This window comes from Lampris incognitus, chromosome 7, assembly GCF_029633865.1.
Source record: "Lampris incognitus isolate fLamInc1 chromosome 7, fLamInc1.hap2, whole genome shotgun sequence".
Lineage (NCBI taxonomy): Eukaryota > Metazoa > Chordata > Actinopteri > Lampriformes > Lampridae > Lampris > Lampris incognitus.
Genome location: NC_079217.1, coordinates 33,062,055 through 33,206,233, shown reverse-complemented (window position 1 = coordinate 33,206,233; position 144,179 = coordinate 33,062,055). Strand labels below are relative to the sequence as shown.

The following is a 144,179-nucleotide window of genomic DNA, read 5'->3' as shown; positions in this document are numbered from 1 at the left end:
ATTTAAGTATAATATGAGTCTGCTGCTGAACATGTACGAGTGGACGATGCGTTGTACCGCAGGAAGCGAAACGTATTCTGTCTTCAGCATATGCTGACTTCCTCCACACACACAAAAAAAAAACTATTATTATCAAGAAAACACTGAGTTGCATTCAAAACTAAAATATATTTGACACCCACTTAAACAAACAATGGCTTTAAATCCTGCACAACTCCTGTTGGATTACTGAAGTGATTTGCTAGCCCAATTTAACCTTTGATAAACGAAAAAGCTGCATTTGGATGCAATCATTTGTATTTTGTGGGACATTCAATGCACATTAAAATAATGGAGAATGAGCATTAGGTAATTATTTCCCTCCAAATATATCTGGTGGGTTTTTTGTTCTTTTTTTTGTTGATTTTTATTACATACATGCGAAATAGTAAAAACAAGGCCAACACAAAAAAACCAAAACAAAACAAAAAAACAATAAGGATGACAAATCAGCAATACTGTACATCAGCAATGATAATATTATATTCAGCAAGTAATGCAGTTAGGAGTAAATGAGAAAATGTAGCGTTCTAGAGAGAAACCCTTCTCTTCTGTGTAAGTGTTTCTTGGTTATAGAGCAGAAGAATCAGGCTGAGTCTGTACGATGTGAACGTCACATTACATCGAGCCAAAGCGGGCTCTCTCTAGGACCAAGGACTTCATGTTTAGCTGGGATTTCCAGGGATTATTCATTTATATAATTATTTTGATGTTCTGCAGATGCAATGACGTGGGAGGGTTGAGAAGATTAGAACTAGTTTTAGGTTTATGAAAAATTGGACCACGTGATTTGGAAAAGAGGGCGGGTCTGCTGTGTTTCCTGTGTGTTGTGTGATGTCAGTGTTGGAGGACAGCACGTTTTAGCCTGTCAAAACTGGGCAGGCCCATACGGAATAGGACATTTGTTTCCCTGCCAACATTGAATGACCCACATATTGTCTTTAGTGTGTGCTTCTAAAAAGGTTATTTAATATGCTCTCATAAAAGTCAGAGAACATGATCTCATGCATTTGAATGTCGCATGTTTTTGATGGGAGGCTTTTGAGGGTTTTTGTGCTTTCATTAAAATAGACGGACCAAATCTCAGTCCAACTGGAAGCTATGGACCATTGCCAGTTTTACCTATAAAATTTGAATATTATGAGGCAGACTTTCCAACAGGAATAAGCCCAGCATCATACCGGCCTCTGAAGAGGTTGGGTAGGGAGGGAGGAGAATCTCCTCATCATGTCTCTTATTCTCTATCTACAGCGCTCCACTAGTTTTGGTCGGTTTGAGGGGCTCAGGACTCAACCATCTCCAGCCAAAGCAAATGAACATGGAATTAAAATGGTTTGTACTTCATTACAGCACTACATTACTTCAGTATTTCTAAAGTTGTTTTATTTGTTTGGTTTTTTTTTTTTTTGTCCTTTTATCGAATTGAGTTCTGGAATTGCAGCTTTGTTTAATCTTTTTTCAGTATTTAAATATGTATAAAACACTAAGTATAAGGATATTCTGGAAAACAAGTTACTATATATATATATATATATATATATATATATATATATAACCATGAATTCAGCTCCTACTGGGCCATGTTAACACACACACACACACACACACACTTACAAAAGATTAATTTAGCCAAGTGCTTAAGTTGTGTAGTTCACACTTTTTTGCCACAAAATGAGATGATTCCTGTATAAATCTGGTGGTGAGTTTGAATAAAGCACGCATGCATTTTATGTTTAGGTTACAGAGGAGAGTGAGACTTTGGACCAAAGCAAACCAGCTGGACTTGGCAAGAAAATGAAGGTTATTTCTTTGACGATGCGCAGGAGGATGGGCAAAAAGCATGCCAAATCCTTCACAGTGGAAACTGTGAGTCTTCGGAAGATGCATGTGCGCACGTGCACACGTACACACACACACACACACGCATGTAAGCCTGCCCCCTCTTATTAATTCACTATGCAGGAGGACGTTCCACAGCGTCAGATAGAGCAAGCCTCAACTGTTTTTCTCTTTTACCAGATACTATCATCTCTCATGAACCCACTCTCTCGGAAATGATACAAAACAGACAATCAGTCCATGGAACATGTACCTGCTCAAGAGATCAGAGATAGGAAGATGAAGCCACCGTGTAACAAACAGCCGACACATTTAGATGTAACCTTAAGATAAATCTGGATTCAGCGACTTTAAAACCGTGATGCTAAACACTGGTATTAGTATTTGTCATGGCAGGGTTTGTGAAATGGCTTTAAGATATCCTAGATTCAGTGCATATTGAAGTCTCGAGATTAAAAAAAAAATCCTTAATTCCATTTCACCTTAAATCTCATTTATGAAAATTATTTAACAAAGGTCAAATCAGCTAGGTCAAGTCAGGTTCACCGGCTCTACTTAATTTAATGGCTTCTCTCTGTTTGCATTTCATCTCAGATCCCATCACACAGTATTATAACAGACTTCACCATTTCAGTATTTCCAAAATATTGCTGGTTGGTTAGCACCCAGATGACAAACCACCTTGGAGTCTATTGATATGTGATGAAATGATGTAAAGAGCAGGTGTAACTGATATTTTGTGCACTCAGGATTTGTATTGTGTATTAATCCCTGTTGTTCCTCTCAGGGGGAGGACATAGACCATGACCCCGAGGGGGAAACAGACAGTGGACCACCAGAAGAAAAAGGCTCTGCAAAGACCAGAAGCTCCTTAGAGAGCCTGTACAGCGGCCAGAGCTCCTACAGTAAGTGTCCATATGCTGCACACACCGGCCCGCAGCTCGTCCTACAAACACTCTGCACCCTACGCAGGCCCCTGGTGGGCTTGGTTTGCTGTGTAGGACTTCACAATGAATTACAAGTACAGAAACTTTAGCAAAGGTGTGAACGTCAATTTATGATATTTTTCTGTAAGTTACATATTGTCTCTGTCTGAATTGTTCTTATGTGATAAACTGAAACTAACCGAGGAGATTAAGAGAAGATAATATTAAATTCTAAATAATGCTTGATTCAACACTCTCTCGCTCTCGCTCACGCTCACGCTCTCTCTCTCTCTCTCTCTCTCTCTCTCTCTCTCTCTCTCTCTCTCTCTCTCTCTCTCTCTCTCTCTCTCTCTCTCTCTCTCTCACACACACACACACACACAAATACAACATCAAAAATACAATGCAGTCATACGAGGTTAACGCCCATATTAACATGTGAAATCACACCATGTTGATTTTGTATTTGCTGGTTTAGGCGGTGTGATCGGTGAGTATAATGGTTCGAGTCAGAGGGACAGTCTGAGACTGGAGGAGGACGGTTCATACAATGGAAAGTTCTGCGGCAGAGCCCGTGTGCACACAGACTTTGTCCCCAGCCCGTATGACACAGACTCCCTCAAACTCAAGGTATGAGTATAGACCCGTAAAACAATGTCGTTCCAGTGTCACCTCAGCAAAGGACCAGAACTGAAATGAATCCAGATCCAAGAGTTTTTCATATTCAATGTCATCATCATAATGTAAATGGATATTTGTCGGATCTTTTAAAATCAAAACCATTTATCTGGATTAAATAGCGTTAGTAAAGTTTGGACTAAACATCACAACATGGCATTTCCCTCAAACAAAAGAGCAACATGCCAGAGCTGATTTAAAAAAGAATTGATATTTTTGATATATATATATGGGATAATTCTTAAAGTACGTGGACAAGCTGGATGGTAGATAAATCTGCAGATCATGTTCGACCATGATATATCTCTATATTTTCTCCCAGGTGGGTGACATTATCAATATTATCAGCAAGCCTCCCATGGGCATCTGGATGGGCATGCTGAACAACAAAGTAGGCAACTTCAAGTTCATCTACGTAGATGTTCTAGTTGAGAAGACACAAGAGGAGGAGGCCCCAAAAATCCGACAGCAGAAGCTGTGCAAAAGACCTCGGCCCAAAACACTGCTGGAGCTACTGGAGCGCTTGCACCTCGAGGTGAGGACAGCATGCTTTTTTATGCAGACTTCTTTGTTTTTTGTTTTTTTTGTTTTTGTTTATTTAACTATTGGCAGGGGGCGTTCCCCATACAACACACCATAATGAGCATCAGAAAACTTTAGCTGACACCATTTGAATTGTACAAATGAGATGTATAAACAACCCTAGCTGATACTCCAAGCAGAACCCAAACACTAAGAATACTTGTAGTTATATGACCCAGTTTTGGAACTTAGCTAAACACTAAAGCACTAAGTGACACATTCAAATTATGCAGACCTAAAAGAGACAGGAATAAAAGAAAAAACCTAACAAAACATTAACATAGCTTTCTCTTTCAAACAGTGACCCTTGAGTAATCTTGGTTTGGATGTCACCCGAAAACAAGATTGGTCATGCATATATGTGTTAATTATGTGATGGTCATGAACAAACCAATGCTCTCTTGCAGGAATATGCCTCAGCCTTGCTCCTAAATGGCTACCAGACAGTGGAGGACCTGATGCACCTGCAGGAGAAACACCTGGTGGAACTGAATGTCAAAGACCCCGAGCACAGACGCAGACTGCTTGCTGCTGCTGACTACCGTTACATAGAGGGTACGTATCATACTAATGCTACTACTGTTACTACTACTATTACTACCACTACTGCTGCTCTACCACTGCCACTACTACTACTACTACTACTACTACTACTAACTACCACTGCCATGACCACAACTACTACTACTGCTACTACTACAACTACTACCTCTACAACTACTGATACTATCGCTACCACTACTACTACGACTACAACTACAACTACTACTACAGTTACTGCTGCTGTAGCTACTAGTACTTCTAATATACCAGTTCTACTAAATCCAGTTTCATGTCACCTGAATGATGTAAAACAATAATAGGTCAAAACCTAGTGTATGGCTGGACCGTGTGTGGCCAATGTTTGAAATTCAGGCCAGTTTGTTACAGGAATAGTCAGTGGTAGTGTCTATAATGTGAATTCCTGAATATTAAATGTTCATCTGCAATTTCTGTAGTGGTCCCAGCAATACTTGTTGTTAAAGTGTAGCATACCACGTGACATGGTTAAGCTACGTTCGAGTAAAAAAAAAAGAAAAAAAAAAGACTATAAATGCAGTTGCAAGAACAATACTTTCCACTCATATCTTGGGATGTTTGATTTGAAAGAGAACTTAATTTAATTGTAAGTATACCTATTCTAATTATCTGTTAACTCCCCTCCTCATTCATCTGTTTCTATCTGTGGATGTCTGTCGTTTCGTGAAGACTCACTCTGTATTGACAGGCGAAATCACGAAGAATGGATTGTGGCAACTGATAGCGCCATGAATTGCTCATAGCTTACAACCTATCTCAAGGTCTGATTCGCAGAAGATATTGCACTAATGATATTACAGCGCAACCACACCCATAAAGTTTTGAAGATGAGTGCAATTGGCACTTGTTTTGCATCTGATTAAAATTATCCATGTGGCAAAATATAAATGGTGGCTTTGTGTCAAGAACACAGTAGGCAGGTTCAATGTCATCCTTGATGTCATCAAGTATAGCAAGAATTGTTAGACCTGGTAATCTGTATCTGTGAATGATTTCAGTCTCAGTTAAATCAAAAAGTGATATTCTCCTGTAAGATATCCACTCACGGGCATGCCTGGCATGACGATGCCTTTGCCTGGCTACAATCATTGCAGCCATGATCACCGGAAAGTTCTGGGTAGGGATGCACAATGATATTGGCACGTCATCGGTATCGGCCAATAAAGGCTTTAAAATGAAATATCGACATCGGCCCGATTTTTTTACATTTTCTTAACAGTGATAGGCCGATAAGATGACGCTTGAATTACGCGCATGTGATGCGAACTGGTCAGCAGTAGGCCAGGTCTACGTGACTCAGGCGGGGTTGAGTGGGTTTTGTTTTTTGTTTTTTACCCACTTCACTAACTGCATCTGTTGTGTGTGTTCGCGTCCCAGCCCTGTTTTCTGAGGATTCTTCTGAAGAGATTTCAAGCAGGCTACTTTGAAATATGAATAAGTTAACTGGCAAATGCTTTAACTGGTACTGAATTAATTAACTACATCATTTTAACTAAAACCCTGCAATGTTGCATTGCTGCATCACATTGCCTCTGGTACAATGAGGTATTTATTTTAAACAGATTGTGCTCGTTTTCTATACAAAGTTCTATGTTGCATTTGCCTGTTGAAGGGCCGTTTATCCATGCGTGTAGAGGGAGAGAGAGAGAAATAGACCAGCCTTATAAAAACAGAAATCAGCAGCGTGATGTGGCTTCTGTGATCAGGTTAGCAGTTTCAGTTTCTACTACAAGAGATACTTGATGTGAACTGCAATAAGGTGGGGGGGAAACATACTGTAGCGAAATAAGGGGGCAGCCTGAGACCGCCACAACTGGGACGCGAACCCGTGTCTTCCACTCCGCAAGCGACAACATTAACCAGTCGACTAAAGGGTCCAATCCGTTAGTCAAGGACCAACGTGTCTACTTATCCATGCACGTTACAGTACATATATCTGTATCGGTATCGGCAATCGGTCAAAATGAGTTGGAAAATACCGGCATATCAAAAATCCAATACCGTGCGCCCCTAGTTCTGGGCATTAGTTACCAACAACTCTCTGAAGACGCCAGTAATTGTCACGTTAACTGCGAGTGGCTGTTAGCGCTGGTGTTTCGCATTTGCATGGAAAGGGGCCAATTTTGTGCCAAAGTATGCATATTGCCTAATTTCAATACGTTCAAATAGCACCGGAGCACCGAGACGCCATTTGCTTGGCAGCGCCGTCATGCCGGGCTCAGACTACCAGAATTCAGCCCAGTTTTGTCGTCGCCGACAAACTTCTAGCGTCGGGCCCGATTATGAGCGTTGGGGATGACGAACGGGCGTCTTTACCTCGTGTAGTGTGACACAACTGAAGAACAGCCATGTGGCGTCTGGGACGCCCCACGATACCCTGACAAAAAGCCTAGCATGTCAGCATTTTTTGTATTTTCTTTTCTTTTCTCCCACTGTCTCTTTATTGAAGAAATATTACAACAACAAACATTCAACAAACATTGAGACGAAAACAGAACATATTAAGGCATCATTATAAAGAAAGGATAATATAACAGAGTATGACTCCATTCTCAGTACGACATTACAATCAATATCAAGACATAGGGTAAATGTAGCATAACAAAATTAAAATAAATAAATAAATAAAAAGACTAAAAAACAATCAAGCAGAGGACCAGAGGTAGGCATAAAATTCGAGTTTCTTCAAAAAAATATCTTCGCATACTAATCATATGAACACATTTCTTACTATTTATACGTTGGAGAGACTGAAAATGCTTGCTGAATTCCACCCTGAAAGGTTCAAATGATGGGCGAGACCCCGAGAACTTTGCTTTATGGATATGGTATTTCCCCAGGATAATTACTAAGTTGACAGTCTGCTGAACTTTCTGGTTTTTGTTTTCATAATATAGTACTACATCATTGGCTTCCAGCTTAATTTAATAATTGGTTTGAGCAACAAAATAATCCTCAATTTTTTTTCCAGAATCCTGCTGTGTACTGACATTCATAAAATAGATGTTTAATAATAGTTTCTTCTTCATTTTTACAGAATACACAATTGATATCGCTATCCACAAATCTTGAGATTGTTTTGTTGGTGGGATAAATATTATGTGCAATTTTGTAATGCACTTCTTTCAATTTGCTGGGGATAACACATTTATATTGGGTAAGCCATACCATTTCCCAATTAATGTTAGAAAAATGGGAGTTCCACCCAAATTTCCCTCGTGGAGTAATTTTCCTTTTGCTGTAGAAATTGTTCCAAACATTGTGGTGACCCACATCTATATAACGAGAGACATTCACCTAAGAGGACGGTGTACCTTTAAGGGAAGAGGCGAGGGGTCAGATAATGCACTTCCGCTTCCGGTTCACAGTTCGGTGTCGTTGTCGAATGTATGACATGCTAAGTTGGAGCTAGTAAACTACCTCGACTACGTCTACTCTCACGTCTCCTGTCTCGTCGTTTTCTAACGCCACATTGGTGACCCCGACGTGATCGAACTACTAATACGAATATGTCTGACAACGAAGACGCCGGGAATAATGCTGCCGCGGTACCCGCTCCCGACGCCGGTGCTAACAACATGGCTATTGCTAACGCTAGCATTTACGCCGCTACTGTGAAGCTACCCGACTTTTGGCAGCATAATCCACGGCCGTGGTTTCAACATGTGGAAGCCGTGTTCCAGCCGAGAGGGATAACGCAGGATGCAACGCAGTACTTCCACGTAGTGGCGGCGTTAGACTCATCGACAACGGCGCGAGCAATGACACTGTTGGAAGCTCCGCCAGCTGCTGACAAGTACGATGCTATAAAGACATTCCTCCTGAAACTATTTGAACTGTCGGAGCTGGAGAAGGCAGACCGTTTACTGTCCCTGAATGGCCTCGGCGACGGCAAACCATCTGAGTTAATGGAAAAAATGCTGTCTGTGCTGGGATCGGCTGATCCGGCCTTTCTTTTCACACACATTTTTCTGAGGCAGCTGTGCTTCGCTAACACACTCTCCACCGGGGTTCCATACCAATGCCTGCTCGCAAATTTCCCCGAGCTCACCACACCCACCTTCTCCTCGGCGGTGGCCAAGCACGGCGTGGAACATCATATCACCACAGTGGGCCCCCCAGTTTACGCCCGGGCCCGACGCCTCGACTCGGCCAAGCTCGCAATAGCCAGGGAGGAGTTTTCGACTATGGAGCGCCTCGGCATTGTCCGCCGTTCTGACAGCCCGTGGGCTTCCCCTCTTCACATGGTTACTAAGGCCGACGGGGGTTGGCGCCCGTGCGGGGTACCGTCGTCTAAACAATGCCACGACCCCCGACCGGTACCCCATACCGCACATACAAGATTTCTCTACCCACCTGGCGGGCGCTGCCATCTATTCCAAAATCGACTTAGTGCGGGGGTATCACCAAGTGCCGGTCCACCCACTGGATGTCCCAAAAACGGCTGTCATCACACCCTTTGGGCTCTTTGAGTTCTTACGTATGCCTTTCGGCCTTAAAGGGGCGGCGCAGACGTTTCAGCGCCTTATGGATTCTGTGCTCCGCGACATGCCATTTTTGTTTGTGTACTTAGATGACATCCTCGTGGCCAGCGCGTCGGCGGAGGAACACATGACGCACCTCAGACAGCTGTTCGACAGGCTCAGCGAACACGGCCTCATCATCAACCCAGCTAAGTGTCAGTTCGGGGAGTCGTCCATCACCTTCCTCGGGCACCACATCACTCCACAAGTGATGTGGTGATGTGGCTGTCACCATGTTCCCCCGCCCCCGCACTGTACAGTTGCTGCAGGAATTCCGGGGCATGGTGAACTTTTATAACCGTTTCCTGCCCCGTGCCGCCCACATCATGCGTCCCCTGTATGAGGCCCTGCAGGGTAAGAAGTCTAAGGACGAGCTGGACTGGTCTTCGGGGATGGATGAGGCTTTTGTGGCCGCCAAGACCGCGCTGGCCAACGCTGCGCTGCTAGCTCACCCGTCGCCTGCCGCCCCCATAGCCCTTACAACGGATGCCTCCGACTACGCCGTGGGGGCCATGTGTGAGCAGTGGGTGGGTGGGTGGGGGGGGGGCTGGCAGCCGTTGGCGTTCTTCAGTAAACAACTCCGTGAGAGCGAGCGCAAATACAGCACCTTTGATAGGGAACTACTGGGTCTCTTCCTCGCAACCAGACACTTTAGGTTCCTATTGGAGGGCCGACAGTTCACCGCTTTCGTGGACCACAAACTGCTGACGTTCTGTATGGCCAAAACCTCAGAACCGTGGTCTGGGCGTCAGCAGCGCCATCTCGCGGCGGTTTCCGAGTTTACCACGGACATACAACACGTGTCGGGCAAGGATAACTTCGTCGCCGACTGCCTTTCACGGGCGGTTGTTAACGCCGTTCACTTGGGACTCGACTACGCCGCTATGGCAGCGGACCAAGCCAAGGACGCGACCGTTCAAGACTACCGGTCGACCCCTACGGCGCTACGGCTGGAGGACGTGACGTTCGACGCGGCCAACACCACCCTCCTCTGTGACATCTCCACCGGTCAACCGCGCCCCCTGGTGCCTACTTCCTGGCGGCGCCGAGTTTTCGACACCGTCCATGGCCTTTCCCACCCAGGAGTGAAGGCCTCGACCAAGCTGGTGAGCGTCAAGTTCGTTTGGCCTGGGCTCCGTAAGGATGTTAGAGCCTGGGCCGGCTCGTGTGTGGCGTGCCAACGTGCCAAGGTGCACCGCCATACCAAGGCCCCTTTGGCGCCGTTTGTGGTTCCAGAGAGGCGGTTTGATCACGTCAATGTTGACCTGGTGGGTCCCCTGCCCCCCTCCCGTGGTTATACGTTCCTCCTCACTATTGTGGACAGGGCCACCAGGTGGCCAGAGGCTATTCCCTTGTCCTCCACGACGGCAGCAGAGGTAGCACGGGCGTTCATCGGCTGCTGGGTAGCCCGTTTCGGCATGCCTGGTGACATCACGAGCGACCGGGGTTCCCAGTTTACCTCGGAGCTCTGGACGGCGGTCGCTGAGCACCTGGGGGTGAAGATCCACCGCACTACGGCGTACAACCCGCAGAGCAACGGACTTTGTGAGCGGTTCCATCGGGACATGAAAGCCGCTCTGCGGGCAAGCCTCACTGGCTGCGACTGGATGGACCGGCTCCCGTGGGTCATGCTCGGCCTGCGTTCGGCCCCGAAGGAAGACCTCCAGACCTCCTCCGCTGAGCTGGTGTATGGCCAGCCCCTGCGGGTTCCGGGGGAGTTTCTTCCGGATGCTACGGCTCCCTGGTCGGCCGCCTCTCACCTCAGTGCGTCCCGGAGCGCTGCCGGTGCCTTCGCTCCCGTTCCGATGTCTCAACACTGCCTCCCCCGGTCGTATGTCCCCAAGGATCTGCCATCGGCGAGGTACGTCTTCATTAGGCACGACAGCCATCGGTCCCCGCTGCAGCCCCCATACGACGGGCCCTTCCGCGTCCTGGAGGCGGGGGATAAGAACTTTGTGGTGGACATGGGGGGCAGGCCGGAGCGGGTCGCTATAGACCGTCTCAAGCCCGCTCACTTGGACATTGGGGAGCCAATGCAATTGGCCCTACCCCCGCGGCGGGGGCGCCCTCCTAGGTCGGCCCCGGCACCTGCCTCTGTTCCTGCTTCGGCCCCGCCTATGGCCCGGGTTTCGGCCCCATCTGTTTCCCCTCCTGTGAAGCGCAGCTGTTATGACCGCAGGGTCCGCCCCCCGACTCGTCACCTGTTTTCCCCGTGACTTTGCACTATGTCATTGACTGTTCTGTTGTAGAGTCTATTTTTATGTTCATGACTTGCACTTTTGCTGTTTTGCATTGTTTTGTGTAGGTTAATTCTGGGGGGGGGGGCTGTGTGGTGACCCACATCTATATAACGAGAGACATTCACCTAAGAGGACGGTGTACCTTTAAGGGAAGAGGCGAGGGGTCAGATAATGCACTTCCGCTTCCGGTTCACAGTTCAGTGTCGTTGTCGAATGTATGACATGCTAAGTTGGAGCTAGTAAACTACCTCGACTACGTCTACTCTCACGTCTCCTGTCTCGTTGTTTTCTAACTCCACAACATGCTTATTATCTGGTATACATAATCCGAAAGAATAAATCGCTATATCTGCAACACTGGGCTGATAGGAACATATTTTTTCTTGCAGATTTAAAAAATGACGACGCTCAACTTCTCAGCTATGAGGAATTTCTCAGATCTAAACCCCTCGCGTATGAAGAATATCAAACGGTCATAAACGCTGTTCCCAGTGGAGCCCTTGATGAAATGCCATTCTGCGAGGCAAGAGCCACGGCAACTGGAACCTAGTGTAACGTGCACGGATAACTAGACTCGCTGGCCCTTGGCTAACGGGTCGGACCCTTTAGTCGACTGGTTAACGTAGTCGCCTGTGGATTCGCGTCCCGGCTGCGGCGGTTCCCCGACTGCCCCCCCCCCCCCCGAATTCGCTAAATTGGAGTCAGAAGGTGAGACCATCGGAAGTGCGTGCGCCCAGAGGCGTGAGGGAGCTGATATGCTGCTTGGAAAATGGATGTTATTTGGGGCGGTTTAACTATGGGTGGTTGGACCGAGACCAAATTATCGATACTACCTCTCGTTCTTGAAGATTGATTCTAGTGTCAATAGGATCGATATCAGTTTATAATTTAGTTTCTTTCTTCTACATTTCAACCATTTCATCAAAGAGTATAACTGTCTGTGCAAACAACCTTCCGTTGTCATTTACACATTGTAGTGCGTCTCCACTGCTGCTGTTGTGTCAGTGCACTCAAATAACGAGTACATGTGCAACAGCGCACACCCTGACTACCGCCGCCAAGTGCTGGGTCAGTCACGTGACTTTTGGCCTGTGGTTTTGCTTCCGGTAGAAGTTTTATCAGAAGTATAACTTTTTTTTTTCATGTTCACACAGTCAATTAACAATAATACATGTTTTTGTTAATATCCCGTTAAAACCGCCCTGTTTCTTAACATGCATATGATTAGGTAATTAACAGTGGAAAGCAAAAAAAAGAAAAAAAAGGCTTGATTCGTTTATCAAGCAATTTGTAAAAAAAATGCTACTTAAATGAATGAAATCGTTTTTGCTTGCTATCTACATGCTTCAGTTGGGAATCAAACCTGGGTCTCACAGGTGGCATGTGGATATTCTACCACTCCCCTTACAATGGTTGCTAACCTATGGCAAACAATTTAGTGTTCATGAAACTGGATTCAGATTTAACCTATTGATGATGCATTCACCTCATAAATCATGATCATATCAGCGATCCTGACCCTGTCGTGTTATCATCAGACAGTCAGTCCGTCTGTCAGTCAGGGACATCCAGCCAAATAAGAGTTGTGTATCGTGGATTCTAACACTGTGACGTCTTGTATTTTTTATTTGTGTGTAACCATCAAATTCAAAGTAATCATTTCAGTTTAAATAGAGGAAATATAAACATCCACATTAGATGAATAAAAATCCTTTCCTGTGTGCCAGTAAAGATTACACAGAAAAGACTTGGGGGTGGGGGTGGTGTATTTGCAACACTAATAGCAATTAAAAGGTACTATTTTACCAGAAAACATTCCCGCATGCAGGGTTAACTGTATGACTAGCAATGATTAATACTATTTGCACGCACGCACGCACGCACACACACACACACACACACACACACACACACACACACACACACAAATACATCCTGAATGTTGTAAGACTTTTTTTGCGATTTCCTGTGAGTCAGACAGAAACCGCACGAAGGGCCAGGAGGTACTTCTCTAATCTAGTATCTTGAACCAGATTGCAGGTTTATCACAGAGCCCTTTGAGTCAAAACAGAACCAGTTTCTCTTATAGATTCAGAAAAAAAGCAAAATTGGCTGTTTCACGCCTTTAAGATGTGTGTGTGTGTGTGTGTGTGTGTGTGTGTGTGTGTGTGTGTGTGTGTGTGTGTGTGTGTGTGTGAGTGAGTTAAAAAATTGAATCACACTCAACTTATCCAGCTGAATTTAGGTCAGCATTTGTGTTGTTTGTGTTGAAGTGTGATCAGACAGATGGCAGCGGCTGCAGTGTGACCTTGGCAAGCTGGTTGACTGGCACGAGATTTCAGTAATTTAATCAAGCTGAACTCCATTAGACCAGTAGGGTGGCAACCTAATTACATTCCTACGATTAGGATTAGTAGCCTATTTCAACTAAGCAAACTATAAAGAGCAAACGAACAGAGGAAGGGTGTATGTCAATGCTTAATGTTTACTTGGCTGAAAAAAAGTAGCGGTATGGTTTGTGCTGTATTTTGGTGGGACAAATGATTCTGGTGATTAGGTTATTAAGCCTCTCACAAACAGCTAATCTAAAATGCTTACTCTAAATTATACTCTGAATATATATATTTGACAGGAATAAATGATTTAGTTTTGAACCATGTCTTATTTTCCTATTGTAGGTGCTCTGAATCTTATTCTGTCTTTCACTCTCCCACTTATGTAGTGGTACACACACATCCATGGATTGTATTGTTTTTGCATTTATTGTAACTCTCTATGGATGAATGCATCAGCTAAATTCCTAATGATGTGTTCATTTCATGCGAGGGAGTTGCTTTGTAGCTGCTTAAGATTTAAAAAAAACTTTTTTTTTAATGTCGCTGTACATCTAAATGGCAACTTGCTTATGACACTGAGCAACGATGTTTGCTATAATTTCATTTGGCTTGTTGCTCCAGGTGATGATGTCAGGGAGGCGGAGGAGAGCAAACCCAGCCAAAGTGTGCAGGAGGAGGACAGCGACTGTCTGAGGGACTCGGGCTGCTTCATCCCATCTGAATGTTCAGACAATACCAAAGAGGAAGACACTGTTGAGACTTAATATCTTGTTTCGCTCCCTTATATGGATACCTTGATACCCAGATGGTTATTTTTGCTTAACAATTTGTTTTTTTTTTCTGAAATGGTTTGTAGGTTTTGTTTTTTCTTTATGTTTACTCTAAAATGGCCTGCGAGCATTACTTATTCATCAGTGGGGCTCAGGCAGTTGGCAAGCAAGTGTAACATAGAAAGTTTTCACTTGACATGTCAAACCATCCGATGTGGGAAAAAAATGTAAGAAACAATGGTAAGGTATACATTTAACATATTACCAGTAGTTTTGAGTGTAATCACTGCATATGCTTTGATGAATTAGGTTATTATCACCTGCATCTGGTTGACAAAATCAGATTTTGCTGTTCAATCATCACTTGTATTTATTATCCTCTCAATCGTTTATTGTTTGTTGAATATAAAGCCTTTATTTATCTTAAGTACCTTTTTGACATGTCTCTTTTACTTACAGCTGATCTCACTTCAACAACCAGCATCAGCATTTTTTTCTTCACAAATGTAAATAATGTGACTGTTTGCTTGAACTAAAACAGGAACACTTGTCTGATGACAAGCTTTGTTGATGAATGTGTAATTCATCAAGACATTCCATTCCATTCCATTATCCAAGCCAATTATCCCAACTGGGGTCACGGGATGTTGGAGCCTATCCCAGCAAGCATTGGGCGGCAGGTCGGGAGACACCCTGGACAGGCCACCAGTCCATCACAGGGCTCATCAAGACATCACAGTATTATTTTTGAATGGGCCATTGTGTGTATGTGTGCGTGCACACGTGTGAGTGGATGACAGCATTTCCATGTGTTTTGTTTTTTTTTCTCCACAAACATACAATTAAATAAATAAATATTGCCGATACTCAACAGTGACCCGCATTACTAGCTACGTGTGCAGTTATTTGAGTCTGATGAGGCTTTGCAAGCTCTGATGGCATGTGACCACAGTGTTTGTCGACAGCCCACGTGCACATAAAAATAACAAGTGTGTTGCCAAGAATGTAGTTATCCAACTTTAATTTATTGTCGTCTTCCAATACGAACAGCCGTTTGTAAACCAATTTTAAGCATCAGTTGCATTCCTGGCTGGTTCCCTTTACTCGTCTTTTGTAACTCTATATCACAGAAGCTTATTTGCACAGCTTCATTTCATAAATGACTTTTCCTGATAGAAACAGAAATGTAAGGCACACATATATATACGTATATATATATATATATGTGTGTGTGTATATATATATATATAATACACTGTATATAAATTAAATATAGGTACGTTTTATTTCATCTCCTGAGAAAATTGCGCTTTCATTTATAAATGAATCTAGACTGCTGTTAACACACCAGGTCAAACAGCTTAAAACACTCGACAAAGCAAATAATTTCCCAGAGGGGAACTACTGGCTGGTTATACCGTGGTACATCAGATTTTAATGTATTATGTAAATTCTGTAATCTGCTGTTACGTTATAATACTGTTGTAGCTAACGTTGCATTCGGAGAAACGATGGACGGTGGAGATGAGGAAACATTTAGCCAAGCCTGGCGTATTTATTAGCGAGCTGTACACACATCAGTCTCGCGGTGACAGCTACCACTCAACAACATCTGAACTGATTCATCACATGGCGCGTCTCCTATATAAGGAACGTAATGACGCAAGCATGCGTCCTCTATACCCAGCGCCTTAGCGCCTCACAGTGGCACAATTATAATACTGCACATATTCACTTAACATAAAACAGTAGTAGTTAGCCTACTTGTATATCAACTGAGGACACATTAACATGTCTCTTAACATGTACAAGGAGAAAATATGCATGAGCTAAACTAAAAAGTAATCGTGAGCAATAATAATAATAATAACTGTACTGACTGTAACATGCTCGAGAAATGTCGAAACAGTTTTAGGATAACATGCTGAGGTAAACTTGGATTAAGAGAAAACGAATTGCAATAATTTGCTAAAAGCGGTTGTCGGAACTGAAAGTGACGCCGTCAGTCCTGTACTCTTGCATATGGGGATGGTTGGCTCATCAGAAAGGGAACATATGGCACTGGGAATCTGTAGGCTAAAATGAAGCTAGAGCTCGCCCCAAAACCTCATACGTGGGTGAGGGGGTCGCGATTTTAGGTTTGTATAGAAACCTTGGAGTCGTAACGTTGAGTCCATATCCTAGGATACTCTACATTCTCTCGGATATACACTTACTGCAACAGATGACGCTCATAACCGGCGGTAAAACGTAGTTTATCTGCATCCGGAGCGAAACGTTTACGCGTTGCACTTTGAGGCGGTGTCACGTTGTACGCCAGACTGTTACAAGTATTTGTGGGAACCGAAGTAAAAAAAATAGTACCTTGTGTTGTAAAGACCTTGGTGGTGTTTACAACACACTACATTACCCAGCATCCACAAAGAGCAGCGCGATGGTGACGTGTAGTTCCGTTGATAAAAATCTCCCTAAGTCAACCTGTTAGAACCACGCATCACGTACTGCGGGCTTCTGCCGATGTGTACAACCTTTCCTGGTCTTACTGTTCAGAAATTTCAAGAAAGTGTTTGACAATGGCAGGGGAAGTCTCCATGATTGGTAGGTCAAATGACGTTCCCGCGCTGTTAGTAAAATTTGAGGTTTAGCTAGCCTTCGTTGTTAATTCAGCGTTCGTTATCCAATACTGTAATATAGCATTAACCTCTCTTTAATCCTGTCAGGCGAAAGATAGCTGGCTATGAACTCTGCTTTGCTGGTCTCTCGCTTGATTCCCCATGTGGCCGGCGACATCAGCTAACAGCATGTACAGTTGCTATAGAGCTATTCAATAGCTTGTCTCCTGACCTTACTGTATGCATCACAGGTTCCGTCATCCTGGCCTTGTTCCTGGCTGGTTACCTGGGTCAGCAGTATTTACCTCCTCCCAAACCAAAGGTCATCGGTCTGGATCTGGGGACCACCTTCTGCTCTGTTGGTGTGTTTCATCCAGGGACCGGGGATGTTGTGGTGATAGAAGATGAGGATGGGAGGAAGAGCATCCCCAGTGCCGTGTCATTCACTGTCAGCGAGATCCTGGTTGGTTATGAGGCACTGGATCTTGCTGATAGCAACCCTCAAAACACCATATATGATGCCAAGAGGTTCATTGGGAAAATCTTTGAAACCGGGGCTCTTGAGCAAGAAAGTGCTCGCTACCCATTCAAGGTGCGTTTGTATCGGCGAAGAATTGAAAAACCCGACACCAGCATGTTTGTCTGATGGCGACTTCTTGCTGCGGTTGATGGTTTTGTCTGCCTTAACTGCTCTTTAGTAGGAGTCAAAATACCAGTATGATTTACGTGTTTTTATACTTATTTAGTTAAGTCAGGGGTGTCAAACTCAATTTCACGAAGGGCCCCACTGGGACATGAGAACACCATATATGACAAATGCAAAAATGTCTTTGATTATATTGTTGCATGTCCCATATAGCCTTCTCACAAACAATTTGGTCCACATAAAGCCCCAAAAAAGCAACAAAAATGTTGCATAGCCATCATAGCATTTAGTCAAGCAAACTAATGCATTCTGATTACATTTTTAGAAGTAGGCTACCATAGAGCCAACTCACAACAACCTGTTTCACAGGCCTGAATATGACAACTCAATGGTTGTGTGGGACATTTAATTAAAAAAAAGAAAAAAGTAAAGTATATTTGATCATGTAGTTAACATGGCATGAAATTGGCTGCACACAAAACCCTAGAAATTACAAATAAACTTTGCAGTCAAGCCTATTTCACAGACCTAAATATGATGTTGGCATGCTATTTAGCCACAAAGATTAGCTTATTTCCACCCACCAGACACCTGACATCTTTTCTTTGATGCATGTTCATTAATACTTGGCTTAAAGTCCTGAACTGTAGCCACTTTAAGAATGGAGTCAAGATGTTTGTGAGGTGGGATCTGTGAGAGGATGTTTTTTTTAGCTTCGTCACAGAGAACATTTGCTCACACAAATAAGTGCTCTCAAACATGCTCAGGACACAGGCAGCCTGAAGGTAGAGCTGTGGCATTGTGTTTGGGATGAATGGTTCAAACTCACTTGCCCCAACAGAGTCAAACTTAGCCTTCAGTGTGCCATTGCAGTGTAATTCAACAAGTTCTGATTGTAAGTGCTCAGGAGGGCTGTCCACATCAACTACAAATGGATTTGTAAAAAGCTGAAACCTGAATTTTTGAGTCTCAAAGTAGGCACATTTCCTACTGAATTCTGCTTTGAGTTTCTTCAGCTTTTCCGCACATCTCTCACTAGGGAAAGCAGTGATGAGTGCGTTTGCCACTGACAGGTTGGAAAGTGAACATAATTTCCTTGCTGCATTTGGTTCTCCCCCAAACACCGTTTTGTTCGAAAGGCTTTCACTGCATGGTGCATATCCGTGACCAGCTGTTTGTGTCCCTGCAGTTTCATATTTAGGATGTTGAGATGCTGCGTTACGTCACACATAAAAGCCAAGTCAGATAACTGCTTTTCATCCTCAAGCCCGGCGATGGCTTTCCCCTTCCTAGTCATGCTTGTAGGTGCAGTGGAGGCATGCCCATCTACTTGGTTTGGTGTGCGCACAGGGCACCACGTTGTTTTGCAGACCACGGGTGCGATTAGGCGGGCCAAAATTTATTGAGAACCTAAACTGATAATGTGGGCTGGATCAACATTTGTGATGGGCCGGATTTGGCCCACAGGTCTTGAGTTTGACACGTGAGTTAAGTGAAAGAAGAAGCTCCTGGATTTATTAGCGTCTGTGATAGATGGAGGAACATTTTACCACCCTCCACTTTTCAAATGTATAAAGTGCAAAATAATTGATCCCAATCAGAATATAAGATTATTAACTGTCAGCTTTATCCTCTCTACATTGTTTGTACACCATTCTTTTTCCTAGGGTTTAAACAACAATGGTGGTACTGAGTTTTAACAGTGTCGTTTACTCTAAGGTTTATAACTTGTATGTGTGTGTGCGTCTCTCTCTCTCGTTCTCTAACTTTTTCAGGTAATAAGCAATAATGGCAGTGGTGAGTTTCAAATCTCCACTAATCATACTTTCACCGTGAGTCCAGAGTTCATTGGTTCCAGACTGCTGCTGAAAATGAGGAAGATGGCTGAGCGACATCTGGGTGTGCTCATTCAGAAGGCCGTCATCTCAGTGCCGGCTGAGTTTGACGAAAGACAGAGAAACTACACTGTCAGGGCTGCTAATCTCGCTGGTCAGTATCAAAATAGTTATTTAGTTTAATTTCAGTAACTGCTTGGTACAGGAAATAAAAATGTTGTGAAGCCAGCTCTCTCAGCTGCTACAACCAACCTCCCTGAACATGTAAAGTGTGTCCCGGGTGAGATATTTGATTGTTTTTATTTAACAAGTAGGAAAGAGTTACCTTTACATTCTTGAATATTTGAGCAATATTACATAAATATGTATAACTTAACTATTGTAATTTCTTTTTACTTCTTTTAAGGCTTAGAGATCCTGCGTGTGATTAATGAGCCAACTGCAGCAGCTATGGCCTATGGCCTTCACAAGGTGGATGTGTTTAACGTGCTGGTTGTAGACTTAGGAGGTGGAACCCTGGATGTGTCCCTACTCAACAAACAGGGAGGCATGTTCCTCACCAGGGCCATGGCAGGTAAGCATTTATCAGTTTAAATGTTATGGTTAAAAAGATAAAAGGGAGTGACTAAAAGAAACGTACCCTTATCTTGAATGAGCAAAATATAAGCCCTGATGATGTGTGTGGGTTTATATTGAAGAGTAAGTAAACATCTGTTTTTAGGCTGTCTCCGGCCAGTCTCATTTTGGAAAAGGTAAAAAAAAAAGGGGTGGCGATTTAGGGGACAGTGATGGTGATGTCCATATATAAAGGATATAAAGGGGTGCAGATGTAGGGTACAGTGATGGTGGTGTTGATGTATGAAGGATATCAAGAGTTGTAGATGTAGAGGACAGTGATGATGCTGTCCATGTATACTAGATATAAAGGGATATAGATGTAGATGACAGTGATGGTGGTAATAATAATAATAATGATAATCATTGCATTTTTATAGTGCTTTTCTAGACACCCAAAGCGCTTCACATTGAAGGGGGTAACTCACCTCAAACACCACCAATGTGTAACACCCACCTGTGTGATGCACGGCAGTCATTTTGCACCAGAACGCTCACCACGCGTCAGCTTGAGGTGGAGAGGGAGGAAACATTGAGCCAATTACATGGGGGGATGATTAGATGGCCAGATGGAGACAGCCAGTTTGGGAATTTTGCCAGAACACTGAGGAACCCCCTACTCTTTGCGATTAGTGCCGTGGGATCTTTAATGACCACAGTGAGTCAGGACCTCAGTTTTAACATCTCATCTGAAGGACAGATCCTGGTGGTGTCCATGTATAAAGGATATAAAGGGGTATAGATGTACAGGATAGTGAGGGTGGTGGGGGTTAGACTGAAGGAGGCAGTGATGACTCTCATCTCATTATGTGCATTTCACATTGAACGTACCCACTCCCTCAGGGTGGTGTTGTGATGTGGTCTCACTTTTCAATTAATTTCTTACCGAGGCAATCAGCTCTACCATCCTAGGAAATACCAAGGTGTTTTCAGCTTCAAAAATGTAAAGAAAAGTTTTCTGTCTATTTAATGAATATATAGGGTTGAGAATTTCTGGAGACTATACAGAGATAAAATTATGGGTATCTACTCATACATATATGTTCGTAATGTGTGTGTGTGTGTGTGGTGTTAGTGTGTGTGTGTTAGTTAGTGTAGATAGCGGGACCGAAAACTAAAGCATTTATGATCCTAATTCTTTTTGGAGGTGGTAGGCATTGTCTCAGAGAGTAAGGGAAAAAGACAGACAATTAAAATTATGCATAATTATGCATAAATATGCAAAATATGCATTTTTCTAAAATGGCTGAAAACCACGTTTCTCGGCATTTCAGATGATTCTGAGCATTTTTGATTTTTCACCTAACATTTTTTTCTGGGACCCCCCCACCCTTAACCTGGAAAATGTAACCCTCTCCCCCTTTAATGTTATTGTGTATGCAATGTCATGTATGTGAAATATGCTTAGTTGGAACAACGAAAAATAGCAGAAAATTAAAATAATTATAATAATTATGCATAATTATGCAAAATCGGATGATCCGCTGTGGTGACCCCTAACGGGAGCAGCCGAAAGTAGTAGTAGATGCATAATTATGCAAAATATGCATTTTCTAAAAATGGCTAAAAACCACTTTTCTCGGCATTTCAGATGATTCTGAGCATTTGGGGGGAGGGAGTTGGAGTGGGGGGGTAAACCACTTCTCGGCATTTCAGATGATTCTGAGCATTTGGGGGGAGGGAGTTGGAGTCGGGGGGGGGGTTTAGGGGCAGGGGGAAGGCAGTTAGCTGGCAGGATGAAGAGGAGGGAGATTTAGACGGGTGGATAACCAAACCGCTACATTGTAGCGGGGTTCTTCTAGTAACAATAAGGTTGAAAGTGTTTTATTGCCCATATAATATTTTAAGTATACTTTACATAAGTATATGGGGACTAGATGTTGATTTTAGAAAAACGGTACAGAGAATTTGAAGAGAACAATTGTTTTCTTTTTTCTTGATTGTAATCTTTGTCTTAAATTTTCTTTTTCTTTTTTTGCCATTGATGTCTTCACAGATTATTTCCCCTTTGTTTTTTTTTGTTGTTGTTTTTTTTAAACATGACTTTCCTGTATCTCAGAGAGGTGATTTTCTTTCCTGTGCCACAACAATCATTTGCTGTGGGTCAAATAGTTTTTATTCAAAGTTTTCCATGGTTGAAAAACATGCAAAAATATAGAAACCCCCACTTAAGCACAGTTGTTTGCGCTCGTCATGACATCACTCAAATAATTATTTTTTCGTTGATCAAGTGTATTTTGAGATTTTACAACCTAAAATGTATTAAAACACAGCATAGCATGTTACTCAGGATTTAGTAAATTAAGGTGGAAGAGCCTTTAATTATCTACAGCTGCCCTTGCAAAATCCTTGTTTTGAATGTTTTAAGGCTTAAAACTTTTTTTTTTTTTTTTTTTACTTGTTCACCTCTCAGTGATTGAACTTGTTGTGGCAGATTGAAATTAATGTAAAGTCGGATAGATGGTAACCACCATCTGGATTAATGTGTTAAGTGTCTTTGATAGAAAGAACAGGTGACTGTCGTATTTTTTTTAAATGTCAGATTAATTTATATGATATCTATGATTTGAGGCTCTACAGATCAGTGTTAGTCTAAAATCAAATCTAAAAAAAGAAGTCATCATATTCTATGCCATTATTGTAGCGTTACCAATTTAAATTTGTAGTTTTATTTGAGATAGCACTGGGCTGATTTTATATACATATATATGTTGTTTGATTTAGGAAACAACAAGCTGGGGGGCCAAGACTTCAGCCAGAGGTTGCTCCAGTATACCATGAAGCAAGTTCGACAAGAGTATGGTGTCTCACTCTTTTTAAAAGAGGACACCCACCGCCTTCGACAGATCGTGGAGGCCGCCAAGCTCAACCTTACCCTTCAACCCAGTGTTACCATTCGGCTGCCCTTACACCTGCATTCCCCCGAGGCAACAGGGGAACTCCAGGGTACCGTCCCGGAGCCCATTCTCTTTGAAGTCAAAATCACTCGTGAGTTGTTTGAAGAGCTCAACGAGGACCTATTCCAGAAGATTCTGATCCCTATTGAGACAGTTTTAGCAGAGGGCCACTTGGAGAAGGAGGAGGTTGATGAGATTGTTTTGGTGGGTGGGTCGACTAGAATACCAAGAATCAGGAGGCTTATCAGTGAGTACTTTAGGAAGGAGCCCAACACCTCCGTAGACCCTGACCTGGCTGTTGTCACAGGGGTGGCTATCCAAGCTGGCATCATGGGGGGCTCCTGGCCTTTGCAAGTTAGTGCTATAGAAATCCCCAACAGGCACCTGCGCAAGATGAACTTCAACTGACCTCTTACCTGTTTCTATTTTTTTCTGTTCTAATAACAGCTAAGAGAAATGGATGCCACAGACATTTGTCACAAATTAGTGAATGCCATAATAGAGTTTTAACAATTTCATCTTTCACTTTTTGTATCCTGTTGTGTGCTGAAGAGAGATGTATTGCACAGTGAAAGTGAATTTGTTACTTGCATATTTTTAAATGCATTCAGCTGATACCCCATCAACAATGGAGACAAGTGTTGTTCAGTTTTGATAACTCAAATTGTTCAACTCTTCATCTTCCAGTTTTCCTAATTTGTGAAAGGCTGTGGTTAACAAGAAACATTTAATGATTTTCTTGGTTGCAGTGGAAAACAAACAGACTAGTTTTCAGCAGCTAACCGTTCCACACTTGGCTATAGAACATCATCTCCACCATTGACAAATGTCTCCTGGTCGTTTTCATTTCACAAAGGAACACACAGACTTGATTTGTGTGCCTACATTAAAAAAGAAACCAGTACTTAAGTATAGCGGGACTAAGAAGACTTATTGAAGCTAAAGTATAACCACCATCATATATTTACTGTTCTATTCAGCTTAAATGGAAATGGCCATTGATAGATACTTTAGGATTCACAATGGTCTTCAATTCAGGGAATGATCACTTTTTATTTTTTTGTAAACAACTGTGACCAGTGAGTACGATTTTATTTATTTATTCCTTTCTCTGTGTGCTTTATTCATGCGAAACTTTCCTGTGTCTTCTTTCCATCTTTTAACAGTTTTCCATCAAAGGTTAAGACACAATGTGCTTGTGCCTTTTCAGAAAGGTGCTAAACTGTTTTATGTATTGTCTAGAAGGAATGCTGCTTCAAACGAGGAGAAAAGCTCAAGAGGACATAATGCTACTTAACATGGTTGAGGAGGTTGTCCGTTTATGTAGGATAGTGTAATGTTAAGCCCGATGTGCATCATTAAAACGATTAGTTTTTATTGCAAATCATCTGGGTAGAGGAGCATCTCAGTGCCTAAGGCTTCATTATGCATGGGAAGAATAAATGACCAAAGTTGCAATAAAAAAAAAAAGAAGAAAAAAATGCAAAGGCATTGTAGATGGCCCAATAAACAGTATTCTGGTGATGTGCAAAATCATTGGCTAACAATCGAAATGACAGGAAACTTAATTGTATTCACACATAATAAATCTCAGATGTTAGCATATAATTGCCCCCCCAACCCATCCCCTACAATGTATTAAAATTATAGAGACAAAAACATAGGCTGCTTTGTATACTGTTCAGTCTTACTGAAAAGCTTCTTATAACAAATAGAGTAATGGTGAGCCTCCTGTCAAAACGTGCACAAAGTCTTATCTGTTATGAAATCTCTGTTTAGAAGATCTTTGACTTTACTGTGATTCAGATTATTTCTTGAAGAAATATAAGGGACATCCTTTGTATTGCACTTTGAGGACTCTCTCCTTGTGGCCAGGTTCACATTCCAGTGCAATAAAACCTTGATTAATTGCGAAAATGGAAGAAGACACTGGCTGCCACTTAAAAGTATTTATTCGTACCACATACTTTTACAACTGCTGACTTTTGCTATGGCTGTCTGATTTTGCCATAAGAGGACCAAAGGTTCAGTTTACTGGTGCCGAGTGAAGTTATCAAGAAGTCTCGTTACTGTTATATCCAGGAAATCTGATGGCCTAAATAATGATTTCGGTTTTGAATGAGTGCCTGGAACTGGAAAAAGACCGTTTTGTGATGATGATTTATGATGTATAGTATTTTTGCCTGCTCTCATTTTTGCCTATAAGGGGACAATACACATATTAATCATTATACATTTTAAAATGTAAGTTAAACTTTAAGTGTTCTCTTAAACATATTTCCACTTTGGGAAAACTACCTAAAGTTTTATTTATTTTTATTTTTTGTAAACATAGTAGATGTTGTAATGCCTCAATGATGTTTAAGCATTTTCTCAATCAAGAACATGATATACAAATATACTTTTTAAGTCAATTTGTAAAAAACATCCCTTTCCAATAGTCTGTATCTCCTTTTGGAATAAGTCTTGTCATTTTATAAGCCATAAAAAATGAGTCAAGTATGGATACTGTACTAAACCTGGTAAGATGAGTATCATGACTGAAAAATAAGTGAGATTAGTATTTTTATATGATAACTTCTGCTTACTGTTAGTTTTGCCACATAAATGTGATGAAGTTACATTGCTTGCTACATGGATTGTGGTCCAATAAAATAAAGATTGAATCTATTATACATGGTACAGTAGGTAGGTAATGTATGTGCTCATTTAGTGAGATAACAAAATAACCAAATGCTGTGGTTAAGTCTTCATGATAGTTCTGAAATTAACTAGCCAAGTGGTCAGTGACCAAGTCCTTGAACTGTGAATGGTAATTCACTGTTTTGCCCTCACTGTTTGACCTGAGCACAGCTAAGCAGACAGATAAACTCATCGACAAGTGGCATGTGTATTGTCTTTATTGAGATGTTTCCTTCAAAATGTTGACAACATGAAACTGGAAGAAAGTAACAGCATATTTTTTCAGGCACTTGGCTGTGGTGTGCCACATAGGTGTGAATGTGTGTGTGTGTGTCAGCCCTGTGATGGACTGGCGGCTTGTCCAGTGTGTCTCCCTGCCTGCCGCCCAATGATTGCTGGGATAGTCTCCAGCATTGCCGCGACCCTGAATAAGGATAAGCGGGTTGGATAATGAATGAATGAATGAAATATATGCAAAAGGATAATTGCCATGTATGTAGCCCATACAAACCTTAAATATACAGATAAGTGCTTATCTTGTGATGACCTTGGCAGCTGAAGCTTTTCTTTACCTGGATGCTGTTTTGACATGGGAAGAAGTAGCTCGGTCGCCCATTGTCCAAGATGTTTGTCTTGAGAACATTTACATGCCCAGGTTTATGAACCCTGCCAAGACAAACATCAACAATGATAACCCAACCAAGAGCTAACCTCTGTGCAAATGGTGCATTTGGAGTTCTGTTCTGCTGATCGGGTGCCTTATGAGCCTGAATAACATCTCGCTCAAGTAGCAGCAGAATGTCCGCCTGGGGGTCCAGTGCTGGAATCTCTGCAGCAATGTGCTTGAGGTGAGGATGATAGTGAGCAGCTTCAGGGGTTGGGATTTCATTCCGACTGTCCGGGAGCATGTCACATTCAATAAGCTTGGGCAAGGGCAGACTGGTTCAGCCATCTGCTGATTCAACAATGAAATTGCTCTTCTCCCAGTCACATCTGACACCCCTGCACAAGTCTTGAGAGTGTATGGGGAAGAGTTTTTGGCAATGGCAAAGAAGTCAAAGAAGGAAGATCTGGCGACAGACTATATATCCACCTGAGTTTTGATAATCTAGAATTATGCAAGCTCTGAGTCTTTTGTCATTGTGACCATTGGGGTAGACACACATGAGGCAGATCTTGGAACATAAGTATCTACCAATCTCATTTCCGCAGCTGACTCTTGCTCCCCACCGTAATCAGTGACGAGCTCTGTGACAATGTGTGTTGACCATGGTGTAGGACCAGTGTGGAGAGAAGTGATTTGTCAGTCGCTGCCACATTCTACACTGTGAATTTCCACCTTACAGTTCTTAGCTTGAGACCTGAAAGAAGTGCAGCACCGGAAACATATCCAATTCTGCTTCAGGTAAGCCTTATGTTTTTCCAGAGACTTCTCTTGGAATGCCCTACATTTTTCAAGAGCATGGGTTTTTTTTGTGGATGGGACTCTTTGCTAGGGTCCTTGACTCTTTTTTCCTGCACTTGGCTTTTGTTCAGAGTTAACCCCTTCAATTCTGTTGACTGAGATAGGCACTCTTTTTCTGTCATGCTTCTCTAGATATTTGCCCACTCTTGAGGTTGTGATGGGGGGCTGGAGCTGAAGACCTGAAACTCGGGTCACTTCTCGTTCTGGTTTCATTTTTGATAAGGTGGCAAAAAAAGAGAATGGAGGGAATGACACCAAATGTTCTTGTTTGGAATTTTTTTTACGTGTCATCCATTTCTCCTGCAGGCTAAATGAAGTTTGTCCACTACGGGATAGATTCCAGTTGCTGTGTCGCAGTATAGTAGACCTGGTATGTAGCCTTCACTCTTGGCAGAGTCTCTCTAAAGAAGGTCCCCAAGGTCACATAATGGTTGAGGGTCCTTGTTTGAAATTCTCGGGAAATGTTCTAGCTTATCAAACAAAGCCTTTTCCAAGGCCTCAGGAGAGCCATAACATTCTTGCAGCTTCTCCCATACTTTGGTCAGTTCGAAGGAAGGGGTGTTGATGTGCATTGCTCAGAGGCATTTTGCATGTTGCAAGAATTCATCACCTAACCACTTGGTCAACAAGTCAAGCTCTTCACTAGTTGTCAAGTGTAGACCTCGAATGGTGTTTTCAAATGAGGATTTCCATGTTCAGTAGTCGCCTGGCTTGTCGCTAAACCTTGTAAGTCCTCCAGTGAGCAACTCATGTCTGGCTAGAAATCTGGTGAGGTCAGACATATTTGAATTTTCTTTTGAGGGAATCTGAGGTCTTAAGTATGATGGTGGTTAATGCACCGCAAAGTATTGGAATAGCTGGGAGACACCATCATTCCCATTGTTCTTGTGAGGCAGCAAGATGTAGAGTCTAATACTAGGGTCAGACATGTCATCTTCCTGCTTAGCTTGAAAAGATGTGGAACGTAGTGGCACCTCGTGAGGCTTCATATCTTCATCCAGAGTTAATTTGTTATTTTGGAAAAATTGCTCCCTCACATACTCACTGGTGCGTTCTACGGGGTGGAATGTCTGAGAGAGGCCACCACTCACTCTTCTTCCATTTCGCTTGCTGCAGTCTCATATACATTGGCTTAAGCAAGGGCTGCCTCTGCATCACATTGCTGATGAAGCACATCCAATGCAGCCTCCATATGTATTCCCTCCACTTTGAGCTCTGCTTGCTTAACTCTCATTTCAATTTCCTTTTAAGCAAATGCTGCTCTTGCTTGTGCTGCCTCTGCTTTAGCCCATGCATTGGCGGCAGCTACTATGCTGGCCGATGACTTACTGGAGCACTTTGATGATTTTGATGAGCGAGTGGGGGCTGACATGGCTTTATCATCTCATGGCTGAGATATGTTTGGGTTCTGGGCAAGGCTGACATATACTATATCCACCTGAGATATTGTTGCTGTAGACGAAAGTACCCTTTTCACATTTCTGTCCTCACTGCTAGACCTGAGCACAGCTAAGCAGACAGATAAACTCCTTAACAAGCGACAGGTGTATTGTCTTCTTTGAGACGTTTCCTTCAAAATGTCAACAGAGTGAACCTGGAAGAAAATAACAGTATATTTTTCAGGCACTTGGCTGTGGTGTACCACATATGAATATTAATTTCTATTTGAACATATTTGAATACATTACAAATATATGCAAAATGATATTTGCAAAATGTACGTAGCCCATACAAACCTTAGGTAGATGGATAAGTGATGTGTAATATACACTACGAAACATGTTTGGGTAATTCACATTAACAGAATTTAACTGCACATTTATCATAATCATTATGTAACAAACAAAGATGATGTACATTCTAAAGCTACATATAGCCACCAGCAGCTATGCTACTAGCGTAAAACATTAACGGCAATCTGCTGAAACACTTGCAATGCCAAAATATCCATTAATGATGGTTTTAAGGCATGTTAATGATTGAAAATACTCATAGGTAATGCTTTCCATAAAACAACAAAGAAAAATGGACGCAGATTCAATCATAAAAAATCTGATCTCTGTTGGCCATAAATGAACATGTGAGCCTTGCTTCCTTTTTGCTAGCTAACCAAAATTGTTCCTATTGACTATTGCAAAACACACAAAAAATGGATAGAAAACCCCCCCCAAAAAAACCATTAGCACTACCTGCTGGATGCAAATCAATCTCTGCCAGCACATTCACATATAGATTATAATTTGTAAATAAATTATAATTTATATGGATTAGGCAAACTGCATGGATATTTCACAATCATTAAAGTGACTGGTAACAGTTTTATTTTTTTTACTACTAGAAAAATTAACTGTTTTTATATCACAAGGTCTAGGCCTCTAAGATAACAAATCAAGCCCCCTCTCAACAACAAAAAAAACTTTTCATACATGCCTACATGTTCACATGACACAAAACAATTCTGAAAAGCTCCAAAGCTGAATTAACAGAACTGTTTAGAAGCAGTTTAATTTAGGAGAGATGACTTCATACCAGCGGCACGGTGGTGCAGTGGTTAGCGCGGCCACCTCACAGCAAGAAAGGCCTGAGTTCAAAGACGTATGAGTTTAAATACTTGGGGTCAACTGTTCAAAGTAACGGGGAATGCAGGAGAGAGGTGAAGAAGAGAGTGCAGGCAGGGTGGAGTGGGTGGAGAAGAGTGTCAGGAATAATTTGTGACAGAAGGGTACCAGCAAGAGTTAAAGGGAAGATTTACAAGATGGTTGTGAGACCAGCTATGTTATATGGTTTGGAGACAGTGGCACTGATGAAAAGACAGGAGGCAGCGCTGGAGGTGGCAGAGTTGAAGATGCCAAGATTTTCATTGGGAATGACGAAGAAGGACAGGATTAGGAACAATTATATGAGAGGGCCAGCTCAGGTTGGACGGTTTAGAGACAAAGCAAGAGAGGCAAGATTGAGGTGGCTTGGACATGTGTGGAGGAGAGTTGCTAGGTATATTGGGAGAAGGATGCTGAATATGGAGCTGCCAGGCAAGAGGAGAAGAGGAAGGCCAAAGAGGAGGTTTATGGATGTGGTGAGGGAGGACATGCAGGTGGTTGGCGTGACAGAGGAAGATGCAGAGGACAGGGAGAGATGGAAATGGATGATCCACTATGGCGACCCTTAACGGGAACAGCCAAAAGTAGTAGTAGAGGTTTTATTCCACACATACAAACAATATCATCAATCCCTTAATGTTTCCTAAATTTCTCTAGCTTTATTGATAATCAGTTGACTTGAAAATATTTCATTAAAGCCATGAAGCATGGGTATCAGAATACTTTTTAATGATTACCTCTGAGGCACAGTCATTTTCCAAATAAAACAAATTAATACAAAAGGCAATGCATTTGCTTTCTCTTTGTAGCCCACTGTGATACATGCACCATCCCTTCAACAGCTCATAGCTTCATTTTCACATTCAAATCCCCCCCCACTTCATTCACTTTACAGCACTCATGTTTACATCAGCCAAAGCTAAGATGCATTTTGTTCGTCAACACAATATATTAAGGTGATTTGCATTGCAGACGTGTAGCAAAGTATTGAAATAACTTAACTTTCTTTAGGTCAATACTATTGCTATGATACATTATGGTCACATTATTCAAATATAGTTCATAGTGGGCTGGAGCATCTTATAGTCATATACCTTTAATGCACAACATAGCACTCAACACAGGGTAAAAAGTCTACCCAGCCAAGACACACAATACATTGTACACACCTCAAAAACAAAAATATTCAAGACACATTCACATGAATCATAAAAAAGACAGCATAAATGTCTGTCTTCAATAGGATTTCACAAGTTACTGCGGGAGCACAGCTCACATAAGTCACCTGATATGGTCATTACTGTTGCATGCATGGGTAAAAAGGAGGGGGGTTATTTAACTGCTAAAATAATTATCCTACATGACATGAATGTTTTACTAGGAAAAGAAGGCAGGACCTCTGTAAACAGCTTGTTCATATTTTTGTTCTTTTTTTTGTCTTAAATACAAATATCAAAGTTAGTATTTTTAACAACAGCACACTGGAATGCTGACAGAAGGCAAAAGCATTATCAGCTACACACAGTCTCATGCTGTAACTATGCCTATAAAATACCTTTGTTAGATTTGATTAAAATTAATCGCATCTAACATCTTATTAATTTTCTCAGAGAAGTAGGATGACTACAGTGTTTAGAATAAAGTGACTGCTTTGGAATATGATCTTAAAATAAAACAATGGGATTTATTTTGTTATTAAACACTTGGGCATTGGTAACTTAGGGACCCCCTAAGTATATTAATCAAGAGGAGCCCACAGATTTGGCGTATCAGTTTCATTAGTAAAAGTGCTTATAGTCCCATATTATATTATATCATATATATATATATATATATATATATATATATATATATATATATATATATATATATATATATATATGTATATATATGTATATATATATATATATGACAAGCAAAAGCAACACCATTTTACAGAATGTACATGTCGTAACTGGGCGGTAACCATGTTTCCAGCTATTCAACAGTCTGTCAATCAGTAGCACAGAGGAAAGAGAACAGACCTCGCACCATCTGAATGCATGGACTACAACATAAATAATCTGAACACAAGAGGAGTCAGTCACTTATAGAGTGTCAGTATTTCTTTTCTGTGAAATTATGTCCTACATGCTGGTCGAGTGGTGCACAGTAGATTCACACAAATATGAATCATTTCGAGGTCACTGGGTGATACCCTGGTTGGTGTAGTAGCCATTCTCCAGGTAGAACTCCTCAGCACTCCCCACGCCATTGCTCACCTCTGGAGGGCATCAGAGAGCATGGGAGAAAAAAAAAGTCAGCATGGCATGTCTCATGTTTTCAAGTCATACAGTATATTCTTTTAAACTCATGGCACCTTTGGAGAGTAAATGGCAGAAGTGTATCACTCCAAATCATCATATTTCAAATTGGTCCCTATGAAAATCCCAAAGTAGTTGTACAAATAAAAAAAAAAAAAAAAAATAAATATATATATATATATATATCAGCAACTCTTGGACTTAACATGCTTTTTAACTCACCTTTTACCCCCCAGCACCAGAGGCTGGCTAGACAAAATTGGGGCATCTATAAGCTCTCCTGTTCACATGAAGTCATGACGTTGTGTTGATATTGAGGGATAATAGGGGGAAGGGGGTGTGAGAGGGGGATGGATGGACAGATGGATGAGGAGGAGCAGGACAAAGTAGGCAAGGAGCGGCAGGTATCAAGGGATGAAATGGGATGGAACGGAGAGGAATCGCCGGCAGCAGAGAATGGAGAGACGGTAGGATGGACAGGTGGTGGCGTACATCACACACGTAGGACGGATGAGGCTGGCTGCTACTTGGGCTGACCTTGGTTCGGTGGGGAAGGAGGAGGCAGGGCATTCACAAACACTCAGAGATGCATGCTGGGATAGTCACACGATAGTTGGTTACACAGAACTCTCAAAATGGCTGTCTCTGGTCATGGTAAAGGACGAGCTTGTCGATAACAATGTGACACTTTTATAGTTCAATCAAACAAAGACTATGCACCCACAGAGGAAGCCATTTTGGAGTATGGGGAAACCCAGACAAACGACAGAAAGAACACAATCAACTGGAATGAGGAGGACTGTTGGATGTTGACCTTCACCTCTCATCTGAGGGTGGAAACACTTACCAGAGAAGATGAGTTTCTCCTTCATGATATTGACATCTCGGCTGGACCTCCTGACAGCCGCACTTAGCATTATCTGTTCTGGGTTGTAGCTGCGCATGCCACTCGTCCTAAACCTGCAAGGTCATATGTTCAGGTCAGAGGTCACGGTGGGACACTGGGTATATTAAGAAGTACTACTGCCTCTGCTCTCACCAGACTTTATACCAAGAGGTAACGTGCTTCACACAGAGATGTGGAGGTATTTACTATCTAAAATATGTAAATTAGATACACTTGTATAGTGCATAACAATATATATGCATTAATGAGTAATGAAAAAATAAAACAAATAAATAATAAATAAAAAATAAAAAAGCACACATGATTTATGGAGAAAGCAAAGAAGAGTTTGAGCTCTCTGGTTGCCTTGCTGGCTGTGTTTTATGAAAATAATTCATGTGTGTATGGAATGCGTCTTAAACCATTTCATTTACTTAGCTGCAATTACCTGCTGTTTTAATTAGAAATATACAAAGAACAGTGAAATTAAAAAGGGGTTATACAGTGATGTTTTCACTGGCTGTTGTTGCCAGTCTAGCATAATTTAGTTATTACCAATATTCTTAATCAAACAGACGTGGTATGTAGGAGTGGAATATGAGGGCACAGCTATCCAGTAATCACTGTTTGCAAATCAAATGCCGAAGCATCCCTACCCAACTTCCTCCATTGCTTGCTTTAGAAGGACTTGCCATGAGTAGAGCAAGAAGTATTAATTTTCAGTAAATGAGAGCAATGTTGTTAATTCGATTCAACAACTTTCATTTTAATTGAATCAACTGAGGCACATTAACCACAATTTGCCATGCCTAATGTGCGGAGGCATGAAAGAAATAAAACACAAACAAGCAAGGCTTTAGTCCAAATCAACAACATCAATAAAAGCCAATATTGGTGCACATTTCCCTTTGGAACTTTCAGTCATCTGCTCAATAAAATGGAAAAAAAATAAATCGTGACTAAACACCAATGGTGATTTGTACGGTGTGGGCAGACAGAATCTCTTTTTTAGCCCAAAGGGACTTAGACACGGCTGTACGACTACTCCCTACAGATAACAAAGCGAGAAGTGGCAGCAGTGCAACATGACAATTCAGGTGGAAGAGAAAGAATAGGCAAGAGACTGAATAGAAGAAATAGAAAGGTGAATGAGTGGACAAAGAAAACTGAGACACTGATATTTGTTAGGACAGGGAGAGCAAACGAATGAAAGAGAAAGGTTCCTGAGAGACAGAGAGAGAGAGTAAAAATAAATGGCAGTTGAAGAAAGAGGACAAAGAAAGAGTGCAGAGGAGAGAACAGTATGGGTCAGAGGAGGCAACCCAGTTACCTGATCATGTGATAGCTGAGAGAAGATGCCAGAATGCAGCAGAGGAGAAGAGCATGCACATCAGGCAGAAAGAGGACAAGGAAGAGGAATAATAAGGAGAAAAGGGGGACAAAAGAAGGTGGGAGACAAGAGAGGTCAGTTGAGAAGCCAGCAGAAGCTACTGTTAAATCAGCTAAGCGGGGGGGGGGGGGGGGGGATTTAAGAAAAACTGCAGTGGCCCGTGAAAGGGCTTCTGATAGCCTAAAAAGGGATGCCTTTTTCTGGAACAGTCACACAATCCAAACAAAGAACCCAACCCCAAAGAAGGACAACCAAAACACAGGAGGACTGCACACTACGGCTAGGAGAACATGTGCTCATATTCAGTGCACCACTTCATCCCTCCATTCCTACTAGGTATGAGAAAAGCACTCTGAATATCACACAGTGGTCAAGGGAGTAGACAACAAAATTACAGCATCTGAGTTTAATAACATGAATAACGGATATCCTTGAAAACGCAATGGGCCTCATTCATCAATCATTTGTACGTACAAATTTGTTCTTACACATCCATGGAATTTTTTAGCTCTCAGGTTTGTCTGACAGCAAAAGCAAAGTCTGATGGTTATTTGTAATTCCTTCCCCCTAACATCTATTGTCTATCTCTTGCAATTAGCAATCGCCCAGGCTTGCAAAGATATCAGAGTTAGCCAGTTGGTGTCTAAATTCAGGGGTTACCCAGGTTCTACACTGGTCTCTCAGACAAACTTCAGCACTAAAAAATCCCATGGGTGTGTAAGAACAAATTTGTACGTACGAACGGTTGATGAATGAGGCCCATTGCTCTTTCCAGCCCCTTCTCAGTCATTAAATAGTCATTAACAGGGCAACTTTGAAAATAAATTAAAAAAAGCAAGCATTATCTATGCAGTCTTTTGGGAAATGTTAATTTGGGCATGTGCGAGATGGTTGCCAGGTAGTATGAGAGTAACTACCAGTATTTAGGGAATATATGGAAGAACTGGCTTTGCGAAAGAACAGAGCATAGTAGAGAAAATACAGAACAAAGGGTGATTTTTGCTTTCTTTAATCACACACAAAAGCAATTACAGTGTAGAAAAGTAGATTCAATGAGCTACATCCAGTCACAGTAGTGACTAGACCAACACTGACACTACTGAGCCAACATACTTACTTCTGGAAAATGAAGATTCCTATGACAACTGCAAAGGATATGAGGTCTGCAAATACCCACATCAGGCAGTATTCATCTGGACTCTGGAAAACACACACATACACACACACAAACACACACACGCACACAATTATTTCACAACACACCACTAGGTGATGCTATGTATCAATTTAAAGCCACAGCTTGAAGCTGAGTTCATGCAAAAATCAGGGCTGGGTCCAAAATGTCCAAAATGTTCTGGGATGTTTCTGCATTGGACACATTTAATCTTGTGTATAAAAACCACGTTGAGTAAAAACATCTTAACCTTTAACTAGCAGGTTCCATCTCAAGTTGGTGAGACAGTGTATATTTCTTTTCTTTTTTCCATTTGAGGGATGAGAATATGGAACTTTATCAATATTGTCTGTTTCAAATTCACGAACCATTAAAATGCAATTTTTGTGGATATGGATTCCTTCAAGGCTACACATTCTGACATTAACTTTAGTGCTAATGTTATCATTATTATAAAATAAAAAGCAAAAAAAAAAAAAAAAAAACTGGCATAAATTACACCTGAACAAGCTCAGCAGTCAGCCGGTGGAAGATATGTCTCCAGCACACAGCTGAGACCAGCAGAGCTGAGGCAGATACCGTGCCAACCTGAACTCTCCCTCATCCCCTCGACTGTGTGGCAGAGGGCCGGCCACATGTCACCACGCAGGGCCCCCGTATGGCGACATAGAGAGGGACACACGTGCACGCTGCACAGATGAAGACAGCCAAGTGATACCAGTACAACACAGCATGGGTGCTTCCCGTGTGGAGAGGTTTTCACGAGCTCTAACCTGAGAGCCGTGAGTCATGTACCACAGAAAAATTTAAAAGGGTCAAGTCTGCCGTAACGAAGTGTTGCTGATAGCAAAGATTATAGCAGAACGTAGGTGAAATGGTGGCTCTTTCCAAAAGAAGACTGACCATTGCACCCCCATGAATGCTATAAATCTTCTAGATTTTTAAAGCTATCATATCCAGATAAATCAGGGAAGAAGATGTGGCTTAATGGGTGGTATTAGGCTACAAAACGGGCTTTTATACCTTAATAAAACTCAGATGGAATAGGGCGTGTGTAAACGGGTGCAGCTCCACATTAATTAGCACTCTCTTCTCTTATGAGTTTAGGGTCAGCACAGCAGTTCATGAAATGTGCAACAAGATGAATACATGGTGAGAAAATCGATATGAAAGCTGGCACTTTCTTGTAACCCACCTTGGTTAGTTTACAAATAAATCCTGTAAAAAAGGATGCGATTCAGAACACGAAAAGCATGCAAAGACCAGCTGTCAGAGTTGTGACCAAGTCACTGTTATGCAAGTCATAAGTAAGTCTCAAGTCTTAACCTTCAAGTCTCAAGTCAAGTCCCAAGTCATGAAGGGCAAGTCTCAAGTCAAGTCCCAAGTCACCAAGCTCAGGTCAAGTCAAGTCAAAAGTCCCTAATTTCATGTGTCAAGTTATCAAGTCTCAAATGTAGTGTGTTTTATACCAATTTAACACATTTTTTTTAAAAATTCAGGTAATATTAAATTGTTTCATTACAATAGTACATACATAAACCACAGATAATGTTACAAATAATTGTTATTTTATTGTGTTAAAATTTGGACAACAGTTGGATTTTGTTTTACATCTAAGAAATAATAAAAGGTACACTCTAAATCACAAATGAGCGCACAACTCTTAATAACAATACAAAACATATTGATCATTCCAATACACAATAAACAAACACTCTCTGCTTGTCTAGTCGACCTACAATTCATTGCACTTGCAAAATATCAAGTTGGCTAGGGCTTTATCACCTCCCTCCAAAGCACGCAAACATGCACTGCCTGACTAGCCTACTGCTGGAGGTAGGTTGACAGGCAGGTAGGCCATCCAATCATTTTAACCGGACACCTTAAAATGATTGGCTGGGTTTATAATGGTCCTGCGACTTCCACAGATTACTCTTTTTATTTTTTTAATTTAGTGTCAGGGCATTTTATTTATTGATTGCTGTCGGGATGTAAAGAGAATTGCAAAAAATATAACAAAAAGTGCTTCTGAAAAAAATCGCCTTCCCTACCTTTAATTATTTGACTCCCTAGATTAGTAGAATCAGGGGTGCTGTTGGTGTAATTCAATAAATACATGGGCTGTGTGTGACGAAAGGCGCACCCTACTTATGTACACGTATTAAGTACCGATGTACGTGACGATGTGTACTTAATAAGTGTACATTAAAATATATAGGGGTGCGTTTTTGGTCACAGCCATGGAGGTTTTAGAACCACTGGACTAGACACAAGGGAGTATTTCACAAAGCTGGCTAACTGAGTATGCCTGACAGCTGCGCAAAGTAAACCCTGGAAACCCTTCAGATCTGGAACATGGATTGAAGTAAAAAGAGCTGTTCCGGGGTTCACTCTGCACAGAAGTGAGGCTTACTTAGTTAGCCAGCTTTGTGACATAACCTACTACCCCATGGCTCTAATCTAAGCCTATGTTTAGTAGGCTATGTTTCATATTGGGTGCACTGCACTGTGTGTCATGCTCTGAGCATTATTTCAATTGCCATTGTGCCATACAAAAAGTGTTGTAACATAGGAAATTATAGGTATTAATTTTGGTTTCATGAAACAAGTAAATGTATTTATAAATGTTTATAATTCAATGGAGAAAAATCTTTCCAAAGACAGTATATTACTAGATTAATTTGAATCATGGAGATACTTTAATATTTTTTATTTATTTGTTTATTTGACAGGGACAATGCACAATAACTATATTGCACCAGAATTAGCTATAAACTAATCTGCATCTGTAGTCCCTCGGCAGGAGTCATCGGTAACACATAATTCGGAGCATCAAGTCTAAATGCTCAATTAAAAACAGTGTAAACATAATCACGATTGAATACCACTAGTTCAGTGCCCGTTCGGAATGGGCTGATTTTCTCGAGAACCGCATTATATTACCCATATTTAAAACTATATCATATTGTATTATAGTATGATACGTGAAACCATGCACTGAAACAGTGTTTGATAGGCTAATTATCAGGGGGCAACAGGGGGTATGCTAACTCATTCCGGTGACTGCTACATCGCCCAGACATCGTTTGCCCACTGGGCCAACATAATTGAACATTCGCTGTTAGGTGTTCTGAAACAGAACAGTACGTTCCATTTTATTGTTGAGATGAGATTGGGACGATGTTTGGGCGATATAGCCTGGCTGGCGTATTCCAAACGGGCAGATTGGGTCTGTGTGTGTGTCTGACCACTCACACGCTACTGTACCTGTAGTCTAGCAAACAAACTTACGTCTCTTTGTGGCTTTTCAGATGACGCACAAAGTGTGACGTTATTGAAATCCCATCTGATAATTTTGCTGCACATGTTTTACAAACAGCAGTCCTTTTCTTCCCAACAACTTCGAAGTTCTTATAGCCGTAAATAATTATTTTTGGAATCGTTCCAGCAGCTGCACTTGCCATGATTGCAAACTCTCCGCGCTCATGTTGAGTAGAGCTGACGTTAGTTTTTGATTAGCATGATGGTACCTCCGATTACATTTGAGTATTTTTGTTTTCCCGCCCATCTAAACGTTTGATTGGCCCTACGCGATGCCTGTGCGTAGGTAATTGTGTGCGCGCTGGAAATGAAGAATGATTACAAAATAAAATACTAGAGAGGTGCATCCCGCATAAACATTGAGAAAACACTCAAACAATTCTCTCGAGTCATCCAGCTCAAGTCCAAGTCCAAGTCCAAGTCATAGATGTCAAGTCTCAAGTCAAGTCTCAAGTAATTTTCATTTTGGCAAGTCAAGTCGCAAGTCATCAAATTTGTGACGAGTCGCACTCGAGTCCAAGTCATGTGACTCGAGTCCACAACTCTGCCAGCTGTGTTCCCAAGTACATGTAAATCTTAAAGTGGTAATTCAACTTTTTTTGGGGGGGTTGACTATTTTCTGGGGTCTAGAGGATATGCCATATTGCTTCAGATCATTTTTCTGTGTATAGAATATGGATGTCGATATGAACATGCAGTCAGCGCTAGCAGCCAGCGCCAACATGGAAGTGAATGGGGTAATGATCTCACCTTTTTCAATTTTTCCCCCCTTTTTCTCCCAATTGTACTTGGCCAATCACCCTATTTTTCTGAGCTGTCCCGGTCGCTGCTCCACCCTCTCTGCCAAACTGGGCAGGGCTGCAGACTACCACATGCTTCCTCCAATACATGTGGAGTCGCCAGCTGCTTCTTTTCACCTGACAGTGAGGAGTTTCACCAGGGGGACGTAGTGCATGGGAGGATCACGCTATTCCTCTCAGCCCCCCCCCCCGAACAGGCGCTCTGACTGACCAGAGGAGGCGCTAGTGCAGCGACCAAGACACATACCCACATTTGGCTTCCCACCCACAGACACAGTCAATTGACCTTTTACAAAGTCCCCCCCCCCCTTAGCTACTGTTGCTATGCCCATCAAGCTTTTCAGAACCATCCAGGAAGTGCTCTTGCACTGTAGGGTAAGTTAAATATTTCAGCTATTATTGGTATATTCTTAATAATCCATTGTCAACATCACCACATTATAGTGTTGATTCTGGCCAAGGTTCCCTATAGTGTTCTTTTATCCTGGCTTTTTTAGGGATTCTGTATGGGCTCCTGGGGGTGGCAGGGTGGCTAGAGACATACCCTGGGGCCGGGGGAACCATCCCATGATTTTTTTTTGTATTTTTTTTTTTTTACCTTCAGACCAGAACCGGTATTTTCAACAAAATAAGGCAAGCGAGATGCCTACGTGGAAAAGGATGACTTTTCCCAACGGCTGGTCCCCACCTGGAGCTCACAGAGGGGGAGAAATGTTTAAAATAGGCCGGATATGGGGGGGTCAGACTGGCCAGAGACCATCCCAGCCGACCCTCCCCGCAGGTCTTTATGCTCTGAATTGAAAGGTGGAACTAATGGTAATAATCACTGTGTGGGTAAAAGTAACAGTAATAATACGTTAGCTAAATTAGCTATCAATAATAGCTAGTAGCAAGCTTAGCTTGGAGCAGGCAGGTATTTTTGTTGATTTTTGGATGGATTAAGCTGGCCATGGGGTCTGCTATACTGCAAAATCCACTGCCGACGTTGAGCTTCTTGTGTTCTGGGTTTCGGGAAGGGAAAGATAATTGCACCCCCTCCAAACTTTTCTGATGTCTAGTATCCGATTTGCAGATCTCATAGGTACACCGTTTCAGCATTTTGCTGTCTGTTTGAAAGCTTGACGGGCCTCCCTCACATAGAAACCATTGCTAAGGTAGGATTGGACAAGCACCGTTCTGGGGTGGTACTTTGCGAAAGGTCAATTGTGTCTGTAGGGACGCCCAACCAAGCTGGAGGTAACACAGGGATTCGAAACGGCAGTCCACGTGTTGGCAGGCGATGGAATAGACCGCTACGCTACCCAGACGCCCGCCCCCTTTAACAACGCAACAAAATGCACTTCTAGTGACTCCAAAATAACGTGCATAGCAATATATGTATTCTTAGTTTGTACAATTTATCTGAATGACTTTCTAGCCTATATTCGGGAATAAAATGTTAAATATGAGCAGTGGAGTGGAGGTACTCATTTCCTGGTTATTTTTCCTGCACTTCACACTAACCTCCGTGACAGATGTAAAAATTGAAAAAAGAGGATGCGCTTGAATGATCAGATAATATTAAATTGTACAACCCAAGAATACACATATTAGCCATGCATATTGTTTTGCAGTCACTAGAAATGTATTTTGTTGCTTTCTTAGAGGACAGGATTGCCGCCCAGTTCACATCCATAACCCCATTCAGATTCTACACATGGAAAAGTGGTATGGGGCACTGTGGCATGTCCTCTAGACTCCCACAAATAACTAAAAACCCCAAAAAGTGATAATACCCCTTTAAGATGAGAGCAAAAACGACAACAAAAACAAACAAAAAGCAAGTGAAAATCCTCATTCCTACATATATATGGGTGGAAAGGCTTTGGCTAAGGTCAGATCCTCACCATAAGCCAGATGGGGTAAGGCACGTTCTTGAGGATATGCGATGCTTCAGAGGACACCGCGGATACTCCACTGCACCATAGGACCGAGAAGAGCCAGGGCTCATTGACGGTATATAGGGTGAGGCTGATGTTGCTCTGTGAGAACACTCTGGGTCCGTTACGACAAATTCAGAATGGACAAAAGTTAGTGAATGAAGACAGCCACAGGAACATGTTAAGACTTCATGATACGTGTATGTGGCTGCCGATGCTCCTACCTGATGTCCTGCGTGCTGGCCTGGTTGTATCGCAGCAGCAGCCTGCTAATGCCCTGCTGATGAAGACTCTGAGGACTGCGTTTCTTCACTGAGGTCTGGACCAGACCAGGAGCCACCTGTCTCACATGGGCTCTGTCTTCATCTGGAGTCCACATCACCTTTACAGAGCAAAGTGCATGGTCACAAAAAACACACACTCGCATGAGCAAGCACCCACTGCCTCTTTCCCAGGCATGCGCGCACGCACGCACGCACGCACACACGCACACACGCACACACACACACACACACACACACAAGTGTCCATAGTCCTTAAATATCTCCTGTTTGAAGCATCTCATGGACCTGGTTTCTATTTCACTCACTCATAACCAGATATTTAGTCTCATGTGTTGCAATACCGTCTGTGTAGATTCAGGAAGGGGGAGGTTGTGACCCCTCTAAAAATGTTAGTGAGCTCATCTAAGTATATATGCTGTTGCGAAATGTCACATATTTTGCTTTTTTTAACTAACATTATACATTGGTAAGAAAACTGGCAAAAAAATGTGTTTGTCCCCCACCACTATTCTCTCTTAACCTCTCTGCCACACTACCTCTTGGTTATTGCCCAGGTGGTTTCATTGGAGGTAAAATTTCACAGAAACGCCACTGACAGAAATGCAAGTAAGAAAGGTTTTATCATCTTTAACAAGGTCAAGCAAAACCTTTTGAATAAAAGTTTTGAAGTGTTTCTAATGTGTCAGCTTGCTCTTCTGGGTTGTTGGTATGACGAGCTATTCTTTAGCTCTTGAACCAGTGAAAAAGTTCTATTTTACAATAGCAATTTTCAGCATCCAATAAGGATATGATGTAAATCAGTGTTTCCCAACCCAGTCCTCAAGGAACCCCTATCCTGCAGATTTTCTTTGCAACCCTGAATAGGTACTTGTTTGTAGTTATTCAACCAATCAGCAATGAATTATGTCAGATGTTGCACACCTTGCATAATTAAATGCTGTGAGATGATTGGTTGACTAAGTACAACCAGGGTACCTATGTAGGGTTATAATGAAAATCTGCAGGATAGGGGTTCCTTGAGGACTGGGTTGGGGAACGCTGATGTAAATAATGTGCAACATTAGCTGCTCAGTTAAAAATGTGAATTCTAGAGTATACTAGGCCTACTTCCAATTACAAAACTTCACAACAAAGTCACACAACAGCTGTGCCTCACATCTACAGTGTGACACAATATGTCCTTGCTTGTTGTGATACCAGATCCTGATAGCAGCACCGTGTCATTCCTAACCACTCACCAGATTCTGAGGCACCCCAGACAATTGTATGACATTCAATGTGTCGTTGATCCAGCTGTGGTAGCAGGGGTGTTGTGGTGGGGGTCTTCTTAGCCTAAAGACCACTGTGTGGTTATGGGGGGAGGCCATCTTTAGCAACTGCTCCAGGCTGCATACACTCTGGTTGGCCACCAGGTACTTCTCTCTCTGGGACAGGGTGTGCACCGTCCAGAAAGGGTCATCCTGGGATCACAGAGACAGAAGAGGGGTGGGTCAGGGCGGGAAAGATGCATTCAAAACAAGTGCAACTTTATAAGAAGGATATAAGAAGTTCTCAGATGTCTCCTGTCCTTCATGATTAAACTATATTGGGCCTGATTAATCAATCATTTGTGTGTACAAATTTGTTCTTATACATCCATGGGATTTTTTAGCGCTGAAGTTTGTCTCACAGACCAGTGTAGAACCTGGTAACCCCTGAATTTAGACACCAATTGGCTAACACTGATGTCTTTGCAAGCCTGGGTGATTGCTCATTGCAAGAGGTAGACACCCATGTTAGGGAGAAAGAATTGCAAATAAACATCAGGCTTTGCTTCTGACTGTCAGACAAACTTGAGAGTTAAAACAAATTCCATGGGTGTGTAAGAACAAATTTATACATACGAACGATTGATGCATGAGGCCCATTGTGAGTAACCTGTTCTAAACCAATAAACAAAGTGTGGCCATGGTACTCTAACAGTGTACGGCCACGGACGTGTAGACTCGCTAGCTCTTGGCTAATGGGTTGGACCCTTTAGTTGACTGGTTAGCGCAGTCACCCGTGGTGCGGGGAACCCAGGTCAACTAAAGGGTCTGACCCGTTAGCCAAGGGCTAGTGAGTCCACACATCTGTGGTCGTACACTGTTACACTAGCCCCCTCCTTCAAGAAGTGCGTCCCCACACTTCTGCATACCAGCTCCCCCTCACGCCTCGGAGCGCGTATGCATCCCACCGCTCCACCAAATGTAGCGGGAATTCAAGGAGCAGACAGGAATCGAACCTGGGTTCCCCACACCACGGGCGATTGCGCTAACCAGTCAACTAACTGGTCGGACCTGCAAGCCAAGGGCTAGTGACTACACATCTGTGGTCGTACACTGTTATAGTACTTACTATGTACTGTTTACATGGCTTTATGGAATATAAACAAAGTAAAAATGAATATGAAATTAACTACAGCAAATGAAAGTAGAGCAGCATAGCCTATATGAGGAAAAAATGACTACAGCGGGGTGAAAGATTTAATTAATAGTACAAGTGGTGTATGCTTCCCATCTCTTCTTTGTCTCTCATTTTAACTGTCAGAAAGAACACCTATAGACAATTTTAAAAAGCAAAACAACAGTTATTAGTTTTTCGCTAGTCTCCTCCTACCTACATTTAGAAAATGGATGAAAAAAAAGCAGTGTCGATGTAGAGGACAGTGATGTTGGTGTCGATGTATATAGGATATATATAAAGGGGTGTAGATGTAGAGGGCAATTATGGTGGTGTCCATGTATAAAGGATATAAAGGGGTGTAGATGTAAAGGACAGTGATGGAGGTGTCCATGTATAAGGGATATAAAGGGATGTAGATGTAGAGAACAGTGATGGAGGTTTCCATGTATAAAGGATATAAAGGGGTGTAGGTGTAGAGGACAGTGATGGTGGTGTCTATGTATAAAGGATATAAAGAGGTGTAGATGTAGAGGACAGTGATGGTGGTGTCCATGTATAAAGGATATAAAGGGGTGTAGGTGTAGAGGACAGTGATGGTGGTGTCCATGTATAAGGGATATAAAGGGGTGTAGCTGTAGAGGACAGTGATGGTGGTGTCCACGTATAAAGGATATAAAGGGGTGTAGAGGACAGTGATGGTGGTGTCTATGTATAAAGGATATAAAGAGGTGTAGATGTAGAGGACAGTGATGGCGGTGTCCATGTATAAAGGATATAAAGGGGTGTAGATGTAGAGGACAGTGATGGTGGTGTCCATGTATAAGGATATAAAGGGGTGTAGAGGACAGTGATGGTGGTGTCCACGTATAAGGGATATAAAGGGGTGTAGATGTAGAGGACAGTGATGGTGGTGTCCATGTATAAAGGATATAAAGGGGTGTAGAGGACAGTGATGGTGGTGTCCATGTATAAGGGATATAAAGGGGTGTAGCTGTAGAGGACAGTGATGGTGGTGTCCATGTATAAAGGATACAAAGGGGTGTAGGTGTAGACGACAGTGATGGTGGTGTGGATCAGACTGAAGGTGGCAGTGTTGTAGTAGAACATCTCATCCCAGCTTCTCACAAGTCTACCCAGAGAGTTCAGTTGGCTAACGCCGGTGTGTCGCCTTTCTAGTCACCTCATATTTTATTGGTTTAATACAGTAAGAGGCGCTGGTGTTTTTTATACCCTCATATGACATCAGCAAATGGGGGACGGGAGGTGTTGCGATGTGCTTTAACCTTAAATAACAGCAGATTTTCAGCACAGAGCGAACGTGGGAAGGACTATGTTTTTATTTTACTTTATCACTGGACTTATCAGTTCTACCGTCCTTGAGAAAGACCAACATCTTTTGAGGTAAAAAAAAAATGTAGATGGGGAAAAAGAGCTTTATTAATAAACGACAACTACCACAAAAATGTGTCACATGAACAGAGCTTTTACACCACTGTATTTACAATATACCCATGACAATTGGCAGGCTTACGACCTTGGTCACATGTAACGACTCTTCTGTCAGGATTCGCTGTAAACTGTGTGTAAAAAAAAAAAAAAAAAGCAGAATTGCCTTTTTAAAATAATCATCGGAACATTCCAACTGGCATTTAACAAGCACCTTTAGGAACCACTGGCCTGCGTTGAGGCTGTGTAGATCTGTCCAGTTGAAGAGCGAGGCATCCTCCATCTTTCTGTCTGGAGAGACCGTCTCTACGTCTGTGGTCCTCCGCAGGGTGTGGTCACGCATCAGGAAGGGCACACCATCCAGACTACAGACCAGGATGTGCATCAGAGTCAATGACAATAGCTGGAGTAGATTGTATTCAAGCTGAATATTCAGTTTAAAGCGAGGAAAGAAGCAAAACAAAGCAGATACAGAGCATTATAGAAAACTGACAGGGTAGAAATACGGCACATGGACTGTATTTATACAGCGCTTTTCTAGCCTTCCCACCACTCAAAGTGCTTTACAGTGTATGCCTCACATTCATCCATTCACACACACATTCATACACCGACGGTGGAGGCTGCCATGTAAGGCCCCGACTTGCTCATCAGGAGCAGTTAGGGGTTCAGTGTCTTGCTCAAGGACACTTTGACACGCTCTCTGCAGGAGCCGGGCACTGAACCAGCAACCTTCCGTTTATTAGACAACCTGCTCTACCTCCTGAGCCATGCCACCCCTTTAATATAATTTGTTAGAAAGAGTTTGAGCGACAGGTAGAGGGAGAACTACAAGAAAATCAAATCAAAAATCAAATTAAAAAAAAAAATAAAGTAACAGAATTAGCCAGCTGTTTCTGTTAGTTATAATTTGCACAGGATAAATGGATGTTATACCATTGTAGATCAAATATTATATAAAGTGTTTTTATCTGGCATCATTAGGTTTTCATGTAGTGGTCTTTATTATTCCAATGAAAAAAAAAAAAAAAAAGAGAAAAAAAAAGGTGGTGTTGAATACACCCGACAGGGAGAAATCACATCTATGAAGAAATCTGCAAACAGTATTAGGGGGAAAAAGGGCTCAGAAAGATTCTCCAACTGTAAATACCATCTCAAATGTCTTATTAAAATAATTATTTTAGAAGTGTTGTCATGTTTTTGACAAGCAGCGTGGCAAAAGCTCTTGATGTGCCACAGTAAGACTTCTTAGATGGGCAGTGAAGGCTCTGGAAATCACATCACATAAGTGCAGGGGAGACGAGATGTGGTTTGAGGGTAACCTCCTGAAATCTTGTCAAACCCGAGCAGAGGAGACGAGAAGTAAGACGAGCTTAGGCGTATGTGTACAAGTTGGGTTTGAGTTTGTTTGTTTTTTTTCTACACATCGGAATACAAAAATTACTTCACTTCATAGAATTCCTCTCATCGTGCCTTCCATGGAAAAACAGCCAAAACAAAGACGACAACAACAACAAACCACTGACTATTTTCAGATGCTGCGTGCCTTACGAGCCTGACTGTTGCTCTGGTTGTCATCAGATTTAATGACTCAACTCATTTGGTAGGTTCACCTGTCAGCGGCCCTCACTGATACACACACATCCATTTCTGTAAGGGCTGCACGGGGAACAACACACACACACACACACACACACACACACACACACACACACACACACACACACACACACACACACACACACACACACACACACACACACACACACACACACACACACACACACACACACACACACAGACGCCAAATAATAAAGGCCCTGAAAGGAGGCTTTGGAAAACAGAGTTTAATTTCCCAAGAATACAACCAAAGCTTGAATTTCATGTCTTAACCAAACAGGAACCAAGCAGACCAGAAGAGGATCAAGGATCAATTATTATTTGTCTTTTGCTTTGGGATAGGCTCATTTTGATACTTTCCAGTGTCTGCTTTAACCTAAAAACAAATAGCACATTGTTGAATTTGTCACTGCTGATAAATTCATGATAGCTATATAAAAAATATGGATAAAAATAAAGAAAAACAGTTTATTCAAAAGCCACTTAATTTTGCCATTTTTACAATGAAATTCATCCTCTGCATGAACCCATCCTATTGTATATAGGAGCAGTGGGCAGCTGCAGCGCCCAGAGACCAACTCCAGTTCTTCTTTCCATTGCCTTGCTCAGGGGCACAGACAGGAGTATTAACCCTAACATGCATGTCTTTTTGGTGGTGGGAGGAAACCCACGCAGACACAGGGAGAACATGCAAACTCCACACAGAAAGGACCTGGAATGGCCTGGGGTTCGAACCCAGGACTTTCTTGCTGTGAGGCACCAGTGCTAACCATTGGGCCACCGTGCTACCCTAAGATTGAGACTATTCAGATTGTATGGCAGTACTACTGAACAATAATGACAAAATGTTGTGATGCTTTTGTTGCACCCTAGCTCTTTCCCCATTAAATGTCTGTGCACGGCCTTGACTGAAAAGATTTGGGGAAACTCAAAAATGTTCTGATAATCAAGGGAAGGAGGCTCAGACATGTGGTACAGTGACACCAGATGACCGTTGGTTTGTTTGTCTCCATCAGTAAACCATTGTTATATTGCTGCTTTTCTATTGATCGCTATGTGTTCACGTGTGTGTTTGCGTGCATGTATGTGTTTACCTGATGGCCACGTCAGCTTCAAGACCAGTGACGTTCATCTGAAGAGCTCGCTGGAAGGACAGTAGTGTATTCTCTGGAGCAAGCTGTAAGCACGTGCACGGACACACACAGAGACACACACAGACACAGACACAGACACAGACACAGACACACACACACACACACACACACACACACACACACACACACACACCAAAGCCATGATAACAAGCCATGAATAAATACATAGTACCTTAACTTCCTATAAGAATTGCTCTTGGAGTTGATCTTGGATTACACATTGTTAGTACTGATTTAAACAACTGATGAAAAGACGTGTTGTTGGTGGAGCTGTTTAACGCAAAAGGCAAGAAGATTTTCTCATCCCCCCTTAAAGAAGGTTGTGCTATTGTGATGTATTGTGTCTTAACATGCATCTGTGGCATTTATCACTGAGACGTATGTCAAGTTCTCAGGGAGTTGCACACACTCCCTGTTCTCTGCATGAGAAGGAATGCTGTGGAAAGAACAGGGCAGGGCTGTGGATTTGCCTTTTAACTCTTCCAGTCAAGGCTATGAACCAATACCAAACCAAATTAAACAACCCCTAATACCAACACATTTCCTCATGGGTAGTTTTAAATAAAACCCTGTGAGTCAAGCTGACAGAGGTCAATGACAGCAGAGGTGAAATCCTGGGGAGAGAGAGAGCTACAACGACATGCTGAAATCAATATAGAGAGAGCGTCTGGGAAATGGAGTCCGGTCATGTGACCTGTCCCAACGGGAGTTCTCATTCCTTCATGAAACCTCCACTTACTTTAGATTCCACAATGGTGATCGATTACCAGGGGCGTTTCCAGGATTTGAGGACATTCGGGGCTTAGCCCGGACTTCTCTAGGGGGGTCTGGGGGGATTCCTCCAACAGAATTAATTTTTTTTTTTATAAACAAGCTGTATTTTGATGCTTTTTTTATGCACTCTGGCCCCTTATTTACATTCTTAATCACGGAAAAATTGAAATGTGTACCTCAAAAAGTGTTGTTTACTGTCCAGATTAATTATGAATTGTGATGTTATGACTATTACTAGTTGTTAGTAATTAGTATTGAGTAGAAGCAGAATACTTCACAACTGCTATCATTAAACATTTATGGACATGCTACAGTACCAGACTAGAGGAAAAAGTCAAATGTATTTATGTTAACATTATTTTATTCGAATAATACATTTCCTTTCACTCTCTCCTACACACACACACACACACACACACACACACACAGTTAGTTTAGAGACCTGCATTTATTTTGACAGGCTGTTATGTTATGAAGACTATCGCACATTCACACACGTTATGTTTTTTTGTCGGGCTTCACGTAGGCTTAAATTTAAAATTATAGCCAGCGCTACACTCAAAACATTCGGGGCTTAAGCCCCCGGCAAAATGACCCGGCGACACCAATGTTGATTACTATACTCAAATAACTGAAAAAACACTATGTGTGTGTGTGTGTGTGTGTGTGTGTGTGTGTGTGTGTGTGTGTGTGTGTGTGTGTGTGTGTGTGTGTGTGTGTGTATGTGCGTGCATTTTCAGAGGTAGGGAAGTTTCTGCAAAACCAGGATCAATATCTTCCAAGTGCATAACTAGCATAACACTTTTCTCCAGATGCTGTAACAGCCTCTTTAGAAAAAGGAAATAGAAAAGAAAAAATAACATAGCTAACAAGACAAAAAGAAGAAAAGAAAAAAAAAGCAATACAGAGTAACACATGATCTGGAAAAAAGGGAATCACATCATAGGAAATTTTCAGCTGATTCTCTGATGTATTCGGATTCCAGGCTAGGCTCTCTGTCTCTCTGCCAAGCAAGGATTAAAGAACACCCAGAAGACAGTTAAGCCCTGTTTAGTATCATACAGCAAGTGCCTTTACTGGGTTATTACTAGGTTATTACTGGTTATTTTCAGTTCCAGGAACACAGAGTCCTTAATACACTAGAATAGCCCTGGGTTCTGGAAAAGAGGAAAAACTGGAAAGATTGTTGGTTAGTGAGGTGAATAGTGTATGACAATAACACACCCAGGTGTAGAAATTTCAGACCCATGTATTCCAATGGATACGTCACAGACACTGCATGGGCCTTCATTACTGCTCGTATATGTACTCAATGATGAGTAAAAGTATATGTCTCATTGTTATGCCGTATTGTGCTATAAAATGGATGAAGTGCACTTCAACTCCTACATTCTAATTCGACAAGGAGGGTCAGATGACTCACCATGGGGGCTCCCTGGTGGCCTATGACATCGGGCCGTGGTTTAAGGTCTGCATGGTCCATGATGCAGGGCGAGGTAATGGACAGAGGGACCATGTAGAGGCCCAGTAACACGCTCAGGTACAGCAGCAGGATCACCACCTGGAACTCTAATGGTAGAGACCCATTATTATACATTAGCTCAACTCTTATCCACCAAAATCAGAGATATCAATACTACTAATTCACAGTCAACATTGTGAAGATTGGGATCTATTCATCCTATGGGAAACAGGAAGGAGGAGCAGAAGGAGGAGGAGAAGAAGAAGAAGAAGAAGAAGAAGAGGAAGAAGAAGATGATGATAAACCACTCTTTTGCCAAACGAGCGCCGATGAGCTTACCGTTGTGCATGAGTAGTGGCAGCTTTTTCACCTGTGTGCCTGGTATTTTACATGGTGCCAATGTTTGGTTGAATGCACCACTATATAGCTAATGTTAAAGTATAAGCCTGCACCAAGGTAAAATAGACATGGGTGAAGCTACTACCAATTATATCATTTGACCTGGGCTTAAGGGGATAATTCTGTTTTTGCTTGGCCTGTCATTTAACATTGCAAAAAAACAAAAACAAAAAAAAACTACTGTGTAATGCACAAACTTGTCGTTGATGTGGGTTACGTTCCATGTTGTTTATAGCCGATCTCAATTATCAACTTCACTGACCTGAGCAGCCAAGGCAAAATCCTTTCCCCTGCACAATCTCAGTATCAGTGAGTGATGAGGGAGTAGAGAGAGAGAGAGACACACACACACACAGGGACAAGTATTTGTTTCAAGGTCACGCCTGGGCCAGGTTGAGTGCGTCAGAACACCTCTGGTTAAAGACATGAGACTGAAAGCCTTCGCTCATACACACATACGCACAGTTACATAGCCCTCCATTCCCACAAACCCACCCACTCACACACACACACACACACACACACACACACACACACACACACACACACACACACACACACACACGCCCGCCCTCATGTCCTCTTTGGTATTCAGACTGCTGTGCATATTAGGAGAGAGGTTCAAGTGAGAGAAATATGTCCCAAGAGTTTTTCAGCCCAGCACGCCTCTTCTAAAGCAGAACCTAGTGGTTGAAGCTATCCAGAAAAAGCATACTTTATGAAAATCAAATATCTGGCACCATATAAACTGCATTGAAAACACAATGACAAAGTCATTACACAAGTTTTGAGGGACTTGGTGGGAGAAAGTTCTGTTACTGAATAACATATTCACCTCAGCTGAACATTAGGCAGCTGTTGTTGGATGAAGACAGTCTTCCTGTTACTCAAATAAATAAATCAAGGGACTGATTTTTAGATTTATGTGATTGATTATGTCGTATTGTGCAATGGAATGCAACGGCTGTCAAGCCAAACTTCTTTAACAAGGACACTAAATATTTATCCCATAATGTTTAGAAACTACTATTACACCGATGCAAAACACATCCTTCATATCCACCGATATCAATCCTAAAGCTTTGTCCCGATGTTTGAAGGGAAAACATTCCATGGTGTCCAGGCCAGAGCACATCACATGGGTCTGTAGGAATGTTCATTATCTCAGACACCCTAGGTGGAGGTCCTGGCCTCTTTTCTACACGGTGTAAATCATTCCTCAACCTTTCTGTGCCCTTGTGTGTGTGTGTGTGTGTGTGTGTGTGTGTGTGTGTGTGTGTGTGTGTGTGTGTGTGTGTGTGCGTGTGTGTGTGTGTGTGTTGTCTCTCTCTCTCTCTCTCTCTCTCTCTCTTCATGTGAGTGTGTGTGTGTGTGGGTGTGTGTGTGTTGTCTCTCTCTCTCTTTGTGTGTGTGTGTGTGTGTTTATCGTTCGGTGCCAGAGATAGCCAACACAGATAGTCTTCTCTGCATGTGTGCTGTGTTCATGAAAAGCGAGCAGTTTGCTCACACAGACAGAACTCACTTGTTTTCTCTGCACGGGCGACCTGCCCAGCGACTATCCACGACACTGCCGTAGCTGCAGCCAGAGCACCTATGTGGAGGAAAGGACCTGTGGCCTGATGGTGGGTCAAGAGAAAGAAACAGTGAGAGAGCGAGAGAGTGTGTGTGAGAGAGAGATAGTGAGAGAGCGAGCGAGCGAGCGAGAGAGAGATAGCGAGAGAGAGAGTGAAGAGAGAGGGAGAGCGACAGAGATAGCGAGCGAACGAGATAGAGAGACAGAGAGAGAGAGAGAGCAGACATACATACAAACATACATAAAAGGCAGAGGAACAGAAAGAAAATATGTAGAGCAAAAGAGAAACAACAGGGGAAAAACAGCAGAGAAAATCGGGTATGGGAGAGGAAAGCAATGAGAAGAGGATAAAATGTGAGTTTATGATAAAAAAGATTGAGAGTGAAATTATTAGGATTTCCACACACTAAGGCATTAGCAAAGCTACGCAGGGATGATGGCCGCTCTGTATTTGTAAAGCTCTTGATTTTAATGGGGTGCAGTCATCAAATCTGTTCTAGTGGAACTGCAAGTCAACGTCAATGTTTTTTTTTGGGGGGGGGGCGGTTATCTCACAAGGACACATTCGAATTATATCCTCACATTCCTTTTAATCTACTCTTTTAGTTGTTTTGCTGTTGAATAAAATCCAATTTAGCATAGTTTTTTGGTGAAAGCCGGATTTCATGTGCACACTTACTTTATACGTATTTAGATCAACTTTGGGTCCCACAGAGATTGTGGAAAAGTACAAATTTTGACAATATTAAAATGTGATCATTCCATGCTAGAAACTAAATGTACCACACTACAGTGGAAGATGTTAAAAGAATAGAAAAACAATAAAAAGCCTGCAAAGTGTTACTTCACCTGTACAATGCATTTGAAAGAGTCAGTGTTTTATTCTTGAGGTTGCTGGACATTATGCAAATGCAACTGTTGCAGTAGTAATAATGTTCCTTGTAATAAAGCTGTAATAATGTAATAACAGTAATAATAATGCTCCTAAGTAATCCCAAGTAGTAATTCTCTAATAATATTGTAATAATCTGTATAATAATAATAATAATAACAATAATATTAGTAATAATAATAATAACAATATTAATCTCCTAATAAGGAATCAGAATGACCTGCTGATCTACATTAGGCCTCAGTTTCAAGTTACCGTGTCTCCCTGCCTGCCGCCCAATGACTGCTGGAATAGGCTCCAGCCTCCCTGCGACCCTGAGAGCAGGATAAGCGGTTTGGATAATGGATGGACGGACGGATATATTATTGTCTTCTTTCTGTATGTATATTTGTTAACATTCGTTATTTGTACAATGCTTTAGCAATACTGCATTTTGTTATGGTCATGCCAATAAAGCAATTTGAATTTGAATTTGGATTTTAATGATTCCAGCTATGGATATCTGACTGATGGCAATCTATACATTTGGATATCGGTTTCTGAGATTTCCCACATTACAAATGTACACAGTCATGAGAAGCATGTCACAAATCAATACACACCAATCAGCCAAAATATTAAAACCACGGACAGGTAAGTGAACAACATTGATTATCTCGTCAAGGGGTGGGATATATTAGACAGCACGTGAACAGTTAGTTCTTGATGTTGATTTGTTGGAAACAGGAAAAATGGGCAAGTGTAAGGAAGGATCTGAGCAACTTTGACAAGAGCCAAATTGTGATGGCTAGATGACTGGGTCAGAGAATCTCCAAAATGGCAGGTCTTTTGGGGTTTTCCCGGTATGCAGTGGTCAGTACCTACCAAAAGTGGCCCAAGGAAGAACAACCGGTGAATTGGCAACAGAGTCATAGGTGCCCAAGACTCTTTGATGGTGCATGGGGAGCAAAAGCTAGCCCATCTGGTCTGATCCCACAAAGGAGCTACTGTAGCTCAAACTGCTGAAAAAGTTAATGCTGGCTATGATAGACAGGTGTCAGAACACAGCGCATGGGAGTTTGCTGCATATGGGACTGCATAGCCACAGACCAGGCCATGATGACCCCTGTCCACCATCGAAAGCACCTACAATGGACATGTGAGTGTCAGAACTGGACCATGGAGCAATGGAAGAAGGTGGCCTGGTGTAATGAATCCCGTTTTCTTTTACATCATGTGGTTGGCTAGGTGCTTGTGCGTCATTTACCTTGGGAAGAGATGGCACCAGGATGCACTATGGGAAGAAGGCAAGCCGGTGGAGGCAGTGTGATGCTCTGGGCAATGTTCTGCTGGGAAACCTTGGGTCTTGGCATTCATGTGGATGTTACTTTGACATGTACCACCTACCTAAATGTTGTTTCAGACCAAGAACACCCCTCCATGGCAATGGCATTCCCTGGTGGCAGTGGCCACAGGTGGTTTAATTCTTTGGCTGATTGGTATATATTAACTAATCTAGGCCTTGTTCAACCTCAAAAGGATGTTGGATCTCTTCTGTGAGTAAAACATGGATTAGAGCTCAGTGGTTCTCTTCAGTGACCTTCAAATCAAGGTGGACATCACTTGACTGACGCAACAGAGTAGGAATGCACTTGCTTGGTTGGTTATCAGTCTACTCCACTGACTTTGTATCTACGTCATGAAGTGTCGTTTGGGCTTCCCTATGTTGACAGATCACTGACCTGCAGTGATATAGGAATGACATGCCACTCTTCTCCCCAAGTTTGATTGACAGATATCACCCCGATGATGGTGGTGAGCAGTGCGCCAGTCACTCCAATCTGCAAAATTAAGCAGTGCGAGGAAATGAAACAGACTTTCACAAACAGATCTACAGACACAGGTATGCGCGCGCACACACACACACACACACACACACACACACACACACACACACACACACACACACACACACACACACACACACACACACACACACACACACACACACACACACACACACAAGCAGCCACATCTTGTTTGTGTTTGGCAAAATGATAGCATCAAAGGGCAGGTCATTTACTGTGATTTCACAACCCTTATGGAACAACACAATCTGAACACAAGTTCAGTTCAGAAAAAAAGTTCAATTGATCACTGATAAATGGGTGAATACACACACACACACAACCTTGTGGCACCACTGCAAATTCAGCTGCTGATCAACTGCTACCACACACACACACACACACACACACCCTTGTGGAGCCAGTGTAAATTCAGCTGCTGCCCAACAGCTAAAACCTGACACATGTGCACACACACGCACACACACACACACACACACACACACACACACACACACACACACACACACACACACACACACACACATTCTACCTTGTGGAGCCAGTGCAAATTCAGCTGCTGCCCAGCCGCTACATGGCAAAGTGCTAAAACCTGAAATGAGACACACACACACACACACACACACACACACACACACACACACACACACACACACACACACACACACGTTACAAGGGAAAAACATATAGACATCATTTTGATAGACAAGTCGTATGCTTCCTCATAAGTCTTGACATGCAGATTTCATCCTGGCAGCAGATCAAAACTCTTTCTACACCCTTTCACACACACCAAGGCAATGCCTTTGGCACAATATCCACAGCTCTTCCTCAGTGAATCTTTGATGAGGGACTGACCATTAAAAATGCAATGTAGGTGAAGCCAGCAGCAGTTGAGGCCAGGATGGGGATGGTGCCATCCTTCCACTCCCCGGAGCGGTTGTAGAGAAACCTGTTGGAACAGTTGAATTACTCAGTAACATCTCCCCTGCTGAGCAGCCAGCATGTTATCATCACTAATAGCTGGGAAGGCCATAAAGGATTAAATCTGCATGCACATGGATGCATTTTCTGTGCAAATGTTTGTGTATCACATTAGGTCTCCTGTTTGAGCAAGATTAATAAGATTTTGTCTAATGGCAAATGGACTGGATTAGACTGGGCTTGGTGAGATTACTTGACTTGGGCAGTGGTACCAGTGGCCCTGTCTATGCTGGTGCTGGTATAAATAGGACCATATAAATAAATAAAGCAAACAGGAACAGTTAAATATCTCCAAAAACATACTTATAGGTGGGATTTCAAGGAGCACACTGGTGTGAGGGGGCATTCACATTAGGTTGCCACAGCCCCTGTCAGTGTCTGACGAGCACTGTTTGTGAATCAAAGCCTTTAATTCTCAGTCAGGCAACCATTAAGTATCTTTGGGTCTAACGTTTTTTAGTCCCAATAAAGCTGAAAACAGGGAAATAACACAGAGAAAGCAGCAGCAGTGACCAGAGGGGCCGTTTCCAGGCCTAAGAGAGGATCGGGACCAAGTAGTTCATGTAATCATAATGCTAACAGGTGGCCGGCAAATTATTGATGTCTGCGTTCTAAAAAGACTGTCTTGCCTCATGGCATGAGCCTCATTATGGGGCAGAGGAAGCAAGGGGAGCAACACAGATACTGCACCGGCCCTTCTCTCTCCAACTTGACTCCAGGCAACTCACAAACATAACACCCATACCTATAAATGGTTAAAAGCAAGTATGCAGGGTGACCGGGTAGCGTGGCGATCTATTCCCTTGTCTACCAACACGGGGCTCGCCGGTTCGAATCCCCGTGTTACCTCTGGCTTGGTCGGGTGTCCCTACAGACACAATTGGCCGTGTCTGCGGGTGGGAAGCCGGATGTGGGTACGTGTCCTGGTCGCTGCATTAGCGCCTCCTCTGGTTGGTCAGGGTGCCTGTTCAGGGGGGAGGGGGAACTGGGGGGCATAGCGTGACCCTCCCACATGCTACATCCCCCAGGTGAAACTCCTTACTGTCAGGTGAAAAGAAGCGGCTGGCGACTCCACTTGTATCGGAGGAGGCATGTCTGCAGCCCTGCCTGGATCGGCAGAGGGGGTTAAACAGTGACCAGGATGGCTCAGAAGAGTGGTGTATATGGCAAAGTGCAATTGGAGAGAAAAGGGGGGAAGAAATCCCCCCCACCCCAAAAAAAGCAAGTATGCACACATAGCAGTCACAGCCATATATACCCCATACATACATACATACCCCCCTACAAGTAGGTATGCATCCAAACACACACACACACACACACACACACACACACACACACACACACACACACACACACACACACACACACACACACACACACACTGCGTGTCTCTCAAGATGTCATAGTGGTCTGACAGCTGCTGAGAAAAAGGAACGGTTGAACATTTGTTTGTGGGTGTGTGTGTGTGTGTGTGTGTCTGTGTGCATGTGTCGGTTACAGCAAGCCCAATAGCTCACCACCATCCCACTAATTATATCCAACACCTTATCAGTGATTCTGGTGGCACAAAGGCACAGTGGGGGTCACCTGGTGCCGATGATCACAGCTGCTTGTGAATACATGAATATTGCTGGAGGCCTGGTATCCTTGCTGCTGCTAGTATCTTGAGAGTTGTGAAAGGCAGGGACATAAAAAACATATTCACCTTTACAAATGAAGTAAACTGCCATGACACCCAGGAGAGAAAAAAAAGCCAAATAACCTTCGTGGTAACCCCATGAATCGGCTTGTTGGGGGAGGGAAAGATAAAAAGGACAAGAACTGGGACTAAAAGGGGAAGATTTTATTCAAAAACATAAAAAGAAGCAGAGAAAAACAGGATAAATGAAAGGATTATGGAGAAGGAAGGGAAATAATAAGTGGAAAGAAAAATGTGCTGGAGCTGCATGAAGAAAAAAAGGGACACTGGAGATAACACTGATGGAGAGAGGCGAGGGGGAAGGATGATGAGGGGGAGTGAATGGGAAATAAAAAACAGAAAGGGGCCTTGGGGGACTGGGCAAACTGTGTGGCACCTCGTTCCTCACAAACCACCGCAGCCTCCACGTCTTTGCAAAGAAACAGCTTCATTTCTAACAGCAAAACAGAGCTGAACACATTACAGAAGACATTTGTCGTATTTGAAATGAATGCACTTCATACAGCCCCATGTCTCAGTTGTCATGTTTGCATACCCTATGGCAGTGTTTCCCAAGCCAGTCCTCAAGGAACCCCTATCCTGCAGATTTTCTTTGCAACCCTGAATAGGTACCCGTTTGTAGTTATTCAACCAATCAGCAATGAATTATGTCAGATGTTGCACACCTTGCATAATTAAGTGCTGTGAGATGATTGGTTGAGTAAGTACAAGCAGGGCTACCTATGCAGGGTTACAGTGAAAATCTGCAGGATAGGGGGTCCTTGAGGACTGGGTTGGGAAACGCTGCCCTATGCCATGTCCCCTCTTCTTCTACACCTGCCATTTTTAACAGAAATGACAAAATCTATAAAAGGATCCACAGCGTTTCACTTACTTGACAGGCCCATTTCCATGTCAGACGTTACTACTACTTTGTACGCTGACTGTATTTGGTACTAGGTAGAAAAGAGTTGCATTTTTTTTTCCAGCAGGGATGACGTTTAGTTACAGAAATTTCTCTGAAAAACAAGCGCACCCAAACTCTAAATCTGTCTGGAGACACACCAGACAGCCAATCAATAATGAGCAGGAAAGCCCTCCCTTCCGCTCGCCCAGTCAGTCCACCGGCACGTAAACTGATGATGATGATGATGATTGCCACGAACTATACAGGGTGAAATGCTATGTTTTTGTAATTAGCGAGTTATAAAGCTTAGTAACTATTTAAACAGGTTTGTATATCTCTTTCGTCTTACATGTATTTGGTTTCGCCGTGTCTTGGTCCATGTTTAATTTGTTTTATGGTTTATTGAAACATTCCGGTCCCAGCCTTCGATTTATATGTAAGGACGGTGGGGCTTTCCGATGTCGAGTTGTTGGTCTTAAAGAAAATAATATATTTCTTCTTATCTTGTTCCCATGGCTTGATTTTCTTGAGTCTAATATTTATTTTATTTTAATCTGTCTTTTGATGAAAGGTTCGTATACTATGGTGGTTTCATTGGAAGTAGAAATTTCCCCAATCATTATATCATTCATCCTGCTGGGTATATTGAGAGAAGGATGCTGACTATGGAGCGGCCAGAGAAGAGGAATATGGAACAGCCAGGGGAGAGGAAAAGAGGAAGGACAAAGAGGGGGTTTATGGATGAGGTGAGAGAGGGCATGCCGGTGTTTCAGGTTTTCCTCTATCACACCATAGGCTGGTGTGACAGAGGAAGATGCAGAGGACAGGAAGAGATGGAAATGGATGATCTGCTGTGGTGACCCCTAACGGGATCAGTCAAAAGTAGTTGTAGTAGTAGTTATATCATTCGTCCATTTTGGATCGTTTATTAGTCTGAAACCCGTCGTCCACCCTTTTCTTTTTCTTTTTTTATGGAGAGTACTACGTGTGTGTAGCTATAACATTAAAAAGCTTAGTGGTTATTCTTCAATAAGCGCTGTGATGGTCTGGTGGCCTGTCCAGGGTGTCTCCCCGCCTGTCGTCGAATGACTGCTGGGATAGGCTCCAGCATCCCTGCGACCCTGAGAGCAGGACAAGTGGTTTGGATAATGGGTGGATGGATGGAAAGTGAGGCCTTGAAATTGCTTCCATCATCTGTATTCCTGCTGTGTCCTCTCATCAGCATCAGGTCCAGAGACGTCACTGGAGGCGGTGCAGCGGTCGAGCAAAACGGACACATCGTTGGCCAACATCCAGGTGACATGGAGGAAGTTCTCCAGATTATGTAAACGGGTGTAATCTCTGGCGGTCTCTGCTCAGATTAAGCAGGAGGGTGGATTATGCTCTGATGAATTTGGAAAATGCAGAGCTTAGGTAAATGTTATAGGTGGACGGTTGCATATCTATTTACAGCCAACAATATGGTGAGGAGATATGGACGGGGCAACACAATAACAGCAGGACTAGGATTACTGCTCACTGTCCATTTGGATGCACCAGAATTGAAGACCACCATTTAACGGCATCATGCTTGCTTCCAAAGTATTGCGAGACATGTTCAAATATAGCAAAGCCAGTAGTAAAGGTCAGGGGAGAGCAGACAGAATATCAATACCTTTCTTTGCTTGGCAAGCCGATCTCTTTCAAGAGTGTTGGTTTACAGGTCATCATGAGCATTATGTTCATTTTCTAGGGCCTACATCACCCAGCTATTTTTGAATCCCACAATTATGACAGTGGAGGAAGTCTAGAATCGCTAGTATCCAATATATCTTTTGCAAAATAATTTTTGCCGTTTGTAGGAAAGGTAAAGGCTATAGGCTGAGGGGGAAAAAGGGAGCAAAGCCTTCCTTTTTCCAGCCTGCATAATAAATAAACTCTACTGGAAGTGTTGTATTCCATCATATTAATTATCTGATTAAACTTGCTTCATCTAATATCAAATGAAAACTAAAATGCTGCAGATATTCAACTCACCCTCACTCAATCTTGTTAGCCTAAAATACATAGATGTTACTATGGGTTTAATTTGCTGCTGAAAAATAGAATAAATCCATCAATCCATCATCTACACCTGCTTAATCCTATTCAAGGTGCTGGAGTCTATCCCAGCATGCATTAAGCAGAAGACAGGGAGACTCCTGGACAGTTGACCAGTCCATCACAGTAGAGACACACACACACACACACACACACACACACACACACACACACACACACACACACACACACACACACACACACACACACACACACACACACACCTATGAGCAATTTAGAAACTACAATTCACCTCACAAACATATTCCTTTGGGAAGAAACTGGGAACATTGAATAAAATAATTTACAAATTCACTCTCTGACTTGGTGGAAAGAGGCAGTAGTGGACACATCAAATTAGATGCACAAAATCTAAGCAGACATGGAGAACAAAACCTAAGTGTGAGGATAAAACTTCACAGGTGATTTTGTGCACAATGTGAAGTTATTTGCTTTTGACTTGAACATGACGTTTTAAGGTACATGAGGTTGGGTATAGTACTCACCAGTTGAACTCGTTGTAGTCATTGTGTGCCTCCCACCAGAAGTAAAACCAGACCAGCAGCAGACAGAAGGTGAAGAGGAGGATGAGGGACCACAAGAGCTCCCACTGGAAAGACAGACATGCACAAACCATTTATTCCGACCCTCTTTAGCGCCACCAAATTATATTATTATTTACAAAAAAGAAAAAAGAAAAAAAGCTAAACACGATCCTAACATATTCATTATAAGAGCATGTTCTCCCTTTCTTCACACAAGAGTGACCACCAATTAGGGCAGAAACAAGCTAAATTTAGATTTGCCTGTCCGGTACATCTAACAGAAGCTCATGAACATGCCCGGGATGGTCTTACATGAATACCTTAAGGATTTAAAACACAGCAAATGATAGATATTCTCTCACTTTGAGAGTTTGTTCATCAAATATCAAACAGGCCAGCCAAGTCAGTCACTTCCGTCTGCACGGTGACAGTAGAAATAAAAATGACACAGTCGGATGGCAGAGAAAAGGCATCGCTACATGGGAGGAAGTTTCAAGTTTGCTAAGAAATGGAAAAACTCTGACAACTGTTTTTTTTTTTGGGGGGGGGCTTTTCCCCCCTTTCCCCCCCCCCAATTGTACTTGGCCAATTACCCCACTCTTACGAGCCGCCCCGGTCGCTGCTCCACCCCCTCTGCCGATCCGGGGAGGGCTACAGACTACCACATGCCTCCTCCGATACATGTGGAGTCGCCAGCCGCTTCTTTTCACCTGACAGTGAGGAGTTTCACCAGGTAGACGTAGTGCGTAGGAGGATCACGCTATTCCCCCTAGTTCCCCCTCCCCACCAAAAAGTGCCTCAACCGACTAGAGGAGGCACTAGTGCAGCGACCAGGACACATACCCACATCTGGCTTCCCACTCGCAGACATGGCCAATTGTGTCTGTATGGATGCCCAACCAAGCCGGAGGTAACACAGGGATTCGAGCTGGCGAGCCCCATGTTGGTAGGCAACGGAATAGACCACTACGCTACCCGGACAGCCTGACAACTGTTTTAATGCACCACCATTAAAATTTCTGTTAATACATCAAGCACTGTAGTCTCTTGATAGTCTCCATTTGAGAACATACGAGTCTCCATCTAGCTACTGATCTCAGTATTGTCTATTCCCTCATACACTTAGCTCATTAGAGATTAATTATTTTACAGTTTTTCACATCCAAGCAGACTTATTACTGTCCTGTCATGCACTCTCACACTGTGGTAATTAGAAAACACACACAATTCTTTTACAAAGCTAAAATCAAATGCACACGCGCACACACACATTATTAATGCAAATGAAGTGCAGCCTAACTTTTCCTGTGGCCCTCACATCAAACCTTTCGCCTGTTAATTAAGAGATGTGGTCTTTGTTTAAATAGAAAGCTTTAGCTGATTTAAATTAACCCTAGCTGTGAAAACCCTAAGGCCCATGTGAGTCTACAGAGGTATTGTGTGCCTCCTACCAAAAGTAAAAGCGGAACTGCAGAAGACAGAAGGTGAAGGTGAAGAGGACGATAAGGGGCCACAAGAGATCCTACTGGAAACCCACACACACGAACTTGAATATACTTTATTATTTTATACAACAGAAGCGTAACCCCTCCTGACCACCCCGGCCTGACACACATACACACACACACACACACACACACACACACACACACACACACACACACACACACACACACACACACACACACACACACACACACACACACACACACACATTGGAGTGTGAGGTTCCTGAGCATGCCACACAGCAGTTTACGGAGACAGAAAATGGGGGATTCAGAGTGATGAAGTCAGAGCTGAGGGGGACATCCTCCCATTGTGCTTATGAAACTATACTCCATATTAGGATGCGGCTCTAAAAGCATTACCGAGTGTGGGAGTAGGGATATCATATTCTGTCATATTTGGACAAAATTATTAAAATGAATATGAGAAGTGTTGCAAAACATGTTATCATGCGATAAGTCACATTACGTGAGATTAAATGGATACGGTCCAAATCATATAGGGCTGACCACTGCTGCAAGAAGCAGTAAGGAGCAACCCCGTCGGCAAAAACTGCTCTTTCAACTTTTTTTTTCACCTTTCAGAACAACCACTGTATCTTTTTAAATTTATTTTCTTCTTTTCCATCCAGGCAATGCCAAGCTTCACACATACACCGTACAGTTACACACATCCTCACACTTCATAAAGCCACCACAGAAGAAAAAAGTTACACTGAAACTTTATGACTGAGGCAGGTAGATACGCGCGTGTGTGTGTGTGTGTGTGTGTGTGTGTGTGTGTGTGTGTGTGTGTGTGTGTGTGTGTGTGTGTGTGTGTGTGTCTCTCAGAGTTTCCAGGGGTTTGTGCATGGGTTTTAGACAGCTTTACACATCGATCAGACTGCACCAGCCTTTGGTTCCCATGATTCCTAATCACTAACTGGAAAAACCCAGGACATGTGCTCCTGAGAAGACACAGTGTTAACCTACCCCCCCCCCCCACACACACACACATAGACAACTGACCCCCTGGACAATGATAGATTACACCTGATAGTCTAGTCAGTTAAGGCAAAATGGCTGCAAAAAGTCATTCACATTTGAGCCTATGTTTTTCTGTTAATTTAGAGTCCAATAAAGAAAAAATGCAAGGAGCCCAAAATTTTAGGTGGGGGAAGTCTCTGAAATGGCCACGCCCACTTTTTAGGCCTGGAAATCAGTATCTCGGCTCCTGAATGTCGCAGAGAGCTGATCATGGGCTCAAAAGAAGCAGAAGCACCACATTTATATAAGCATTATGAACAAACATATACCCCAAAACCTTTACTTTTTCAGATATTGTAAGAAAACTAATTTTTACTGGTCACGTTTCACGTATCAGCTCCTGAAGGTTGTAAAAAGCTATATTTGACATGAATCTCATTCACTGCCTATGTTATAAAGCATGAAGCACAATACACACACGAATCATGAGTTTAGAAAATATCTTAGTTGTCTGTGGTTCTTCTTATCACTTGGGATGTAATGCCGCCTCTGACCACAATTACAAATTGGCGCTGTTTGTTTATCAAGTGGTTGATTCTACAGGAAAGGAAGCAGAAGTGCACATGTTTCAGTAAAGCTAGTTTACTGTAAACATTTGCCAAAATATGACATGCATGCCTCATCTGGCCTTCATATCAGTGAGTTAATTTGTTCCTGACCTCGTGGATGGATGGTAAGGAACAGTGTTGTTTTATTTTTGTATGTTTACCTTGTAAAACATTATTTTCACCTTAGCTCATATGTGTAGGCCTAACTAGCCTTGCAAGCATGACTTGCTCGATACACTCGACAGCACAGTTGCACAGTTGTAGTATTTGGCTAAGGCATTACCTACTTTTGGACAGTTGGTGTTTGTGTGTCTGCTTGCTCTACACATGTTGGTTAATTTTGGGCATTTTTAGTTGGCTGGTATGAAAGGGTGAAAGTATTTGTAGTAACAACACTTTTATTATGCTATATTTGGACACACTTTTATTGGACTATATTTTGTATCTATGCAGAAGAATAAATAACATTGTTTATTGCATGCTATTTTTGTGGGAGGGTGGATGTATTGTGCCATACCAGTGAAACATCACTCTGTTACAAACTTGTGTACAGAAAAATCAAGTTTAAATTAGTTCTGATTTTCCATGATCAGATGATCCCCCATCCTAACTATGGAACTAGGGAACAAGACCCTGTGCATTGTCTGCAAGGTTAGTTTTCACGTGTGTGCTTCAGTAGTATAATGTTTATGACATCAATGAGTCCAACAGTGTTAGTTTTCATGCGTATTCCTTCAGTAATGTAATGTTTATGACAGCAATGAGTCCAACATTTCATTTCTAAATTCATGACAGGAATCTGGTGGAAGGGACATAACTGCTGTCACAGCTCCTAAGCTGCTTCACCAAGTAAAACTGTTTGAGGAATCCGGACTGATCACCAATGATGCGGATATCAATCTTTCACAGAGACTGTCAGCTGTCAATGCAGAAACTTTACAGGATGGATATAAAATCCACAAGAGTTGCTATGATCGCTATAATAACAGCCATTTCAATTGTGCGAAGGATCGTAAACGGAAAAGAGAACTGGACCTTGCAGATCACCAGACTATTGGGGCAAACACACGAGCAAAGGCTGGGCCTAGTCTTGCGTTTGGAGCCGAACTTTGCTTCTATTGTGAAGAGCCAGCCAGCTCAGTTCATGAGGTTGAACTCATCCATTCCCTTCCCAGATGTCATAAGTAAAGACTCCAGTTTTGTCTTTACAGTCGGCAAAACTCAGCATGACCAGTTTGTGCAGGAGCGAATTGTATTAAGTAAGAAGGATGTCAATGCAACCATCTCACGAAATGCCCTGAAACTCCCAAGTTCATGTGCAAAAGTCCAACTCGCTAGCCCTGCAATCAAGCCACCCAAAGGAACCTTTGCAAAGCTGAAGGAGGCCTGCAGATCAAGAGAAGAAGAGACAAGGAAGTTATTTGGTGGTGAATTCACAGGTGAAACTAATTGATATAAAGTCAGTTATTCAAATATTTTAGATGTTACTTAAGTCTTACCAGATTTTTAATACAGTGATATTCATTGATTCAATTTCACATTCAAGTTAATTGATTTGACAGTAAGCCCAAGAGTTACACTTAGCTTAACTATTCATTTCAATTTCAGGTTTACCCGACGCCTTGTCAACAAAGGATGGAGATATTTATCATAGCCAAAAGTCTCAAATTCTTAAGGACATCGGTGTACAAGTTCAATCTACATCCTCAGAAGGACTTGTGATAGATTTGTCTGTGCAAGTACGAATCATGGCAAAGTCTCTCACCAAAGGCATGACATTCCAAGACTTTGTAATCAAAGTGTTGAACAGCATTGCCAGGATCGGTCATGAGAAGAAAGCCAATCGTATTGACATTGTGGCTGACCTCTACCAGAATATGAGTATCAAGACTGCGACTAGGAAGAACCGGGGATCAGCAGGTAGTTCACAGATGGCTTTCAGTGAGAATGACACCATGCCAGAATCTAAGCAATTCTTTGAAGCTTTTCTGTCTAATGTAGACAACAAAGTAGCCCTGAATCTAATGTTCGCCAGGATTGCTAAGGCACAAGCGTGGAACTGGGACAAGGAGTTCAGCATCACCTACGGCAGAAAGGTGCTTGCAAACTTCGGCGAAAGCTTCGAGATCCAGCTTTATGACAGCATAGATATGCTTGAGGAGGCTGACAACCGCATCGTTTGCCATGTGATGCACATGCTAAACAAGGGGATCAAGTCAGTTACAGTTAGAACAGTCGACTCCGATGTGGTAGTCATCCTACTAGGGTTCACTACACAGTTCCTATCAGTATGTAATGACTTGCAACTTATAGTTGACTTTGCAGTTCCTGGCAAACGCCAATTCTACTCAATCACAGAAGCACACAAGAAGCTTGGTGGAGATGTGGCCGATGCCATGCCTGTGTTCCATTCTTTTAGTGGCTGTGATTCTGTGAGCGCCTTCTTTGGCCACTCAAAGACTGCTCAATACAAAGCCTGGATAAACCACAGTAAGTCCACAGAACTCACTGCTGCTTTGAGAGGACTAAGTTGCTGCCCTAGTATCGAGACAGTTAAGGAAAGCATGGAAGTTATTGAGCCCTGGGTAATGAGCTGGTACAACAAGACTGGACTGTACAACTGTGTCAGTATAGATGAGCTCAGATTCCAGCTGTTCAAGCACTCAGTTAATGATGAGCTGAGAGACCTACCCCCAAGTCAGGATGCGCTTCTACAGCATCTGTTGAGAGCTACATTCCAGGCAGGATGGCTGTGGGGAAACAGCCTGCTACAACTCCCTTGTCCCCCTGTCATTGAATGGGGTTGGACTACCGAAGGAGAGGAACTCTTCATCAGGTGGAGCACAGTTTCCACAAGAGATACATTGTCTCAAGTAACAGGGGTGTGTAGTTGCAGATCTAATAAGTGTACCTCATGTTCTTGTGCTGGCAGAGGGATGAAATGTCTCATTTATTGCAAGTGCCTCAGCAAGTGTTTGAATCCAGTCTGATGGGATGTGTGAGGTTAAAATAAAGATTTTTTTGGACCTCACATGGTTTGCTTTGTTTCTTTGGTGGTTACTGGGTTCCTCCTCTTATAACAAAGAGTCAACTTGAATACTAGCACTCCATGAGTAGATGTAACACTTTTACTCAAACAAACTGTATAGCCTTCTTGCACAGATTTGGCTAAAGTTGATTGCATGCTGCTGATCAATTCAATGGAAAAAAGAACATGTTCATGAATAGCTCAAAACGTGAAGGTTTTAGGGCATACAGTATATTTGTTCAGAGCACTAATATAAATAGTTATTTCCACATCTTTTGAGCCCAATATCAACTCGGGGCAACCTCCGAGAGCTGAGCCTGAGATATAGTCCCAGGGCTAAAAAGTGGGCGTGGCCATGTATGTGACCAGTGAAAATTAGTTTTTTGTAAATACCTGAAAAAGTAAAGGTTTTGGGGTATATGTTTGTTCATAATGCTTATATAAATGTGGTGCTTCTGCTTCTTTTGAGCCCATGATCAGCTCTCTGCGACATTCAGGAGCCGAGATACTGATTTCCAGGCCTAAAAAGTGGGCGTGGCCATTTCAGAGACTTCCCCCACCTAAAATTTTGGGCTCCTTGCATTTTTTTCTTTATTGGACCCTAAATTAACAGAAAAACATTGGCTCAAATGTGAATGACTTTTTGCAGCCTTGACCCCATATTTGCCCTTAACTGACCAGACTATGAGGTACTCTGGAGAGACAGGGGTTGCTAGGGGCAATAAAGTAACAAACACTGAAAAAAGGGTAAATTTGTACAAAGTTTTATTTTCTTCGTCAATTAATTGTTTTTTTTTAAAGCAAAACGGTAAACTTTATTTAAGCCATGACTCAATGGCTTGGATAAACTAATATGTCGAGGTGGTATCTCTGCTAGCTTTTTTCAAAGACTCAAAAATATTCTGCCAAGTACACACAGGCCCAAAGCTGCACCACAAGTTCCCTGGCCTAATATTTTCCGTCATACAAGAAGGTATTCAACTACACTTGATCACACAAAACTATAAGAATCTCTTATTTTAATTGGTACTTTGCTATATTTTTTTTCTCTAACATCTTGCAAGAAGTGTAATACAACAGATTTAGCAATAGTATTAATCCAATTTTTAGTAATACAACACTGATCACATTCTTCTGTCGCCTCCAGTCAGTCTGTGTATCAAAAGCTCAGAAATAAAACCTTCCACAGTGTGTCTCAATAGGCAGCTTGTCAGTTAGCCTCTGTTCCTGTTTATCTGCTCGTTTCCCAGCAGCCGAGGCCTGCAGGACTTGGCTTGCCCTGGTGACATCACATTACCGTTTTGCAACCCTAGCGTTTTGGTCGGGGGCACATCACCCCCGTGGCATGGATGGACGCTGTGGCATTAAAACATTGCCGTTTGCTGTGTAAACAACATCATTCAAAACATCAAGTCCGTCAGAGCTCAGTGAATCATGGTCTATAAAACTGAATTGGAAGCCATGTAACAACTCTCAGATAAGAAAAAACACACTTCCCCTTGCATAGCTTGAGAGTTTAATTAAATTAAAACCAAATTAAGTTTGATGGAAAGATGTAATTGAAAGACATTCGGTAGTTAAAATGTATTATTATTATTTTTATTTTTATTTTTTAACTCAGACAGGGTATTTCTAGAGCAACTCATATTGAAGCAGTGCTGGGGTAGGGGTACATTCATCACTCTCAAATTATATAGTTGATTGTTAAAATGTCAAAAAAGCTATGATTCAACTCATTTAACAACTGAAGCTGAAAAAGAGAGAATATGCACTCAGTAATACTTTAAGCAGCTCTTTCTAACACCACAAACTGTATACTACTACATGCAGCTGCATAGTAACGTTTAGAACCTGCAATCTACAGCTTGATGATGCACAATATAACATAGGTGAAGTTTTACACCTCAATGTCTTCAGGGGGAAACATTTTTAAACAGCTTTCTAAACAAGGTATTTTGGGGATGTGCAGACTCCCTGTCCTACTAATAACACTTTTTGCTGAGCAACATGTTTCCTTGTATTGAAACTTAGACCTATAATAGGAAAAATTTATTTTCATTTGTTACCTCTTATCTATGCTACATTCGAGAAATTCTTCGAAAAAATGTGTTTTAATGCTGTGCTTATAGAAATAATATTTTTCTCTGAAAAATACAATATTTTGTACACTAAAGTAATGTCCAATGAATGGGGTGCAAGCCTGACACCTCATAAGCGATCTGGGGGAACACAGGGAGCATAGCGGTTTATTCCGTTGCCTACCAAAACAGGGATCACCAATTCGAATCCCCGTGTTACCTCCGGCTTGGTCGTGTGTCCCTAGAGACACAAATAGCCGTGTCTGCAAGTGGGAAGCCAGATGTGGGTATGTGTCCTGGTCACTGCACTAGCGCCTCCTCTGGTTGGTCAGGGCACCTGTTCGGGGGGGAAGGGACTGGGGGGAATAGCGTGATTCTCCCATGCACTATGTCCCTCTGGGGAAACTCCTCACTGTCAGGTGAAAAGAAGCAGCTGTTGACTCCACATGTGTTGGAAGAGGCATGTGGTAGACTGCAGCCCTCCCCGGATCAGCAGAGGGGGTGGAGCAGTGACTGGGATGGCTCGGAAGAGTGGAGTTATTGGCCAGATACGATTGGGGAGAAAAGGGGGGAGGGGATAAAAAAAAAAGAAGATAAGCGGTCTTATACCACAAAATTGATTGTATTTCCCGAACTAAAAGTCACTGTTTTTTTTGTTGTTTTTTTTACTCATCTGAACGAATATACTGCATTTCAATTATGGCCACTAGATGGCACTGTTTAATCTTGTGACTCAATTTGAAAATACAGTACAAAATGCTATCTCCTCACTTAAAAATGGCAAAGCCCCCAGCCCAGATGGCTTCCCAAGTGAGATATATAAAAAGTTTGCTGGGGTCCTCTGTCCTTACTTACATATGTTTGGGCAGGCTCATGCCGACGGCACCCTGCCCCGTACAGTAACAGAGGTGGTTATCACTGTGATACATAAGAAGGGTAAGGATCCGGGGGAAGTTGGTTCATATCGTCATATATCCTTACTAAACTTAGATGGTAAAACATTTGCCAAGGTCCTGGCTAAGAGATTTAACCCTCTACTGGGCCAACTGGTCCACTTAGACCAGACTGTATTTATTCCCAGCAGAAGTTATTTTTTTAACCTTAGGCCCCTATTCAATATTTTGTAATCCACTAGTGTGTCAAATGAGGATGTTGTAGTGCTTTCATTAGAAGCGGAAAAAGCATTTGACCAGGTCGAATGGCCATACTTATTCGAAGTTCTCAAAAGATTTAATCTTGGTGAATATTTTACATCATGTATCAAACTTCTCTATAAAAAACCCTCTGCAAAAACTCTTACCAATCAAACAATGTCTCCTCTCCTCAAACAATCCAGGGGGACAAGACAAGGGTGCCATCTTTCCCTGCTAATATTTGCGCTCGCTATGGAGACTCTTGCTGAGAGTATCAGGGCAGACTCCCTATTACATGGATATAATACAGGGAGAACAACAAATAAAATCTCATTATATGCGGATGATGTTCTCCTATACATAACCAAACCCCAGACTATGATTCCGCTAATTTTAGAGAAAATCAACCTATTCAGCGGCTTCTCAGGTTATAGAGTCAACTGGAGCAAGAGTGAACTGATGTCCATTCATCTCAGTGATACATCCTGGCTGCACACACTTCCATTTAAGTTATCCACTGACAAATTTACATATTTAGATGTTGTGGTTACAAAGTACTACTCCTCCTTATTTGAGGCTAATTCCCCCCCACCCCCACCCCGATGGCAAGGCTTGAAGCGAACATACAATTTTGGAAACTCTCCCCGTATCTTTGATAGTTAGAGTGAATGCCATTAAAATGGTCTTTCTACCCAATTGTTATACTTAATCCAAAACATCCCAATTTCTCTCCCTAAATCCTTTTTCAAAAATATAGACTCCATCATAATTCTCTTCCTGTGGAACTAATAAACACAGGATAGCTAAAACACACCTTTGTAAGCCAAGGTGGGACGGGGGATTAGCACTTCCAAATTTCTTACTGTATTACTGGGCATCAATCATCAGAGTCTTCACCTTCTATCTGGATAACTCAACCCCTCAGCATGGATGGGTCGAAATGGAACAGTAGGAATGCCACCTGTTTCTCATAGAGGCTGTTTTGTTGTCTCCCACCAAACTAGATAAATAAATGTATGATTCCAACCAAGTTATACATGGCATGTTACGTATATGGAAACAAATTAGGTCTCACTTTAATATTAAACCCTTATCCTTTGCCCTTCTAATAGCTGGTAATCCTACTTTTGCCCCACCCAACCTGGATGGTACTTTCAGATTGTGGAAGGTGGCTGGCATCCACACTATATGTGCTTTGTACTTTGATGGTTCTTTCGCTTCATTCGCTCAGGTCCAGGAGGAACACAATCTCCCAGGAAACAATATATTTAGGTATTTGCAAGTAAGGGATTATGTTCAAAAACATCTACCAGGATTTGAGGCAGCCAACTGTTCAATGATAGATGTATGCCTTAAAAGACCATCAAGCTCAGAAAACCTTTGTCCTTTATTTATGACACCTTACAGCAGGTCGACTTACTCTCATCAGAAGGTATTAAGACAAAATGGGAGGAAGAATTGGGTCTGCAGATATCTGATGAAATTTGTGAGGGAAGCCTAAAGCACATACATACATACATGCTCAAGCAATGCTAGACACTGCCTTATCCAATCTAAAAATGTTGTTCGGACTCAATTATTCCAGAGTTAGGCTACACCGGATTTATCCCAAAGTGTCACCCTTATGTGAAAAAGGTCAGTCAGCTGAAGGTACTCTGCTACATAGTTTGCACTTTGCCCAAAGATACAGACCTACTGAATAGAAATATTTGAGATACTGTCTAAAATAATCAACACCCAGTTAGAACCGGACCCTCTTTTAATCATTCTCGGAAGGTCTGATACGCAGACCAATCTGACTGCCTCTCAACAACACTTTCTCTCTTATTCCCTTATTTCAGCAAAGAGGTTGCTTCTTTTGTTTTGGAAAGAAAAAGGGGTCCCTACTACTAAGATGTGGCTCAGCGACCTGTCAAATACCTTACATCTGGAGAGAATAAGATATTTTTTAAAAGATAAAGTTTCACTGTTTGAAAAAACCTGGTTACCCCTTATTCATTACCTTGCTAGTACAACTAGCTAATCCTGCAACTAATATTTTTCACTATTAATCAGCCATTCAGTAGCAGAGGGATGGGGAGAGTGGGGGAAGATATTTTTATTTTATTTTTGTATTTGCTTAAGCTGTTTTGTACCATTAATATGCAATATGTTATATTCATCTAATATCTGTTTTGCATTAAGCATCTGTTGCTGTTTAGTACTCTGTTGTTTTTCTTTTTGTTTGTCATTTGTTGCGTACTTGAAAAATGAGCACTGGATATCATATGTGTACATGCACAAAATAATTGCTCAAATAAAATATATCATAAAATTAAAATACTGTATTAGAGGACTGTGTTTGGATTGGCATCCTGCAAGTGCTGTGGGATACCAATCCAAATCTCGTGGTAGTGGGCAGTTTTAACTTTGCTTCAGGTGGGAGCAGGCGGTCAAAAAGTAAACTGCAGGTCCAGGGATTTAGCTAGCACTAACCAGAAAGATAGAGTCAACAAATGAAGTTGAAAAGAAGATCAAAGTAGGTCATTATATTACAAAAACAAGGCAAGGCACGTCTGGCATTTGGAAAAATTTGTCAGTTGTTACTGACAAAGACAGAAATGAACTGGGCATTGTTGGTTGTGACAAATATGCAAAAGTATTTATCTACAATGGGCACAAATCTGGCACCTCCGGGTTGAGGCGACATACCTGCTCCGTTCTTCCCAGTCAAAGTAAGCTCTCCTTCAAAGACAAAGCACTTCTGTCTGCACATATTAAAAAAGACACTACTGAAAAATGTGTTGCATTTTGCTGTAGTGACATTCGGCCGTATGACTTCATCACCGGGAAAGGCTTTTTTTTGACACAGAATGGAATAGAATAGAATAGCATAGAACGTCTTTATTGTCATTGTACAGAATACAATGCTGATCAGTGCATTAAAAGACATGGAAATTAAACAAAATTAAACCTCAGCAAAACAAACAACTAGTTAACAACACATGTCCTAAAATAAGTAAATTAGATCATTAAAATGTAAATTTGCCTTAGAATAGGTGTTCTTGTTGCACTTGAATAACTTATTATTGCACTCGCATGAATGCAATTATGCACTAGAACGTAATGTCTCTATGTTATTGCTGACTGCATCTCTTTATTAATACTCCACAGTAAAATAACATGTTTTCCATGCGGTACAGGAGAAGACACTAAATCAATGGAACTCTATTGTGCAGGCATGAATGGTCAGAATGTTTGTGGGTGTGAGCGGGAGTGGACATGCACCTTGCGGGAGTGGCATTAAGAAAACAGTCCTTCATAGGTCTCTATACTTTACCATCATATAAATGTGTTTTATACACTAAAGCAAATTATATATGTATTTTTGCTCCCAACAACAGTTTTTTTTGCTGAGCAAGACTTATACTCCGGTGTGACTTGCAGTCCAGGAAATACTGTAGTCAACTGCATATAAGTGTCCATACCCTTCTAAAAATGCCCGGCCATTATTGGCTATAATTTGTCAAGTCAATTTCCCTTCCTTCACCAAATCTTAATCATTCGAAGACAGTCAAATAAATCAAATTGCAGAGGTTTGTGGCAGGCCACATGGCGTTTCATGGGACTTTTAAGTTAAAAAGCAGAGGCCAAAAAAGGAAGTTACAGATTGCTTAGGACACTGCCTTCACATTACTCATGTATGCATGTGGATTCCACTTGAAAGGCATAATTCATTACATCTACGCTTCAGCAAACACTTGAACAAATCTGAACAGACACACATTAATCTGCAGTCCCATGCCACGCTACAGTAGTGAGGACTACAGCACAAACGGTACTTACATCAGGCTAATGAGATGCTATTCAATTATATTGATAGCAATGTACTCAAAAGCTCCCAACACCAAAAGAGAAAAAAGCTGACTCAAACACTTAAAATGCTTTAGAAATAGAAGCAGACACATTGCACACACCCATCAATTCTATGACAAATTGATGTAAGTGGTAACAGTAGGTTGACTCATTTTGAAACCATCCTACAGTACAGAGATAACGGCCCCAATTCAGAACGCTGTCTAATAAACACATGCAGGCATGCACACACACGTACACACACAAAAACACAAACACAAGGTAAGCATAAATTCCCTAATAAAGGCATATAAATTTGAAATGAAAACATATTGGGATCATACTAAACAACAAAACACACTGCTCATGGTGTTATCTCCCCCCGTAGCCTGTCATGTTCTCCAACACACACAAATAAGCTTGTGGCATTTCACACCAGGCCTGGTCCACTCATTTGCAATACAGCCATTTCACATACACACACCAATCACACACTGTAGAAAAGTGTGTGCGATTGGGTGAGGGTGTTCCTAAAACATTATAAACACTTTCTTTGTATTGAACTGCACCCTGTTTTTGAATTATTGATTCCTGGCTCAATAATTTAGCATTTTTGCTGTATGTAACCTGTCTTCTCCCTTTCATTTGAAATAATATGGAGAAGGGAGAAAAACTTTATTTTAGACTCGCCCAGTCAGTATTAATGGAGACAGCAGTCCCTCTGAAAACCTTATTCATAATCCATTATTTTCTGATTTACTGTCCATCAGAGTTCACTGGAATGACATACCTGTGGAGGCATGGAGATGTTTAGGAGAGATGGCAGTGGAGTTTCTAACTAGATTGTTTAACACAATCCTGGAAAGTGAGAGGATGCCTGAGGAGTGGAGAAGAAGCATACTGGTACCGATTTTCAAGAACAAGGGCGATGTGCAGAACTGTAACAACTACAGAGGTATAAAGTTGATCAGCCACAGCATGAAGATTTGGGAAAGAGTAATAGAAGCTAGGTTAAGAGGAGAGGTGACGATCAGCGAGCAGCAGTATGGTTTCATGCCACGAAAGAGCACCACAGATGCGATGTTTGCTTTGAGAATGTTGATTGAGAAGTATAGAGAAGGCCAGAAAGAGTTGCATTGAGTCTTTGTAGATTTAGAGAAAGCTTATGACAGAGTACCGAGAGAGGAGGTGTGGTATTGTATGAGGAAGTCAGGAGTTGCAGAGAAGTATGTAGGAGTGGTGCAGGATACGTATGAGGGAAGTGTGACAATGGTGAGGTGTGCGGTTGGAATGACGGATGGGTTCAAGGTGGAGGTGGGATTACATCAAGGATCGGCTCTTAGCCCTTTCTTGTTTGCAATGGTGATGGACAGGTTGATGGACAAGATCAGGCAGGAGTCTCCATGGACGATGATGTTCGCGGATGACATTGTGATCTGTAGTGAGAGTAGGGTGCAGGTTGAGGAGAGCCTGGAGAGGTGGAGGTATGCACTAGAGAGAAGAGGAATGAAAGTCAGTAGGAGCAAGACGGAATACCTATGCGTGAATGAGAGAGAGGACAGTGGAATGGTCAGGATGCAAGGAGTGGAGGTGACAAAGACATCTGAGTTTAAATACTTGGGGTCAACTGTCCAAAGTAACGGGGAGTGCAGTAGAGAGGTGAAAAAGAGAGTGCAGGCAGGTTGGAGTGGGTGGAGAAGTGTGTCAGGAGTGATTTGCGACAGAAGGGTACCAGCAAGAGTTAAAGGGAAAGTTTACAAGATGGTTGTGAGACCAGCTATGTTATATAGTTTGGAGACAGTGGCACTGACGAAAAGACAGGAGGCGGAGCTGGAGGTGGCAGAGTTGAAGATGCTAAGATTTTCACTGGGAGTAACGAAGAAGGACAGGATTAGGAATGATTATATTAGAGGGACCGCTCAGGTTGGACGGTTTGGAGACAAAGCAAGAGAGGCAAGATTGAGATGGCTTGGACATGTGTGGAGGAGAGATGCTGAGTATATTGGGAGAAGGATGCTGAATATGGAGCTGCCAGGGAAGAGGAGAAGAGGAAGGCCAAAGAGGAGGCTTATGGATGTGGTGAGGGAAGACATGCAGGTGGCTGGTGTGACAGAGGAAGACGCAGAAGACAGGAAGAAATGGAAACGGATGATCCGCTGTGGCGACCCCTAACGGGAGCAGCCGAAAGTAGTAGTAGTAGTAGGAGAGTTCACTGGAATGCATTGTAAGAAAATATCTCGGCAAGAAAATTTTACGAATACTTTACTAATTTTACCTAGAGTTATACTTTCAAGGCTACAAATGAGGTCCTTGTTGGCATGTAGAAGGTTGGCTAGCCATTGGTCCCTTTTAAACCAACATCTAATGGCATCACTACCATGTGAGGGAGTGAAAACATATAAATGGTAAATGGTTAAGACTTGAATGGTAAAATTTTAAAAAAAAACAACCTCTCAGTATGCTGTGAGACTTAGGCATGACAGAAGACACAGACGGTGCCGGTTAGTAACCATGATATCACCAGATACTTCAGGGGTGTGGAAGCACTGCGTTCCAAGTGACAAATAAAAAAAAGGGCTTTAAATAGGTCTAAATGGAAAGTCTTTGTTTTATGTAGGTGTTGTGTAATTGATTTTGAACATATCTAGAATGGGAAAAAAAACATATTTTTTTCATATTGCCTAGACTAAATGATGAAGGAAACTGACCTTGATTTTGATAGGGAAGAAAGTGACTATCGACTCCTATGCTAACATTTTACCAAAGACTCACTTTTATCCTTTAATTTTGTAGACAATGGCCTTAGGGTCTGGAACTTGGTAAGAACATAGTCCTTGGACATCCATCCACACCTGGCCAAAGGGTTTGAAGGTTTAGTACAGGACGGGACATATTGCAGCTACCTCAACCAAAATGTTAGGTGAAACAACTGATTGAATTAATATTAGTTTAATATGATAACAGCATAATTGAAACATACAGCATATGGTCGATAAAGATAGTTGCAAGAGTAGATATATTTGGTAGATCTGTTTTAATTTAGGCCAAGAAACTCTGGACAGAAAAACATATGACATAATCTGTTAGTCATTGTCCAATGTGGGATATTCTCAAAACCTATGAATGAGGAGATGTCTAAATTACAATAAAGCTGATTAAAAATAACAACTTATACAATTAGCAATGTTAAATTTTGTCTATATGATTTCATGACACCTAAGACTGGAGAAGAATAAAGTTGACAAAGGCCCAAAAGAATGTGGAGAGACCCTCACACACACACACACACACACACACACACACACACACACACACACACACACACACACACACACACACACACACTTCCTCTCTAAAAATAAATGCTACATAACTGGACATTTTACAGCATATTTGGATAGATAAATCAAAAATCATATATACTAACATCAGTATACACACACACACACACACACACACACACACACACACACACACACACATATATAATGTGTATATATATATAAATAAAATCCAGTAAGTCAAGTAAATTCTTTATGAGACAGTACCAGCCTGTTTCATGCCATAAGCAATCATCAACTGTAAATGGTCAACAATGGACAGCTGATGACTGCTTATGGCATGAAACAGGCTGGTACTGTCTAATAAAGAATTTACTTGTCTCACTGGATTAGTTTGCGCATATGGCTAATTGACATACCTATGGAGGCATGGTGATGTTGAAGAGATATGGCAGTCAAGTTTTTAACTGGAATGTTTAACACAATCTTGGAAAGTGAGAGGATCCCTGAGGAGTGGAGAAGACGTGTACTGGTACCGATTTTAGAGAATAAGAGTGATGTGCAGAGCTGTAGTAACTACAGAGGTATAAATGGAATCAGCCACAACATGAAGATATGGGAAAGAGTAACAGAAGCTTGGTTAAGAGGAGAGGTGACGATTAGTGAGCAGCAGTATGGTTTCATGCCATGAAAGAGCACCACAGATGCGATGTTTGCTTCGTTGATGAAGTATAGAGAAGGTCAGAAGGAGTTACATTGTGTCTTAGTGGATTTAGAAAAAGCATATGACAGAATGACAAGAGAGGAGGTGTGGTATTGTATGAGGAAGTCAGGAGTGGCAGAGAAGTATGTCAGAGTGGTGCAGGATACGTATGAAGGGCAGTATGAAAGTGGTGACGTTTGCGGTAGGAATGACAGATGGGTTCAAGGTGGAGGTGGGGTTACATCAAGGATCCCTCAGCCCTTTTGGGTTTGTAATGGTGATGGACAGGCAGTGGAAAAGGTCAGCAGGGGTCTCCGTGGACTATGATGTTGGCGGATGACATTATGATCAGTAGAGAGAGTAGGGTGCTGGTTGAGGAGAGCCTGGAGAGGTCAACATATAAACTAGAGAGAAGAGGAATGAAATTCAGTAGGAGCAAGAAGTGTGTGAATGAGAGAGAAGACAGCTGAATGGGGAGGATGCAAGGTCTAGAGGTGGAGAAAATTGATGAGTTTAAATACTTGGGGTCAACTGTTCAAAGTAATGGGGAGTGTGGAAGAGAGGTGAAGAAGAGAGCGCAGGCAGGGTGGAGTGGGTAGAGAAAAGTGTCAGGAGTGACTTGCGACAGAAGGGTACCAGCAAGATTTAAAGGGAAGGTTTACAAGATGGTAGTTAGACCAGCTATGTTGTATGGCTTGGAGACGGTGGCACTGACGAAAAGACAGGAGGCAGAGGCAGAGTTGGAAAATGCTAAGATTTTTGCTGGGAGTGACGAGGATGGACAGAATTAGAAATGAGTATATTAGAGTGACAGTTCAGGTTAAATAGTTTGGAAAAAAAGCAAGAGAGGTGAGATTGAGATGGTTTGGACATGTCCGGAGGAGAGATGCTGGGTATATTGGGAGAAGGATGCTGAGAATGGAGCTGTCAGGGAAGAGGAAAAGAGGAAGGCCAAAGAGGAGGTTATAGATGTGGTGAGTGAGGATATGCAGGTGTTTGGTGTGACAGAGGAAGATGCAGAAGACATCAAGAAATGGGAGGAAGAGGAGAAAGAAGAAGAAGAAGAAGAAGAAGAGGCTTATCACAGATCAACAAGCAAAAGCCACAGGACAACAAATACAGTATGTACTGTACATTTTAATTCAAAGTGAATAATGGTAAAAGCAGCCTTTGTGCAAAAATCCCAAGGTTTCTACCTGACTATACTATAAGGTGTTCAACCCAATCCAAAATCCTTTCTTTAGCAATAGGAGTGCAAAAACTCATAGCCTCAATTTATACTGTAGTAACAAAAATAAAGGTGGTTCATCTGCATACGTGCAAGCCAAAGCTAACACACCAGCAAGGCAGCAGTTTCTCCTGGATACTTGAATTCATTGGCAACCTCTATTAACCATCACAGCTGTACACCTTCACCAACAATTGGGAATAGTCAAATAAAGCTGGGGAAATTCATTTACTGCAAATCAACCCATCCTAGCTGTGATCTATGTAGCTAAGAGCAGTGGGCTGGAAAATATTGTAGCGAATTCAGGGGGGCAGCCCAGTCATCCGTGATCGTTACAATATCATGCTAATCAGAGGAAATTTTACACGATAGGTATATATCACAATATCTGCCTATATATGCAAAAATGCTATATTTAAGAATCTAGCTGAGGTTCATCACATCAAACTGTTTGATAATGTAAAGTGTAATTTTAAATCAAAGCTAATTTTCAAAAATAACACTCAAATATTCATCAAATACAAATATCAAATATTTCAGACCTCATTTTGGAAGAAATTTTAGGTAACCGATTCTCATTATCAATTATTTCAGACAACTTTCCCGCAATTCTATATAAAATCTGACACCTCATATTATCCCTTCAGGATAAGTCAAAGCTGCCTGAGGTAAGAACAACAGGAATTATTTACAAGTGCTGTTTGAGTCCTGTCTGCTCTTTCTGTATATCTGCAGTTATGATATGTAATATATGAGTGTTAGGTCGACATCAAATGAAGAAAAGACATGGTGCACTAAGGGAGAAGGAACATTCTTGAAAAACTTGAGACCATCTGATTTAAGGTGCTTTGATGATATTTAAGGTTTTAGTGGCCCATAATTGCCTTCCTCTTGTTGCAAGACAGGAATGCAGAGGCAGACTCTCTGCATGGAAATGTTCTTATCAAAGCAGTGGGCAGTTACTTTACATAAACAAGAGGCTCCCATGTGAATCGCAGGGTGACTGACAGACAGGCAGGGATTACTGATGACTCCCCATCACATTGAAGAGGGAAGAGGGGGCAGGGAGAGAGAGAAGGAGTAACGAAGAGACAGAGTGAGAGAGAGAGAGAGAGAGAGAGAGAGAGAGAGAGAGAGAGAGAGAGAGAGAGAGAGAGAGAGAGTAGGCAAATGATCAAGGAGAGAGGGAAAAAGAGAGAAATGAGAGGAGAATAAAATAAAGAGAATTGATGCAGCAAAGGGAAGAGAGGAGGCCAGCAAACAGGAAAAACGCCCTCTATGCTTTTTCTGAGTCAGGCTGATGGGTGGGTGTGATAGTTCAATCCTGTTAAATGAGGGGGCATTTCAGAGAAAATAACGAAGAAATAAAGTGTTGTTACACAAAAAAATATTGTTTAGATGTGGTTACTGGAACGTTACTGGTCATTTAGTTAAAAAAAAAGGGGGGGAAAGCGATGCAAATACTGCAACAGCTTGGAAATCTGAAATGATGAATCAACATTATTGGGGATATCCTGGTTATGGCATTTCTTAACTTAAAGACATCAACAGTCACTATCCCCTTCAGCAAGCCTGCAGGCGCCCTTCCAATCTAATCATCTTACATCTCATCACATTAATCACCACCCCATGCCCATCCATTCATGGATGTACAAACACATCGCACACAAACAAAAGCACTTTGAATTTTGGAAAAAAAAAACCGCCACCATCCATTTGCAGTTATTATGCATCTCTGGGAATATCATGACCTGTCATAAATACTTGTTAAATTCTGACTTAGGAATGTGCCTGCAGTATTGGCACATTGAAGAAAAAACATGCACATGTGATCAGGAACAACCCGGGAGGGGAGGGTGGCTGGAAAACTATAATGTCCAATCAGAAATGAATAGAACATATGAAAGAAAAAGCATCGATACTGAAATCTTGGGGGGCAAATGATATAAGCAAAGAGATGAGGGCGGAAAAGCAGAATAAGGAAAAGAGGAAACGTACAAACATACCCAGGTATTAAATTTGTATCATGTGGATTAAATTCCTCTTTGAAATACAGGTGTGAGACATTGGGATGTGATGTGATTGACGTGTACGTCTATCATTTCCCACACAACTGCTTGCGTCTCGCATCTAGAGATATCAACCACTGTCTTTTCACAGACCGAGGTCACAGAAAACCACAACGCCACCCTATATGACAGCAGTGCAGGTTGGCTGGATGCTACTTTTGAAGTCTTTGTGTAACTGTAAGGTAAAGACTGACTAAATGGAAATCCTTTCAATTATTACTGTGGGGCCTGATTGGCTTGCACCAAGTGACGTGCAACGTCCTCTTACAAAGAATCTCTCCCAGAAATGGACGCAAGTGCACAAAGACAGTCAGTTATGCCGGTCTGCCCATTATGGGGGCGCAAAGATGAGAAAGGAGTGAAACGGCAGTTCTCTGTTCTGAACCAGCAGGTCATGAAAGAGTCCAGTTTCAATGCCAGACAGTCACTTCTCACGCCCCAGTGATTTCTTCAGGTCCAGTTACATGTAGCTGATACCTGTCCTCGACTGGTCGCAGAAGGCATACTGGTATCGTCAAAGATGTAGCTGTTTGTGAAATCCTCCCCATTTACTGGGAGGTGCAACTGTGGAAAACAACAGCTTTTTGGGTATACAATCGTCTACAGTAGACACTTGGTACAGTGGATTTTACACTGTATATTTCAACAACAGCAGCTGAGGACCTTGGGAAATATGAGGAACAATAAGGAAGTCATGGACGCCTTTGTCTGAGATGAGTTATTATTCTTTTAAGCTTAGTATGCTGAAAGACTATTTACAGTGTCTGTCAGGAGCAATTGCAATAAAACTGGCCTGCATGTCCAGCTCTGCAGAGTGGCACTCTCACACTATAGCTCTCGGCTATAGGAGCTACATTAAATGTCAGTCCTGCAAATCAATAAAGTGATACTTTCATTTCTTTCATACTGTATTCCAAATGTAGCATTGTACAGCACAAGCGAAACAAAGGAATATCATTACTGGTTCACACAATGAGTGTGAGTGTACATTTTTAACTTACTAAGAAAAAAAAAATTCAGAGGCAGAGTGGAAAAGCTTTACAACAAAGGAGACCGACTTGCACCTTGGTGGACAGGGTACATGTGAAATTCTAGCACAAAAGTGGATTACTGTTCCCTTGGGAGCCTATTTGCAAATAAACCTTTAGTATTTTGTATCGTCTCACCTTCTTTATAAAGACCATGGTCAGGATTTTATGGGGTTCAGGCACACTGCTCTGCTGCCTCACACTGACTATCACATTTCATTCGTTCACTTGAACTGTTTCAAAGAAGTTTTTTTTAACATTTTCATTGCATTGAAAAAAAAAGTGAGTGCAAAAATTAGTCAATTTTTTTTCCACATTTCTGATCACGTATGGGAACCCAATGTCAGCTGTCATACTAAAATGAAAAATCAAAAAGAAAATACACACAAGAGAAGAGGAAATGTATTTGTGTAGAGCAGAAGAGATGCACAGCTGCACTCAGAGGAATATGTGCAACATCAGTGCAGATACAGGGTTGGTACTCTGTAGCCTTTCACTCAAAATGCAACGAGAAAATATAAGCCAGTATATGAATACTGCACAAAATCCGATTCCTAAATCAGCAACTGAAAATAAGTTAACCCAAACCTGGTGGATAGCATGTTGCTGACTGCTGCTTCTACTTGGCTACAAGGCATGTTGTTATCCACTGCTATAGCCAAAACAAAGGATGAGCTCCATGAACACAGAATGCTGACTTAGTGCTATCCTATCATCTGGCCTGAAACACAACCACACACAACAGGAAACAGAGCTGCACGATGTCCAGTTCATGTGTCAAAAAGGAAGGAAAAATCTATATCTCTTTCATTTAGCTCTGCACTACTTTTTCTATGGGCTCAGAGCTGTCAAACACAAGTGCCTTCCCCATCTATGTGTTTATGCATGTTCACAACCCATAATGTGGATTAAAAGGTGATTTATTTGTTTGACATATTTGCAGCTAATATATCTGTGGTGAGGCCACAACTCTGAGTGACATGCTTGACAGTTATTTGTCTTCTCAATGTTGCTTTCCTAGATTGTTGTCTATTTATTCAAACATATACATATATGATTCAAGCATGTGTGTGGGTGTGTGTGTCTGTGTAAGCAAACACAGGGGTCTGTATGTGTGCATTTGTAGTAACAAAACAACTTATATGTGCCCTTTTTGCAAGCAGAATAGCCGAGATAGGGGAGAGGTCACAACACACTGCTCATCCTGTGCAGAACATGATGCATGTTCCAACATGCCGGGCCTAAACCTATTATTAGAAAACAAGAATATGGATATACTTTGTTTGGGAGTGAATAACATGAGCCATAGACATTATTGCTGTATGACGACTTGTGCTTTGAAATTAGGTATTTATCACATAGTCATTTATATAAAGTGGATTCACAGCCTTCTAAAAGGAAACCATAATATATTCATACAGGCTGTTCATTGTATCCTTTTAATTATGATAAAATGAATGAGATAAAATGTCATCCAACAACCCTCCAACCATGATATTAACCACAATATTATGATACTGAAATATTTATCCTGCATGCACTCGTTGGCAGACTTGTGCTATCGCATGAAGCTCCTTTAGACGGACAAAGATTTTGAAGAGAAGGATTAATTACAGAAAAGGATCAAAATAATCAAAAGTAATTAAAAATCTAATATTCGGGAGCTCCTGGGAGCACTGATAGACAAGAAACAAGGGAGCACTGTAATAATTCCCAGGTCACCTTTGTGAGGAAAGCTCAAAGTTATGTGCTATTGGAGCAGCAACGGGGATATTTTTGTTGAGGGGTAATGGTCCTTAATAAATCAATGCTGAGGGATTGAGATCAGTGTCGGCTCTCTGGGAACTGAGAGGCATTATGAGTGAGCACTGCTACACATGCCTGCCTTTGACTAAAACAATAACGTTGACAGTTATCCAACCACTCACTTTTCAGTTACTTTTCTTTCTACACATTACAACAGGGTTTGATCAGTAGCACAGTACACACTAAAAAATTTGCAATTTCAAAAGACAAGCTTGCCTTTCTACTATGTGAAGAGGACATTCAGTATCTGGCCATTTACTGAAGAGGCATTTCCTTGTCCAAGCTCATTGAAGTAATTATCATTTATTTCCATGAGTTGTCTGTTGTACACTTAAATAGTGTAGGTAAGAGTTAAAAGGGCAAAAATAAAACTCGAGCTACAAAATTGAACAGTTGCTGCCGATATGTATTTATTTAGAAATATTAGCATGTGTTGTTTTTTTTATGGCTATCTGTCAAATGTAGTCTATTCACTTTTAGTCCCATGACTGATAAGATGCAATGGGCAAACATACTGGTGTACACTGGTTAATTTGTTAAGTTTGATGGATGTGATAACACAACCACTAGCAGTTGTGAGTTGATTACTAGTGGGCATTCCCATTCCTATTCTTTTATTACACACAGCTTTAAGTAAGAGATTCTCCTTTGACTGTTTCACCTTCAAAATGCTTATCCATCCCAGTTTACCTTGGTGGTGTCATCATGAGAACGTTGGTAGCGTTTCCAGCGGCAACCGTAAATCCCAGTGATACAGGACAAACATAGCTGGCGCTCGTAGACCTGCAGCGGCTGGTGCTTAACCATGCTCCTTCAGTCAGTCCTGGCTCCACCTCAAGAGCTCTAACATCCCACTGACAGCCAGGGATCCTGGAAGACAATCCAAGGAAATCAAGAGTGTTAAGTGCCAGTGTCAATATGCATGTACCCATCAGGGACAACCTACAGACTTACAGACAAAGCCATTCAGTACTTGAAGAGTGTAGCTAATCTATTAACAATGCTAATGGACCTCCGGCTTGGTCGGGCGTCCCTACAGACACAATTGGCCGTGTTCGCGGGTGGGAAGCCGGATGTGGGTGTGTCCTGGTCGCTGCACTAGCGCCTCCTCTGGTTGGTCAGGGCGCCTGTTTGGGGGGGGGACTGGGGGGAATAGCGTGATTCTCCCACGCGTTACATGTCCCCCTGGTGAAACTCCTCACTGTCAGGTGAAAAGTACCGGCTGGTGACTCCACATGTATCGGAGGAGACACATGGTAGTGTGCGGCCTTCCCCGGATTGGCAGAAGGGGTGGAGCAGCGACCGGGACAGCTCAGAAGAGTGGGGTAATTGGCCAAGTACAACTGTGGAGAAAAAGGAGGGGAAAAAAACCCCAAAAAAAACAATGCTAATGGACATAAAAAACAGGTAGTGAGTTAGCGATACCATCGCCATCAAAACAGATTTTAATTTTCTGGGAACTCCACTGCTTTTTCAAGCTTTAGTCATCTCTGCAACTCCTTCCTGGCTGGTCTCCCGAAACACTCCCTTCAACGGTCACTGTGGCCCACTTCATCTTAAACCTCCAAAAAAAAAATCTATCATGTCACACAACTGTTACACATCATATTCAAAGTCTTCTTTAAAACCCTGGTGTTGTTGTTTAAGGCTGCAAAGGGATCCACACCTCCATGCCAAGGGTCCTATGGTTTGTGCATTGCAGAAAACACAGACTACATGACAGAATCGAGATGTGAAAAAAAAAGAAGAATGTTTCAGCTATAAACACCAAAGTACGTGTAATTTGGAGATTTGGGAGAGATTATGACACAATTTGTGAACATATAAGGACTTTAAAGTAATTTGTCCTTAGATCATGCGTGCAGGGGCTCTCCCCTGCCTTGCTTCTGTGCCATTGCACATGTGCGCATGCACATCAGAGTGTGAACACATCAGTAAATGCACGTGGATTTTTGTATGGGATTGAGAAAAAAAAATCAGGACAATCAATGCAAAGCTAAGAAACATGAGTATTTTATTTTTGGCAGACACTTTCCTGCCAAAATTGTGTGGGAAAACTCCGCCAGTGACGTCACCAGAGGTCATTCCATTAATGTGTAAATCAACTCACTTTCTGGTTTGTCACTACCTTCAGTGGACTATGTCAGAATAGGCTAAATTGTAATGAAAATATGAATAACAACATATAGATACAGATTCTGTAGCAAATGCCACCGAATGCTATATAAACATGATGATTCACCATCTATCCGTTAGTGGTGTTATGGGCAGACACTTTTCTGCACAATTTCAAAGCTGGGCGGAAGACTGCATAGTATTATGGCAGCTAGGAGTGTTATCCTTATATATATACACTAGCCGGGCACTTTATTAGGCACACCTGTCCAACTACTCGTTAACGCAAATTTCTAATCAGCCAATCACATGGCAGCAACTCAATGCATTTAGGCATGTAGACATGGTCAAGACGATCTGCTGCAGTTCAAACCGAGCATCAGAATGGGGAAGAAAGGTGATTTAAGTGACTTTGAACGTGGCATGGTTGTTGGTGCCAGACGGGCTGGTCTGAGTATTTCAGAAACTGCTGATCTACTGGGATTTTCACGCACAACCATCTCTAGGGTTTACAGAGAATGGTCCGAAAAAGAGAAAATATCCAGTGAGCGGCAGTTCTGTGGGCGAAAATGCCTTGTTGATGCCAGAGGTCAGAGGAGAATGGCCAGACTGGTTCGAGCTGACAGAAAGGCAACAGTAACTCAAATAACCACTCATTACAACCGAGGTAAGCAGAAGAGCATCTCTGAACGCACAACACGTCGAACCTTGAGGCAGATGGGCTACAGCAGCAGAAGACCACACCGGGTGCCACTCCTGTCAGCTAAGAACAGGAAACTGAGGCTACAATTCACACAGGCTCACCAAAATTGGACAATAGAAGATTGGAAAAACGATGCCTGGTCTGATGAGTCTTGATTTCTGCTGCGACATTCGGATGGTAGGGTCAGAATTTGGCGTCAACAACATGAAAGCATGGATCCATCCTGCCTTGTATCAACGGTTCAGGCTGGTGGTGGTGGTGTAATGGTGTGGGGGATATTTTCTTGGCACACTTTGGGCCCCTTAGTACCAGTTGAGCATCGTGTCAACGCCACAGCCTACCTGAGTATTGTTGCTGACCATGTCCATCCCTTTATGACCACAGTGTTCCCATCTTCTGATGGCTACTTCCAGCAGGATAACGCGCCATGTCATAAAGCTCGAATCATCTCAGACTGGTTTCTTGAACATGACAATGAGTCCACTGTACTCAAATGGCCTCCACAGTCACCAGATCTCAATCCAATAGAGCACCTTTGGGATGTGGTGGACCGGGAGATTCGCATCATGGATGTGCAGCCGACAAATCTGCAGCAACTGCGTGATGCTGTCATGTCAATATGGACCAAACTCTCTGAGAAATGTTTCCAGTACCTTGTTGAATCTATGCCACGAAGGATTAAGGCAGTTCTGAAGGCAAAAGGGCGTCCAACCCGGTACTAGCGAGGTGTACCTAATAAAGTGGCCAGTGAGTGTATATATATATATATATATATATATATATATATATATATATATATATATATATATATAGGGAGAGAGAGAGAGAGAGAGAGAGAGAGAGAGAGAGAGAGAGAGAGAGAGAGAGAGAGAATTATGAAAATCATGATTGTTTACTTTTAAGGCACTTCCGCCTTGACTTCCACATCAGCTGTAGTGGTTGCCCGCTTGGCTAAGAGGCATAAGGAATGACTGGTAGTGATTATTTAGCTTGTAATGATCACAAAAAACCCAAAAAACAAAAACTACTAGCTGTAAACAATATCTAATGTAACTATGCAATTTATAATGCAGACAAAAATGATCACTGAAAGTGAAATGTTGTTTTCAAGGGTACAATAGAGCCATTCATGCACCAGAGCCTGCAAGATCAAAGTCAAAAACCCTTGGTACCAAGAGCTGCTAATTCACCATGCATGGCATTGTAATAAAAAACACACACTGACTTGAAAAACACCTTACCTTTGATGCCACGCCAAGTCTCAACTTCAAATTCAAATTAAACCACATTCACAGCTCCCGTTTCCAATGACAACTAAGACTAGTGGGAGCTTTCATCAATATGTTCAGGGTCAGAGACCAAAGAAAATCAAATCAAAATGAAAAAAGACCTTGGAGAGCCCAGTGTCTATTGAACGTCAAATTTAAGCACATTGACTATAAATACATACATATCCCCTCTGGCTCTGGCACTAAATGTCTGGTCCAAAAGGCACCAAGTGTGTACGGTCTGTCCTGATGGTGCAGGCTAAAAATGAAAAAGGCAAGAAGTTAACAAATGTTACACGATGTCACATCTTGCTCATACCATATCTTGGTTTGATAAACATCATGTGTGCTGCGTTTTGAAATGGACCAAAATAGTGTCCATGACAATGATGATGACGATGATGATGTTGTTATCATCATTATTTTCATAGACATTATTATTATTATTATTATTATTATTATTATCATGATCAACATCCTCATAATGTTTGGGAAAACCTGACTCAAATAATTTCAATCAAATCAAATCAACCCATTTTACTGTAGCTTAGCACTGGTGTACTGGCTATGAAATTATGACGAATTTAAATTCTGTTGGGTGCAAGTGATCAGGTAAATTACTAAGGCCTCCAATGAGGATGCTGCTGGTTCAGCACCAAGACTATAATCAGCAATAATAGAAATAATAAAACGATAGCCCTGCTGACTGCTTTAACACATGCACCTCCCTCTACAGGTATTGAGAGAGCCTGTTATGCTGGTACTGCAGCTGCAAAACACACACACCTTAATTCAATCTGCAGCTGACAGGAAATATTGATGTTATCAGAGCAAAAATGTCTATGCATACATTATCCAAACCGCTTATCCTGCTCTCAGGGTTGCGGGGATGCTTTAGCCTATCCCAGCAATCATTGGGCGGCAGGTGGGGAGACACCCTGGACAGGCCGCCAGGCCATCAAAGGGCTGACACACATTCACACATAGGGACAATTTATTTATTTGTTATCAGAGCATAAATGTGTCCGTGGAAATAAGAGGGGTGGTCAACAGTCTGCGGACGCGAGAGGCCACAACCCATAGTAACATACAGATAAACATGATTACATGCAATACCGTGTATTCCTGTGTTGATGAATTCTTCATAACAAAAAGCTCCGAAGTTTGGATTCGGTGGATTGCCAGTTGCACCAAAAGGGCTTACGCCTGGTCTTAAGCTAAGTCGGCCATAACTTGGTGTTCTTAGTCTGACCTAATAGTTAAGTCATTTGCCCCATCCAGGCTAAAGCCCTCTTCTCACTAAGACCGGGTGTGAACCTTACGTATAATCAGGAGCAGGCGTAAAGTCAAAATCTAGGCCATTTCGAAAAGCAACAGCTTTAAACAACACAGCTTGTAACACTGATCATGGTATGTCACGTATATCAACTTTACAATGAGTGGGCTTTTAGATGGGAGAGAGTTATTAGGGACAAAAACAATCTCTTGGACATATACAACAATGAGGAGCTGATTGAGAGGTTTTGAATCGGTAAGAAAGATGAACTTATTGAAGAGCTGTCACTGGACTTGTTATTTGTGTTGGACCACAACACAGTGTTGTCATCCACATTGCAGCTGCTAATAGAACTTTGTTTATATGCAAACGGTGTGTTTCAAAACCAAGTTGGAGACATGATCAGCGTCCATATGGCCAATGCCTGTCAGGTCATACACAGGGTGGCACTGGCACCAAGCCATCGCCTTGCGTGGTATTATTAAAATAGTTATTATTAAACAAACAAACTAAATAAAAATCATTTAACAATCATTTATGGCCTCTGTTATTTCTCTCCAAGTCGACTGTTTCTTCTTATTTGTTATTAAGTGGACTGCTTGGCAGTCAGCATTTTCTTGTGCTGGCTGTACAGCTATATTAATTTTCTTATCTCAATGACCATGAAATTGACATTTCTTTTTCTTTGATCCTCCATAAGATTGCCACAAATTATAAATGATTAGCTACAAATTAGCAAGACAGTGGGAGATATTTCACAATGTATCCTAGCAATGCATGCTGCTAGGCAATAACCACAATCATGTGGGCATTCCATTCACATGGACGCGCATCACTAAGACCGGGCGTAGTTAAGACTAAGCTGAAGTTTGGTTGATGCAACCAACATAAAGGATATTCTAAAGACTGGTCTTAACAAAGACCAACTTAGCAGTTAGGGCCAGTCTCGGAAAATACCAGTTGGTGCAACCCCTCCAGCAGAGCAGGAGGGATTCCAACATGGCCCATACAGTGGAATAACAATTCAATGGCAAAAGGTGCAGATCATGTTGTCATAGTTAAATAATGAATCTATTTTTAAAGAAAATGTAAGTTTGGGATGTTCGGGTAGTGCAGCGGTCTATTTCGTTGCCTACCAACACAGGGATCGCTGGATCACATCCCTGTGTTACCTCCGGCTTGGTCGGTCATCTCTACAGACACAGCTGGCCATGTCTGCAGGTGGGAAGCCAGACGTGGGTATGTGTCTTGGTCGCTGCAGTAGCGCCTCTTCTGGTCGGTCAGGGCACCTGTTTGGGGGGGAGGGGGATTTGGGGGGGAATAGCATGATCCTCCAACGCACTACGTCTCCCTGGCGAAACTCCTCACTGTCAGGCGAAAAGAAGCGGCTGGCGACTTCAAATGTATTGGAGGAGGCAGCGACCAGGACAGCTCGGAAGAGTGGCGTAATTGGCCAGGTACAATTGGGGAGAAAAATGGGGGGGGGGGTAAGTTTATCAATAAACTCATTACATACATTATACGGAAAATAAAATACTGACTTCATAGAGTAGCCTATATTTTCAGGTAATGCTGTCTCTTACATAGCTTTAAAGCCTCTTCATTAATAATGCAGAATTACCATGGCTAATGGGTACAAACCCAACATATCACCATGCAAAATAAATGAAAACCAAATTGGACACCAGACCAGCTCTGCTTCTTTCACAAGTTGTCCATGAAAGGAAAGAAATAATCAAAGGCAAATTTGGACCTGGGATCACCTCCTAGCCTAACAGCAGCAGCCATTTCTGGGACTGTTCTGATTTAGTCTTTGTGACTTAGGAGTCCCCTCAACTACTCCAAACATTTTGCAGATTTATGAACTAGTTTTAGAGCTAAAATGCTTCATGAATTACTCTTAGCAAAAAAATGTCCAGTTCGGATCTGCTTTTAGCCTTAAAGATGTTACATGCATATGGTCCCTGGCGTTTCTCCAATTGCTAAGCTTGTGATTCACAGCCAGCCTATGAGTAATGAGCAATGTATTACGTCTAATGTTTCACAGCAATTTTGCAAGACTGTTATCAACACTCATTTATCTTCAATCGGTATGTTTCAGACTCTGGGCAGCTGCTCATTAGCATCTGCAGCAAGGGCACTATTTCCTGTTATTAGAGAAACCACTTGGAGGAGGGCGGGACACCCACGGGGCATCAAAAACATGGCTCACCCCAGCAGGACACTGGGGGATCTTCAAAGAGGCAGTGCAATGTTATTGGATGGATAAAATAGCTTGGGCATCAGTACTAATATTTGTTACATAGTTACATGTATTCATTATTATTTCCAATAAGCCAGGTCATCTCACTTCATTTAAAAGGAAAGTTTTAGTTTCAGTAGGGTCCTGGATAAGCAAGCAGTGTGAATCTCAAGCAAAAAACCCCCAAAAAACAAGTAGTAAATAAAACAATAAAAAACAGTTTTTCTGAGTGAAAATACCCCAGTAAAATCACTATACAGCAACATATTACAAAGCAATTAAATACATTTCTATGCCTGATAAGTTCTCGTTTATGTGAAAATATCTAAACATCTTTATTATTGAGGTAAACAAGAGAAGAATGTATATGTCACTACTGTGGTCTATTGTCGCGGGGGAGGGGGGGGGTTGAGTCCTAGGTTCAACCAAGTGAGCTGCACAAGACCACAACAACTCTCTGGTCACTGACAACAGGGAGCACAAGAGGTTAGAGGAGTGTAAAAACCCTTCAACAAAACCAGGTTTCAAACCAGACCAATGCAGTGGCTCCTTTCACACCTACCACCACACAGCCAGCACACTTAATTCCACATTGTGTTATCTCCAATCACTTCATCTTGGTTGAATCTTGGGTACTACCATATAGCTTGTCATGGAGTTGGTAAGTAACAGACTGAGTGTCTGCATTGCAGCCTGTGGGATTTAGACAAGGATCAGACACTGTTTGACTGCCGGCGTAACTATTTAGCTCTTGTTTCCCTAAATAAATCGTCTGTGGGGGGAAGGCAAAACCCAGATACCAAAACAGAGGGCTTTCAGTTAAGCTGAAAGAAAACATGCCTTAGTTGGAAGAGCTAATCTGTGCTGAAGTGTCATTCAAAAGATGAACACCTGCTCTTCCCAAATGATAGTGGTAGAGGGCATCTCATCATCATTTGCAATATCATGACCCTGATGAATAAATATGCTACCTTTATCTGAGCGAGGATATGTGTTGACCAATATTGAGGTGAAAATAACCATGTGAGCATTTGAATCTGTATGTTAACAAATTGTGTAAACACAGTTTAGAATCCTGAAGAATCTAAAGTAAGATGATGGGATACTGGTTGTATCACTTCACCTTCTGCCAGTTTGATTTTGTCTTCTCAACCTGAAGAGTCCTATCTTGGTTGATTTAAAATGCTGTAACAAAACCCATTTGCCCAGATAAATAATATATTACCCAATATCCAGTAAGGGCAAGATTTATAACTTGAAGGTCCAGGGAAGAAGAGAAATGCCAGATAATTAAATCGTTGCCAGCTTCCTGAGTCCAGTGCTTTGGTTCACCATGCTAAATGGTAAATACAAAGAGCAAAATCAGATCTTTGCCCTCTGGCAAGAGATAAAAAAACACACTAAAAGAAGGCCACGCAATGTAACCGATGCAAAGCCCTGCTGTTATAGAGTCCAAGCAAGTAAGGACTTCGTGAATTTATGCAGATTTAGGCTGTGTGTCCAATTAAGTAAGCATGTCAATTTTAAGACATGTGGAAGAAAATATGGTATCTGTAGACCTTTAATGTCTTTATCGTAGAAAGATTGAACAAAAAGAAAATCCTTTTCTTATGAACATTTAGGAATTGGAGATGGGTTATTATTGAATCAGTGATTTACTGTGACTAAAAGAATGAAAAGTTTGACCAGACTTGAACAAGATATGCCAATCAAATATTGCACAAACCTGCCACCATCCTGTGTTCATGTGTGCGCATGTGTGTGTGTGTGTGTGTGTGTGTGTGTGTGTGTGTGTGTGTGTGTGTGTGTGTGTCCATGCGTGTGTGTGCGTTGTGACTTGCATAATAATGGCTGATCAAAGGTCAAGTGAGGAGGAGTGCGAGTGACAACATGACAACATCTTATATAATTATCTATATACTAAATAGGGTCACGAGTCCAGGCATGCAGGGAAGAACAGTCATGCAGCCTGACACATTGACGTTCTATTCAACAATCACCAGGACAAAGTAACAACGACTTTCAGCAATGCCAAGTTTGCACTTGTTGACAAATTACAGTGCTAAAACCTGTATTTATGGCAATGTCTCCACGTCTGCAGTAAATCTGGGCAGTTTATATTGCAACTTATTGCTCATAGGTTTCTATTTATGTCTGTTACAGCAACTACACAGCCTCACCAATGTCAAAACTATCAAATGCTAGCACAAAGATTGCTTCTAGTTGATAGGTAATATTATCTTAATCATATTGTGATGTAAAGGCAACAAATTTGTCACCTTGAGGTGAGAGGTGCATCTGTTTTTCTTCTCATTTACAGTTCATAACTGTCCTCAGAACTGGACAAGAACAAAAAAAGGTAAATAGTCCCTTTCTAAATCTTATGTTTTAACAGAATCACAAAGGCTAAATGGCCACTCGAGAGCAATTACATAAATCAAATTCAACAAGTTCACACAACATCAAATGCGGTGCTTGCATCTCATCAAGGTCGGTAAAAAAAAAAAAAAAAAAAAACAAGCACGAAGATGGTGTAATTTCAGAGTAACAAATCACATCCATTCATCCATTCATGCATTATCCAAACTGCTGAGCCTGCTCTCAGGGTCGTGGGGGTGCTGGAGCCTATCCCAGTAGTCATTGGGCGGTAGGCGGGGAGACACCCTGGACAGGCCGCCAGGCCATCACTGGGCCGACACAACCTCCTCCTCTGGGTGCTCCCCACAAATCACATATCCTTTAAAAATCATTGAATGTTCAAGGTAATTGTCCAGCGACATTATTGCAGACAATATTTATTAGCAGCTTTCAACTCGGAGTTTTTCAATGATAGTCACAATCAAAAGGAAGAAGGCCTTCTTCAAGTTTTGAAGTGACTTGTTCACATCTTGTCAGTGTGAACCTGATAACTGTGACCAGTCAGTGATGAACTATGACCCCCGTAAGGAGTGTGGGCTGAAACAACACAATCACTCATTGTTCATCACAGCTACATTAGCTGAGGACTTTGGGGGAAAAGACACACCATATAAACTTCAAGACACAATTATATCAGGGTAAACATTGGCAACTTCCCCTGGATTCACTGGGGCAGTCTATTTGTTGGTGAGGATCTGAGGATAATGGACCCACTAAACTTTGATGAACTTTTAAAGAACACACAAGAGTGTGGATGCCAAGCCCCAAATGGCTGTTGTCATCTCTCTTTCTGCTGCCTAGTTTCCTCCAATCACAGGGACAAAAAGAAAACATGAGTCTGCAGCGGAGGAAATGCTTCAGCAGTTTCCCTAGCAGACGTTGCCGTCTTCTAGAAATGAATCAGATGAGAGACCAAGAAACCAAGTCTCTCCAAGAGGCATTTGGTGGACAAAGGCTTAATCCATCAAGTGAGAAAAAGAAGATCCTTAAACTCCTTATAGTGGGTTACAATGATCTTAGTATTAGTTAAGAGGGTAGATGGACTAAAGAGGATTTTTATGCCCTTAGATTTTTTAACCATTTGTGGGAAAGAATCGGTTTCTCTCAACTTTGGGGAACGTGTTCACATTACATGGTGCTAGCGTGATGGTCAGATACCAGATAGATTTAAGTAGCTTAAAAACAACAATAACAACAGGAAGAGCACCCAGAGAGTGCAAACTACCACCAAGGTTGAACAGCTCCCCTGCAGTGACATATCATACCCATACCCAAAGACATTTTCAGAAAAAAATAGAAAATAAAATAAAATAAATGGGTTACACTTTATTTTAGGGGGTCGGAGGGGGTCGGACATTACCTAGTAATTTCCTAGTAATAAGGTGGTAATTATCATGTAATTTATTAGAAATAAGGTTGAAATTACCTTGTAATTTGGGTTAGGGTTAGCTGTAAAATTACCTGTAAAAACTACCACCTTATTACTAGGAAATTACAAGGTAATTTCAACCTTATTTCTAAGAAATTATGTGATAATTACCACCTTATTACTAGGAAATTTCTGACCCCCTAAAATAAAGTGTTACCAATAAATGTGCAGGCTAACAGAAAGTTTTGACATGGCAGCTACAGTGGTTTCAAATAGCATTATGAATTGAATTGTCACATTATCTGTCCTCTCCACACCAGGAGATTTAAGAAATCCTGCCAATGATTTCAATGGGGGTTTCTTTTCATTAAGAAAAGTTAAAACATTTCAAAGAGCATCCATAATTTCACCTACAAAATTCAACTATTTCTCCATCAGCTGCTCACAAAGTTTTGTTGAAATCCAGCCTACCATTCTCCAGATGTCTCGCTGACCAGAAAAACATAAACAAGGATAAAAACATATTCTTCTTGGCAGAGGTAGTATGAATCCTTTAATAGGATAATTCATTGATAATTCATTATATTTTCTGGGAGCCACCATTGACCCTCACACTCTTCACTGCTTATTGCTTTTACTGTTGTTGATCTGGCAATTTAAGCTCGGGGGTTGACAATATTCAACTGAGTATTACGAGGGAAAATGTAAATTGATTCACTGATAAAATAATAATAGTGTCTGCATGAAGAGGAGAAAATGGGAAATTGCAGAAAAGGTCCGATATCTCTTTCTGCCCCTATCCAAGAAATCATACTTTTTCAAAGCAATTGTGCAGCAAACATTAGCCCATCTATGAAAAATAAGACCGTCAAGTGCACCATCTCGTTTATACTATTTACACCAGAGGAATATGAAGTGCTGATTGTATCAGTAATAACATATATATATATATATATATATTCAGGTTCTAATTATCTGTTTAATATAGAAAATGGCCAGCTTAACATGCCATATCAATTTATATAAAATCTTTGTGTGCCTACAGCATATACTAACACTGCCCTGGATAACAGCCATAAAAGCTCTGAGCAGCCAAATCGCTCAACACACGCATGCTGAGGAAGGTAGATGCTGAGATGTCCCATGTGGTGTGCAAGTTACATCATCCAAAAAAAAAAAAAACGATAATATTGCCGTTCGTAATGAGTGTGTTTCATCATAGAATTTTGTTTTTTCTTGGGACTGAGCATCATAGTCTACAGTATAAAGAGACTGAAAATCTCTTAATATGTATTATTGAACATTCCTCTAAATTGGATTATCGGAAAAGAAAAATGAGCAGACTCAGGTTTGGACTCCTGCCCTATGACATGGCAAATTTAATTTGCAAATTATTAAAAGCAGGTGATGGAAATGGTCCCTTATTTTCATTGAATTTCTAAATCAATGGTTGAGCTGCAATACAGACTGCAATCCTCCCTTTAGCATTTTTAGTGTTTGCAGGAATTTTGCAACTGTATCAAAATCAACATAGCATGTCAGACATACTAGATCTAATTGTTCCAATAATTGTGCATGATAATTGCATGGTGAAACAACAAATCAAAAACAAATTGAATTTTTCATTAAAAATGCTCATTTGAATCACAGCTTCAATAAAAGAGATGGGCTGGGAAACACCCAAAAATCTACTCCGGTATTTTCACAATGTGTGTCTGGTGTGTGGTGTGTGTCTGTGTGAGAGTTTATAAACGGCCAAACTAAAGCACTTGGGGCCTTGATTCTTTTTGGAGGTTATTGGGGATGATCAGGGGCACCTATAAAAAATAGCAGAAAATTAAAATTATGCATAATTAATTATGCATAAATATGCAAAACACGCATTTTTCTAAAAATGGCTAAAAACCACTTTTCTTGGCATTTCAGATGATTCTGAGCATCTTTCATTTTTTCACTTATATAAAAAAAATTCTGGGACAGATGTTCTGGCATTATGCAAAATATGCATTTTTGCAAAAATGCACTTATGATCCTCATTTTTTTGGAGGTGGTAAGTATTGTTCCAGAGAGGACCAGAAAAATAGCAGAACATTAAAATAATTATGCATAATTATGCAAAATATGCATTTTCTAAAAATGGCTAAAAACCACTTTTCTCGGCATTTCAGATGATTCTGAGCATTTGGGGGAGGGAATTGGAGTGGGGGTAAACCACTTTTCTCGGCATTTCAGATGATTCTGAGCATTTGGGGGGAGGAAGTTGGAGTGGGGGGGGTTAGGGGCAGGGGGAAGGCGGTTAGCTGGCAGGATGAAGAGGAGGGAGATTTAGACGGGTGGATAACCAAACCGCTACATTGTAGCGGGGTTCTTCTAGTCGACTCCCGTATTTTCACCATGTGTGTCTAGCAGAACATTAAAATTATGCATAATATGCGGAATATGCATAAAATATGTGGAATCCCTCAGAATCCTGAGCAGTTCAACAAGATGGCGGGCTCTGGCTACATCACGCCTCGGCTCTTTCCGCCGTTCGCACAAACCTCGCGTTCTTAACGGGTTGCTGGATGGCGGTCGGAGACAGCGAGCAGCGTTGGAAATAGAACGCGTCCGTGAAATAAGCCACAACGTCAGAGTCGCATTTGCATGGGTCGAACACGGGCGTATATGGCGGCTGTCACGTGAAGTGAACTTATTAAAGTTTTCTGTTTTAGAATGTAAATCAGCGCGTGCGGGCGGTTCGGGTTTTGGCGGGTCTGACGAACAATAAAGTCGTCCGCTGTTGCGCGCGTGAAAGTGTCCGAGTGTCTTATCTGATGAATCACATTTAAAGGCCCAAACATACTTGGGCGGAGCGTACGCGGAGCGGACTCCATGAGAATGTCCGCAGTCATTTGGGCTTCCATAGTCGAGCGTTGTAGTTTCCTGTAAGACTGTCCGTGAAACACTACATTACCCACAATGCTTGCGTGTTGTTTACAGTCTTCAGTCATGGCGTCCGACACTGACGACGACGAAGACATGCTCATGCCTGCTGGCTCTACAAGAAAAACTGAAGAGACGGTGGTATGTATCCTCTCTGTGATGTGTCGTACAGGTGTGGGTACGTTCGCACCTTCTACTCATATATTTTCGGAATGTGTGTGTGTGTGTGTGGTGTTAGTGTGTGTGTTAGTTAGTGTAGATAGCGGGACCGAAAACTAAAGCATTTATGATCCTAATTCTTTTTGGAGCCGGTAGGTATTGTCTCAGAGAGTAAGGGAAAAATCCCAGAAAATTAAAATTATGCATAATTTTGCATAAATATGAAAAATATGCATTTTTCTAAAAATGGCTAAAAACCACTTCTCGGCATTTCAGATGATTCTGAGCATTTGGGGGGAGGGAGTTGGAGTGGGGGGGGCAGGGGGAAGGCGGTTAGCTGGCAGGATGAAGAGGAAGGAGAATTAGACGGGTGGATAGCTAATAAACGTCATGATCACCGCAACTTGGTTGCGGGTCACTTACTAGTCTCAACATAATTCCACTAGACTGCTGGTGCAGTGGGTATGTGCAGGCAAGGAGTAAAAACCCATCACGTAACAGTTCTGTACACCCATCCCACAGTCCCCTATCCAGACTGTGAACTATTCCCCTAATACACACACAGATGCACACAAAGGCCGTTACACGCTGGGGGCATTTTTTATGCGATTAATTTGCTCGTCAATATATGTTTTGAACTGTTTTTGTCACGAGTACTTTCACACAGAACGCGGATATTACGCGGCGAAAAAGCGATACAACTTATTTTTTTTGAAACGAGGTCAATTTTTCTGAGCTCCCGCGCTGCGAATAAAGGCATCAACCAATCACATTGCGTGCAGCGTCACATCACAACTCTTCCAGTCAGTTACTGCAATGTAAATTATGATGGATTAATGCAGGAAAATAGTTTATGAGGAGGAACTAGTTTTTGGATGGATGACTTCTTTTAGTGGGGCACTGCCCCACCTGCCCATATGAACGGGTCGTGCCTGCTTGACCTGAACTCTTCCAGTGTGGGTCTGTAGACCTACTGAAAATAATTATTTACACTCATCCTCATGGTCCAAGGTCCCAACTTTGTTTTTCAACTGGCAATGAACCAAACCTAACCTTGTGCTTTGTATTGTTGTTAGCCTGTTAATATATTAGCAAATATTTAGCTGCCCCCACTGTCTATCAACCGTCTGTAATAAAGACAAAGTGCTCCCACGGTGGGAACAGGGCATGGTGACAGAGGCTGGAGAACATCACACTGCAACAGCACCAGTGTGGCTGATGAAATGACCTGAGAGGACAAGTCATGACAGCAGATTACAGTATCAGTGTCCTGTAGAACCAATGCCTCAAAAGGCAGGCCAATGATCAATATCATGGAAACCTTTACAGTCAGGCCAGCTGAGGCCACCAGCACTAGTAAAAAGCCAGCAAGTGGAAAGGCATACAGACAGAAGAGAGTTCACCTCGGGCCAATAAATCTAATGGGGGAGTAAATAAACCCTCTGTCGAAAACAACAAAGTCAGAAGTGGAATTCAGCTTTTATGTATAGTCCACTTCATGAAACAACCAGATAAAGTACAGACTACCACCATTTAAGCATTTCGACACTGCAGTCTGAAAAAATAATTTAAAAAAAAAAGCACTTTCAGTGAGGTCATGCTTTGAAACCATGCTTATTCTAAATACACAATAATGAAAGCAGTTATATAGTTGCATGTATGTGTCCTGAGGTTCAGCCCATCTTCATTACAACAGGGGAGTGTGGACAGCCCACTTTTGCTTAACAATCAAAAGACGTAAATGGACCCTTAACAAATTAAAATTATCATTGTAATAATAATAATTATTATTATTCAATTTATGTCATCATATATTCCCAGGTGCTGCACAGCGGCTGCCCACTTCTCTAGCTACACAACTAGGATTGGTTAAATGCAGAGAAGAATTTCCCCATGGGGATTAATAAAGTATATCAAATTAAAAAAAAATCTTCTACAAGAATACATTAAAACTGGGACATGAATTGACAAAATTACATCAAACACAGTGAAATCACCCAAATCACATAAGCCCCTTCTGACAATGTGAAATCATGCTCATCAGTGTGACAGTTCAAACTGAATAATGTGGGTCAGAGGTGATTAACAAAAAAAAAAAAAAAAAAAAAAACCGGGAGTGGGCTAGGTTGCTGCTTACTTATAGACTCTCCATACTGAGACTGAGGCTGATTTGATGCCAAAGGCTGTTGATTTGATGGTGCAGGGCCAATGCCCAGTAATGCAATCTGGACTTGGTTAGAAGTTTTGGGTGACTAACTGAGCTCAGATGGTCATTGGTTTTAGGTATATATAGAATTTTTTTACCACTCAAGGGAGGAAGAGATAACACCTGCTGTGGCACCAAACCATTTATATTTTCAGCATTAGATTACATAGTCCTCTCTTAAAAAAGGAGATGATTGCTGAATAGTTCGAATAATGGCCTGTGCTTGGATAGACTTTAAAAAAGGAGTAAAAAGAGCAGGAACCATTTCGCAACTGTGTCAGAGACTCTTTTTTTTTTTATTCCATCTGCCTCTGGATTAAGGACTTTCTGTCTGAGCACCCACAGAGGGTCAGAGTAGCCCCCCCCCCCACATCTCCTCAGCCCTCAGCCTCAGCACTGGCTCCCCACAGGGCTGTGTGCCGAGCCCCCTACTCTACACCCTGTACATACTCGACTGCACCCCCGCTCACTCCAGCAACACCATCATCAAGTGTGCAGACGACACTACGGTGGTGGGGCTCATCTCTGGGGGGGATGAGTCTGCATACCGGACGAGGTGGAGCGGCTGTCTGTGTGGTGCATGGAAAATAACCTGATCCTCAACACCTCCAAGAAAAAGGAGCTGATTATAGACTACAGGAGGAACAAAACGGACAGTCATCCCCTTTTCATTGGCGGGGACTGTGTGGAGAGTGTCTCGGACTTCTGGTTTCTGGGCATACACATAGAAGAGGGCTTGACCTGGAGCGTTAACACCACAGTGCTGGTTAGGAAGGCACAGCAGAGGCTCTACTTCATGAGCATCCTCAGGAAGAACCACCTTACCACCTCACTGCTTGTGTCCTTCTACCGCTGCTCCATAGAGAGCATACTGACCTATTGCATCTGTGTCTGGTTTGCTAGCTGCACAGTAGCAGAGAGGAAAGCACTCCAGAGGGTCATCACCACTGCCCAGAAGATTATTGGATGCCCACTCCCCTCCCTGGAAGACATACAGTTCCCACTGTCTCAAAAAAGCCCATGGCATCCTCAAAGACCCATCCCACCCAGGACACCATCTGTTTGAACTGCTGCCCTCAGGCAGATGTTATAGGACAATAAGAGCTCAGACAAACAGACTAAAGAACAGCTTCTATCCCCAAGCCATAACCGCACTAAATGCTGCTAAGTCTTGATTCCTGACTTTTTGTGCAATATGTTGGTGTCCAGTAGAATGTAGAAATTAATTTGTGTGTGTGTTTTATGTTTTTAATTCTTTTTATACTGATCTTTGCACTGAGAAGAACTGCACTTTCAAATGTCATTGTACTTGTACAATGACAAAGTTCTATTCTATTCTATTCTATTCTGGAGACAATATTTCTCCTTGTTGCAAGATGGAGCCATCTTGGGTACTTTGAAGACAAGTATGATTGAAACAACTCACACCTGTCGACTTTTTTAGTTCTACAAGCTCACTAAATTAGTGCCTATTCAGGCAGGTGGAATTTGGTGGGGATATCTTAAACAACCAGCTAGAACACAGTTTTCTTCAACATGCCTGGGCATCTTGATAGAAGGACGACATCCTCAGAGAACAATTGTCTTTATTTTGTTCACAGCACAAACTCACTTCAATTTTCTCTTCATCAAGACAAGGAGAAAAGTAGAGAGGGCTTGAACAAACACCCACATCCAGATCAGGAAAACCTGTAGACTGGAGAGGGAAGACACATCCAGCATGTAGAGAACATCCAGTCTACATGTGGAGGGTTAACCAAGCCCAAACACTGCCGCATACTACCGCTGGGCGACAGAAAATATTATTGTCAGAATAACCAAGGGGAATTTTATGTGATCTCTGCTCACAATAATACCGTTTACAAATTCAACTGAGGTTCATCACATTGAATTATTTGGTTAAGTAGAATATCAAACTAGTTTTCAAATAATACTCCCTCGGATAGATTATCATTATAATTTAATTAGTCAACTGACAACCTTCAAATGTAATCTTGAGATAATACATTGATAAATTATAATATTGCCCAGAGCTAATATTAACTTTTGACAAAAAACAGTATTCTGATATATGGAATCCTGTCAGGTCAACATAAAGAGCCCTTTTTCACATGGGTATCAGTCACATAGCCATTACATTTGTATCCACCATTGTATTTGTTTCAGTACGTTGTGAAAAGGTAGGTAACGAAGCATTAATCTTTAATTATGCCTTTAAAAGGCATAATCCCCGATTGATGCATGCAGCGGCCATCTGCCCCACTTCTGTTATTGTTTTGGTCAGACTTTGTAAATACTGTTCGTTTTATTACTCACAAATGAAGAAACCAGCCAATGCCGCCATCACTTTCAGTTCCTTGTGGGTCTTCACTTGTCGCCATTTCTCAAACAAATTCACAATTTTGACCTGAGGCTGAGGGCGACATATGTCAGCTTTCTTGTTGTCAGCAGAGCGCTTAATGTTGTTGCAGTTCTCGACAAAGCCATTGTCGCACATGCCATTAGGAAATTTACCTTTAAAGACTATGCCACACTGTGTCCTACAAGGACAGCATCTGTTTACATTACCCATCCTCTGGAGCTAGATATGGTCTGCGATTTTTGGTTATCATAATATATGAAATGAAAGCCACTTTATTTGACATTGTGTTCTTACAATGAAATGTGTTCTCTGCATTTAACACATCCTATTGTATAGGAGCAGTGGGCAGCTGCAGTGCCTGGGGGCCAACTCCAGTTCTTCTTTCCATTGCCTTGCTCAGAGGCACAGACAGGAGTATTAACCCTAACATGCATGTCTTTTGATGGTGGGAGGAAACCAGAGCACCCGGGGGAACCCACGCAGACATGGGGAGAACATGCAAACTCCACACAGAAAGGACCTGGGACAGCCTGGGGATTCAAACCCAGGACATTCTTGCTGTGAGACAACACTGCTAACCACTGGGCCACCATTATAATTGTCTGTTCATTAAAGGCTGCATTACTGAAAGGCAACAATTTTCTGAAATTATTAGACTATTTCAGCTGAGTGAAATAAACTTCGAATGCCTCTACCCGATTGATCATAATATCCACATTACTAATGATCATTTTTCAACATTTTCTTACGTGCAGATATCTCATGAGAGTGCCAATAGTCATACTCAAAGTATTGTCACATTATTGATATTGAGGTATTCAGTCAAACATATTGGGATATTTGATTTGTGCAATATTACCCAGGCCTACCAAACACTTCCTACACATCATCTCTGCCTGGTACAGCATGAGCTTTACAATGCCTGACAGGAAGTGAAGAGACGCCAGCAGCACAAGAGCCATGAGCCCACAGATCCCCCAGAGGAGACCCTGGCTGCAAAGAAGGCCAAAGACGTGGATGTTTAAAAAGGGAAGACCTGAGCTGATTTACAGTTGCCAAGCCACCCATGCAACTCTCCCAACCGTGTACAACCTACACATTATACTGTTAAGTGTGCAGGTGTCAGCTGGCAAAAAAATGCTCTATTCCCAGTTAAATCCACCCTGATAATTCTCACAAAAGTAAAAAACAAAAAAACAAACAAACAAAAGAATATGGTGCTCAATAGCAGTGCTATGTATGATCAAAACAAGCTAAAACTTTGGCTATACTTGGGTCATAAAATGGGTAAGCAAAGTTAGAAATGAATCAGGTGTAACTGTATTTTTCCTGTTGCTTTTTACTCACATTGTAAAATCACGGCAGTCAGATACCATTCTGAATTGAGACAATGGATATAACAAGCGGTTTCTATGTTCCTAGAGGGATCATGTATGATCAGAGAGTACAAGCTAAAACAACAGATAAAGTAGAAGCCTGGGAAACGGGGTAGAATGTGTGTTATTCTTCCTCTGTTAAGCCAAATGTATTATGTCATGTGTTGCTAGCTGTATAATTAGCCAAAAGCATGGCAAAACTCTTCAAAAAAAAAATGGCACGACCCCCTTGCTATGCTGCACCTCATTTTATACCGTCCAAGTTTCTCCTGTATCGAGGCTTAAAAAAAGGACCAAAAGCAGACACCTCTTGTACATCCTTTCCCTTTAATGATTTAAGTGCATCAGGGAGGTTTCTCTTTTTCTGGCAACTTAACATCCCAGCATCCGTAACGTTTTCATGCAATATTTTCAGTATTTTATGTGAAGAGTCTCACACCTTAATCTGAATGCCAGTTTGGAGGCACTGAGCAAAAACACAATGACAGGCTGCGTGAATTCAGAACCTGAATGCAAGCACATTTTGGATGAGAAAGAAATGGCTCAGCAGCCTTAGAGCTCAGCAGAAGATTTAAGAATGGAAAATGGATTTCATTTTGCAATGCTAACATAATGGTAAATTATAAACATTGAAAGAGGTTCAGCTAACCTGGCATAGCTAACTTTAACGTTGTTAAAACAGCTATCAGTCTGTACTAAAAGCCTTACTGTACTAAAAGGCATTATTATATATCATTTGGCTCATGGTCTATAGTGAGCTATCGAAGAAAAGAGTTCAAGCCAAAGCAGAGTTGAAACATGCTTGGAGTTCAGCTAGAGAAATCATCATAACACAACTGAATTAATCTGTCAGAGCTACAAAAATAAATTCTCTTTCCATCATTTACAACACAGTTATTTGCATTTGGCTTCCATAATAACACCTTAATTAGGTTATAGTCTTCTTTAAATCCAGCTGTGTAGTCTGCTTTATTCAAGATATAGACTGATGCAAAGTGAGGTGAGCACACCAAAGCAATCAGACTGACTTTGGCTGCTGCCTTATTTTAGGGAAGTCATTCCTGCATCTTTTAGAAATTTATTGAAGGCTTCATGGCTGACTGTCAATCAACTACCAAGTAATTGGCATGGGTGGATTTTCTGTCGGCAAGTGATGACACCTGGGCTGGATGAGAGAGATGAGTAAAGTAGTTAGAGTTGATTGGCTGATCAACCAAATCCTGTCATTACAACACAACTAGAGCAAAATCTTAACAACCTTTAAAAGAAGAGTTCGGTTTCTAGTTGCTGGTTTTAAAACTCTCTAAAATAAAAGGGGAGAACTAAACTTCTACATCAGGCTATCTTAGCATGACAGGAATTTGCAATAACATACGCTGATGAGCCAAAACATTATGACCACTTGCCTAATATTCTGTTGGTCCTCCGTGTGCTGCCAAAACAGTGCCAACCCGCTGAGGCATGGACTCTACAAGACCCCTGATAGTGTCCTGTGGTATCTGGCACAAAAACATTAACAGAAGATCCTTCAAGTTCTGTAAATTGTGAGGTGGAGCCGCCGTGGATTGGGATTGTCAGTCCAGCTCATCCCACATATGCTCAATTGGAATGAGATCTGGAGAATTTGGAGGTGAGGACAACACCTTGAATACTTCATCATGTTCCTCAAACCATCCCCAAACAATGTGTGCAGTGTGGCAGGGCAAATTATTCTGCTGAAAGGCGCCACTGCCATCAGGGTATACCATTGCCATGAAGGGATGTACCTGGCCTGCAACGATGTCTAGGTAGGTGGCCCATGTCAAACTGACATCCACATGAACGGCTGGACTCAGGATTTCCCAGCAGAACATTGCACAGAGCATCACACTGCCTCCACCAGCCTCCCGTCTTCCTACAGTGCATCCTGGTGCCATCACTTCCTCAGGTAAAAGGCACACATGTACATGGGCCATCCACATGATCTAAAAGAAAACAGGACTCATTGGACCAGGTGACCTTCCACTGCTCCAAGGTCCAGCTCTGATACTTGTGTGCCCATTGAAGGCACTTTTGATGGTGGACAGGGGTCATGATGGGAACTCTGACTAGTCTGTGGCTACATAGCCCCATATGTAGCAGGGTGTGATGCACTGTGTGTTGTGGCACATTTTTTCCATAACCATCATTAAAACTGTGTTGGTTCGGACCAGACAGGATAGCATTTGTTGCCATCATGCATTGATGAGCCTTGGGCACTCAACACCTTGTCGTTGGTTTGTGGTTTGTCCCTCCTCAGACCACTGTTGGTAGTACTCAGCACTGCTGACTGGGAGCACCCCACAAGCCTTGCTGTTTCAGAGATGCTCTGACCCAGTCATCTGGCTATAACAATGTGGCCCTTGTCAAAGTCGCTCAGGTCTTTACTCCTGCCCATTTCTCCTGCATCCAACACGTTGACTATGAGAACTGACTGTTTGCTTACCATCTAGTCTACCCAGACCTTGACATGTGCCCTTGTCTAGAGATGATCAACATTATTCGTTTCTTCTGTGAGTGGTCACAATATTTTGGCTCATCTGTGTATATTGTCGGTTCAAGCATCTAATTGTCCATTCAACTATCTACTCAAAAAAAAAAAGGACTGTAAATTTGGGAGTGAAACAGAATTATAGACTTTACTTTGGGGTATTGAGGGAAGTCAACTGCTGATACTAACTATATTCAAAAGCCCCTTTTGTTAATATGTAAAATAATCTCAAAATAATTAATTCAGGAATGTGTCAGGGTAACAGATTAGCACCATCCAGTCTACTGGAGTTCTCCAGTATTCTCTGAATACTTCAAAGGTGTAAACCAGCTTCAGTATAACTTCTACCTTTCCCAAAAGGCAAGACCCTACAGTATTTCATCAAACAAATTGAATATTTACATGGGCAGCATCTGTCAAAGTAACTGCAGCAATATGTTATGAAGTTTGAATTCAATCCCTACATACCTTAACATTTATAAACCTACCGGGGAGAAAAAAAAGCATCTGAAGCATCTCCCTTCTTTCTTGTTTCTCTTCACAAGATGCCCTAAGCCAAACTAGAAATGTCATTAATAACTTTAACATCATCTTGTTATACCTCAATTTCCCCCTAAAATTTCCAAACTGCTTTCGCACTTTCTAAAACAATGTTCCCCACCATCTCCTGCTAGGGCTCCAGGGAATCACAAAACAATGGCTAAGGACATTGGGTCAGGACCTCTCCTGACCTTGTCCGCCTGTCTGGTAGAGTAGAGAAAGTAAGTCTTGGGTTGTCTTTTAATCACAGGTGCAGCCAATCCTGTGGGCTGGAAAGGAAACAGCTGACAAAGGCATTTATGGCATGCATAGACACAGTGAGGGCCATTGTTGCACCGTGCGGATGAATGGGCTCTATCGTTGTCTTTTAGTTTAGATGCCTCAATTCAGTCCAAATGTGTTTTCAAAGAAAAAAGTGGGCAAACCATTTGGTTGTATCAGGATGCCATCTGCACATTGAAACCAGGGTTGCTGACATCACACAGAGTCCTGTCCTCTACGACAGGTGACCACCGTTTGCGGCCAGCTGGGTTAGCAGTAGAGCCACACGAGCAAGTTTCGCCTCTGTGAACACAGCTCACTAGGTTTAAAGGAACCTCGTTCCCTGATCATGTCACTCTTCTTCTCCTTTTCTCTTATAAAGGGTGTGAACAGGAGTATATAAAAGCAGAGAGATCATAATCTGCCATTTGAAATGAATGAAATATTTACATCCAAAAGAAAGATTAAATAACCTGAAATACTACATCCCTCCTCTGAAGAGAAAAAAAACCCCTCAGTTTGAATATCAAAACCCTCTAATTTCACTAAGAATGGGACAGAGAACAGGCTTGTTCTCTAAAGGAGGCGGCATTTTGTCAGAAGGGAGCCCAGCTAGGACATATAAACCATCAACCTTGTCCAGATCCTTCACTTTAAACAGAGCTCAACCCAAATAACAAAGAATGCCTTTACTGTCCTTTGACAAATGATTGATTACTAACAATTAGTATTTCCAATACTAATTGTTAGTAATCAATCAATATGACAGTCTGAACAGCTAGGGCTAGGCAACAATTCAAAATCATCGTTTATTTTATTTCAATGGTATTGTATCAGAATGAAATTTGGACAGACATATCATAATACACAATTGTCTAAATTAATGATAGTGAGAATCTATTAGCTAAATTTATTCAAAATGAGGCTGGAAATATTAGCGGTAGTACTAGTTTTAGTTTGATATTATACTTTATAGTACAAAACAGTTCAACGGGGAGAAGCTCAGTTGGATTTCTAAATATTTCTAAATATGACATATGTGAGCAAATATCATATTTATTTCAAGTTAAATCCCTTGCGATTATCATAATATTTTCTATATTGCCCAGCACTACCTGCTGCTGATCTTCTGCTTTCCTTCCTTTCTATTTCTTAAGTCTAAGCATCTCTCTAATGCACAACCCAATTCAATGGACCCTTGCATGCCTGATGTCATATCAGCTATCTAAGTATTTAGCCTCATTCATTAGGCATCAGAAAATAAAAAAATAAAAAAGTGTAACAAACAAAGAGAACGTATCTTCCATTTGGGACAAAATAACTACACTGATTGTTTTCTGAGATATGATATTAGATGCGATATTCCTAATGTGTCTGTGCCATAGTGGTTGAGACCTCCCCAGGAGCTTTGTCCTCTTGTAACAGATCCAGGGGTGTGGACTGGAAGCTGGCGACTCATATTACTCATCACAAGTAGATACAAAAGGAGGGGTGTCAGGTGTCTTTACTAAGAGTGGATGTAGAAGATGGGCATGGAGTGGAGGGAGGTGCAACACAACCTAGTTCCCACAGGATAGACATGGCCATAATAACAGCCACATATTTTTCAGTTAGCCCTATGTCCCACATATGCTTGACGATAATGCAGTGCCTATCAAGGTATAGATGTCTAATGTGCCTTTAGAGGGGTCTCATCATGGACACAGCAGCACAGACTGCAGCTTTCTTCTGGGATAAAGTGACAAGTGAAATCTAGCCTATTTTAGGAAGAATGAACGTTCTTCTCTGAGTTAACTAATGCCCCTCAGGAGGAGTTATATAAGGAAGATGGCGTTGATATTTTTAGATAACAATATGTTGAACCACACACAAAAAAATATGGAACACAAAATCAACTTCGATCTCAAACCAATCTTGGGAGTCTGTCTTCGCTCATGCACGAACTCCAGGTAACAATCCTTATCGGTAGCAACAAAATAAATTCTCACTGGAAATATGCTTTGGTAGGTGCCACTGTGTTAGCCTCTTCCCACCCCCCCCCCCTAGACTCTGTGTGTGTGTGTGTGTGTGTGTGTGTGTGTGTGTGTGTGTGTGTGTGTGTGTGTGTGTGTGTGTGTGTGTGTGTGTGTGTGTGTGTGTGTGTGTGTGTGTGTGAGACAGAAGAGTGGACAAATGGTAAAAGGATTATTGTTGTGGACACAGGTGCATTCCACTGAATTCCTCTTGCTTTTGGCTCACCGGATCTCTTCCTCTGAGAAGAGCCTAAATGGCTCCAGGTCCCTCTTTTATAAAGGGTGCATTTTTTAGCATTTCTCATCTTTAATTCTCTCAAATTAAGACGTCCCCATCAAGGGATCAAGTGCTTAAAACAGGCACTATGTCAATGCAGAAAAAAAAATCTACGACTTTATAAGTAAACTCAATCTTTTCTATATACTGTGGTACTTTGTCTTTCTTTAGAATTTCACCCATTTTAAAGTATTTCGAGAAGGTGTCTGATGTTTTCCAGATAAACTGAAAATGTCCACATCTACAAAAACATCTATATGAAGTCCCTTAAATGAAATCTGAGTGGTCGGAATGAAAAATAAATATATATTCTCTAACACGGTGCAAAATAAAGACTAAAAACTCCAATATCTGTGCAGAACAGAGAAACTTATCCAAGCCAAAGTCAGGTTTAAAAAAAAAGAAAAAAAAGGCTTATGCTCAATAATACAGGTAAGAAAATCAAACAAAGTAGAATCAGTTCATCTGGATACAACGTTTATTGAGAGATACATTTCATCACACCTAAGCGACATCTTCTGTCTTAACTAACTGCAGATATCCCGACCATTATAAGCAATACAGTGGCATGACGAGCAAAACCAACGACCAGTTTCACGTGCAAATTACTGTGACCATTAACTAGAGTTTCAATGGCAATGTGTACTGGTCACAGAAGATTTGGGAATGTTCGCAATCGCCATCTTATAATGATGTGATTGTAAAACATTCCCAAATCCTCTGTGAATAGTACCCATGGCCATTGAAACTCTAATTAATAGTTACGGTAAATCGCATTTGAAACTGGTCGTTGGTTTTGGTCGTTATGCCACTGTATCGTCTATAAGAGTGGGGAAACCTGCAGTCAGTTGAGACTAAAGATGTCAAGTTGATGAGTGATGAAACGTATCTGTCATTAAACGTTGTGTCTAAATTAATCGATTCACCTTTCTTTGATTAGGCTTAAGGTGGAAAATATATTTTGGTCTGAAAACCTTGTATTACATGTTGGAGCCCAATTGATAATAACGACAGGACTTGAATAAACCTTTTAAATTGTCAAATGACATGGTAAGGGCTTACTATGGGCCCACTCCTTTTATGATAAAGGTGCTCTGGAATGAGCGTTGGTGTATTGGATGTATTCAGGGGTTGGACAGTGTGAGAGAGGAGGCAGGGGGGACAGTTTGTTGGTCAGATGGGATGATCCTTTCTAAAATGTGTGATAGTGGCTCTAGTGCCCTTCAATAAGACACTGAGAAACTGATGTGGCCGAACCTATTTTACCTACATTCAACCTTCAAGGCAGGCTAATTTGTTACTGGTACCTCAAGATATTCGTTTTGATGGACATTTTGCAGTACCTTACTTGGGCATATGGCATGAATTGTAGATCATAAAATTGTACAGCCTGGCCTAACTATACCAAAAAATCAGTTTTCTTCAAAAAAAAACATGAAGATCCAGTATAATCTACACCATCATGGGCGTGTCCGTTGTCTTACTACATCAGTTTTCAAGAGCGTCATGCACGTGAGACCAGGGGAACGAAGGGGTGCTGGATTTTACACAACACCTCTACAGATTAATGATCAACTAACTGATCCAGGAAAAGGAGTAAACTAAATGATTAAGAACTGTTGAACGACAGAGAACATTTCAGTTTACTACCCAGGCACTCAATGTAATTTGTAATTACGTGTGTATTTTTCTTTTGTAAAAATATGAAAAGAACGAACATCTTGCAAACCAATCCACACGACTCTTAAAACTTTAACATCTCGAAAACGAAAACACACCTGTCTGGAGGCTTCCACTTTTATTCCTGTCGGCGTTTTCCAGTAAAAGTAGGTTTTTCTTCTTCTTCTTCTGAACCGTCTCCCGGGCAAAATGTGTTCAAGTAGCAAACGGGACCGGTCTGCGTTGAAAGTGCTGAGGTAGTAAACTCAGCAAATGTTGACATATAGTCCCAAAAGAAACGGGGAACAGGAGGATAGGGGGGGGACAGTTTATCCACAGCACGGAGAAGACGGGACAGGATCGATTAGAGTCCGGTTCAATTCTGGAGACTTGTGAGGAGATATCTACTTGTCTTTTTCGTTTTTTTCTCCGCTTTTTCTTTCGCTTTTTTTTAACTCTGTAATCGGGGTTCACATCCTCTTTATCAGCCTCCTGGTAAAAGCATGCCTTATTCTTTCTGAGCCGGACAAACACCGGGCGAGCGATTCAATCCAATGATTTAATGGGAGGAGTTAAAACCTGTTCGCCTGCCCCCTTTTTCTCATCCGGTCGGATAGCGTCACCAAGCTGCCGGGGGCGCGATGACGAAACGAAGAGATTCCGCACGAACCTCTCTCCGGAGGACCATTGGGGCTAAATAAGCGTTGCAAGAGACTTGTACACACAGTCATTTTTTACCTCTACATACCATAACATGGCTGATTTTAAGACGGCCAAAATCAACGCGTTCAAAATACCCCAGTTAACACAGGAATATTGACCCCCTTTAGACGGCCAAAATGCACACGTCGAAATTGAACGTTGACAAAACAGTGCTTTTATAGTCTATTCCTTTGGATGGCAGCAGAGCGCCTGCCATAACACTTTCAGGTAGCCTATGTGGTTGAAGAATTTGTAGTTACCAAAGCCTCCGACAAAATATTCCTTTGTATTTTAGTTGTGAAGGTTGACCTGTTGTGTTAAATTAAACCAGCTAGCCAATCTTGGCTGATCTAGTTTTAATTCCAAATGAGCCTACTGCTGTAGCCTAGTGTTTCTGAATTTCAGGTGAAGCTCAAAACTTTGTAAACCATTATGCTAAAACAATGTTAAGGATATTTATTATTGTTTGGTTGTACTATAGTAGCCAAAGCTACGAACATTTCTTTACAAAACTTCACAGCATAAGGTAAAACATCCATCCATCCATTATCCAAACCGCTTGTACTGCTCTCAGGGTCGCGGGGATGCTGGAGCCTATCCCAGCAGTCATTGGGTGGCAGGTGGGGAGACACCCTGGACAGGCCTTCTGGCCATCACAGGGCTTAGGTAAGACACTTACCACCATAATAACAAATACCGCCATACGAGATAATTTCCTCCATCATATAAAACAGCTACCACTATCATAGGCCTATAACTTCCTCCATAATATATATTGAAAAAAAATACCATGATTGTTGGCCTGTAAAACAACTACCAACATTATAGTCTATTATATTTTTAGGTGACCTGTGGTCATTCACAATATTTGGGCCCACTTTAACCTTTTTTCTCACTTTTGTACAGGCTATCGTTTTTCATTGCATCGTTCATTGTACTGGTGTGTTACATTAGGTCTACTTTAAATGTTCACATTATTGTATAACCAATTAAAGTCTGTGTTATATCCACCATTTTCAAACATGTATTTCCTTTCCAATCGAGTAATTGTTGTGATGACGGTAGCCACTGTATGCTATTTGTTTACACAATAAATGGAACATGACCAAAAATTTTGAGAAATGGATAGTGTTTTGGACTGGAACTTTTAATTTTGTCTCTGAACCAGGGGGTTACTTGAAGCAGCGTTTCATCATTAAAATCTCATCGTGAGTATTTTTGACACCAAGCTATCATTATCTTCGGAGTTTTCCTCGCTCATGAGGTAGCGTTGTTTTAGAAAATTGGATTCTGAAAGTTTGTTTTGGCTTGTTTTATTCTGTTCAGATTATAATCTGATAGGCTCCAACTCACCTAAATGACATTGTGGAGCCGGACAACTGAATCATGACACAATTTAAGTATCCTGATGGTGTAAGAAAAAGGAGAAGGTTTCCGATGTCACAACCAATACAGTACTTGATATGCATCCCCCGAATTAATAAAGGAGTGATACAACTTTCTGGCTAATAATTTGTTTTTTTTAAGAACCTGTTTGCCTTTGCTGGTTCTGAGGACATAGCCTCTGAAGTGTTCTCATTTCTTCGACTACTCTTCACAGCACACCTGAAGGTTGCCTTTATGATCATGGAATAAGCAGTTCCTCAACCCTCTGTGTCCTGTGGATGTGCAGAGACGAAATAGAGGTCAGCACATTATGTTTAAGCCATTTTGTATTTGGATTATTTAGTTTTTGTTGAAATATAACATTCTCCTTTTCATTTTAGGAACATTTTTTTTCCTGTTCCAATTAACCATTGGCACCATCATCCATTTCCTCTGCCCATTTGCTACCAAATGTCATCATACAGCATCCTGCCACAGCGACACCACTCAACACCAGCCAAAACTCCACTGCCAGGTCTCTCCGGCCACTGCCAGGTCTCTCCGGAGACTGTACAGGACTCTTTGGCTCCACCTGTCCCAAGGTCTCTGAAGTAATACTTGGGGTAGTATTGGTCGAGGATCAATGACCACACCGGGTTATAGAACTCAGGTTTAATCGTGGCTCAGTAGGCAGACGTAATAACCATACATGGTAGTGGTGTAGCCATAATAACAGTCCGGGTAGTACATAACACCTAGTGTAGTTCCAGTGGATATACATGGCATTATATTACTACATCCCCCCTGTTTAATTTTCAATTTTTACAGTATCAAAATACTCTAGAACATTCCAATGTGGTACAATCATTGATCAGCATTGTACAGTCATTACACAGAGGTTGCCTTCTCTTTTTTTTTTTTTTTAGACAACACACTCAGAATTGTCCATCTCAAAAAACAATAAACATATTCAGAGCCCTCCTTTTGTGTGTGATTGTCTCTACTCATAGTCCTTGTAGTGAGCTGGTTTGGAAACAGCTCTTCCATATCTTGTGCGTACTGTCTTGTGTGTTTCACAGGTTTGGCTGAAAGAAGTTCCAGCTGCATGAGTGTCCCGTTGAGGTTCTGTGAAGCGGGTTCTTGCGCTCCTCAGTGCATGGGGGTGGTGAATTTCCCGCAGGTGGCTCCTGCCACGTCTGAGTTTGTTCCCATTTGATGTTTGCACATTGTAGCTCCTTGGCTCATCGCACTTTTGTACGACGGTGGCTGGATACCAAGTCCCTTTTTCCTTGTTTAGGACAGATACGTGCTGTCCGGGACCGAGTGGAGGTAGTTCTCTGCTGCTGCTGCGGTCATGATGTTCCTTCATGTTTGCTGTTCTCTGCTCCAGGTGGAGTCGGTTTTCCTCCTTGCCTGGGTCCCCTCGACTCGGCAGCAGGGTGGTGACTGGCCTTCCGAAGATCAGTTCTGCTGGTGATGGTAGTTTACTGTCGATGGGTGTTGCTCTGACCTGTAGTAAGGCCACTTGTATGTTACCTCCTTGTCTCATGGTTTTCTTCACAATGGATTTGATGTGTCGCACATGCCTCTCAATGAATCCATTGCTTTTTGGATAGTGGGGTGATCTTGTCACGTGCCTGATTCCCCAGTCAGCCGTGAATTTCTGGAACGCGTGCCCTGTGTACTGGGGTCCATTATCTGTAAGTATCTCGTCAGGCCTTCCAAAAAGAGACATGTACATCTCCATTTTTTGTGCAACTGCCCGGGTGGACACAGGCATGGGCATTTCATCCACTAGAGGGAACTTAGAATATCTGTCCACAATCAGTAAATACTGATGTCCATCGATCTCGAATAGATCAGAAGCTAGGGATTGCCATGGTTTTGACGGTGTGTTGTGTGGGTTGAGAGGTTGCTTTGGATTTGCATCCTGATGTTCCACGCATACGCTACATGACCTGCAGACTCTTTCGATGTCATCGTTCATTCTGATCCAGTAGACACTTTCTCTCGCCAGTCGCCGTGTCTTTTCGATGCCCTGGTGTCCTACATGCAGCTGTTTGAGTATAGAATCAGTCATAGAGTCTGGGATGAGCACCTGTCTGCCTTTGAATATGACTCCTGCTTCAACTGCGAGCTCATCTCTGAATGACCAGTACTCACGTAGTTGTCTTGGTAGAGCTTTGATGTTGTCTGGCCATCCCTGGTGGATCAGCTCTTTCAGTGCATTGAGTCTGGGGTCGCTGGTGGTTTCCGTGCGGAGTGCGTCCTGTTTCTCGGGAGAGAAGTTTATCATTGCAACAGTGAGCATCTCTGGATCCTTGACTTCTGCCTCTATTCCGTCAATGCGCTCGTCCAGCTCGATGTTGCTGTTGTTCTCAGGGTTGGGTAGTCGGCTGAGTGTGTCTGCCAGGACCATCTGGTTTCCTGGTTGATACGTGACCTCGTAGTTGTATCCTTGTGTTTTTATCAGCATTCGCTGAAGCCGTGGCGGGGCGGCATGCAGTGGCTTTGTGCATATGGTAACGAGGGGTTTGTGGTCTGTAACTACAATGAATGACTTCCCATACAGGTAGGTATGGTATCGCTGCATTCCATAGACTATGGCCAGCATTTCTCGCTCTATGTTGCTGTACCTGGATTGGCAGTCGTCCAGTGTCTTTGAGCCAAAAGCCATGGGTCTTTTGTTCTGCACTAATGCCACGCCCAGTCCTTTCTGTGATGCATCGACCTCAAGTGTCAGAGGTGTGCTTGGATCATAGTACTTCAGGCAGTCATGTTCGTTGATAACTGATTTCAGGTCCTCAAAGCTCTTTTGGTGGTCAGTGTCCCATGTCCAAGGCACGTCACTTTTCAGCAGCACCCTCAGTGTGTGTGCTTTGTCTGCGAACTTTGGGATGTAGGGTGACAGGTAGGTCAGCATCCCCAAGAATCTGCTCAGTTCATCTTTGTTCTGGGGTGTCGGCATTTTCTGGATGTCCCTGATTTTGGCTGGGTCAGGTTTGATACCTTTGTCTGTGTACAGGTTGCCAAAGAATGAGATGCTTGTCTGTTTGATTGTGCACTTGTCACTGTTGAACACAATACCTGTCTTGGCTGCTCTCTCCATCAGGTTGGTCAGGTTCCTGTCATGCTCCTCTTCGCTTGCTCCGTAGACTGCGATATCATCGGCTATGCTGACGACACCGTCGAGCCCCCCCAGGATTTGGTCCATCTTTGCCTGGAAGAGATCTTGAGAGACACTGAGACCAAATGGCAAACGTTTCCAGCAGTATCTACCAAATGGAGTTCGGAATGTGGTTAGCAGTTGTGACTCTTCCTCTACGTGTATTGACCAATATCCAGCTTTTGCATCAAGTTTGCTGAATATTTTTGCATTTGCAAACTTCGGGTTCAGTTCCTCCACAGTAGGAATCTTGTGTGGGCATCTCCTAAGGCTGGCATTAAGTTTTTGGGGGTCTAAGCATATGCGAAGGGAACCGTCTTTCGTTGTGCTGTATGCCAGACTCGAGCACCAGTCTGTGTGCTGTTCTACTTTTCTTAACATATCTTGTTCGACTAGGTTATTCAGTTCATCTTTCAGTTTGTCTTTGATGTGAATGCTGCACTTACGTGGTGGGTCTATGAATGGTTCAGCATCCTTTTTCAGGAAGAGCTTGGCCTTTCCACTGAAGTTGCCAATTTTGTCAAACTGGTCTGGGTATGCTCTCTTTAGGTCTGCACTGTTAGATACGGTCATTGTGGGTTTTGTCTGTCTTGTGTTGACTTTTTTCTGGTTTGCATGTCCTTTCTCGGTCACTGCATCTACATTGACAGTCACTAGGTTTAACAGTTCACATGTTGGCAGCCCAACTATGGCTGGCCCTGGTACGTCTACAACATGGAACTTTGCATTGATCCATTTGGATTCTTTGTACTGGCATGGAATGTCAATGGTGCCTAGGCAGGGGATGGCGTGACCACTGTATGCAGATAGCCTCCTGTTGGTTTTTTTCAGTCGTTTCTGGGTGCATGCATTTTCACCGTACATCTGCTTGAAGGTATGCAATGGGAGTGTGTTGCCTGACGCACCTGTGTCTATCTTCAGACGTAGTGTGTATCCACGACCAGGTAGGTCAGGTGGTGTCACCTTCAGGACTGTGTACGCCTCCTCTCTGGCCGGCTTGCTGTCTATGCTATGCATATATTTTTCACTGATAGTGGAACTGTGGAACTGTTTCTGGTAAGTACTTTCGTTCTCACTGTCTGTTTCACTGCTACTCTCTACAGCATGTGTGCGAGTCCTGCTCTGTTGCTAGTGTTCTGGCTCTGGTCACAAAATCATCAATATTCTCATCTGGTTTCTGTCTGTGTTGCATCAGTTGCAGTCTATGGATTCTGAAATTTACGTTCAACTTTAGCTGTTTTTCAGAGAAGTCCCATAAGTTTGGCAGGCTTTTTCTTTTCATCATCAGTGAGACCACTGGCGTTCAGTCTTTTTCATCCTTCATCTCCAATTCCACGACATATTTTCCGAGCTTGTTTAGCTGCGCCATTTATTTCTTCATCTTCTAAATACAGAGTCATTTTCTGTTTATACAGTGAAATTGCCTCACCCAGGTCCGGGTCTGACCAATTCATCGTCGGTAGATGCGATGCCATGACCTCTCCTGTTACTAGCTAGCTAGTTAGCTTTGCGGCTAGTCTATCTTCATTCTTCATAGAGAGTACTTTACCGCTGCCACCATGAAGTAATACTTGGGGTAGTATTGGTCGAGGATCAATGACCACACCGGGTTATAGAACTCAGGTTTAATCGTGGCTCACTAGGCAGACGTAATAACCATACATGGTAGTGGTGTAACAATAATAACAGTCCGGGTAGTACATAACACCTAGTGTAGTTCCAGTGGATTTACATGGCATTATATTACTACAGTCTCTGCTACATAGAGGCTCCTCTCCCTCATCTCCCCAAAGCCCAATGCGATACGGAGGCTCCTCTCCCATACTACATACAAATTCCCCCTTAATAACAGGTAAGAGTAAATCGTATCTCTGACCACTTACAGATATTGCCATGCAGTAGCCTTTGGATCAGTTCACACCCTTGATAAAGATGAAGAAAATGCATTATTGAAAAGAATAATACAATAAAATCTGACCATACCAAAAACTGCCCTTGAGGACAGAGCACAGATAGACAGAGAGATAACAACAGAGGAAGTGATACAACCATCCAGGTCCGGATGGTTTCACAATTGAAATGTATAAGGTGTGGTGACCCACATCTATATAACTAGAGACATTCACCTAAGAGGACTGTGTACCTTTAAGGGAAGAGGCGAGGGGTCAGATAATGCACTTCCGCTTCCGGTTCACAGTTCAGTGTCGTTGTCGAATGTATGACATGCAAAGTTGGAGCTAGTAAACTACCTCGACTACGTCTACTCTCACGTCTCCTGTCTCGTTGTTTTCTAACTCCACATTGGGGACCCCGACGTGATCGAACTACTAATACGAGTATGTCTGACAATAACGACGATGATAACGCAGGATGCAACGCAGTACTTCCACGTAGTGGCGGCGTTAGACGCATCGACAACGGCGCGAGCAATGACACTGTTGGAAGCTCCGCCAGCTGCTGGCAAGTACGATGCTATAAAGACATTCCTCCTGAAACTATTTGAACTGTCGGAGCTGGAGAAGGCAGACCGTTTACTGTCCCTGAATGGCCTCGGAGACGGCAAACCGTATGAGTTAAGGGAAAAAATGCTGTCTGTGCTGGGATCGGCTGATCCGGCCTTTCTTTTCACACACATTTTTCTGAGGCAGCTCCCCGCACCTGTACGCACAGCACTGGCCAGTTCTCTCGCCGCCTCCAAGGACTACCGTTCTCTGGCTGCTGAAGCAGACAGGGTTTTCCTGGCCAACCGGCAACAGTTTGTGCATGCCCTGCTACCCCACAAGACCACCCCACCACCACCTGTGTACGACTATATGGACACCGCGGCTGCGGTGACAGCCCGCCGCCATCCTGACGACGGGCTCTGTTATTACCATGCCAGGTTTGGGGCAAAAGCAAAACAGTGTCACAAACCCTGCAGTTACAGGGTTCAGGGAAACGCCAAGGCCGGCGCTCGTTAACGGCTATGGGCGCCGGCCGTGACTGCAAGCTGTTGTTCATCAGAGACTCCTTGTCGGGCCGGCGGCTGCTGGCTGACTCTGGCGCTCAACGCAGCATACTACCAGCACAAGCTGTGGACACGATGACCGACAGTCACGGCCCCCAGATGGACGCCGCCAACGGCACGTCCATTCGGACGTACGGTATCAGACATGTGGACGTGTGTTTTGGCGGCCGACGTTTCGGCTGGGACTTTGTGATGGCTGCTGTATCCACCCTGCTCCTAGGTGCGGATTTCCTCTGTGCTTTCAATCTGCTGGTGGATGTTAAAAACTGTCGCGTGATTGATGCCGTCTCTTTAGCGTCATACCCCTGCACGCTTGGGGGGGCTGGAGCGCTGTGCCTCGCTAACACACTCTCCACCGGGGATCCATACCAACGCCTGCTCGCAAATTTCCCCGAGCTCACCACACCCACCTTCTCCTCGGCGGTGGCCAAGCACGGCGTGGAACATCATATCACCACAGTGGGCCCCCCAGTTTACGCCCGGGCCCGACGCCTCGACTCGGCCAAGCTCGCAATAGCCAGGGAGGAGTTTTCGACTATGGAGCGCCTCGGCATTGTCCGCCGTTCTGACAGCCCGTGGGCTTCCCCTCTTCACATGGTTACTAAGGCCAACGGGGGTTGGCGCCCGTGCAGGGACTACCGTCGCCTAAACAATGCCACGACCCCCGACCGGTACCCCATACCGCACATACAAGATTTCTCTACCCACCTGGCGGGCGCTGCCATCTATTCCAAAATCGACTTAGTGCGGGGGTATCACCAAGTGCCGGTCCACCCACTGGATGTCCCAAAAACGGCTGTCATCACACCCTTTGGGCTCTTTGAGTTCTTACGTATGCCTTTCGGCCTTAAAGGGGCGGCGCAGACGTTTCAGCGCCTTATGGATTCTGTGCTCCGCGACATGCCATTTTTGTTTGTGTACTTAGACGACATCCTCGTGGCCAGCGCGTCGGCGGAGGAACACATGACGCACCTCAGACAGCTGTTCGACAGGCTCAGCGAACACGGCCTCATCATCAACCCAGCTAAGTGTCAGTTCGGGGAGTCATCCATCACCTTCCTCGGGCACCACATCACTCCACAGGGGGCCGTTCCCCTCCCTGCCAGGGTTGAGGCTGTCACCATGTTCCCCCGCCCCCGCACAGTACAGTCGCTGCAGGAATTCCTGGGCATGGTGAACTTTTATAACCGTTTCCTGCCCCGTGCCGCCCACATCATGCGTCCCCTGTATGAGGCCCTGCGGGGTAAGAAGTCTAAGGACGAGCTGGACTGGTCTTCGGGGGTGGACGAGGCTTTTGTGGCCGCCAAGACCGCGCTGGCCAACACTGCGCTGCTAGCTCACCCGTCGCCTGCCGCCCCCATAGCCCTTACAACGGATGCCTCCGACTACGCCGTGGGGGCCGTGTGTGAGCAGTGGGTGTGTGGGTGGGGCTGGCAGCCGTTGGCGTTCTTCAGTAAACAACTCCGTGAGAGCGAGCGCAAATACAGCACCTTTGATAGGGAACTACTGGGTCTCTTCCTCGCAACCAGACACTTTAGGTTCCTATTGGAGGGCCAACAGTTCACCGCTTTCGTGGACCACAAACCGCTGACGTTCTGTATGGCCAAAACCTCAGAACCGTGGTCTGGGCGTCAGCAGCGCCATCTCGCGGCGGTTTCCGAGTTTACCACGGACATACAACACGTGTCGGGCAAGGATAACTTCGTCGCCGACTGCCTTTCACGGGCGGTTGTTAACGCCGTTCACTTGGGACTCGACTACGCCGCTATGGCAGCGGACCAAGCCAAGGACGCGACCGTTCAAGACTACCGGTCGACCCCTACGGCGCTACGGCTGGAGGACGTGACGTTCGACGCGGCCAACACCACCCTCCTCTGTGACATCTCCACCGGTCAACCGCGCCCCCTGGTGCCTACTTCCTGGCGGCGTCGAGTTTTCGACACCGTCCACGGCCTTTCCCACCCGGGAGTGAAGGCCTCGACCAAGCTGGTGCGCGTCAAGTTCGTTTGGCCTGGGCTGCGTAAGGATGTTAGAGCCTGGGCCGGCTCGTGTGTGGCGTGCCAACGCGCCAAGGTGCACCGCCATACCAAGGCCCCTTTGGCGCCGTTTGTGGTTCCAGAGAGGCGGTTTGACCACGTCAATGTTGACCTGGTATGTCCCCTGCCCCCCTCCCGTGGTTATACGTTCCTCCTCACTATTGTGGACAGGGCTATTCCCTTGTCCTCCACGACGGCAGCAGAGGTAGCACGGGCGTTCATCGGCTGCTGGGTGGCCCGTTTCGGCACGCCTGGTGACATCACGAGCGACCGGGGCTCCCAGTTTACCTCGGAGCTCTGGACGGCGGTCGCTGAGCAGCTGGGGGTGAAGATCCCCGGCGTACAACCCGCAGAGCAACGGACTTTGTGAGCGGTTCCATCGGGACATGAAAGCCGCTCTGCGGGCAAGCCTCACTGGCTGCGACTGGATGGACCGGCTCCCGTGGGTCATGCTCGGCCTGCGTTCGGCCCCGAAGGAAGACCTCCAGACCTCCTCCGCTGAGCTGGTGTATGGCCAGCCCCTGCGGGTTCCGGGGGAGTTTCTTCCGGATGCTACGGCTCCCTGGTCGGCCGCCTCTCACCTCAGTGCGTCCCGGAGCGCTGCCGGTAACTTCACTCCCGTTCCGATGTCTCAACACTGCCTCCCCCGGTCCTATGTCCCCAAGGATCTGCCATCGGCGAGGTACGTCTTCATTAGGCACGACAGCCATCGGTCCCCACTGCAGCCCCCATACGACGGGCCCTTCCGCGTCCTGGAGGCGGGGGATAAGAACTTTGTGGTGGACCTGGGGGCAGGCCGGAGCGGGTCGCTATAGACCGTCTCAAGCCCGCTCAATGGACATTGGGGAGCCAATGCAATTGGCCCTACCCCCGCGGCGGGGACGCCCTCCTAGGTCGGCCCCGGGACCTGCCTCTGTTCCTGCTTCGGCCCCGCCTATGGCCCGGGTTTCGGCCCCATCTGTTTCCCCTCCTGTGAAGCACAGCCGTTATGGCCGCAGGGTCCTTCCCCCGACTCGTCACCTGTTTTCCCCGTGACTTTGCGCTATGTCATTGACTGTTCTGTTGTAGAGTCTATTTTTATGTTCATGACTTGCACTTTTGCTGTTTAGCATTGTTTTGTGTAGGTGAATTCTGGGGGGGCCTGTGTGGTGACCCACATCTATATAACTAGAGACATTCACCTAAGAGGACGGTGTACCTTTAAGGGAAGAGGCGAGGGGTCAGATAATGCACTTCCGCTTCCGGTTCACAGTTCAGTGTCGTTGTCGAATGTATGACATGCAAAGTTGGAGCTAGTAAACTACCTCGACTACGTCTACTCTCACGTCTCCTGTCTCGTTGTTTTCTAACTCCACAAAGGAATTTGCTACCAACCTGGCATCGATACATAACCTGTTGTATCAGGAAATTTTTAACCAACAGAAATTACCCCAAACTATGACGCAGGCAACCATTTCAGTGTTACTTAAAAAAGACAAAAATCCCCTACTGTGTGGCTCCTACCGCCCTGTAAGCTTGTTGAATTACAACTACAAAATCCTTACAAAAATCTTGGCCACCTGTACTGAAACTGTAGTCCCAATGGTGGTTAACCCTGATCAAACTTTACTTTGACCTGGAGTCCTTTCATAGACTTTATTTAAGGTTTTCCCTTTTATTGAATGTACCTTTTTCCTTTTTTTTCTTTTACCTGGTTGTAACGACAATACTTATATATATATGTGTACAACTTTATATCGTCTTCAAAAACAAGGTTATTATGTGGAATTGGAATAAGAAATCCCTGCATGGTATTTTTTTTAGCCTTGGGGGGAGGGGGTTATTCCTATATGTTTGTTGTTGTTGTTGTTGTTGTTGTTGTCGTTGTTGTTCGTGTGTCTTGTATACCTGTTCCAAAAAACTTGAAAATTGGACAATAAAGATTTCAAAAAGAAAAAAGAAAATCATGGGGTCTCAATAATCATCGGCCATTTAAAAGACAAATTCACTTTATACAGATTACTGTTGACTGATTTGGCCTGTTTTTTATACTACATTGAAGCAGGAAACCTATGGGGTTCACTAAGTAGTTCAAGAGTGCCATTGAACTTCCACAAAGTAGAACACTGATGCAGATGTGTTTTCTGTTAACTTCATTCAAAAGAAATACTCAGGGGTTCAATTATATTTTATATCGGTATCGAATAAAGTTCTTGCGTTGCTCATTTTACACGTCTTTTTGTCTTTATCAGAGGCAATTGTATGTATTTTAGCTATGGATTCATAAACGTAACTGTCCCACATTCACTGGGTCCTCCTCTTTTAAGTCTTCACACCCCCCATTTTCTCCCCAATTGTACTTGGCCAATTACCCTATTTTCCGAGCCATCCCAGTCGCGCTGCTCCACCCCCTCTGCCGATCCGGGGAGGGCTGCAGACTACCACATGCCTCCTCCGATACATGTGGAGTCGCCAGCCGCTTCTTTTCACCTGATAGCGAAGAGTTTCGCCGGGAGGACGTAGCGTGTGGGCGGCTCACGCTATTCCGCCCCAGTTCCCCCTCCTCCCCGAACAGGCGCCCCGTCTGACCAGAGGAGGCGCTAGTGCAGCGACCAGGGCACATACCCACACCCCGCTTCCCACCAGCAGTCACGTGCATGGATGTGGACTGTGTAACGTTCTGATCTGCTATTCAGCATAACCTTTGTACCTTACAGCTTGCCATAGTATGGTGACTTCGGCAAGTCTCGCGAGATTGGAGCAGTCACGTATGTGATCCAAGCTGGTGGAATGAATAACTGTACAGTGCCGAGCTGGAATATGCCTTTATTATTTTATTAAGTTTATAATTGTGCCACAGGGCAAATACTACATGGTGTCAGAGTAGAGGTTTGACTACCCACACGTCGCCGAGAAAATGGAATCTGGAAGCATGGAGACGATTCCGGCAGCACGCAGCGTTGATGTTCACAGGCCGCCTGCGCGAAAAGAACGAGGAGGAGAAATGCAGCTACCTCCTGTTATGGGTCGGGGGGAAAGGACGTGATGTGCACAACACCTGGACGCTCACGGGAGAAGAAGCCAGGAAGCTTAACACGTTTTACGATAAGTACACAGAGTATATCACACCAAAGGCTAACCCCATTTATGCCAGATATAAATTCCATGAAAAAATGCAGGGTGAGCGCGAATCGTTCGAGCAATTTGTAACAGAACTAAAACTGTTGGTAAAAAGACTGCGGCTCCCCAAACAGCGAGGAAATGGTCCGAGACCGCGTCGTGTTTGCCACGAACTCACCCCGCGTGGGAGAAAAACTACTCAGCCAGGGTGCAGAGCTCACGCTCGAAAGGGCCATAGACATTGCACGTTCACATGAGCTAGCACAGCAACAGCTAAAGACTATGGGCATAGCAAAGACCAGAGTGGCCACGACACTGTGCATGCTGTAAGCAAGAAAACATACAGACTAGAAACTGCACAAAAAGCTACAAAGCAAATAGAAAGTAGCACAGCAAACAGAGCATGTAGCCACTGTGGAGGGCAACATAGTGTCAAAGTTGTACGCCCAGCCAAGGGGAAAAAATGCATTAAATGAAACAAAAAGTTCAATCATTTTGCAAAAGCATGCAAATCAAAATTCCCGCCACAGACAAAACCTTACCGCAGTACCGTGCACACTGTTGGAGAGAACACAGACGAAGAGCAGTCAGAACTCTACATAGACAGCACCACAATAGAGAACAATGGCAAAAGCAATGAGCAGGCTTATGTAGAGGTAGGAATTGGCTCACCTCTACAAAAAGTGAAATTCAAATTAGGACACTGGGGCACAGGCCAATACCATTCCAAAAAACCTATTTCGCACACTGTTCAAGAACATTGCACTGAAACCAGCAGCACATAGGCTCACTGAATACGGTGGAAGAGCACTGAGCATGAAAGGCACATGCCAGTTAAAATGTTGATACAAGGACAGCTCAACGTTGCCAGATTTCTACACTGTCGATACCAATGCCCCTCCGGTCCTAGCAATAACAACATGTGATCTAAACTTAGTCAAAATAGTGATTGCTGTGAATGAGGAAAATTACATTGTTGTTCAGTCTCTCATATCATGCATAGAAGTCATTCAGTGCATCTGGGAGGGTGGGGGCACCACCACAGGTCTGAGGAGGAGGCTTGTAGCCAGTGAGGGCCTGGATGCCCTTCCACAAGCGCCGTGCGTCTCTGCTATCAACAAAGTGACTGTTGATTCTCTGTGCATATTGTCTTTTTGCCTCCCTGATGCCACACGACAGGTTGGCCCTTGCTGTCTTGAGGGCTGCCTTATCACCAGATCTGGATACAGCATTCCTGGTCCTCAACAGTGCCCAGACTTCTGCTGTCAGCCAAGGCTTCTGGCTGGGCCACGAAGAGATGGTTTTGGTGACTGTGACATCGTCTATACATTTATTGATGTAGGCTGTCACTGTGTATTCCTCTAGATCACTGTGCTCACCAGAGGAGGCTGCTGCTTTGAAAGTGCCCCAGTCAGTGCTCTCAAAGCAGTCCTGAAGAGCTGAAATGTACTTCATACACACAGAAATAATATCAAATGAATAACTGAGAAAAATAATATCCATGTGGTGATTGGACTTCTCTTCCATTTAAACCAAATAGGAGCACCCAAGGTCTACAAACAGTCCATCCAGGAACAGCTACCCCACTGGCAATATAATATGGTTATTAATCTTTAAACCTTTATATCCCAGCAGGCCAAAACAGTTTAGGATTAATCCTGGATCCTGTTCCATCCTCCCTGTATGACCCCCCCGCCCCCCACTGACTCACCTACACACAGACACACACACACACAGATCTAACACAAACGAATGCCCCATCTCCCTGTGTGTATCTATTGAAGGGGAAGTAAGGCGAGGATTAATACCAGGGTGAATTCCTGTGACATTTACCTGTTTGATGGTGACAAACAGCCCCCCCCCCACACACACACACTCACTCACTTGGGCATTAATGAATAGATGCAGCTGGTAGGCTTCATCCTGAACCACATCCCTAGAAACTAGCATTTAAAAGGCGGAAGGGTGCAATCGCTGGTTGGGGTCTCCTCTGTAGGAGGTGGTCTGCTGTTTTTTTTAAAAAAAAAATTAAATGTCTATTCAAATGTTTTGATGTTGTTCCTTTTATATATTGTTTCGACTCTCTCTGACCACTTCTTGAAATCCCCGTTTTTATTGAATTTTCTGTGCATGACATTCTTTTGAAAAATTGTGTGTGTGTGTGTGTGTGTGTGTGTGTGTGTGTGTGTGTGTGTGTGTATATATATATATATAGTATGGTGTTACATTTTGTGAAGCATCTTCTAACTCTGGTTTTTCATGGTGCTATAGAAATAAAGTTTATTATTATTATAGCTAGGTGGAGCGAGTGAGTCTGTTGTTATGTCACTCGGTTAGGTGGGGGTATTATGAAGTGTAGGATAAAGGCCAACATCATAACAGGGAAGCAGAAAGGATGCAAACTTACGGTACCTATTACAGAGTCTAAACACCTCTACAACAGCTTTCTATCACTTCCTTCTGTAAAGCCTTGCTGTAAAGCCCCTTGAGGCACATTTGTAATTTGTGATTTTGGGTTATAAAAATAAAATTGACTTGACTTGACTTCCTTCACAAATTTAAATTACCGGTTTGGGCACAGCTCACTGTTTTCCTCAGGGACAAACTCATACAGGACAAAGGGTTGGGATCTAACACCAGGGTCCATCTGGTCAGGCCTCAAGATTTCAACACTTTAAAGCATGAAAAGCAGAATGTTTGTGTCATCTATTTGATCTTGTGCAGTGCATTCAATACTTGTGACTACGCTTCTAGAGCTACAAACCAGAAATGAAGGTCTGACGTTGTGTTTCTGGCAAGAGACAAAATTTGGAGCTCTTCCAATTAAAATCAGTGACAATAAAAGACACATTTTTTGAGTTACTTAATGCTCAGTTGAATTTTTGCACTCATATTCATTTTCTTTTACAGAAGCGGAAGCACAACTCGGTGAATGTGCCCATAATTGTGTCACGCTGGTCAGACCAGTGTCACTGTTAATTACAGCCAACAGAGTGGGTCCACATCCTACCTCTTAACTCTCAACTTTGCCTGTTTGCTTGTACCATTTACAATGAATATACACAACTGTTGTCACAAATCAAGGTTGAACTGCCCTAGATAGCCAGAAAAACAACTGTAAAATTTGCTTGAGCTTGTGTATATCCTTAGTTTCCCATATAAGGCTGTTTTAAACAATTGTCGTTTCAGAGGGTGCAGTTTATTCTGTTGCATTGTGCTCCATCTAGTGGTTATATGCCCACTGTACCATTAAGAGTACAAAGGAGGAAAGAAAAGGGTATGTAAAAAAAAAAGGAAAAGGGAAAAAAAATACCACGTGGCTGGTTACATTATTTTACTTGTGAGATCAAAATTATTTTCATTTATAATGGAAAAGTCATAGAAGGATGTCCAAAGAATAGCGTCAAATTTTATAATCAAACTAAAACCCACCTTAAGGTGAAAGAAAGTCTATTAAAGTTACATTAATAGCGGTCTGATTTAATGTAACCTCACTTAAGATAAGTCAGTGATTACAGTGCTTCTAATGTGCCCCCAATTACAAGACTGGAATTGCAAGTTTGATGCCCTTGGAAGGGTGTGTAAGATGTTTCCCAGTAGGGGGCCCATCAGCTCAATGTTAAACGAGGACAGCCTTCTGATTCCCAGACGAGTCTGTCATGTACACACCACGAAAATATAATTCTACTGAAGAACTTTGTTGATTTCATCAATCAATCAATACACGTCCCTTTATATTAAGTCTATCACATATATATGTATATATATATATGTATATATAAAAGTAGTAACTGCCAGTAAGTTCATTTACACAATTCATTTCTTTTACTCTTTGAAAGAAAATTGAGTCACTCTTAAAATAAAAGCTTTAATACGGTGTGAAGATATAGCCCATGTATGCACCAACAACAATTATAATCAGCTTTTGTACTGTTTGCCTTCACAATCCTTTCACAATCCATATCCCTCTTTTTATCTGCCTCCTCCCCCATTGTTGCCCCCCCCCGTGGCTCACCCAGGTCTGTCTACTTCATCAAAAGAGACAATGGTGTAATTACTGTTGTGTAATTAACAAAGCTTTAACCATTCAAGTAGGTCTACGGATGCAAAAAACAAACTTACATAAAAACAAAAACAACAAAAAACCCAAACATCTCAAAGGAGGGCTGCTTGATTCTCACTTCACAAAACCCATTTGGAATATAGTCTAGATCTGCAGAACATAAATATATAATTTTCATGGAGTTGACCTTGCTGCATTCATAAAGTATGCACAATACTTGAGAAAGTTACATCATAGGACAGAGCCATTTCCCAGCTCTTACATCATGCTGTTGGTGGTGTCAGTGACATTTCCTTCTCAAAGGAGGCCTTGTGTCCACAGTCTTGCTCCATGAACCAATACAGTATGCATGGAGCCATGGCAGTAGCATTACTTTGCAACATGGCAACAGTTAAAAGCAACACATCAATATTAAGGAATACTATTTAAAAATGAGATGAGAAGAATTTGAAAAAAAAGATGTAACAACAAATCTTGCTTGATCAAAGCTTGATCTATTTATTGAAAAACAAGCATATGGCACAGCAACATTCATCCAAGACATGCAAATATCGTTGTATAGTAATTTTTGCTTCTGTGTTTTACAGCATAGCTCTTCTCTTATTGACGTTTTGTTCCCTGATGCATCTGTCTGGTCATTATGTTAAAGCCCATCTGGAGAATAGATTGGAAAGTTAAGCTGCCACCAATTTTGGTGGAAAAGATAAGCATGAAGAGAGCTGTTTAGATTGAACTTCAACAGTCGTAACAGACACAGATGGTAAGAAAGGAGTTACAGAGAACTGCTCTCTTTGGTTACCTCTAAATGTACTTGCAACAAATGCCTTACTGTTTTATACAACAACAATAACAACTTACATTTATATAGCACCTTTCAAGGGATCCATTTATTCTTTACACATAGCGGAGGAGACAAAACAAATAATAGAAGAACAGAAAATAATAATAGCAAGGATTGCCGGGGATGATAGAAGTGACTAGAGCCTATAGGCCTTAGTGTACAGGTGAGTTTTCAAGAGTTTTTTTAAAAGTGTCAAAAAGAAGCAGCGGGAGAGAGTTACAAAGGGTGGGGGCTACCACACTAAAGGCTCTGTCCCCAAAAGTCTGCAAGCTGGTGTGGTGGATGGAAAGCAGGTTTGTGTCTGCGGACTGCAGATTCCGGGATGGAATATAGGGGCGGAGAAGGTCTGATAGGTACTGGGGGCAAGTGCATGGAGGGATTTGTAGGTGAGGAGGAAGATTTTGTAAGAAATGCAGAACTTGACCAGGAGCCAGTGAAGGTGGATGAGGGTGGGAGTGATGTGCTGCCAGGGCTTGGTGTGGGTGAGAACCCTGGCTGCTGAGTTCTGCACATAATGAAGCCTGTCCAGGGCTTTGCTGGTACCCCGGACAGGACTCCATTGCAAAAAATTCAGACGGGAGGTGATAAAAGCATGGATGAGGGTCTTTCTGCCAGTCCGAGAGTGATGCCTGGAGTCTGGCTATGTTTTTGAGGTGAAAGAAAGCAGATTTTGTGATTGATCTGATGTGTGACTGAAATGAGAGGGTGAAATCCAGAATGACACCCAGGTTGGGGACTTCTGGAGATGGGCAAATGGAGCAGCTGTCCATGTCGAGGTAAGAGCTCCAACATTTCAGAGCAGTGCCTAGGCAGCCAGAACCATGAGCTCTGTCTTATTACTATTTAGCTTGAGTTGATTTGATGACATTCTATTTGGTAATTTCTATTTGGTGCAGTCAGTTGGCAAGAGAGTGGGGGGGGGTGAGTTGATGGTTTAGTGCTGAGATACAGCTGCATGTCATCAGCATAGCAGTGGAAGCTTAAATTGTGGTGGGTGACCAATGAGGAAGCATGTATATGGTAAAGAGGAGGTTTCCAAGCATAGAGCCTTGGGGCACTTTTTGATTGACTGGGGCCAGGGTGGAACTGGAGTCTCTGATGGTAACAAACTGTTTCCTGTTGGAAAGATATGACTTGAACCAGGGGAGAGCTGCACCGGTGTGGCCTAGGTACTCAGATAAGTGGTTGAGGAGGATGATTTGGGGAAAAGTGCTGAAGGCTGCAGAGAGGTCCAGGAAAATGAGAATACTGATGTGATTGGAATCAGCAGTGATAAGGAGGTCACTGGTGATTTTGATAAGACCAGTCTCAGGGCTGTGGTGTGCTCTGAAGCTAGATTGAAGGGGTTCATAGAGCTCATGGCTGGACATGTGCTGATGGAATTGGGCAGCAACTGCTCTTTCCAGGATTTTAGAAAAGGGAGATTGGAGATTTGCCAGTAGTTGGTGAGGTAATCCGGGTCCAACCTGGCTTTTTGAGAATAGGGGTGACTGCGGCCATTTTTAAGTTGGAGGTTACCATGCCAGATTCCAGAGAGTAGTTGATCATGTCCACCATGATATGACACAGGATAGTCAGACATTCCTTGACCAGGGCTGTGGGCATGGGGTCCAGAGAACAGGTGGAGGCCTTGGCCATGGTGACCAACTTAGCAACTTGAGAATCATCCACAACGTAGAAGGAGGAGAGGCAGAACTGAGGCAGGTGTGCAATGGGAGGAACAGCGCCCTGTGGCTGAGATGCATGTGGAGGGGAGAGAGCAGGCATCAGAAACTGCCGGTGGAAAGAATCTACGTTGGCCTGGAAGAGGCCAAGAACTTGGAGCAGAGGTCAGGGCACCTCAAGGGTGGGGGCATTGAGGGGGTGGAGTAGCCAGTTGATGGTGGAGAACAGCATTTTAAGGTGATTTTGCTGGTTGCCAATGAGAGTGGAGTAATATTGCATCTTGTCTGGGGGAGTGCTTCTTTGTAGGTCTTCACGTTATATTTAAAGGCCTTGAGGTGAACAGTGAGGCCAGACCTTTTATAGACCCTCTCCAGTTGATGACCGGTGGCCTTCTTGGTGTAGAGTTCGGTGGTGAACCAGGGGGCAGGACAGCAGAGGGAGACAGTCCAGATTTTGAGGGGGGCAAGAAAGGCAAGGCTGAGGGATAAGGTTGCATTGTACTGGGCTTCCAGGCTATCCACTGTGGTGTCAGTGGGATCTGAGGCCATATAGGTCACTATCATTTTAGTCAGGGCTGGTGTACTCACTGTCTTGATGTTCTTGAACACACACAAATGAGGAGACATTGAGTACTGAACGTTCTTTAACCAAGATGTCAGCTCGATGTATAACAGCCCACCCACCACCATGACCCATGGAGCGAGGTTTCTGTATGTACACACAGGCATGAAAATCACTCACCTTTCGGCGAAATTCGCCGTTTTGAATCCAAAATAGGTGACCTACGTGAATCGTGTAGATTCGATGAGAAAATATTTGGGGGGAGGGGGGGTGGTGTATGGACCGGACATGGAATTATACACGAGAGCGCGGAGCCATGGTGAGCTGGCCTATCGAATTTGAATTCGCCTTTTTCATTGACCAAAATATTCCCCATACGAGCGCGAGGGGCCTCGTGTCACCTGTCTTCTCTGGGAAGGTACCGCTACCCGATTGGTTCGTGAAGTGCTCATGCAGCGAGTGCTTGTGCTGACCAAAGCGATTGATAGAGCAGCGCGCGGGGCTGAGCATTCTATGGGGCTGAGGGAAGACGGCTCTTTGGACTAACGTTAGCTGACTGATGCCTGCCTGACTGAATTTGGTGAGCGTTTCAATCATTTCAATATTTTCTGATGTATAACGTTACTCAGGAGCTCTGTTGACATAGCCTAGTCCTACATGATTTCAGGTAGCTAATCTATCACTAGCTAGAGATTTAATAAAGAATCCACGTGTCATCGACGCATACGTTAGCTATATTCCACATAGACAGGTGGAGAGATTTGCGTCTTGTGGGAAATTGTTAGCTAGCTAGTTAGTAGGGTAACGTTAGCTAACATTAGCTTACACTGTATACGCAGCAGACTAGGTTGTATAGCTAACGTTATCCCTCAAAAAGAAACACGATGAACGTTAACTTGGCTAATTCTCAAAATCTCTAAAACCCATTTCAGGATGTGTGGACTGAGGAACTGGTGTGGTTGGAGGCTGAGGTAACGTTAACACTAGCTAGCTAATGTTAGCTAGCTTTTTGTGTTCTAAGTTAGCTAACTCACATTGTAGAATCTGAGTCAACAAATTAGCTAACGTTACGTTAGCGAACGTTAACAATATCATAATTTCACTGTCCTATGTGTATGTGTCACAGGACAGGCTTATATCAAAGAACTGGACTGTAACCATCGATTTATGAGTGGCGCAAGCCTGGGGGCTCTCTAGTGCCTGGCTGTTTAAGGATCACGCTAAAGCGCAGGCGAGCGTGTCAGTCTCGTTTCTTATATAGCATAATGTGAACTTATACATTGTGGAGTTAGAAAACAACGAGACAGGAGACGTGAGAGTAGACGTAGTCGAGGTAGTTTACTAGCTCCAACTTTGCATGTTATACATTCGACAACGACACTGAACTCTGTACCGGAAGCGGAAGTGCATTATCTCTTAGGTGAATGTCTCTAGTTATATAGATGTGGGTCACCACACAGGCCCCCCCAGAATTCACCTACTCAAAACAATGCAAAACAGCAAAAGCGCAAGTCATGAACATAAAAATAGACTCTACAACAGAACAGTCAGTGACATAGTGCAAAGTCACGGGGAAAACAAGTGACGAGTCGGGGGGCGGACCCTGCGGCCATAACGGCTGCGCTTCACAGGAGGGGAAACAGATGGGGCCGAAACCCGGGCCATAGGCAGGGCCGAAGCAGGAACAGAGGCAGGTGCCGGGGCCGACCTAGGAGGGCGTCCCCGCCGCGGGGGTAGGGCCAATTGCATTGGCTCCCCAATGTCCAAGTGAGCGGGCTTGAGACGGTCTATAGCGACCCGCTCCGGCCTGCCCCCCATGTCCACCACAAAGTTCTTATCCCCCGCCTCCAGGACGCGGAAGGGCCCGTCGTATGGGGGCTGCAGCGGGGACCGATGGCTGTCGTGCCTAATGAAGACGTACCTCGCCGATGGCAGATCCTTGGGGACATACGACCGGGGGAGGCAGTGTTGAGGCATCGGAACGGGAGCGAAGGCACCGGCAGCGCTCCGGGACGCACTGAGGTGAGAGGCGGCCGACCAGGGAGCCGTAGCATCCGGAAGAAACTCCCCCGGAACTCGCAGGGGCTGGCCATACACCAGCTCAGCGGAGGAGGTCTGGAGGTCTTCCTTCGGGGCCGAACGCAGGCCGAGCATGACCCATGGGAGCCGGTCCATCCAGTCGCAGCCAGTGAGGCTTGCCCGCAGAGCGGCTTTCATGTCCCGATGGAACCGCTCACAAAGTCCGTTGCTCTGCGGGTTGTACGCCGTAGTGCGGTGGATCTTCATCCCCAGGTGCTCAGCGACCGCCGTCCAGAGCTCCGAGGTAAACTGGGAGCCCCGGTCGCTCGTGATGTCGCCCGGCGTGCCGAAACGGGCCACCCAGCAGCCGATGAACGCCCGTGCTACCTCTGCTGCCGTCGTGGAGGACAAGGGAAGAGCCTCTGGCCACCTGGTGGCCCTGTCCACAATAGTGAGGAGGAACATATAACCACGGGAGGGGGGCAGGGGACCCACCAGGTCAACATTGACGTGGTCAAACCGCCTCTCTGGAACCACAAACAGCGCCAAAGGGGCCTTGGTATGGCGGTGCACCTTGGCGCGTTGGCACGCCACACACGAGCCGGCCCAGGCTCTAACATCCTTACGGAGCCCAGGCCAAACAAACTTGACGCTCACCAGCTTGGTCGAGGCCTTCACTCCCAGGTGGGAAAGGCCGTGGACGGTGTCGAAAACTCGGCGCCGCCAGGAAGTAGGCACCAGGGGGTGCGGTTGACCGGTGGAGATGTCACAGAGGAGGGTGGTGTTGGCCGCGTCGAACGTCACGTCCTCCAGCCGTAGCGCCGTAGGGGTCGACCGGTAGTCTTGAACGGTCGCGTCCTTGGCTTGGTCCGCTGCCATAGCGGCGTAGTCGAGTCCCAAGTGAACGGCGTTAACAACCGCCCGTGAAAGGCAGTCGGCGACGGAGTTATCCTTGCCCGACACGTGTTGTATGTCCGTGGTAAACTCGGAAACCACCGCGAGATGGCGTTGCTGACGCCCAGACCACGGTTCTGAGGTTTTGGCCATACAGAACGTCAGCGGTTTGTGGTCCACGAAAGCGGTGAACTGTCGGCCCTCCAATAGGAACCTAAAGTGTCTGGTTGCGAGAAAGAGACCCAGTAGTTCCCTATCAAAGGTGCTGTATTTGCGCTCGCTCTCACGGAGTTGTTTACTGAAAAACGCCAACGGCTGCCAGCCCCCCCCCCACCCACCCACTGCTCACACACGGCCCCCACGGCGTAGTCGGAGGCATCCGTTGTAAGGGCTATGGGGGCGGCAGGCGACGGGTGAGCTAGCAGCGCAGCGTTGGCCAGCGCGGTCTTGGCGGCCACAAAAGCCTCGTCCATCCCCGAAGACCAGTCCAGCTCGTCCTTAGACTTCTTACCCCGCAGGGCCTCATACAGGGGATGCATGATGTGGGCGGCACGGGGCAGGAAACGGTTATAAAAGTTCACCATGCCCAGGAATTCCTGCAGCGACTGTACAGTGCAGGGGCGGGGGAACATGGTGACAGCCTCAACCCTGGCAGGGAGGGGAACGGCCCCCTGTGGAGTGATGTGGTGCCCGAGGAAGGTGATGGACGACTCCCCGAACTGACACTTAGCTGGGTTGATGATGAGGCCGTGTTCGCTGAGCCTGTCAAACAGCTGTCTGAGGTGCGTCATGTGTTCCTCCGCCGACGCACTGGCCACGAGGATGTCGTCTAAGTACACAAACAAAAATGGCATGTCGCGGAGCACAGAATCCATAAGGCGCTGAAACGTCTGCGCCGCCCCTTTAAGGCCGAAAGGCATACGTAAAAACTCAAAGAGCCCAAAGGGTGTGATGACAGCCGTTTTTGGGACATCCAGTGGGTGGACCGGCACTTGGTGATACCCCCGCACTAAGTCGATTTTGGAATAGATGGCAGCGCCCGCCAGGTGGGTAGAGAAATCTTGTATGTGCGGTATGGGGTACCGGTCGGGGGTCGTGGCATTGTTTAGGCGACGGTAGTCCCCGCACGGGCGCCAACCCCCGTTGGCCTTAGTAACCATGTGAAGAGGGGAAGCCCACGGGCTGTCAGAACGGCGGACAATGCCGAGGCGCTCCATAGTCGAAAACTCCTCCCTGGCTATTGCGAGCTTGGCGGAGTCGAGGCGTCGGGCCCGGGCGTAAACTGGGGGGCACACTGTGGTGATATGATGTTCCACGCCGTGCTTGGCCACCGCCGAGGAGAAGGTGGGTGTGATGAGCTCGGGGAAATTTGCGAGCAGGCGTTGGTATGGATCCCCGGTGGAGAGTGTGTTAGCGAGGCACAGCACTCCAGCGCCCCCAAGCGTGCAGGGGTATGACGCAAAAGAGACGGCATCAATCACGTGACAGTTTTTAACATCCACCAGCAGGTTGAAAGCACAGAGGAAATCCGCACCTAGGAGTGGGGTGGATACAGCAGCCATCACAAAGTCCCAGCCGAAACGTCGGCCGCCAAAACACACGTCCACATGTCTGATACCGTACGTCCGAATGGACGTGCCGTTGGCGGCGTCCATCTGGGGGCCGTGACTGTCGGTCATCGTGTCCACAGCTTGTGCTGGTAGTGTGCTGCGTTGAGCGCCAGAGTCAGCCAGCAGCCGCCGGCCCGACAAGGAGTCTCTGATGAACAACAGCTTGCAGTCACGGCCAGCGCCCATAGCCGTTAACGAGCGCCGGCCTTGGCGTTTCCCTGAACCCTGTAACTGCAGGGTTTGCGACACCGTTTTGCTTTTGCCCCAAACCTGGCATGGTAATAACAGAGCCCGTCGTCAGGTTGGCGGCGGGCTGTCACCACAGCCGCGGTGTCCATATAGTCGTACACAGGTGGTGGTGGGGCGGTCTGGTAGGGTAGCAGGGCATGCACAAACTGTTGCCGGTTGGCCAGGAAAACCCTGTCTCCTTCAGCAGCCAGAGAACGGTAGTCCTTGGAGGCGGCGAGAGGAGAACTGGCCAGTGCTGTGCATACAGGTGCGGGGAGCTGCCTCAGAAAAACGTGTGTGAAAAGAAAGGCCAGATCAGCAGATCCCAGCACAGACAGCATTTTTTCCATTAACTCAGACGGTTTGCCGTCGCCGAGGCCATTCGGGGACAGTAAACGGTCTGCCTTCTCCAGCTCCGACAGTTCAAATAGTTTCAGGAGGAATGTCTTTATAGCATCGTACTTGCCAGCAGCTGGCGGAGCTTCCAACAGTGTCATTGCTCGCGCCGTTGTCGATGCGTCTAACGCCGCCACTACGTGGAAGTACTGCGTTGCATCCTGCGTTATCCCTCTCAGCTGGAACTGGGCCTCCACATGTTGAAACCACGGCCGTGGATTATGCTGGCAAAAGTCGGGTAGCTTCACAGTAGCGGTGTAAATGCTAGCGTTAGCAATAGCCATGTTGTTAGCACCGGCGTCGTCGTTGTCAGACATACTCGTATTAGTAGTTCGATCACGTCGGGGTCACCAATGTGGAGTTAGAAAACAACGAGACAGGAGACGTGAGAGTAGACGTAGTCGAGGTAGTTTACTAGCTCCAACTTTGCATGTCAGACATTCGACAACGACACTGAACTCTGTACCGGAAGCGGAAGTGCATTATCTCTTAGGTGAATGTCTCTAGTTATATAGATGTGGGTCACCACAACATACTGTTTTGTAATTATGCTTGATTTTTCTCTCAAAGTGCACCAGATTGATGCATTTAAATGTAAAATGTTCAAAATTGTCTTCCGGGGGACCATGCCCCCGGACCCCCCTAAAGGGTCATATCCTTCTCACCTTTTTCATCCCTGACCCGTTTTCATGCCTGACACATAGCCTTGGGGTGTGGCTTTATTGGGTGTCACAAAGTCCTGCTGATTTTCCCATGTCTTTTAAGCAAAGAGAGTATTTTTTTTTCTGTCGATGATGATGTCATGGATGAGTAGTACTTTATGGTTTAAGGAGTGAGTGTTCAGTTGCATGAACGTTGAAGTGTTTTTATTATTATATACGTATATATACAGTGCTGCTTGAAAGTTTGTGAACCCTCCAGACATGGTCACTGTTTTTGTAAAAAACATTAAAATAAGCTTATTACACATACATCCAAATCCCAATTTGTAAAGCACACCTTCCAAATAATGGACACACACACAAAAAGAGATATATTTTCATTATTTAATTCAACAAAGGTAGTTTATTTCACAAAAACTGAAAATTTAACATGTGCAAAAGTATGTGAACCCTTGTATTAGTAGCTTGTGGCTCCTCCTTTTGCAGCCATTACTTCAACCAAACGTCTTCTGTAACCACTAACCAGTCTCTCGCATCTGCTTATGGAGCTTTTTGCCCACTCCTCCTTGCAGAACTCAGCCAGTTGAGAGAGGTTGGAGGGACATCTGGTATGTACCAACTTCTTCAGGTCTCGCCACATCATTTCAATTGGATTAAGATCCAGACTTTGACTGGGCCTATCCAGAGTACGAATCCTCTTTCTCTGAAGCCATTCCTTTGTAGTTTTGCTGGAATGCTTTGGGTAATTGTCTTGTTGCATAATCCATTTTCGTCCCAGCTTCAACTCCCTGACTGATGGCAGGAGATTCTGGTCAAGAATTTGTTGATATGCCGGAGAATTCATGGTTCCTTGGATAATATGGAGTCGTCCAGGTCCAGAAGCAGAAAAGCAGCCCCAGACCTTCACATTTCCACCACCATGCTTCACTGCTGGGAGGAGGTTCATTTCTTCATATGCAGTGTTGGCTTTTCTCCAAACATGTTGGTTTTGATTGTGACCAAATAATTCTATTTTGGACTTGTCCGTTCAGAAAATGGACTTCCAGAAGGTCTCTGGTTTGTCTAAGTGCTCTCTGGCAAAGTTGAAATGGGCAGCTTTGTTCTTTTTTGAGAGCAGAGGCTTCCTTCTAGCAACCCTCCCGTGAATGTCATGGCTATTCAATTTTTGTCTGATTGTAGACGCATGCACATTTGTCCCAGATGCTACCAGAGAGGTCTGCAACTCTCTAGAGGTGATGTGTGGGTTGGCCTTTACCTGATTTATTATTTTTCTGGTGCTTCTGGGGGATAGTTTTGATGGGCGTCCACTTCTAGGCAGAGTTGCTGTCATGTTGAAGGCCTTCCATTTGTAAATGATTTTTCTTACAGTGGATGGATGGAGCTGGAATCTTTTGGAGATGGTCTTATATCCCTCCCCAGACTGATGGGCTATCACTACCCTCTTCTTCGTGTCCTCAGATATCTCCTTTGCTCTCGGCATTGTTGATTTGTATGGGACCACAGTGGTTTGGTTGGTTTCCTCTCTCTTTTAATTAGTGCAGGCCAAACCCGTTCCCAAGGATGTCTCATTTCATTGGTCTGCTTAAATGATTAATTAAGCACCCAAATGTGTTTCACTCGAGTCTGTTACCTGCTTGACTTAACCAATGCAGCTGGGAGTTCACTTACTTTTGCACATACACTAATTCCATGTTTCATGTAGTTTTTGGGCCACTTAAACAAGTCCCACTAAACAAGTACATGCAACTGATAAAAATATATCTGACATTTTATACCTAAAAACTGGTGATGATTTAATAACAAAATCATGGTAAAACAACAGAAAAATCTAAACTGCTCAAGGGGTTCACATACTTTCAAGCAGCACTGTATATATAAATTTATTTCTGATTTTTTTCCCCTTTTTTCTCCTAATTTAGTGGCCAATCGATTCCTATTTTAGTTCAAACACCCACCCTCGTACTGCATGCGTTCGCCAACTGCATCTCTCCGGCCAGCATTCTTGAAGGAGACGCCTCGCCACTTTCATGACAAGGCATATCCAGGCCGAACCACTGCTTTTTCCGACACACATAGAGACGCATTAATGTGATGAACACAAGCCGACTCCACCCCCTCCCGAAGACAGCGTTGCCAATTATTGTTGCTTCATCGAGTCCAGCCATAGTCGGATCTGACAAGACCGGGGCTCGAACCCCGGTTCCCAGTGGGCAACTGCATCGACACAAAGCCAATGCTTACACCGCTACACCACCGCGGACTGAATGTTGCAGTGTTGTTTAAGGATGCTGAGGCAGGTGATGTGGGAGGAGTGACACTGTCAATATAGACCAGGGGCCTCAGATTGCCAGTATGAACGTATGGATGGTTGTGATGACATCAATGTTGCAGTGCGATAGAATGCCTATCAGACAGTAGAGATGGAATAGCATGATCCAAGTAAACAAAATTACATCGGGAGGCCCTGTGGACATAGCGGTGGCAGCACAAGTGCCCGAGGAATGTAATATTAGAATGTAATTCCCTTTTAGCCTCCTCATGTGTGGTGTAAGATAGTAACATGATTCATTTGAATTTGTTTTGTTTCAAAAGCTGATATCACTAAATTACATCAATGCTTACAATGGAACTGAGATGTATAAATAAGGTTAATAATCCCAGGACTAATCATCATTATAAGCTTAATCACGACATGAAAACCATTGGTCAATAAATCTAAATACAGATTACTGTTGCCAGTATCATGTTATCATCAACCATGATCATGAACTGAAATGCAAACGTGTACAGTCGCTAGTAATCAAGAAACCAGTGTTGAGGTTAAATAATTAACTTCCAGATGGTGAATGTTGGATTCCTGTCCTAGAATTTCATTCTAATGCTCTAGTTTGGTGGAAGTAACACCCCCCCCCCCGTGTGATTTATACTCTCACTTTAGATACAGGTGCAAAAAAGTGCTGTTGGAGACCTGATTGGTTCATGTAGTTCCTAATTTTCATCAAGTACAATCTCCTCTAAAATACTTTGGAAAAGAAATTTCAGTGAAAAAAAAAAGAATCTTTGCAACTGTTCTTAACTTAAATGTAACACAAGCAGTGCAACTCTACACTAAATATATAGTTGTGTTTCAGTTTTGTGCCGAGCGCGTGACATCCTACTAAACCATATTCTATTTTTAAGTGCAATGGTATAATTAAAGCTGTAGAGCGGTGGTTTAGAAAGAACAAAAAACATTCTGGAAGTTTCTTTACCTCACATACTAGTGCTCTGTGTAAAGAAGGCATTGAGAATGGAACAGCAGAAATGCTTAGCAGCCCTCCCTCCACCCACCTTAGGAGATCCCTACTCTCTCAGGTGCATTTATAGTGGGTTTTTTATTATTTATTGAAATAGTGGGAGTTAGGCGACACGGTAGCACAGTGGTTAGCGTGGTCGCCTCACAGCAAGAAGGTCCTGGGTTCGAGCCCCGGGGTAGTCCAACCTTGGTGGGTCATCCTGGGTTGTCCTCTGTGTGGAGTTTGTATGTTGTCGCCGTGTCTGTGTGAGTTTCCTCAGGGTGCTCTGGTTTCCCCCCACAGTCCAAAGACATCATACTAAATTGTCCCTAGGTATGAATGTGTGTGTGTGTGTGTGTGTGTGTGTGGGGGGGGGGGGGCCCTGTGATGGCCTGGCTGCCTGTCCAGGGTGTCTCCCCCCTTGCCGCCCAGTGACTGCTGGGATAGGCTCCAGCATCCCCGTGACCTTGTGAGTAGGATAAGCGGATCAGATAATGGATGGGTGGATGGATAGTGAGAGTTTAGATAGTAATGCTGTATATCAAAATTCAGAATTCATCTTGAATGTTTTCTGAACAAATACTTGGCTAAAAGGTCCAGTTATATTAACAGGTATGGACTCTTTGTGTTACTATTTTTATTCATTTTCTGCCCTTTTGAGTCTCTTTTACAGCTCACATTTTGCATATGTGACTCTGTTTTAGTGCCACACACCTTACCATGTTGTTGTAAAGAAGTGGAAGCCTATTAAATAGAATTTTTTTTGGGGGGGTGGGTGAGACTTGGCTTGCTTTACTCACAGTTCTGTAGGAATTCCAATGTTTACAGCAGCTTCTCCAATTTAAGGCCAATGACCAACACAGTCAGAGGCATGGGGTGGGGGGCTGCTGAGCCTGTATTTTGCCTCTCCAAGTAGAGGTTCTGAACCCGGACCCCTGCCCCCAACACTCTCTGCATAACATTTACATCTTGTTTACTGGAAAACCTTTCTAAATACAGCTGTAGCAATTTGGAAATAGTATCTAAACTGTAGGATTGAATATGTCCCTAGTGACGTCTATACAGCAGCTGTGTTTGAAAAAGACTGAGTTTCCTGCCCCTGCAAGTCAACAGAAGGCAGGAAACTCATCAGTTGGCATGACAGAACAATTTACAGCAGGGCTGCAAAAAGAGGAGGAGTTCGGGGGTAAGACAGCGAAGGAATCCCAAAGCCTGGGAAGTTGCTAGTGTCAGACATGTTGGTAGATTTTTTTCCTTTTTTATGACACAAATAAGTTCTGTGCTGCCTGGGTGCATAAAGTTAATGAATATTGAATGGAATGACGTTTCACTCTTGTGTTGCCCTTGTTTTTCCATTATCCATGGGAGAAATGAAGCTCTGAAGAATACACAGAGCAAAGGGACCTTGTCCTTGTCAGTATAAATGGTAATGGTAAATTTATCGAAATTGTAACAAATAACAGGCTGTGATGACATTATTGTGGCAAATATGTTAAGGGATTGATGTTGAATTTTGTTCATAGTTACTATTGTCCAACATTATTGCTAGGATAAATAAAACACTCTAAAAAAGTGTGGTGAAAGTGCCTCCTCTAGTTTTAGCATTGTGGCATGATTCATCTCATTCTGAGATCAGAACTCAAGCGAGGCATTTATAACTGTGTGATGTGTCATGGTAAACACAGTTTAGGTCATGAATGAATGAATGAATGAATGATCTTAACTGCTTATCCTGCTCTCAGGGTCATGGGGGTAAACACAGTTTGGGTCATTAATAATCATACTAAATCTAATCATGCCAAATGTCTCACATTTTTTTGCAAGTGTGGTTGTGTTATATTGTGTGTTTTTGTGTATATGGGTGCCTGTGTAAGTAGGAGTGTGTGTGTGTGTGTGTGTGTGTGTGTGTGTGTGTGTGTGTGTG

The 144,179-nt window shown here is 43.1% G+C and overlaps 3 protein-coding genes and 1 long non-coding RNA gene across 5 annotated transcripts in view; 3 read left to right on the top strand and 1 right to left on the bottom strand.

Moving 5' to 3' along the window:
• Positions 1–15,383, top strand: part of samsn1a (SAM domain, SH3 domain and nuclear localisation signals 1a) — a 15,529-nt gene extending 146 nt beyond the window's left edge. The window contains exons 2-8 of the mRNA XM_056283439.1: positions 1,291–1,371; positions 1,777–1,905; positions 2,666–2,783; positions 3,283–3,434; positions 3,805–4,017; positions 4,472–4,619; positions 14,364–15,383. Of these exons, the coding sequence (XP_056139414.1) occupies positions 1,291–1,371; positions 1,777–1,905; positions 2,666–2,783; positions 3,283–3,434; positions 3,805–4,017; positions 4,472–4,619; positions 14,364–14,506 (984 nt within the window). The 3' untranslated portion in view covers positions 14,507–15,383. The remainder of the gene's footprint in view (positions 1–1,290; positions 1,372–1,776; positions 1,906–2,665; positions 2,784–3,282; positions 3,435–3,804; positions 4,018–4,471; positions 4,620–14,363) is intronic.
• A 1,623-nt stretch (positions 15,384–17,006) lies between these two features.
• Positions 17,007–25,997, top strand: hspa13 (heat shock protein 70 family, member 13). The gene is made up of 5 exons (XM_056283436.1): positions 17,007–17,110; positions 17,376–17,716; positions 19,546–19,759; positions 20,012–20,179; positions 22,945–25,997. Exons 1-5 carry the CDS (start codon positions 17,086–17,088, stop codon positions 23,523–23,525), a joined length of 1,329 nt encoding a protein of 442 aa, XP_056139411.1. The 5' UTR covers positions 17,007–17,085; the 3' UTR covers positions 23,526–25,997.
• Positions 25,998–31,798: 5,801 nt separating this feature from the next.
• Positions 31,799–113,164, bottom strand: gdpd5b (glycerophosphodiester phosphodiesterase domain containing 5b). 2 transcript variants are annotated; one of them, XM_056283435.1, is made up of 17 exons: positions 112,786–113,164; positions 85,683–85,862; positions 61,687–61,790; positions 56,388–56,481; positions 56,062–56,121; positions 55,404–55,502; positions 52,740–52,833; positions 50,780–50,925; positions 48,523–48,605; positions 46,023–46,173; positions 43,177–43,398; positions 41,879–42,036; positions 41,622–41,769; positions 35,558–35,640; positions 33,012–33,124; positions 32,387–32,444; positions 31,799–32,124 (listed from the first exon to the last, which is right to left on the bottom strand). In XM_056283435.1, exons 2-17 carry the CDS (start codon positions 85,797–85,799, stop codon positions 32,097–32,099), a joined length of 1,758 nt encoding a protein of 585 aa, XP_056139410.1. In that variant the 5' UTR covers positions 85,800–85,862; positions 112,786–113,164; the 3' UTR covers positions 31,799–32,096. The 2 variants fall into 2 exon arrangements, 1 of the variants encoding a protein (XP_056139410.1); XR_008810517.1 differs by having other exon boundaries at positions 32,111–32,124; positions 32,387–32,701.
• LOC130115673 (uncharacterized) lies at positions 64,797–65,885 on the top strand. Its single transcript, XR_008810518.1, has 3 exons — positions 64,797–64,929; positions 65,398–65,455; positions 65,600–65,885. It is a non-coding gene; the product is annotated as an uncharacterized LOC130115673 (long non-coding RNA).
• Positions 113,165–144,179: the final 31,015 nt, after the last annotated feature.

Coding starts and splice junctions, on each gene's coding strand:
- hspa13 (XM_056283436.1), top strand. CDS start 17,086: ATGGCAGGGGAAGTCTCCATGATTG. Junction 17,111..17,375: donor AGGGGAAGTCTCCATGATTG/GTAGGTCAAATG, acceptor TATGCATCACAG/GTTCCGTCATCCTGGCCTTG. Junction 19,760..20,011: donor CAGGGCTGCTAATCTCGCTG/GTCAGTATCAAA, acceptor ACTTCTTTTAAG/GCTTAGAGATCCTGCGTGTG.
- gdpd5b (XM_056283435.1), bottom strand. CDS start 85,799: ATGGTTAAGCACCAGCCGCTGCAGGTCTACGAGCGCCAGCTATGTTTG. Junction 61,791..85,682: donor CTCATGATGACACCACCAAG/GTAAACTGGGAT, acceptor CTGTCTTTCCAG/TGGGAGCTCTTGTGGTCCCT. Junction 33,125..35,557: donor GGAATCTTCATTTTCCAGAA/GTAAGTATGTTG, acceptor ATGACCTTGCAG/GTTTAGGACGAGTGGCATGC.